Source organism: Odontesthes bonariensis, chromosome 11 (genome assembly GCF_027942865.1).
Source record: "Odontesthes bonariensis isolate fOdoBon6 chromosome 11, fOdoBon6.hap1, whole genome shotgun sequence".
Lineage (NCBI taxonomy): Eukaryota > Metazoa > Chordata > Actinopteri > Atheriniformes > Atherinopsidae > Odontesthes > Odontesthes bonariensis.
Genome location: NC_134516.1, coordinates 26,424,341 through 26,567,957, shown reverse-complemented (window position 1 = coordinate 26,567,957; position 143,617 = coordinate 26,424,341). Strand labels below are relative to the sequence as shown.

Below are 143,617 nucleotides of genomic sequence, written 5' to 3'. Positions count from 1 at the left end.
CCACATTTATTTTCTTCACGGAGTTTCTGCATCATGAAACTGACATCATGCAGTTTATCTTTACACCACAAGAGGGCAAAAAAGTCTCCTTCCGTCCCAGTTCCAGCAGATATGAGTTACATTAGAGCTGAATTGAACATGGATCAGTAACATTTATTCAGTCCTGATCATCAGTGTTTGTCCAGTTATGGTAACGAAGACAAACTGGACACATGTGGCACCATTAAAGATGATTTACAGCCCTTAAATGAACTCTCTGTCTCCTCTGTAACTGATGAGTTCAACATGTTGAAGAGCTGTTTGAACCAACTCTGAACTCATTCATTCATTCATTCATTCATTCATTCATATCGTCTCACACTTTGATGGAAACGTGTCCCACAAAGAAAAGTGATCATTCATTTCTTTCGATCTAAAATAATCAGTGTTGGTAATCTGAGGCTCTTTTGTACAAATCTAACATGTTTTTAATCCTATAAATGATGTGATCATGTGACCGGCACTAAATCAGCTGTCTTCAGATCAGAGGTTATCGTTTTATTTGAATAAAATACTTTATAAAGAATCATTTCAGATGTAGAATATCTAAGTTACACAAAGAGCAGAGAGACCTCGATAAAATGACAAACTGACTTTTCAACAAAATCTCTTCTTCTTTAGTGGTGACTCAGAATGTGTCCAAAGCTTTGCTGGACTTTCTTTAAAAAGTGATCCCTCAGCTATATTCCATCAGCTATATTCCACATCTGCTGAATACAGAAAGTTTGGACGTGTCTGTGGCTGCTGCTGCTGTCCCAGCCATGATGTGTCCACACTGGGTGTTGTGTTCAGAAAGAGGCACGCACATGCACATGCACATGCACATGCACATGCACATGCTAAAACAAGGGCACAGATAGAAATGACCTTTGGCCAAATTAAATACAGGTTCATTGCTTAAAGTTCTCAGGCACCATGGCTGACTTCTGACAGAGCCATCTTAAATTAATAGTATACTTCATATTTTATACATTTTGTCTTGTGGACAACTTTTCAGGCTGAAGTCTTTTCTTCGTTGAGTCCCTGCAGGTTCTAGTGCCTGAAAGGACTCAGTTTCTCCTGACACAGTGAGGGAGCTGTACAGGGACACATGTTTCCTTTGATCCTTATTGTTGTGACCTTTGAGTTAGAACTTCTTTTCATAATTTAGCATTGACACAGTAGCAGTTTAAGTCAGAGCAAGTGTAAGAAGGCTAAATGGACAGAGATGATTTATAACTTTCCACACGTTAGGTCATGGCACCCCACTGTGAATATAAATGTAAAAAACACATTTCTAACACGTTGCATGAACCGTACAATAATGACAAGTTTGAGTTCAAGTTGTGTTGAATTGTTTAATTATTATTACATGTTTCTCAAGCTGTGGAGAGAAAACAGAATTAAATACCGTTCACAACACGAAATTCTCCTTTATCTGAATTTATACACGTCCCTCTCCAGTTTCAAAATCTCTAGCTTGATCTTTTTTATTTTCAGTTTCTTTTGTTCCATATCTAGTTTGGCGCTCTCTTTATTGGACAAACACATTTCTTCAAAGGCTACTTACCACTGAAATATGTTCCTGTACTTTACCTTCACCTGCTGCCAGGTACGCTTTTGGCTGCTAAGATTGCTCCTGCTGAGATGTAACAGTGAAAAAATAATATGTGGGTCACACACACAGGATAACATGGTCACAAAGTATGATGATGCGTGTCGATTATTGGGTTATTAATAAAGTGAGCAGGGCCAGTGTATTTGTGCTGTACATCTCATACAGAGACAATTCAGCATGCTTTATATAAACAAATTATAACACCAAGAGGTGAGCATAAATACATGAGGACAGTAAAATAAATGTCTAACAATTAACAATGGTATGAAACTTTCATAACTTATTTAGTTTGTCTGCAGGTGTTAGCCATGCCGTTTCTTCGCTTTATTGGTCGCAGCTGTATTACCATTTCTGGTGATGAACTTTTAAAATCCTCATACAGCTCCACAAGCATTATTTGTTCAGCTGCCGAAAAAATAAAAGCTCTTGTCTTGCTCTCCTTTTCTGCCATCTCTGTTTTTCCACCATCCACTCGTCAGGGCTTCTTACGTTCCTCGTACACTCGCACTTAGCCAGGCTATGTAAGCCTCGCTTGGATTAGCCTCACTGAGATGCAGCTGAGCTGGCTTCATGGAACGACTTGAGGCTTAATTGGGAGATGGTGTCAGTTCAAGCGACGCTTTCCGGCTACAGCCTGGCTTTCTTTAGCTACTTTCTAGGAATACCCCCCTTGAGTGCCTATGAAAGGTGCTTATAAATAAAATGTATTATTATTATTATTAATTCTGATGTGCGATGAGGCAGTTCTCCTGCAAGATTAAGCTCTTTTCCACCAGTACTTACTCACAACCACCTCAATGTGGGTGGGGTCATTATAGCAAGGAGGTCCAAAAGTCCTGTGATGTCAGTCTTATGTGACACAAACTTGACACAAATATTTAGGACATCGAGGCAAAGGTATACCTGCTGCTTGGTCTATGTCTTTGTGTCTAGCAATCCACCTCGTTGACGATCACAGAATACATCAAATCCAACCGTTGCTGTTGCCGGTTCTTGTTAAGGAGTGGCTTTCATGACTCATCCAGTGACATCACTCCCTGGCCAATCAGTGGCCTGCAGTCTGTAGATGTCACATTTTGGGCTCAACTCAACTCGACCCCGACCGAGTAGGTGCTAAAAATGTACCACCTGGTGCCAGGAGGTATTACCTCATGGAAAACCCTAACAGCTGAGTGGGATCCAGTCGAGTGGAGTAGGTAGAGGTTGAAAAGGGAGGAATGTGTTCTGATGTCATTCTATATCTCTGAAAGTTGACTTAGGCTTGTTTTATCTCGTCTTTTTTTTTCGAAAGGCATGTTTTGTAACATGTGATTAGCCCGGCTAGCTCAGTCGGTAGAGCATGAGACTCTTAATCTTAATCTTAAAAGCCACAGGTTCCTCTCTCAGTGACAGTCAGCCAGACTCCACCTGATCTGTACAAAGAAGAGAAGCAAACAGTCGAAATGAGCTACTTTTTTTGTACTTTACGTTCAACAGACACTGAGGGTGGGGGTATTTCTACATGCATTCACTTCTTTTATATTACATTTAGCAGACGCATTTACAAATTAGGATAATTAGGATATGATGACAGACAGTCATCATTGAAAAAAATAAACGTGCATAATCGGCCTCCTACAATGCAATCTATGCAATTTCCAAGTATAGAATTGAGTGTAGGAGCGAGTGAAATTAAAGAATTCCTGATTTCCATGTCTTTTTTTAAAATTTAAAGAAAAATTTTTTTTAATTTTAAAACATTTTTTTTATTTTCCCGGTTTGGAATGTCTCGCGGACCGGTACTGATTTAAGAGATCAGTATTTAACAACTTTGTTGCACAAAGGCTGGGTGGCCTCTCGCGGCCCAGTTTCCCTTTTTAAATAAACATTCCAGTCATTCGTATTGAATGTTGACAACGTGGTTGAACATCAAACATTTAGATGCAAACCTTGAAGACGTAGAACGTTTCAAACTGGATGTTTCAGCTGTTGTTTCGAAGCAAGTTCATCAACAGTTTCAAGTTCTCTGCTCGACTGATGTACTTAGAAGGTTTTGGATCAACATCAAATGAATCCCTGGAGTCAAAAGAACCACCACTTTTATTATGGGTTGTCCAACAGATAATGGTGAGAATATAGAGGGGGATGGCCACTATATAACGCTGTTTTCACGTAGTTGTTAGCTGCTCACTGGTGTGAACTGTGAGCCTGAACGAGTGTGTACAAGTATAGCAGATTTTCAGCTTCCCACATGAGAAGCCTGGACAGAAATGTTTGCTTTGATTTAAAAACCTCTTTACTCCATGACCCTTTCTCTTAGTGCAGAATTAGAACCCCAGAATGTTCTAATTTATTCGCTGAGCCCCCTGTGACATCACACAGAACCCCCCTTAATGTACAGAATACGGAACCCGTGGCAGTCGGATCCTTACCAGACCGGTGCAGAGTAACACCTGTTTCAGTAGTTTGTGAAAGCCTTTAACTAACTTCCACACTGTTGATATACAGCTTGCAGACAGCCATTGCATCTCTCAGTTTTGAATGAAGATGATGCCCTTCAGTGATGATGACATAACGTGAGTACAACCAACTGCTCGATGCTGTAAATTGTCTCTTTGGGTCTTAAAATTCTTTTGGGTCTATCATAAAGGAACATAAACTCGAGAGTGATATTACAGTTCTTAAATGGTGCGCCTATGACTCAGAGTTTACACCTAATAAGTTGGACTCTAGATTCAAAGATTGGATAGCTAAGGGTATAACAGCCTTATGCAGGGTAATGAAAGATGGAAAAATGCTCAGTTTTGAAACGCTTAAAAGGACACATTTAGAAGAAAAACAAGACTTCTATGGATATCTGCAGCTGCGGCACTACGTTGATACGAAGATGAAAAATGTAACAAAGACTGGCACATGTTTGATTGAACTGTTTACAAAAGCCTATAATTCAGAAACTATTGATAGAACTGTTTCATGTTTATATAAGAGTCTGTCGAATTTGAAATCACATTCAACTTCATATATTAAAACAAAATGGGAGAAGGAAGGAGGAATAATTATATCTGAAGAAGAATGGACAACAATATGGAGGTATCAATGGATGTGTACCAGCTCACAGAAGTGGAGGGAGTTTGGCTGGAAAAGCCTGATTAGGTGCTTTATTACACCCTCCCAGAAATCTCACTATGACAATAACTCCTCAGTCTGCTGGAGGAAGTGTGGAAATCAAAATGCAAACCATTATCACATCTTCTGGGACCGCCCGGTCATGAAGGACTATTGGAAAAAGATACACAACGCCCTACAGGACATCTTCAAATGTGAAATACCCCTCGACATTAAGACTATGTTTTTCAGACACACACCTGAGGGATGGCTGAAAAGAGATAAGCACCTCATAAATATCCTGCTAATGGCTTGCAAAAAGAATATCACCAGGAAATGGCTATCACAAGAGAGCCCAACTGTCAACATCAGGATGGACATCACAATGGACAGATATAAAATGGAGAGAATAACAGCATTTGTTCATTTTAAACTGGAGAAATTCACCTCATACTGGGAAAACTGGGTCAACTATGTCACGCCCCATAGGCCTGATTTTATTTTTACAGATCAATAACTATGCCATATAAAAAGGATCACTCCCCACTTTGTACATATTCTTGTGTTTTTGTTGTTGTTTGGTTCTTTTTTTTTTGTTATCGTTTAGACATAAAATAAAAATACCACTTTGGCATTTAGGACAGACAAGAGATGTAAGATGCATGCACATGTACCGGATGTGAATGTTTGTTTCTGAATGTCAATAAAAAAAGAATCATTCTTTTGGGTGGGCATTGATGACAGATAAGCCACAGAAATGTATCACTGCTGTAATGGACAACTGTCGGCCCGGTTAAAGTACATTACAATAATTTGTCTGAAATCACTAAATTCATGACATTTACCATTTATCATGATCTAAAATGTTCTATTGTCTTTCTGTTTCCAGCTGTTAGTCTGGGTCTTGAGGTCCGTCAGTCTCCCTCTGATCTCATCAGAAATCCTGGTGCCAAAATGCAGATTCTCTGCAGCCACAGTAAAAGTGACTACAGAGTGATGCTCTGCTACCAGCAGTCACCTGGAGACACAGCAATGAAACTCATTGGATATTTGAACTACAAAGCTGTCACAATGGAAGACAAATATAAAGATGGTTTCAGTCTCGCTGGAGATTTGGCTGGAGACGCAGCAAAGAATGGATCTGTGCACATCCCAGATGCAGGAGTGAATTACAGTGCAGTTTACTACTGTGCAGCACCAGAAGCACAATGACACAAATCCCCTCTGAACTCTACAAAAACTGCACACAAGTTTTTTTCTGCAGGCTCCCAAAGCAGCTGCTATGTGGTTGCCTTTCAGTTTGATGCATTCGCAGCACACTTCAGTAACTCTGTTTCTGTACACTTTAACTTGGTGTCTCACTTTAGCACGATTTATACATCCAGGAAGGCGATCTACAGCAGCAAGAATATGTGAAGCCACTCCCTCCTTCCACTTCATCAGTTACAGTGATGGTGTTTCTGCATCCTCTTCATTCCTCTTTAAACCTCACTCATCTCATTTCAGCTTTAACACAAGTATAGATGCTGAGACTTTTCTGACTGTATCAACATCTGCAAAACTCTGTGAAACATAGTTTTATGTGTTTTTTTTTCAAGGCTTTTAAACAAATCATCTGTGCTGTTAAAGGAGAAAATGTTCTGCCTTCCCATTTGTTGCTGCATGCCAGGTAATCATTTGAAAAAGTATTCCTTCTTTATCATGTGGATGTTTTTCTGATGCATTATCCTGATCTAAAGTTCTCTTTTGCTCTTGCTCCAGCTGTTAGTCTGGGTCTTGAGGTCCGTCAGTCTTCTTCTGATGTCATCGCAAATCCTGGTGATACAGTGCAGATTTTCTGCAGCCACAATAAAAGTGACTACTGGATAATGCTCTGGTGCCATCAGTCACCTGGAAACACAGCTATGAACCATTTGTTTTTAAAAGATAAAACAATGGAAGATCCATATAAAGAGCACTTCAACATCTGTGGAGATTTGAGCGGGGATACAGTGAAGAATAGTTCTCTTACAAACAAAGCAGCCCAACAAAAGCACAGTGCAGTTTACTACTGTGCTGCACCAGATGCACAATGACACAAATCCCCTCTGAACTCTACAAAAACTGCACACGACTTATCAACTTCAGTGGGTTTGAATTTTAAAAAATGAAAAAAACTGCTCTGGGACACCTGCTGAGGTGGTTTTATTATAATGGGGTGTGAGGGTATAAATGCTAGATCCTTTAGACAAACAGAATTTCTAATGTAATGAAGTTTGCCAAGAAAAAAGAAAAGGGAATTAAATCTTAGGTTTCATGTCATTTCCTTCATGGAAATAGTGAATAAACAGAAGTCTCCTTGTTGGTACCCTATGGCATCCAGAATCTGCAGATGAGCTGCCCCTCACCTCTGGAACGCTCCCACCAGACACACATCACATGTCTCACACTGTTGATTGTTGAAGTTGATTTACTGTTTGTTGGCCGCTCCGTTTGGAAATGTGATGTCACGTGTTTTTGACACGTTGCCATAAATCAAATGACTTCTTTCTTCTTCCTCTCCTCATCTTCCAGTTTGGAAGATCTCACTACACAAGGCAGCACTTTGGGTTTTAAAAAAGTGTAATGAGCCTTTTTCATGTTTCTGAAAAAGCAAAAGTTTAAGAATGCAGGTAAATGATGGATAACTGCAGCAACAATGGGAGCCATCAGTCTGCTTTACAGCCACAGGAAGCCACTCCTCTCTTGACATCACATCGGTTGGCTCATAAAATCCCTCTCAGTTCAGTTAAAAGGAGAAACCCTGTCATGATTTCACTCCTGTGTTTCATTGCTGACGTCAGAGTGACTGCACTCATGTCAGACTTCTACAGGATCATCATATTTCTTATTTATCATTTCCTCACAGGTAGCGATTGTTTCATTGTGAATTAAGATGTCTTCTACACCAACGGTGAGTCATTCACAAACTTAACTTCACGGTGAAAAAAACTGGTGAATGTGCAGACTGTGAAACAAACAAAATAGACAAAAAGCTCAGAAGTTCTGTGACAAACCCCAAATAGTATATCTATATCTGTAGTATATCAGATAGTATATCTATATCTGTAGTATATCAGATAGTATATGTGCCTCTGTCTTTAAAGCACCATCAGCTCCGTCAACATGTCCAAAGACACTGACGAACTCCTGTACCGACCACACACAAACCCGCCTCCGTTTCACTTGTTTGAATATTTGTTAAGGACAGAAAAATGTTCATTCCAATATTTCAAAGTGTTACAAGTGTGCACGTCAATATCAGAACGGATCACATGGTGGAACTTCTCCATCAGCTGATTCATACTTCACACAGTCTAATCTTCCTGGTTCCACAGCTGTGTTCACTTCAGTTAAGCTCCTCCCACATAACAAACGTGGCCTCCTGTTGGTTCACAGGATCAGAGAAGGTCACACCTTGCAGTGACACACCTCCCTGCATCTCTTCATATCTGGGACTACACAGTGAGATACTGTAACTGAGAGCCTGAGTTTTACAGCATGACCTCTATCAGACATCGGCTCCTCAGCTTATTGGTGCTTGCTCACTGGATCAAAGGTAAAGTAGTATGTTATTAGCAGATTCATTTCAGCAGTTAGATGGTGTCTGCACCGCTGAAACCGTTAACTGGTAAAATGCTCATTTGTGGTAACTTTCTCTGTTGTACTCACAGGTCATGTTGATGGGAGTGATGTCTACCAGACTCCCATACTGTGGGAGCTGCAGGGTGAAAATGCAACAACACACTGTAACCACACAAAGGGTGGAGGCTATCACCAGATGTACTGGTACAGACAGCTGCCTTGAGAAACTATGAAACTTACCGTGTTCACAGCTACAGGTAAAACAGATCACGACTTTGGAGAATTCAGCAAAGACAAATGCTCAGCCACCAAGACTGAAGCTGAGAGAGGAACATTCACAGTAAAGAAACTGCAGCCAGAAGATAAAGGCTGGTATTTCTGTGCTGTGAGTCAACACAGTGATCCAAACACATGTGAACACTGAACAGAAACCTCTGCACCCTGTTCCCATCTGTATTTATCTGCTCTCCTGTAGGGGGAGCTCAAGTACAAGCTGACAATGTCTCACAGTCATGTGACGCTCCCATATGCAAGCCTTCATATCTGTGCTGTGATGTCAGAGCTGCCATCACACACACTGACAGTGACTGTGGTCTCCAAGTTCAGTCTTCTCCCAACACAATAATGATCCCAGCTGCTCTGATCAAACTCTCTGCAGCTCTGCTCTGTATTGCAGGTACTTTATGCACATGATGATGCTGAGGACTGAAAGGAGAAGAAGTTCTCTTCTCGTTTAATTCATAATCAGAATTTCATCTTGTTCTTTTTCATTTGCACACAGAAGAGTTGTTGGAGCTTCTGTAACACAATGTGACTTTGACTCCTGCAGGTCTAACTGACGGGAGTGATATGAGCCAGACTCTTCTCCTGTGGAAGAACGAGGGTCAGTCTGCCACGATGAACTGCAGCCACACTAAGGATGCTACTTACTTCCTGATGTACTGGTACCAACAGCTGCCAGGGGAGGGGATGAGGCAGATAGTTTTCACCACTCCATCTCCTCCACATAGATATGAAAGCGGCTTCAGTGAGGACAAATTTCCTTGTTTGCTCCATGAAACTTGTTTGACAAAGGAAGCCTCCAGTTGGAGTTCCATCAGACGTACATTAAAACAAGACAAAACCAAATGTATAGTCTGGTATCAAGTGTAAGAGACAGAAAAAGTGGGAGGATTGTAAATTGGCTCCCCACACTGTGGAAAGATTTAAGAGTCTGGATTCATCATACAGTGAGGCAAGAATCCCACCCCAACCTCATGCACTTTCCACCATTTTCTCCAAAGAATGTGCATAAAGTTGAAGTGCATGTCCTACTGAGGAATCCACATGGATCTTCAAGAGTTTCCTACTATTTGGTTGACGGTCCTGGAAACGTGTCCAATAATTGAAGCAGTCAGTTAAGAATCACACCCCAACTTCAAAGCACTTTCCACCATTTTCCCCAAAGAATGTGCATAAAGTTGAAGTGCATGTCCTACTGAGGTATCCACACCACTATTTGAGATCATTTCTTATTATTTGGAAGACAGTCCAGGAAATGTCTTCAATCGCTGAAGGAGTCTGTTCAGAATCACACCCAAACTTAAAGGTAGGGTAGGAGATCCTGGATTTTGAGTCCAGCGAAGCTGCATTTTGAAAATACACACGTAAAAAGTCCCAACCCTTTTCTTCACTTTTCCCCCGAAGGCACGCCTCTAGAGTACATGAACGCGCACGAAGGTGCACGAGCGCTTTTCTGACAGCAAGCATCGATCGTTGCCGTATTTAGTATTTAGTATATGATAACTATACATTTAATAATGCTAGGTACAAGCCAAGCTGGCTCTAGTTTAGCTTCCTGCCAAGCTTCTGGACGTGTAATTTGTTCACGGAGCAGGGTACGCGCACAGGGGGGAGGAGGGGAGGGAGGAGCAGATTGCAGTTTGATAGACGGCATCAGTATCCAATCATTGTGAACGGTCCGTTCACAATGATTGGATACTGTTTTTCCTAGATTGTACGTTCTAGAGGCCACTAAAACTTTTCATATTTGTGTCAAAACTTTTAATTAATTGGTTGCAATGGGGATGTGAAGAGTATTTCAAGCAATATGTAAAAAAATGTTCCAGAAAAAGATCCCCTACCCTGCCTTTAACAGGACTTTCCACCATGTTCTCAAAAAAAAGTGGATAACGGTGAGCTTGCCGTTCAGCTCACACGAGGAAGATCTGCAGGTCATGAAACTACCCCAACAAGAAGCACTTACTATAATGAGGAACAGCTCAGTGTTTCTATTAGGGCACTTATCATGACAAAGTCTCGCTTCTGATAGAAAATAAGTGTCATTCTAATCGTGACCACAATATTGATCTTCTATTTCACTTGGACAATCACATGTCATCCCTAGATGTAATACACAGTTTGTATCAAAGGTTCAGATCTTGTACATTTTCACTACCAAGACAACCCCAAAGAGAAGCACTTTTGAGCACAAGAATCGGGAGTGACTCCTTTGAGGTGATCTGAGAGTGATTTGCCCTCAAAAATGAGGCTTCACATTTACGTAGTGGATGTGGTCTGTCCCAGAGTGTCGCACTCTTTCACTTCAAAGCCATCAAATTAGGTAGAAATTAAATAGAAATGCCTAGCAAATACATTTTTATCTATAGTTCATATTTTGTAGTAGGATCTTTGAATGAGAGCCGTCTGCAAGATTACCCCAACAAGTAGCACTTACTTTTTGAAGAAATGTAGTCAGTGCCTGTGTTAAGGTAATGTTGGGGACAAATTCAGGAAAGAACAGTCATGTCTTATTGAAGAAAATCTCACAAGCGAAACAACCCCAAAAGAGAAGCACTTATGAAATCAAGAACCATCAGTGTGTCTGTTTGAGGTGGTCTCCATGTGATACACTCATCTGCGAGCTTCAGTTACAGTCAATAGCATTTGTCGTATACAATCGCCCCAACCAGAAGCACTTCCTGAACTCAAACACAAGTCAGCACAGACAATGAATCAGATTTTTTTCTTACATGAATTTCTCCTGGGTCCAGTTGATGCTTTCTTGTGTCCTCCACGTTGCGTTTCACACTGGGTGAGTGTGTTGAACAGAGTTGCCCAGTTTATATGCTCAGTGTTTGTGGTTCCAACAAACTCCACCTTCCTTTTCCACAAGGTCTCTATGGTCCAGGCAATGGGCCATTAAACAACCATTCAAAGAATAATCGTTTTGGAATGAATGCAGACATGAGGGCAGTTAGGTGTTGATGAGTGATCAATCAGCTTTCTGCAGGTTTGCTCCATGAAACTTGTTTGACAAAGGAAGCTTCCAGTTGGAGTTCAATCACATGTACTTCAAAACAAGACAAAACCAAATGTATAGTCTGGTATCAAGTGTAAGAGACAGAAAAAGTGGGTGGATTGTAAATTGGCTCCCCACACTGTGGAAAGATTTAAGAGTCTGGATTCATCATACAGTGAGGCAAGAATCCCACCCCAACCTCATGCACTTTCCACCATTTTCTCCAAAGAATGTGCATAAAGTTGAAGTGCATGTCCTACTGAGGAATCCACATGGACCTTCAAGAGTTTCCTACTATTTGGTTGACAGTCCTGGAAACTTGTCCAATAATTGAAGCAGTCAGTTAGGAATCACACCCCAACTTCAAAGCACTTTCCACCATTTTCCCCAAAGAATGTGCATAAAGTTGAAGTGCATGTCCTACTGAGGTATCCACACCACTATTTGAGATCATTTCTTATTCTTTGGAAGACAGTCCAGGAAATGTCTTCAATCGCTGAAGGAGTCTGTTCAGAATCACACCAAACTTAACAGGACTTTCCACCATGTTCTCAAAAAAAAAGTGGATAACGGTGAGCTTGCCGTTCAGCTCACACGAGGAAGATCTGCAGGTCATGAAACTACCCCAACAAGAAGCACTTACTATAATGAGGAACAGCTCAGTGTTTCTATTAGGGCACTTATAGAAAGACAAAGTCTCGCTTCTGATAGAAAATAAGTGTCATTCTAATCGTGGCCACAATATTGATCTTCTATTTGACTTGGAAAATCACATGTAATCCCTAGAAGTAATCCTGTTTGTCTCAAAGGTTCAGATCTTGTACATTTTCACTACCAAGACAACCCCAAAGAGAAGCACTTTTGAGCACAAGAATCAGGAGTGACTCCTTTGAGGTGATCTGAGAGTGATTTGCAATAATAATATTGCATACCTTTTCGGGCGTATATAGAAGGGTTCCCCCCGCAGCCGAGAGACAGATCCACCTGCCCTTTAGGAGCCCTGTACACCTCTCCACAGTGGCAAGCGTACTATGCGCAGTGTTAAAGCGCCTCTCCTGTACGGCTCATAAGCCACTCATCATTTTCCCGAAAGAAATCCTGCCGGTCCCGGAACACTCTCTCGCGCCTGATGCGCGCGTTCAGGTCCTCTAACAAAGCCAGATCTGCCATCGTTTCGCCATTACCGCGCCGCTAGAATCACCTCTTAAATAGGCGGTTGAATAATGAGCCATCACTCTTCCAAGTTGTACTTGTTTAATTTTTTTATTTATTTAATTTGCGTTTATGTTTATATTAATGTTGAAGTAATAAAGAAATAAAACATGGGCCTTCTTTGAAGTGATAAGTCTGTAATTTTAACCTAGGGATTTGTTGTGACTCATGAGGCACGCACTAGTGACGCTGCTGTTTATGTATGCTATTGCAGTCACCGCAAGTCAAAATGGAAAAGTGCGGACACGGCCTCAGACCTGTCGTGGCGATTTCATCTTTCCTGCACTCACGATGTATTTGATAAATGCCAACCTTTCAGCAGAAAGAACGTACACACGACCTACGCATGTTTTTCGTCTTACGCAAGTTTGATAAATGAGGGCCAATGTCAGCATTTGGATGTTTGGATCTCGGCATTTTATTAAAACATAAACATTTTTGATTGTTATTTGAGTGCCAACATTCACAGCTCGGCATTCAACATGTTAAGTTCTGCTTTACTGCCCAGCCCTGCACTATACACTGCATTTTCCATTGGGATAATGCACCATAAACAACACAGAAAACAAGCTTACCCTGGCCAACACCAAAACACAATCATTCTGTAGACGTTTTACTCCGAGTTTGCTGATCCATCCGCTGTGGTAATAGTTGTATGCCTCCAAACTTTTGTGGGCCTTCATCTGTTGCTTGGTGTAGTAAGACGTCTGGAGAACCAGGTAGCTCGTTATATCCACAGCCTGTATATTCGGCAAATCGTTCCGGTCTTGTGAAAATTCGGACATTTTCATTAAGTATGGGTCACGCCCAATGTATTTCTCAACTAACGCCAAATACCTTTCCCAATATGCCGGCTCCAAACCACTACAATATTCATTCATCTCCATGTTGGTGCTGCTGTAGCAATTACAGCACCAAGCAAGTCTTCATTGCACAGGCATGTGGAAATAGTAGAAAACAATTCTAATGCATTAGCAAAAAACCTTCTATATCAGGAGTATTGATCAAGATTCTAGAAATAGAGACTCTTTTCTAGTAAGTTTAAAACCTTGCTCACTCAACTGATAATAGCTCCGCAAATAAGCACATTTCTTAATAGATTATATGTAGAAAATAATATTTTGCTATATGTATTGTGTGTATGTGGCCCCGAACCCATCCTCTGTTTGGACTCTTTGTTCATAATGGCCTAAAACTCTATGTGGTTCACAAGGCCTTGCTCCCCCATAAGTACCATCACAACACATAACACTGATTTATCAAAAATTATCACATAATTTCAAACCTAATGACACTCAAACATTGCATAAGGCAATTACATTACCAGCAGGCTCGTCCACCGTTCGCAGCGAATAGGAGCGAGAACCCGATGGCTGAACCGGGAAAAATTCTCCAATGGCCCCAGTTCCACTTGGCGACCGACCAATTCATTACCTTTCAAAGTCTAAGGTCCCGCTCCAAACAGCCGAGTCACCCCACTGGCAATGATCATACTAATGATTGGTTGATTTATACCCACAAAATGATTAGTCAGCTTAATGATTACATGAAATACAACAGATGAACAAATACAATTTTTTATGATGTCGTGTAGTCTCTTCTGGACCAATCCTGTCACTGCTTGGTGCTCGGTACTCCTCTTGGCTGAACGTCTGTTCAGCATTCTGATCCGGAACTAATCTTGGAAGGAGAGGTCACCAGTACGTCAAAGCATATCATATCCCGCAGGATGTCCGTCAGACTGCACCTCGACCTCCGGTTATCATTTGTATTTATAGCCTCATAGGTTGGACTCACACTCGACCGAGTATGATTGGACATGAGTAGGTCCAATATGCTTCGTCATATTCTCTGGATCAGCCCAAAACAATGTGTACGTGTGAATCTGCCCTTGCTTTCCCAATTGTTTTGTCTCCGTACTCCTGGATCACTTTAGGTCATCATGGAAAAGTACTGAGACTATTTTACTCATAATGTCTAAGAACAAAGCCAATTTTTACACTGGACAGGCACTTTGACCAACTAAGCCACAGCGCCACATGGTTCATAAAACTGATGAAAGACTAAAGAGCCTGAACTGGATCCATTTCAGGAAACAAGGTCCTGAGACTCTCCCAAAACTAACTGTGACTTCAAAATAATTGTTTTATCAAGTCTGACCAAAGAACAGACTCAAAATAACCATGATGCTCAATTAAAGGTCCATCATTTGATCAAGACCAACAATGCAAAGCATTCAGTAGAACCCTGCTAACTACCAGTTTCTCATGCTAAGTCATAGCCAGCTCTGAAGGCCCACAGGCACTGCTGGGATTTGAACCCAGGATCTCCTGTTTACTAGACAGGCACTTTGACCAACTAAGCCACAGCGCCGCATGGCTCATAAAACTGATGAAAGAATAAAGAGCAGGAACTGGAGCCACCTCAGGAAGTGGTTTTTGTGATTCTCTACCTCAAGAATAGTTAAAGCCATGAGTAGAAGTGCCTCAAATTGGTTCAAAACTTCATCATATTTTGCAGATATTGTTGGGTTTTCAACTCAGACCCTGGTGTTCATGAGGAAGTCACTTTCACCAGTTACAGCCAGATCTCATGAAGCGGTGTACTTATTACACGCCAAGTCATTTACTGTGTTTTTACAAGGCTTCTTTAATGCTTTTGCTTATTATTTTCCGCTACATATTTCAAGGAAATGACGTCCTGCCCTCAGCTTTTACTCTAACTCTGACTATTTCACGGTTTGTATGTTCATTTTGATGTTATGTAGTGTGACAGGAGGAGAACCTCCACCGTACTGTAGGCCTACCCTAACCATTTGACATGTTAAGTGAACGGAGGAAAATTACACTCTGAAAGTATAAAATAGGCATAAATGAGACTTTAAAAGGTGTGTGCTATTTATACGCACTTTCATTAAAGCTGCCGTCGGCAGGTTTTCAAAATTCCGAGTCTAAAGTCGGAAAATTCGAACTGATACAACTTTCAGGTCCCTCCCCCAACCTCTAACAAGCTCCGAATCGCCCCCCAAACCCCTCCCCCTCTGTGGACAAGGTTCTGCACGTGAGTTCACACCAGTGTGCGCGCACACAAGCTGGGGGTAGACTCATGCTCAGCATGGAAGACGTGGTTGGTGACTGTTCTGCTCACATAATAGATAAATAATAAACCTAACGTTGGTTAAAAACAGCCGGGAGCGCTCAATTTTTGCAAGCATGATTACAGGCTTCAGAGGGAGCTACAGAATTCGGGATTTTTCCTAAACAGCCTATTTAATATTCTAAAAAAAGTTGCCGACGACAGCTTTAAAGCGGCAGTCGGCAACTTTTTTTTAGTCATATTAGCTTGAACTGTCATGGGATTCTGGAAGTAGAATATTAAATAGGCTGTTTAGGAAAAATAACGAAATCTGTAGCTCCCTCTGAAGCCTGTAATCATGCTTGCAAAAACCGAGCGCTCCCGGCTGTTTTTAACCAATCACGTTAGGGTGGAGGAATCCTACCTGTCAATCACAGCTTGTGCACACGCTGCTGAGCGTGAGTCTGCCCCAGCTTGTGTGCGCTCACACTGGTGCAGGGCTCTCAAGTCTCACGCAATGAGCGTGAGACACACGCATTTCAACAAGTTCACACGCTCACACGCCACACATGCCATTTCTCACGCTGAGAAATGATCAACTTCGTCGCACAGAAATTCTAATGGCCGATACTATAAACGAGTCAATGGCAGGTTACTGTGCGCTCGTACAGCTCAGAACTATAGCTCTGGTACAGCTGTCTTGATTTAGCAACCCATCGGCAAATCACAAAATAGAATTTCTCAGCCAATCAGAAAACAGAATTTCTTGTTGCCGGGTCTGAAATAGCTTTCAGCCGCAAGCACGCGTCCCATGAATGCACAGCGGACATGGCCTATTATGCTCTGAATGCGTGCAGAAGTTGTAGACGAGCTGGAGGTGGAAGAGAACCGTCAGGATCTTCAGCAGGTCATATCTTCATTTATTTGAATCTTTTATTAGTTACTATAGTTTTCCTACTCCTTGTAAAAGACCAATACCTGCCGGTTAAAGTGTTCGTTGGCGTGGTAGACCTAAATATTCAGCACACACCCTTTGACATGAGCAACTTAATGAAAAATGAAAAATATGTAGGAGTGTAATTAGGCTTCCGTGGTTAATTCTTTTCAAAGGTGACTGGTATGAGCAGATTCCCAATAAGGCTATCTACAATTGCCAAACTGGTATTAGTTCTGCCGCACTGAAATGCTGATGCAGAGAGGGTTTTTTCCATGGTGGGGCTCAATAAAACCAAGACCAGGAACACGTTGGCTCTGAATGGAACTCTGTCATCCATCATGACTGAAAATGGCTGACATTGAGCCACAGTGCTTTAAATGGGAGCCCCCAATATCAGTCATCAAGCATCAAAATCTGCCACAAACACTTACAACAACACTCATAAACAAACACACACAGAGAGGGACTGCTCAAGGGGCCCATTTGGGGTTATGTTTGTTTTTCTTAATTTAATTTGTCTGTTTTTTTTGTTTGTTAAGACTTTGCATACCTAAAACAATTTATTTTCAAATATAGCAGAATTTAGTGTAAAAGTGAAGATTTGTGATTTTGGTATAAATAAAACAATTTCTTTGTTCTTTAAGTAGCTAGTTTATGGCGATGGGATACTGCAAGGGACCCCCCCCCCCCCCCCCCCCCAAAAAAAAAAACAAAACGAAAGAAACCCCCCCACGCACATGGCCCGGCCCCTGCCCCGCCCGAATCTCACTCCAAGCAAACTTGAGAGCCCTGCACTGGTGTGAACTCATGTGCACAACCTCGTCCACAGAGGGGGAGGGGTTTGGGGGGCAATTCGGAGCTTGTTAGAGGTTGAGGGAGGGACCTGAAAGTTGTGTCAGTTCAAATTTTCCGACCTTAGACTCGGAATTTTGAAAACTTGCCGACTGCAGCTTTAAGTGGACCAGTGAAAAGTCATAGCTTGCTCTGAAGGCCCACAGGCACTGCTGGGATATGAACCCAGGATCTTCTGTTTACTAGACAGGCACTTTGACCAACTAAGCCACAGCGCCTCATGGTTTGTAAAACTGATGAAGGAATAAAGAGATGGAGCTGGATCAATTTCAGGAAATGAGTTCCAGAGACTCTCCCAAAACTAACTGTGACTTCTAAAAAACTTTTTTATGAAGTCTGACCAAAGAACAGACTCATAATAACCATGATGCTCATTGAAAGGTCCATCATTGGATGAAGACCAACAATGCAAAGAATTCAGTAGAACTCTGCTAACAACAGATTCTCACACTAAGTCATAGCTAGCTCTGAAGGCCCACAGGCACTGCTGGGATTTGAACCCAAGATCTCCTGTTTACGAGACAGGCACTTTGACCAACTAAGCCACAGCGCCACATGGTTCAGATAACTGATGAAAGAATAAAGAGCAGGAACTGGATCCCAGTTTGGAAGTCTGGAAGTTTTGGAAGTCCTGAGGGGTGTTCCACAAAGCTGGATTCGCAGAAAGCCTGGCTTTTCTCGATAGTTCTGGCTAATCTAAGAGAGAGTTCCGCTCCACCAACGTGGCTCTTTTCTTTCAGTTGCTCTTTCCAGCTCTCTACCTCTTTCAGAACTGACTGATATTCACTTTCTGCTGCTGCTGCTTTCAGAGTTTCACACAATCCTGCAGTGACTCGGTTGCACTGCTTGAGCTCCTGCTCACACTTTTGACGGAGATGCCGCTCACACGTCAAACAGTTTTGCACCTTCTTTAGTTTTTCCTCAGTCATGGAGCAGCCGCTCTCTGCTGCCACTCTTCTGTCTTTTTCTCCTGTCAGAAAGAAATGTTTCTTCAGCAGCTTTGTCCTCAGAATATCCATCCCATGCTATAAATAGCTGATCTAGTCATTCTTCTGTCGGTCAGAGTTCTGTCATTTCTCTGATCCATAATCTCGGTCGGCAGCAGAGGCGTTAGAGGGAATCCCCTCGGTTTGTGAAACTGGAAACTTCCACTTGACTGGAGGAACTACGGAGGCCTGGAGATGATCCTGCAGGAGCTGGACATCCTCTGAGTGAGGAGTCCCAGCTGCAGCAGAGACCTGGGGTTGTTCTTTTTCCAACAGTTGCTGGGTTCCTCATAACTTTCCTTACTGCCAAAAGTAATGGGACACGTGTAGAAACCCTCGGGCAAATCGTCGTCTGCCATGTCACACCACTGAAGTGGAGGAGATGGTTTCTTGGTTTGACTCATTTTGCTTGTTGTTTATGAGTACTTAAAATCACATTTTTTTAAGATAGTAAGTAAGCGTTGTTTCTAAGTGCTTGTTAAAATGACTATTTAAGATAGTAACTAAGTGTTTTTTAGGCGATGTGAAAACCGTTTGCTGTGACTTTCAAATCTGCTTCAGAAACTGGACGTGTTTCTTCAGATAAACTCCTGACCAGCTGTGAAAAAGCAGTGAAAATGTCTGGCCTGTATAAACTTTGTGATGTCATACAAGATCAGAGATGACATCGATTGTGATGTCACTACAGTGATGACATCACAGCTTTGTGAAGGCTTCTGTTCTGTCTCTTCTGGTCTGTGGTTCCAACCACAGATTCTGGATGGAAGTGAAGTCCGGATTCCAGAATGTTGATTTGTGTTCTCTGTTAATCTCTGGACGACTTCAGCTGATTACTTCCTGTCACTGTCACGTTGGAAGGTCCACTTCTGCCAGTTTTTCAGCAGCCAGTATCATGTTTTCCACCAGCAGTGTTTCCCAAGACAGAATAATGTCAGTTTGTTTCAAATGTTGCCAAAATAAACTATTACAATTACAACAAATGTCATCTCAGGGCACTTCAGTAATAAAGTCCAATTCAGGCCAATTGGAGTTCAATTCATTGTAATTATAATCCAATTCATTCAATTCAGAATGAATCCAATTCATTCATACAGAGCAATTCAAAAACTATTTCCTCGCTAAGGAAACCAACAGATGGCACTGAACTTGCACTATTTCTAATTAGATAGAACTTGTTAATAGTTCTAAGATCATATCTTTCTGGTTTTATTTGCATTTTACAAAGAGTCCCGAGTAATTATGAAAGTGGGGTTTTAATTTGAAGAAAAAGCCTCAAAATAAAGTGATTTTTAGGAGTATGCAGGGATTCATTTCCATCTAATGAACAGCTCAGTTATATTAAACAGTGGGCCGTGTGAGCAGCAATCAGGGGAGTAAGGAGTTCACAGATCATAGACAGAGGCAACCGTCCAACTATTCAAAGCTTTTAAAATGAGTAATAAAATCTGACAGGTAACCAGGGAAGGAAGTCCTTTAATCCTGGAAATATTCTCCAGGTGATAGTCGGCTGACTTCCTAACTGACCTGATCTGGCTGCTGAAGCTCAGCTCTGAGTCCATAATAGCCGCTTTCGGACTGTAGGAACCTTTGGCAGTTCTAATAACCTTTTAATCCGCGGGGCCGTTTTCTCCCGTGTTCGGACATACAGGAACTCGGGGCTTTCTGCCTTAGTTCCTATTACTATTTAGCTCCTTCTCCGAGGTCGGGTCTTTTCATAGTTCTATAGAACTAATCTAACGAAGGTGTGTGGTGGTCGGTAGCTACGCCCCATGTCATGCTATCACAGCTGAGGTTACATGCTGCCATTCCGACATACCGACATTCCGACATTGACGTTCAATTGTCGGAATGGTGACATTTTTTTAAGAAATGAAACGTCCCGTCATTCCGAATTTAATTTTTTCTTTTGTCGGAATGGCGGTATGATTTTTTCTTTTCAACATACCACCATTCCGACACGCGATTTCTGCACCACAGGCGTGGACAGCTCGCCATGCAATAATAGGGCTGCACATGCCCGAGAGAGAGACATTCCAACACGCAAGTCAAGCAAGACTGATCGCACCCACTCGGAAATTTACTGATGATGAGGGCTGACGAGGGGCTCGTTGTGTAGGCAATATTTCATTTGGCAGTGTAAAACGGATGCTATTTGTTTTTGTGACAATTGCCTCAATTTATTTTACCTTAAACCACTGAGAATGCTGTCAAAGTGAAGCGGAGATGCGCATCGCAAAGACAGCACAGCACCAGAAAACCAGCAAATGCAATGTTTAGCCCATGTTACCGTGGGAGTTAAGATGCAAAAAAAGATCAAATCTTGTGCAAGTTTTTCGATATTAGGCCTATAAAAATCAAATGTAGGCCTAATTCAACGAAAAGCTTCATGACGTATTTCAGTCATTAACAAGATTGCGGCCCACACAGAATCGGAGATGACTTCAATTAATTCATGCATGCCTTGTGCTTGTGGAGGGGACAGCAGGTTAGATAAATGCACGTGGCTGCAAAAGGAATACCAAATTTAAATGTTGGTTTCAGTTTTCAATTGGGGTGCGCAGAGTTACAATCTTCATCGCGCATTCAAGGCTGCAACTGTCGGAAGACACGCAACCTGTTGTTGTTAAAAATATTGCCCGTCGACATCTCCACAAAGGAAGGTGAGCCCCGATCTTAAGGGATAAACTCACACAGAACTTCGTAAAAAGAGCGTAAAAAGAGCAACGGTTAAAGAAACCAGTGGGCACCTTAAAGTGCAATCCTCATACAATCACTATGCAAACAAACAACACAACAACAAGATCCACATCAACAACAGCATTTTATTAACTTTTCATTCAAAATTAGGTGAATACAAATTAGCAACAAAAAAACAATAATAATAATTAATTTCGCCTAAATTGTAGGCTTTCTTTTGTCCCTATATAAACATCTATTAACATCTACAAACATCAGGGACACAAAACCCAACGATTTTAAAACCAGGCCTACTATTCCAAATTTACGATGCAGCGGCAGCGCTCCAGTAATGCTCCAGCGTCCTGCCTCCCCGCCTGTACTGTCTGCGCAGCCGCTGAAGGCACTCCTCCAGCTGCCTCCACTTGCGCCGCTGTGGTGGAGGTGGGTCCCCACCGGCCGCCCTGTGGCACTGGGACTCCACCAGCCGCTGTTCGTCTTTAAGGCGGCGGATGAATACCCATAGCCGTTTTTTATTTTTATTTAATTAATTAATTAATTAATTTAATTAGATTGGAGATACTAATTATTACTGGGGAGGGGGGGGAGCGATTTTTTTTTCCCAGTCCGACCCTGATAGCTCCCAACAAGTGTCGGAATGGTGGTATCAAAGTGTCGGAATGGTGGTATCAAAGTGTCGGAATGGTGGTATCAAAGTGTCGGAATGGCGGGATGTCGCAGTGGCGTCATGTCTGAGTGACGGGATGTCGGAATGCCGGTTGCATACCAACGGCTGAAATGTTTCCTCATATGACACAGACACAACCGGCAGGTGTTTAATAAGTTAACTTACACTGGTCTCATTTGTCTGCAGCACTCTGCTCTCCTTTCTTCCTTCATGAAATGAAAAAGTATCTCCTGACTCTCTCTGTGAGCTCTTCCAGCCTCTATATTAGACGCCTGATGTGATTGTCCATGATTAATATCACCATCATGCAGACCATAAACACGGTGGCCTCCCCACTCTCCATATGAGCTTCTTGGTGGTGTTTTTTCTTCTCTCCTTACTTTTACCGTTTTGTTTTGTGTTTGAATGTAGCGCTAAACGGCTAACGGCTAACACGTCACTGAAGCAGACGGCTGCGCGCGGCGCATCAGTCCCTATCAGGTCCCGACTCATGTGCGAATGCAGACTGAAACAGTTCCGCTGGGGAAGGATAGTTATCAGAACGAAATTCGAGGAGGGTAGTTCTGATAACTACTTTCTTAGAACGGTCTGTCCGAAAGCGACTAATAACACCCAGATTCCTGCTTGGTTTGTGCTTTTTAACATCACAGCCTGAAGCTGAGCTCAGATTTTTAACAGCTGACAATGACCTCTGTTTTATCTTTATTTAGCTGCAGGAAGTTCTGGATCATCCGGTTGGTTATTTGTTGGAGGCTCTTTGCTGGGCCAGTTATTCCTCTGTGCCAGCAGCTGAGCACCAGTTCTGCCAAAACTAACAGGAAACATCATCCAGCACCGCTGGATTATCAACAAGTAACACTGACCAAGTCAGGAGATTAAAAAGGATGCAGAGGATAGTCAGCCATCTCCTAAACACGGGACTTGTGTTTGACACCAGTCTTTGAACTGCTGTGAGACTGTTGTTTCCTTCATTCGTTTTTCACCTTTTTTTCCAAAACTACTTGGTCGAAAGGTGTAAAACATTAAAAGTACTGGGTTAAAGTTAGAAAAGCCTCATGTTTAGGAAATAAAATACATTTTTGGGGGAAAAACTTGGCCAATAAGACCAGGAGCTCCTGACCTGTCTCATAAGCCGCTTTCGGACAGACAGTTCTAAGAAAGTAGTTATCAGAACTACCCTCCTCGAATTTCGTTCTGATAACTATCCTTCCCCAGCGGAACTGTTTCAGTCTGCATTCGCACATGAGTCGGGACCTGATAGGGACTGATGCGCCGCACGCAGCCGTCTGCTTCAGTGACGTGTTAGCCGTTAGCCGTTAGCCGTTTAGCGCTACATTCAAACACAAAACAAAACGGTAAAAGTAAGGAGAGTAGAAAAAACACCACCAAGAAGCTAATATGGAGAGCGGGGAGGCCACTGTGTTTATGGTCTGCATGATGGTGATATTAATCATGGACAATCACATCAGGCGTCTAATATCGAGGCTGGAAGAGCTCACAGAGAGAGTCAGGAATACTTTTTTATTTCATGAAGGAAGAAAGGAGAGCAGAGCGCTGCAGACAAATGAGACCAGTGTAAATTAACTTATTAAACACCCGCTGGTTGTGTCTGTGTTATATGAGGAGACATTTCAGTTGTGATAGAATTACATGGGGCGTAGCTACCGACCACCACACACCTCCCTATATTAGTTCTATAGAACCATGAAGAGACCCGACCTCGGAGAAGGAGCTAAATAGTTATAGGAACTAAGGGAGAAAGCCCCGAGTTCCTGTATGTCCGAACACGGGAGAAAACGGCCCCGCGGATTAAAAGGTTATTAGAACTGCCAAAGGTTCCTACAGTCCGAAAGCGGCTATACATTTCAGTAAGACTTCGGGAAATTGTACCAAAAAGGGCAAAACATGTCTCCTTTAAAGCTGCAGTCTGCAACTCTTTTTCAAGCATAATGCCTGGAACTGTCCGGGGATTCTGAAAGTAGTACATTAAATACCCCAATACAAAAAAAAAATGAGTTCTCTAGGTCCCCTATATGTCCCGCTAGGTCCCTCCAAAGCCAGCAGGTTTGTTTACAAAATTGCAGACCGGACCGGTAAAAGGTAACCAATCAGGTTTACGAGCTGGGCTCTGCTGCCTGTCAATCACCGATTGTGCACGCGCGATACAAGGTAGGCTCGTCCCCACGCTTATTTATCTAGACTATTGAACTTCATTATGGGCTAGTCTACTTACTGTGTCTTCCATGATCGCAAAAGACAGGTGAGTTGATGAATGAGGAGTCGTGTAGGCGCATCTGGCGTGCACGTCTACGTGCACGAGTTCTCATGTGTTTTGAAGGGGCGGGACAGGAAGTTGAATAACTTTTTATTTTTCGGTTAAAAAATAAGCATTTCTTGCATTTTGCGACTACGGAGGTCACCGTTTTCAACTTCAAGCGTTCTGATAGATCATGTAAACTCTTAAAATGCCAAAAAGTAGGACTTTACGTATGACAACAACAAATCTCGCAGACTGCAGCTTTAACTAGAACTTCTAGGATTTTTCTGCCTACCTAGAAGTACCAGAGAGGGGTCATTTGACCCAGCGGCTTTTACCGAATACACTAATCACTCATTTTGTTATGGTAATGAGGCTGTTAGGGGCCGTGTGTGGGGTGAGGGGTGAGGGGGTCACACCTTACAGTGGTAACAGCCAAGACAAACAGGGACAGACGGCTTCTTCCCAAGGGCTGTCAGCCTCCAAAATCACCACAGGTAAATAGCAACTTGCATGAAGATATCAGCAGCAAAGACAGATAGCACAGTTTGGCGGACAGTGTGTTACAGTTTTTCTCCATTGGTTTGGCTCATTTCTTGAAACTGAGATGTCATTCTCAAAACATGGACAAATCCCAAAACTAATTTGCAGTTCCTCACAACAGAATGGCATTTATCATTGCTTTCATCAAATTTCAAATGCTTTTGTACATGTCTCAATCATTTAGTACATCCTTGCAAATGGCTATGTACAAGTATCCTACAGTTAACACAATCAGCTTACATTTAGTACAATTTTCAAATGAATGTACCTTGCTGATCTATCCCAATTGGTTATCTATCGCAATTGTTAAATGGATAAATACCAGTGCATGTGGACTACTGCTTCATTTCCCTCAAGAATTTTGTGGTGAAAGAAGCTCCTCTCCAAGGAACGAAGATGCAGAGATATAGCACTCAACCCACATTTCCACAACAAAAGGAGTGTCCGCAGGGGGTCCAAAGGGTCACATGACCCTCTTGTGGGTCTTTTAGGTAAAAAGGTCAATTGACCCCTCCGTGGTAGTTCTAGTGTTAACACTAGACCAACAAGAGCTACATCTCAGACTCTACAGGCCTCAGTTAACTTGTTAAATGTGTCAGTGGGTCGGTGTGAAAACTCAACATCTAGGATGTTATTTCCAGCTTCTACGTTGAACTGAAATAGAAAATCTGAGAATTATGACAATTTGGGTGGAGCTATGTTACGACAGTAAAATATTTGGCAGTGACTAAGTGCCTTTAGCACAGACAGGAGGGTGGAGGCGAGAGGAGACAATGAGGCTGATACCAGAGCAACCAGATGAGCCTCCAGCGTCCACCTGTCCTGGTAGTCCCTCACAAGCAGCTGTCTGTTGTTAGCACGTTAAGCTTTGATTGGTCTGGGCTGGTCTGTGGCATTATTTATAAACCTTCACCCTTGCTGTTTCCTCTCATAGCTTGTTTTCACCATGACAGCTGCTGGGTTCTTGCTGAGGTATAAGCACAAGCTGCCTTTTACAGTTTTTGTTTGTTTGATTGGAAACAGTAGTTAATATTGCATTCTTACTCTTTGTTGTACATAATTTCAGGGTTTCCCTCTTTGCCTTGTTGACTGCTGCTACATGGGGTTTTCCCACTAAAGGTGTGCTATCATCTGTTGTGGTAAAACATTACATGCTTGCTTGAATTAGCTTCTGCTAAACTTGTTCTCATGCACCCAGGTTCAAAATCAGCAGGCCAGAGCAGCAGCGGCACAAGAGCTGCAGGTAATTTTGGCTCTTACCAGGGAGCAGCCGCTAGCCGCCCGGTGACCGTGCCCTACACTGCTTCCAGTGACGTTTATATGGCGACACCTGTGCTATCCTCTGGTCTAAGTCAACCTGTTCTTCAGGCAGACCCAAGATTCAGTGGCTATGGCTCATTTGTGCCAACGCAACTGGTTGTCCAAGCTCCCGGCCTTGTCCAAGCTCCCGGCCTTGTCCAAGCTCCCGGCCTTGTCCAAGCTCCCGGCCTTGTCCAAGGTGCTCTTCAGGCAGACCCAAGATTCAGCAGCTCTGGCTCCGTTGTGCCCGTGCAAATGGCTGTGCAAGCTTCTGGTGTCCCACAGGCTGTTCAGACGGGTCCAGCATTGAGCAGCTTGAGCTCTGGCCTGCCTGCAACAGGATACTCTACTGTCACTTATGTGCCTGTTGACGTAGGATCTGACGCTGGCGCTCTGCAACCTGGAGCTGCCCAATCTGGACCACAAGGTAAATCTTCTGCTTGGAGTGTAGATGGCCCAAAATGTTTGGAAGCCTAAAGGTGTCTTTGCGTTTTCATGTAGTCGCTAGCAAATTTTGCCGAACTCTATTCTGAAGCCGAAACCTGCTGTGTTTGAATTGTAAAAAATTCAGAACATGTGTATTAAAACAAAATGATGCTCAGGTGTGTAATGGTTCCCTTCTGCTTGGAGGAAAGGCCCTTCACTTTAAGCAGCCTTACTGAGGCACCAAAGAGAACCCGAGCATTGCACCTGTACTTTTCATTTGGGCTGCTCAAAATCTCTGGAGAGGGGGTTGAGCTTTTAACTTTACATCCTAGGAAACTGATGTTAACACTCTGTGCTATCAGAACTTCTGCTGTGAAAAGGACTAATTGTGAAATGTCTCCACACAGAAACCCAGTGGGCTATTGCTCCCTCAGTCTTTGAGGATGCGTCAGCCCAAGCCCTCAGGCCCACTGACGTTCTCCCTGCAGCCCCTCTGTCACCACCTGGCCCTGTCCTCCAGTCAGGGGAGACCTCCAGTGTCACCAAGGAAGCTGAACTCGGGAATTACCAGCAGCAGACGGAGGAATTCGGCTACCCGGATGATCGCCAAGGATCTGGACCGGGATCCGCAACCGTACTGGTGCCACGCTTTGGTGTGGGTGGATCTCCTAACTTTGACTACAGGCTTTTGTATGGCTTGTACCCTTCTGGAACCTACAGCACCTTCAGTCAGCAGCATGAGAAGGGCAAAGACTACTTTCAGGACGTCCACTACTTGAAGGAGCATATTACTGACAGCCATGGTTCTGGGCAGCAGAAAAAGTTCTTCCCAAGTGCCCGCTAGAGCTGAACATGATGTGCAGAGGGTATATTGAGTGGTACCTGCAAATGTCTTTATCTTGATGCTCTAACTAATCTGGTTCGGTTTCAGATTGGAAAGCTGAATCCAACGGCACAAGATTCTTTTTAGTCTTTGAATAAAATCTTGTCAAATGATCTTGCTTCAGAATGATTAAGGGAAACAATGGCCTGTGTACACCATCTGGGTTCAAGGCAAATGGCAGGCATCACCTGTCATATTTGACTCAGACATTCTGCTTTTGGTTTCAAACATGGCTTCTCAAAGCTCTGCATCTTGAGAGGAATTGCTATGGAAGTGTTAAATAGTTGCACCCTTTGCTCAATTGACCATAGCGCTCAGCTACAGCATACTTGACAGCCATTTCTCTACACCTGTACATGGCAGCCAGACACAACCCCTTCTATAGGTTGCAGAGTGCACGGTAGCCAACCTGAAGGCTTGCCAACCCAACGTTGTGCTTGAAATACTTGGCTGGATACTCAAATATTCTTCTGCAGTTGAGCCACAGCCAGTGCTGTCTTTGGCAGTCTTGTCAAATGATGACCTTGCGAAGGTTGTTTTTTTTTTTTTTTTTTTTTTTTTTTCTTAAGTTAACAGACTTAACTACTTGTATAGGTGGTTTATTCAAGTTGAAACATTTAACAACTGGTGTTACGCAAAGTCTATTTTCTTGAATATTTTCAAGATGTAACCTCATGTTGCTGGTGATCGAATGATATGCTAACTGTAGCTCGTATACAACTGTCAAGGCTTCTAAATTTTTCCATCAACTGACCAAAATCTGAAGTATTTCCAGGCGGGCCTTTATATATTATTGGGGGTTAAAATCACTTTCTTTGTGTCTGCAGTCAAGTTGGGCCCTGAACTTTCTGCCATCAACGTCACTTCTGTGACCTGACCCTGTCATGCAGTGTGCCGACTCAAGGCAGACGGCGGCTGCGCAGATGTTTTTCAACATTCGAATATTAATTTTCACCTTTGTCTTTTTTTTTGTTTTTTTTTAAAAACCTATTCAAATGTAGAATATTCTTTGACAACCCTACCCTGTGCCACTCTACTATTGTACTTTAATAGGCAACTTGTTGCCTTTCTACTCTGTAATGGCAGGTTGTGCCAGAACATGCCTATTGATGTTGCATGCTCTGAATGCAATAATAAAGAATCAGAGTCAAATGCATGGAGCAGTTTTACTGCATCACTAAAACAGGATGTTCCTGATTTCAACAATATTACAAAGGTGAAAGAAGGCAGTCCTAGAAACCTGTTTCATGTGCAGTGAATGATAAATTCTGGTCAATAACTCCAAGGTTCCTCACCGGAACTATCTTACCATCCATTTACTTTACTCAATGTATCCAGTTTAGGGTAGTGGAAGCCTTTAGCCCAGTGATACTATTTTTTTTTTCCACAAGAGCCATATTGGCAGAGCAAAATCAAGGGAAGAGCCACTTTTATGACAACATATTAAGTCCCCTTTTGCAAATATGCATTTCTACATATAAAACATCCCACAAAAAAAGAAACAACACAGCCAATACATTTTCAATTAAGACCGCATTTACCTGAATACTGGAATCCTTAATACTCAATACTGGGAGCTGGCATGCATGTCCTTGACTTTCTTCATGTTGTATTTGTAGTTTGTTGCAATCATAGTGAGACATTCAAGATGAGCATGGTTTAGTCCTTTTTTAATTAAAAACCGATCCATTGTGCCTGCATCTCGCTAATGGAGCTAGCGTGCACTGCGGTCAAGTGTGACGGTGGTTTAAGCGGGCTGCGTTGCCAGGTTTAATAGTGCCCCCTTTAGGAAACACCATTAAGCCTTAATACTTAATACTGTGCAGTATTCGCTGTATGTTATTTGACAAAATTTGTTATTGTTACCATATTGTTATAAGCTACTATGCGAGTGCGAGCCACCAATTAAAGCTTGAGGAAACACATGAGTCTCTCTGCTTTAGCCTATCCCTAATGCCAATTAAAAGTCAGGGTACACCCTGGACATCTCTCCAGGCTACTCTGCAAAAGGTCTAATAATTTCCACACTTCCATTCACTGAGGCTGCGGCTACACGAAAACGTTTTTCACTGTAAACGATACTTTTTCTCATCGTTTCGCTGTCGCGGCCACACGAAGCCAGCGTTCCCACTACCCCAAAACAATAGTTTTTGAAAACGGGTTCCAGAGTGGGAAAGTTTGAAAACGGCCTCGTTTCGTTTCCATTGTTACAGCTAAAACGTTTTTGCGTCAGTCACACGTTGACGCTGTGAGCCAATTTTAACACTTCTCTATTGTCTCAGCGTGGCGTGACACAGTGGCGTGTGTACTGCATCGTTTCCGTCTGGACCTGAGTCTTCACAGCAGCGCGTTTCTGTGTGGTCGCAAGAATTTTTGTACCCGTTTTCAAAAAAAAAAACCTTGTTTCGTTTTCATGTAGCCGTAGCCTGAGACTCTGCTAGAACTGTTTGGAGGCCTTTTCTAGAGGGCCGTATCGGAGAGCCTACTTTGAAAGTTTGATTGTGCCAACTATTGCTAGTTTAATAGCAAGTGATCTGAATCGAAGGAGTTATATTTTGCAAAGTGATCATGTAGTTTTGCACTCGAGGGAATTTGAAAATGCATCTTCCACAAGTGGTAGAATCAGGAAAACAAAAGCAGGAGATATTTAAGTCGTGTGTAGGATGAAAACCAACATGGGAAGATGTGATGCCATGTTAAGGACCGAGCCTGTATGAAGCACAGTGTCATAGCCCTCCAGCTGGTGTCCCAGGTGAGATGACCAAAGGCCGCACACACAGAGGGCAAGTCGAGACAGTTGGTTAAGAGGGATGTACGGCTCTGATGAGGCACACAGAAGACACCAAGTGGTGCCAAGCAGAGGGGCAAGGCTACGTAGCATAGGCTAACGAGTCACATGCAATTAAAGCTTGGAAAAGGCCAGCGAGTGCAGATTTAACTGAAACACCTTCATGGTGCAAGGTCAAGCAGGGCCACTGTACTGAGCTTCAAGTTATTTTAGTCTGGGTTTGTGTAATGCAAGTCAACCATGAGAAGGAAACATGTAGTGGTGGAATTTAAAGCAGAAGTATTCAGTTTGCCCTTCAAAAGCAGAGTCAGCCTCAGTGGGTGTGGTGAAGACTCAAAGCTATGAAGTGAAAACAAATCTTGAGATCAAGTATTCAATACACAGACCTCATTTTATTGGTCAAGTTTATTTTGCCAGAGTTCAGCCACATGTTGGAATCTCCATGGAAGTATCCATGAGTCACCTGCAGAAAACAGAAGGGGTCAGTATTGATAAAGGAGTCTCAATACTTCAGACATGAGTCCAGCTTTACCTTAGTACAACTTCTGCCCTTTAGACCCAGTCTTGGCTTCAGCGTGGTCAAAAGCATCCTGGGAGTATTTGGCGTACGAACTGGAGTCGCGGGCTCGTTGGTAGCCATTGCTGGACTGGACGATGTGGGATGAAGGGAATACAGTGTGCATCTCAGATGTGTCCTTGGGGACCTGGTTGGAGGTCCAGACAGACTGTGGGAAAGAACTGTCGATCTTAAAGTTCATTAGGGCAGCAAGGAAACGAGCAAAGTCTGCGTCCTGCGCAGTAAAGCCAGCATTAGACCCAGAGAAGCCGCTGCCGTAGCCAGAGGAGCCGCTGCCGTAGCCAGAGCCAGAGGAGCCGCCGCCGTAGCCAGACCCAGAGACAGAGGAGCCGCTGCCGTAGGCAGAGGTGCTACTACCAGAGCCAGAGGAGCCGCTGTTTTGACCTGAGCCCAGAAATTAGTTGAAGCAAAGTATGACAGCATGGTTAGTCATGCTGTCAGTAGCCTCTGTATCACTGCCAATATGTTTAGTAACAAAAAACAAAGCTAAAGGACTATTTGAATTTCAAGTGGGTCATTAAACCTGAAGTCTAATATATTGTAAGATTTGGTGCTGCATGATTAATATAGTTGCAGACCCTCTTCCCTCTCATTCCTACCAACATCATGGGTTGAGCATGTCCAGACTAAACAGCTTCCCATGTTGGCTGCCTTTATATAAACTGCACCTAAATGTTGATATACTTGCTTTTCTGGGGGGGATAACATGTTCCAATGCTGAAGAGCAGGACACAAAGCCAGGAAATCCTGTTTGGATTTCAAAAGAAAAGAAAGAAACTTTAGTATATAGGAGAACAAAAACCTAAACCATTAAACATGAAGACTCACCTGAAGAAAACCTTAAACAACATGTTGAACAAGACAAAACAGAAGCAACACAATTCAGATAAAACTGGTCAAAAACAGCAATCTAGTGACTGCTGTTGAGAGAAGATTTGTGCTGTAACTCATCTGAGGCTGCAGCTGACTTTATATTGGTGCTCTACCTGCTCTAATTACACTCATAAACCTCACCTGGGACCCAGTCAGATCGTGCTGCATTCAATTCAGCTCTGAAAATGAACACTTCTGACATTTAAAAAGGTTTGTTGCAACATGTGAGGAATGAACATGGGATGTTTTACAGAAGGTGAATTCCGCTTGGTCAGATACGGTGTTAAACATCTGGACCAAAGTCCTGCAGATCACTGTGGGCCCCTAATCTCTGGCTGGGGAGTGTGAGGGGAGTGACAGAGATTTGGTCTGAAGGACTCCAGGTTATAACCTCGGTTCTAAGGGCGTTTTCACACCTACCTCGTTTGGTCCGGACCAAACGACCAAACGGACCAGATTTTCGTTGGTTCGGACCTTTTGGGATGGTCTGAATACAAACCACCGAACTCTGGTCCGGACCAAACAAGCGGACCGAGACCGAGCTGAAAGGTCGGACTCGGTCCGGATCAAACGAACCCTGGTGCGGCTCTTTTGGAGGTGTGAAAGCAGACCGGACCTAATCCCAGACTTTTGCTTTTTTGTACCTCGGGAGCATCCGTCGTTTGTCTGCTGCTAGGTAACAGAACAGAGCGTCGTTCTTCTAATTACTGGACCGGCTGTGGTAAAGCTAACGAAAGACCGAATCAGCGTTCTCCTCCGTAGCCGCCTTGCCCTTTGTCGTCGTTGTTGATAAATTACTTGTACAGCAGCATAGTAATTACACAGTTGTGAAAATAGTAAAACGTTAAAAAAAAAACATATAGTTTTGATTATATTAAAAGCAATAACGGCACGGAAAGCGTCCATGGCTACATTCACTTTTGGACTTAGCATTTTGTGTTGCGCGTGTCGATTCTGACCAATAGCCGAACGACTTCAGGGCGCGAGGCTTTGTTGACATATTTTGGTCCGTTTACTGAAATGTACAGTCTGAAAGCGAACCGCACCAAAATGAAAAAAAAAGGTTCGGACCAAAGCAAGTGAACTATCGGACTTTCCTGGTCTGAATACGCCCTAATACGTCACAAAGACGTCACAGTCATGAAATTGGGATCCAACACATCACTTGTCCACTTCACTAGTGGGAGCTGCTAGTTGGGTTTCAAGGGGAAAAAAGTGAGCTCAGCGTGACATAAGACTGGAGTCTTAGTAAGTTAACCTGCTGAGTTCTGGAAATAACTCTAACATAATGTTGACTCCTTGGCAGGAATAAGGAGCTCTGCAGCTCTCTCATCCAGAGGATCTAGAAGCATGGATGTGTTTGGAACATAGCAGAGGGTGTATTCTTCCTAAAGTCACGCTAACTGCCTTCTGCGCACTCTGAGATGTTTAAAGCTCAGATTAATATCTGAGCTGAGATGTAGAAACGTGAGACAACATGATGCAGAGCTGCTCTTTTATTAAATGATATGGAGGAGATCTTAGATTTATTTCAGATGAACTTGATTAAACAGGACATAACGGAGGTTAAATGTTTAAAGCACCTTGTGCCATCATTTTGTTCATATCTGGAAGTGTTTCTCAAATTTGTCTTGATGATTTCTGTGGATTTCCATCATTCCTCCTGAAAACTTGTTGCCTTGTGAGAACAACCAAAGACTCCCACAGACTCCCTGTGACACAGCAAACTTCCAACATGGGAAATGTGACATTTGAGCACTTTATAGTCTGTAGGCGACTGTTTTCTGTTCTTTGTACTGTGGAGGCTTTAGCAGCCATCAGTGAGGTGGAACTGTACTGAAAGTACACTGAAGTTAAAGTTACATTTTTAACTCATTTAAAAGGGAAAATGTGTCTATTTGAATAATGCTCTTTTTTAATATGGGTCTAAGTTTCTGAGAAAGTCTTTTTTTACTGTAAAATGTTGACTGTCACACCTGAACTTCATTTATATATGAAAATGAGAATATTTATATCCCCAGGTTGTTTTAATTCTGAAAAATAACATTTGTTACAGTAGTTCACATCATCTGTCCTCATAATTACTTTCATAAAATCCAACAAAGACCAGACTTTATCATGTTCATATTTACACTGCAACCTGCAGGTTAACAATGTGAGTTACATAAAGTGTGGAAACAAGTCCACAGAAGTTTTTCTTTTAATTATGTCAGTATGTGTCCACTATGTGCAAGTAGTCCCCACAGGCAGTGTCCTTGCTGTAGGGACGACCAGGTAAGACATCTGATTCTCACATATAGATGGAACATTTGATGTTGCATTATGCCCAGTATTAATCACACATGTTTGTTCATGTTCCAGACAGGATAGTGAAAGCTTTTGTGCACAGTCCACTGTGTGGTTGTACAGCTCACAACTTAACTGAATATATTCCAACACCTGGCTCGCCTTCTTGCATCCAAATGTAGAACAAAATAGATGTTTGATCTGTAAAATCTGATGTAATGAACAGAATCCATGAGACTTGTTTGATTTATTTAATTGATCAATCGTGCAATCTGGTGTCATTTGACAACTGACGAGCCTCCTTAACTCATATTCTTTCCAGAATGCAACCATGACAGCAAACACCTGAAGGTTCCACCGAGATTTGAACTCAGATCACTGGATTCAGAGTCCAGAGTGCTGACCTTTACACCATGGAACCCCTTCCACAGTCAATTTACGCTCTCAGTCATGCAAATGCTTGACAATGAAAGGGTTTTAGGGACGTGATTTTTTTTGTCAATTTTTCAGTGATACTCTTACAGCTTGTATTCTCAGAATTGGCACGACAGTCAAGCAACACATTCTGTATCTTCTTCAATGGTCAAAGGTTAGAATCCACCTGCCAAGCGGAGGAACAGGGTTCGATTCCTTGACGGAAGGTTGCCATTTTCGCTCAGCAGCTAGGGATTCGCCAAAGTCCGTTTCACACCATAGCATCGGAAAAGGTAAGTTTTCCCAAATTTTGTTGCTCGCGGAAAGAGTTTGTGGAGTCGTAACAAATTGAGTCAGAAGTGGGATTGTAACACACTCCTGTGGGAGAGCATGGATAAATGGAAGCATCGTAAATGAATATGAGAGAAGAAACCAAAAAAGATTCAACTAGCAACCCAGAGGTGTGACGTCACATACCACAGATCCTCTCAGCTGGAATTGATCAATTGTGCCCTCTGGTGTCATTTCACAACTGACTTGCCTACTCAACTCATCTTCTTTCCAGAACGCAACCATGACAGCACACACCTGAAGGTTCCACCGAGATTTGAACTCGGATCACTGGATTCAGAGTCCAGAGTGCTGACCTTTACACCATGGAACCCCTTCCACAGTCAATTTACGCTCTCAGTCATGCAAATGCTCGACAATGAAAGGGTTTTAGCAACGTGTTTTTTTGTCAATTTTTCAGTGATACTCTTACAGCTTGTATTCTCAGAATTGGCACGACAGTCAAGCAACACATTCTGTATCTTCTTCAATGGTCAAAGGTTAGAATCTGCCTGTCAAGCGGAGGAACAGGGTTCGATTCCTTGATGGAAGGTTGCCATGTGATTGCTGCTGTTTGTGTTTTTTTGTTTGTGTGTTTGTTCTCTGCTTATCTGCTTACAGGTGCTCCTGGTTCCTCTAAGGCTGGATTCCCCACAAAAGCCTTGGATTGTCTTCAGTTTTGTTTTTACAGGTGTAGCAGCTGGTTGTCTGATTTTTCATTGTTTTCTATGTTTGTCTCTTCATATTTCTGTTACTTTTCTTCCCTTCTTCACTCTCCCTCTCTCTCTGTCCCCGGTCCGGTTCGGCACTATCACACTATCACATCATGTTAAGTATTGTAACAAAAATAAATAAATAAATAAGGAGTTGATGGGCATCAAGGGGAGCTTTACATTCATAAAGCTTCCCTTGGTATAGCAAATGTGTTTGGCATAAACGGTATTCAGATTACAATTCTGCTGTCATAATGCTGGACAGGACAAGGAAAAAAAAAAAAAAAAAAAGAAGTGAGTGTTCATCAAACACAGCTCCAAAGCAGTCCCCAGGTCAGAGCCAGCCTTCTTTAGCAGTTTGCTCAGTTTCTTTGAGTCGCTGGCTCTGATGCTGCTGCCACAGCAGATGCTGCTGAAGAAAGATGCCACTCTCCACCACAGACTTATAAGAGATATGCAACAGGTAACCTCCCAGGTGTTCCTCAGACGCTGTTTGGCTTCTCCTAAAATCAGCAGCTGAGGTGATTATTCCCACACCAGGCCACACAGTGGCTGCCCACCTCCCTGCCTCTTGTCCTTCCTTCCCTGGTTACCTGTCAGATTTTAAAAAATAACTGACATTATTCTGTCTTGGGAAACACTGCTGGTGGAAAACATGATACTGGCTGCTGAAAAACTGGCAGAAGTGGACCTTCCAACGTGACAGTGACAGGAAGTAATCAGCTGAAGTCGTCCAGAGATTAACAGAGAACACAAATCAACATTCTGGAATCCGGACTTCACTTCCATCCAGAATCTGTGGTTGGAACCACAGACCAGAAGAGACAGAACAGAAGCCTTCACAAAGCTGTGATGTCATCACTGTAGTGACATCACAAGCAATGTCATCTCTGATCTTGTTTGACATCACAAAGTTTCTACAGGCCAGACATTTTCACTGCTTTTTCACAGCTGGTCAGGAGTTTATCTGAAGAAACACGTCCAGGTTTTGAAGCATATTTGAAAGTCACAGCAAACGGTTTTCACATCGCCTAAAAAACAATAATTAGTATCTAAAATAATCATTTTAACAAGCACTTAGAAACAATGCTTACTGTTTCCCTTCCTTAAGAACGGCTTCCTGACAGCCACCCTTCCATGGAGCCCATCTCTGATGAGGCTCGGGCCAACAGCCGATGGATCAGCTGAAGGTCCAGATGCATCTCTCAGCTCCTGTGTCAGGTCTTTGCTGGATTTTTTCCTCTTTCTTAAGGACATCACTTTCAGATATTGTTCATCTTCTGTAGATAGTTTTTTAGGTCTGACACTTCTTCTTTTGTCCTCCACTTGTCCAGTTTCCTCAGATGTTTTAAGGACACACTGCAGAGCAAGACGCTGGAGCAGATTCTGGCAGGCGCTGACGCTCAGAACTGTGACAGCGACACAAAGGAAGCTCATTTAGAAACACCTCCTGGGACGTCTGAGGAGAGCCCATCTGCACCTGTTCAAAACGTGGCAAAGAAAGCCCTCAAAGTGTGTCCCGTAAAGCATTTGAGAGTGTCAGAACACTGAACAGACACATACAGTGCCACACGGACGATCGGCCCTATCACTGCATCCACTGCAACAAGCATTTTAAACACATGCACGGGCTGAAAAGACACCAGATTTACGCCATTTGCCAGAAGAAGAGCACCCGTTTCTTTTGGAGAAAAGAGTCAAGAGCAGAAGTGAGCGGCACCGACCACCAACAGGGGTCGTCGCTGAAGATACCCGTGTGGTGCTCAAACTACGGCAAACACTTCCAGTACGCGTCCGCCCTGAAGGAGCACCAGGAGATCCTCGTGGAAATGAGGGACCTCATGAAATGTGACGACTGCAGGAAGGAATTCAAGAGCATGACGATGCTCAAAGTGCACCAGAGGATTCACGAGCCGCTGTACTGAGTTACATTCATCAGCCGCTTCAGTCAGATTGCCAAACACCTTATTGTCCTTTATGAAACACTTAGGTTGATCTGGTGATCAAGGCTTATTCACCATTACATTATTTAGGATGTTCCATGTGCGCTTCATATTATTTTGATTTATTTGTAACATTTTATCATAATGTTGCTTCTTTGCTTGCCTCAACATGTTGGTCAGCCTGTTTTTGTACATCTCAGCGTTTTTCAGCAACCTCTGTTCTAGTTTTGATGAAGTCTCCATAAAGTTTATTTTTCTTCTTACATGCATTTTTTAATGCCTTTGTTATCCGAAGTTTCTCAGCATAACTATGCTTATGTGAACATAAAACTGTTGGACAGTGTTTATCATGGAGAGATAAATAACAGTTGAAGAATGAATTGTCTGCAGTGTTTACTTCATCTGTATGAAACTCATTCCACTCTTGTTTTAAAGCTCATTTCTGAAGCATTAATTGCTTTAACAGTCCTTACCCTTTCATATCTACGCTTTTCTGTTTTCTTCCTCTGTAGTTGATCATTAAATGTTGCAAATACAGCTGAATGATCACTTACATCACTTATTACCAAACCACTATTTATACCAGTGTCCAAGGAATGTGTAAAAATGTTGTCAGTTAATGTTGCACTATCTGTGGCTCCTCTGCTCGGCTTTGTGATCAGTGGATACAACCCTCTACCGTATAACGCAGCCAAGAAATCACAAGTTTGTTTAGGAGTATGTACCTTTAAGAGGTCAATGTTGAAATCACCACAGATCACAAGTGTTTTATTATCTGCTATAATTGTCTGTTCCAACGCTTCAGTCTTGTGCCTCTTGTTTAAAACTTAATAACAATTGCAGGCTTGGATTTGTTATCCTTTCATGCAAAAGTGCAGCAAGCTGATATCTGTTGATTTTCAAGATGAATGTTCTTACTTGCTTGAAGGGAACCACTTGTTCATTTACATCCTCCACTCAACCTGATAGCCATTAAATACTGTGTCTTCTGAGCTGGTTTGGTGGTTCAACAACAAAACAAATGTAATGAAGTTTTAAAACTGCAGCGAAAGAGATGGAATAAATGGAGATCTGACACATTACGAACTACAGGACAGTTAGGATTATCTGTTGTTTGCATGGAGATAAAACAGGTTTTAAAGGTGTTGCAGCTAACGTTCAGAAACACTTGGTGTAACTCCAGAGCACCAGAGCCTCTGACCAAAAGAGAAACTAATATAAACTTATTTACCTGAAGAACTTCAGCAGCTCATAAGGCCCTTTATCTGGAGAGTGGGTGGCTGGTTTTATCTGGCTCTTTGCTAGAGGCCTTTTAGGCCAGAAGATGTGAGCTCTTAGGATTACCATGACCTGGATGAGTGAGAATCTTCATCAACATGCTGTGTGTGCTGATGCTAACTGTAAAGATGTGAAGCTCAGACAGGAGAGCTGCTTGTTGTATGGGGACACAGTGTGTGTCTTATATGGAGGTGGAAGCCTGGCTCAAATATAGAAATCATTTCTTTGTATGTTACTGATTTAAATGTGTCCTCTCAGTGGCTGTGAAGTACTGTCAGTAATACTGAGCTGGACTCTGCATTGATGGAGATGTGTCTCCCTCTGGTGGCGAATAGAGGAACTGCATGATGTCAGTTTGATGAAGCGTTCAACTAAAGGAGGAAGTGAAAGTCTTCCAGTGGTTCCTGCAGAATCCTGACTCTCTGGATGGTTTCCTGCCATGAAAAAGCTCCGTCTGCAGAAGACGAGCAGAACGGAGCCAGCGGGCCTGATGCTGCAGATGTGCTGAACACCACAGATGCAATGGTTGGGACAAAGATGGTTGGAGAGAAGACACAGAGGAGTGAAGGCCAGCTGTAGAAAGAAAAGCACCTCCAGGTCTGCTATCTGATGCTGATATCAGTGAAAATGGGCTTCTTCTTCTCCTGTCTGATGATGTGCTCAGTAATTTCAGTGATACATCCCTCAGGTTCAGGCTTGGTTGGTCTGGTGAACACCTTTACTTTCTCTCACAGCCTGCTGTGTTTTTCACTGACTGATTCCATCTGAGTTATGAAGGCAAAACAGGAAACTATGAAAAGATGAGAAAAACATCTGGATTGGACTGATGTGTGTTTGTCCCGTTACTTTAGAAAGCCTGAACTTATAAAGGTTCCTATGGTGACCATGTGTTCTGATAGTGTTGTATGAGTTTTATAAACTCTGAGGTGTCAAACAGAAGCTATGAACATTACAAGTGTCGCTGCTGCCTCCAGAACCACTTCCGCTACACCGGCTTTAGGAGCCAGTAGGAACTTTGTCCGTCTCTGACGTCATAAGTAATAACCAATGGGAGAGCAGCTGAGCGTTTGGAACAAGCCCCGCCCCCTCGCTGGCTGCTTCTGCCGGGGTGAAGCACAGAGATAAATCCTCGTTCCCTCTGTTAAAGACACCTTTATGCCCACTGAATACAGTCTGAGGAGAACTCTGAAATGTTTCAGCTAACAGGAAAGTTGTCCACAAGAACAAACACATGAGGCTCCATGTTTTTAAGTGTATACAGTAGAAAGTTTTCAGCTGTTTGGTTTGATTACTCTTACCTTCTCGGTCGACATAGCTTGCACCTTCTGACTTCTCGCCGGTTCGTCAACAAACGTGAAACGTGAAAGCGAAAGGGTGTTGTATTTACGACAGTGTAACTGTACATTACCTCCAAGCCTGTAGGGGGAGCTCCATAATGGGCTTTTTGAGAAGTTACATTGTATTGCTTTAACGCGGACACTAAAAGATGGAGGCGGCGGTAGAACAACAGCAACAGGGTTCGGTAAAGTTTGACACATATTGAGAGATTCGCACTTGCTGAATAAATACCTCCAAAATAAAGCGTCGTTCCAGATCAAATCACACCTCTCTCCATCAGATAAACATTTGAATCCAAATAAGCTGTCCTTGGAGCAGGAAAATAACATTGGTCTCCATGTGCAGCCGGCTGCAACACCTGCTACAGAAATATTCAATAACTCCGCTCTAATGAGTCTTAATGCCACTAAAATCACTGCAGACATCAACGGCCTCCTGTTGGTTCCACAAACACAGCTTGTGCTTAATTTGGTGCATGTGTGAGTGTGAGTATGTTGTTCTGAACAATTTACCAACATCTGTATTCCAGACTGTGGTGTCACCTCAGGAGACTCTGATACCCTGCTGCTTATACTACAACAGGTGTGTGCAGCAGGAACAGGGAAAGGATGGATGAGATCTTTATGATATGATGGAGGTTGGAGCTTCAACAAGAAGATGAGAAAAGTCTTTATAATTCTACATTTATTTTCTTCATCTTTGACAGATCTGTCCTTTTTGTGGCAGTTCAGTAAAAATATGGATTTTCTGCAGTCCGGGAGGCTAAACTGACATCATGCAGTTTATATTTACACCACAAGAGGGCGATATCACCATAAATGAAAAGTCCCCTTCCGTCACAGTTCCAGCAGATATGAGTTACATTAGAGCTGAACTGAACATGGATCAGTAACATTTATTCAGTCCTGATCATCAGAGTTTGTCCAGTTATGGTAACAAAGACAAACTGGACACATGTGGCACCATTAAAGATGATTTACAGCCCTTAAATGACCTCTCCGTCTCCTCTGTAACTGATGAGTTCAACATGTTGAAGAGCTGTTTGAACCAACTCTGAACTCATTCATTCATTCATTCATTCATTCATTCATATCGTCTCACACTTTGATGGAAACGTGTCGCACAAAGAAAAGTGATCATTCATTTCTTTAGATCTAAAATAATCAGTGTTGATAATCTGAGGCTCTTTTGTACAAATCTAACATGTTTTTAATCCTATAAATGATGTGATCATGTGACCGGCACTAAATCAGCTGTCTTCAGATCAGAGGTTATCGTTTTATTTGAATAAAATACTTTATAAAGAATCATTTCAGATGTAGAATATCTAAGTTACACAAAGAGCAGAGAGACCTCGATAAAATGACAAACTGACTTTTCAACAACATTTCTTCTTCTTTTGTGGAGACTCAGAATGTGTCCAAAGTTTTGGTGGACTTTCTTTAAAAAGTGATCCATCAGCTATATTCCATCAGCTATATTCCACATCTGCTGAATACAGAAAGTTTGGACGTGTTTGTGGCTGCTGCTGTCCCAGCCATGATGTGTCCACACTGGGTGTTGTGTTCAGAAAGAAGCATGCACATGCACATGCACATGCACATTCACATGCACATTCACATGCTAAAACAAGGGCACGGATAGAAATGACCTTTGGCCAAATTAAATACAGGTTCATTGCTTAAACTTCTCAGGCACCATGGCTGACTTCTGACAGAGCCATCTTAAATTAATAGTATACTTCATATTTTATACATTTTGTCTTGTGGACAACTTTTCAGGCTCAAGTCTTTTCTTCGTTGAGTCCCTGCAGGTTCTAGTGCCTGAAAGGACTCAGTTTCTCCTGACACAGTGAGGGATCTGTACAGGGACACATATTTCCTTTGATCCTTATTGTTGTGACCTTTGAGTTAGAACTTCTTTTCATAATTTAGCATTGACACAGTAGCAGTTTAAGTCAGAGCAAGTGTAAGAAGGCTAAATGGACAGAGATGATTTATAACTTTCCACACGTTTAGGTCATGGCACCCCACTGTGAATATAAATGTAAAAAACACATTTCTAACACGTTGCATGAACCGTACAATAATGACAAGTTTGAGTTCAAGTTGTGTTGAATTGTTTAATTATTATTACATGTTTCTCAAGCTGTGGAGAGAAACCAGAATTAAATACAGTTCACAACACGAAATTCTCCTTTTTCTGAATTTATACACGTCCCTCTCCAGTTTCATAATCTCTAGCTTGATCTTTTTTATTTTCAGTTTCTTGTATCTAGTTTGGCGCTCTCTTTATTGGACAAACACATTTCTTGAAAGGCTACTTACCACTCTGAAATATTTTCCTGTACTTTACCTTCACTTGCTGCCAGGTACGCTTTTGGCTGTTAAGATTGCTCCTGGTGAGATGTAACAGTGAAAAATTAATATCTGGGTCACACACACGGGATAATATAGTCACAAAGTATGATGATGCGTGTCGATTATTGGGTTATTAATAAAGTGAGCAGGGCCAGTATATTTGTGCTGTACATCTCATACAGAGACAATTCAGCATGCTTTATGTATACAAATTATAACACAAAGAGGAGAGCATAAATACGTGAGGACAGTAAAATAAATGTCTAACAATTGACAATGGTATGAAACTTTCATAACTTATTTAGTCTGTCTGCAGTTGTTTGCCATGCCGTTTTCTTCGCTTTATTGATCACAGCTGTATTACCATTTCTGATGATGAACTTTTAAAATCCTCATGCAGCTCCTTAAGCAGTATTTGTTCAGCTGCCGAAAAAATAAAAGCTCTTGTCTTGTTCTCCTTTTCTGCCATCTCTGTTTTTCCACAATCCACTCGTCAGGGCTTCTTACGTTCCTCGTACACTCGCACTTAACCAGGCTATGTAAGCCTCGCTTGGATTAGCCTCACTGAGATGCAGCTGAGCTGGCTTCATGGAACGACTTGAGGCTTAATTGGGAGATGGTGTCAGTTCAAGCGACGCTTTCCGGCTACAGCCTGGCTTTCTTTAGCTACTTTCTAGGAATACCCCTCTTGAGTGCCTATGAAAGGTGCCTATATATAAAATGTATTATTATTATTATTAATTCTGATGTGCGATGAGGCAGTTCTCCTGCAACATTAAGCTCTTTTCCACCAGTACTTACTCACAACCACCTCAATGTGGGTGGGGTCGTTATAGCAAGGAGGTCCAAAAGTCCTGTGATGTCAGTCTTATGTGATACAAACATGACACAACAATTTAGGACATTGAGGCAAAGGTATACCTGCTGCTTGGTCTATGTCTTTGCGTCTAGCAATCCACCTCGTTGACGATCACAGAATACATAAAATCCAACTGTTGCTGTTGCCGGTTCTTGTTAAGGAGTGGCTTTCATGACTCATCCAGTGACATCACTCCCTGGCCAATCAGTGGCCTGCAGTCTGTAGATGTCACATTTTCGGCTCAACTAAACTCGACCCCGACCGAGTAGGTGCTAAAAATGTACCACCTGGTGCCAGGTGGTATTACCTCATGGAAAACCCTAACAGCTGAGTGGGATCCAGTCGAGTGGAGTAAGTAGAGGTTGAAAAGGAGGAATGTGTTCTGATGTCATTCTAAATCTCTGAAAGTTGACTTAGGCTTGTTTTATCTCGTCTTTTTTGTCGGAAGGCATATTTTATAACATGCGATTAGCCCGGCTAGCTCAGTCGGTAGAACATGAGACTCTTAATCTCAGGGTCGTGGGTTCGAGCCCCACGTTGGGCGTAGCAGTTTTAATAATCAACAGATGTTTGATCCAGCACTTAAAGTCAAAGTTCAGCTCTGTTACCACCATCACAGCGTCCTCAGTGGTGCCTCTTTGAATGATCACAAACCTCCTGAAATGCACAATATGAATCAAAAACATTCAAACTTGCGCAAGAGCATTATGTTTACCTTTCTTTGTGCTTACGTCATTTCTGTATTTCCTTTTTGCTCAAGTATGATCATTCACTTTAAAACAAAATAAGAAAAATCTGAATAACGACCCATGGCCTCTGGCCCTCTCTTGCCTTCATTACTCATCCAGTGACATCACTCCCTGGCCAATCAGTGGCCTGCAGTCTGTAGACGTCACATTTTCGGCTCGACTCAACTCGAATCCCTGCCGTGTAGGTGCTAAAAATGTACCTGCTACCAGCTGTTACTCCCTCATGAAAAACCCTAAAACCTGAGTCGAATATAGTCAAGTGGAGTAGCGTTTTGAATTTTGGTTCACGTTTGTCGTATTTTACACAGTAAGGGAAGTAATGGTGTCAGGATGGCCGAGCGGTCTAAGGCGCCAGACTCAAGGCTTCATTCCTTCCTTAGCACAGGGACTTCTGGTCTCCCAAAGGAGACATGGGTTCAAATCCCACTCCTGACATTAATTTAATGCTTAAATCTTACTTGCATATTAGAAGACCATTAAGAAAGCCATGTCAGGCCATGGTGAAAAAGGGCATTTATCTCTGAAGACGGGCCTTCAGTTCCTCCCATTAACATACACAATTCTGATGTGCGATGAGGCAGTTCTCCTGCAACATTAAGCTCTTTTCCACCAGTACTTACTCACAACCACCTCAATGTGGGTGGGGTCGTTATAGCAAGGAGGTCCAAAAGTCCTGTGATATCAGTCTTATGTGACACAAACATGACACAACAATTTAGGACATCGAGGCAAAGGTTTACCTGCTGCTTGGTCTATGTCTTTGCGTCTAGCAATCCACCTCGTTGACGATCACAGAATACATAAAATCCAACTGTTGCTGTTGCCGGTTCTTGTTAAGGAGTGGCTTTCATGACTCATCCAGTGACATCACTCCCTGGCCAATCAGTGGCCTGCAGTCTGTAGATGTCACATTTTGGGCTCAACTCAACTCGACCCCGACCGAGTAGGTGCTAAAAATGTACCACCTGGTGCCAGGTGGTATTACCTCATGGAAAACCCTAACAGTTGAGTGGGATCCAGTCGAGTGGAGTAGGTAGAGGTTGGAAAGGGAGGAATGTGTTCTGATGTCATTCTAAATCTCTGAAAGTTGACTTAGGCTTGTTTTATCTCGTCTTTTTTTTCGGAAGGCATGTTTAATAACATGTGATTAGCCCGGCTAGCTCAGTCGGTAGAGCATGAGACTCTTAATCTCAGGGTCGTGGGTTCGAGCCCCACGTTGGGCGTAGCAGTTTTAGTAATCAACAGATGTTTGATCCAGCACTTAAAGTCAAAGTCCAGCTCTGTTACCACCATCACAGCGTCCTAAGTGGTGCCTCTTTGAATGATCACAAACCTCCTGAAATGCACAATATGAATCAAAAACATTCAAACTTGCGCAAGAGCATTATGTTTACCTTTCTTTGGGCTCATGTCATTTCTGTATTCCCTTTTTGCTCAAGTATGATCATTCACTTTAAAACAAAATAAGAAAAATCTGAATAACGACCCATGGCCTCTGGCCCTCTCTTGCCTTCATTACTCATCCAGTGACATCACTCCCTGGCCAATCAGTGGCCTGCAGTCTGTAGACGTCACATTTTCGGCTCGACTCAACTCGAATCCCTGCCGTGTAGGTGCTAAAAATGTACCTGCTACCAGCTGTTACTCCCTCGTGAAAAACCCTAAAACCTGAGTCGAATATAGTCAAGTGGAGTAGCGTTTTGAATTTTGGTTCACGTTTGTCGTATTTTACACAGTAAGGGAAGTAATGGTGTCAGGATGGCCGAGCGGTCTAAGGCGCCAGACTCAAGGCTTCATTCCTTCCTTAGCACAGGGACTTCTGGTCTCCCAAAGGAGACGTGGGTTCAAATCCCACTCCTGACATTAATTTCATGCTTAAATCTTACTTGCATATTAGAAGACCATGAAGAAAGCCATGTCAGGCCATGGTGAAAAAGGGCATTTATCTCTGAAGACGGGCCTTCAGTTCCTCCCATTAACATACACAATTCTGATGTGCGATGAGGCAGTTCTCCTGCTACATTAAGCTCTTTTCCACCAGTACTTACTCACAACCACCTCAATGTGGGTGGAGTCGTTATAGCAAGGAGGTCCAAAAGTCCTGTGATGTCAGTCTTATGTGACACAAACATGACACAACAATTTAGGACATTGAGGCAAAGGTTTACCTGCTGCTTGGTCTATGTCTTTGCGTCTAGCAATCCACCTCGTTGACGATCACAGAATATATCTAATCCAACTGTTGCTGTTGCCTGTTCTTGTTAAGGAGTGGCTTTCATGACTCATCCAGTGACATCACTCCCTGGCCAATCAGTGGCTTGCACTCTGTTGATGTCACATTTTCGGCTCAACTCAACTCGACCCCGACCGAGTAGGTGCTAAAAATGTACCACCTGGTGCCAGGTGGTATTACCTCATGGAAAACCCTAACAGCTGAGTGGGATCCAGTCGAGTGGAGTAGGTAGAGGTTGGAAAAGGAGGAATGTGTTCTGATGTCATTCTAAATCTCTGAACGTTGACTTAGGCTTGTTTTATCTCGTCTTTTTTTTCGGAAGGCATGTTTTATAACATGCGATTAGCCCGGCTAGCGCAGTCGGTAGAGCATGTGACTCTTAATCTCAGGGTCGTGGGTTCGAGCCCCACGTTGGGCGTAGCAGTTTTAGTAATCAACAGATGTTTGATCCAGCACTTAAAGTCAAAGTTCAGCTCTGTTACCACCATCACAGCATCCTCAGTGGTGCCTCTTTGAATGATCACAAACCTCCTGAAATGCACAATATGAATCAAAAACATTCAAACTTGCGCAAGAGCATTATGTTTACCTTTCTTTGGGCTCATGTCATTTCTGTATTCCCTTTTTGCTCAAGTATGATCATTCACTTTAAAACAAAATAAGAAAAATTCGAACAACGACCCATGTACTCTGGCCCTCTCTTGCCTTCATTACTCATCCAGTGACATCACTCCCTGGCCTATCAGTGGCCTGCAGTCTGTAGACGTCATATTTTCGGCTCGACTCAACTCGAATCCCTGCCGTGTAGGTGCTAAAAATGTACCTGCTACCAGCTGTTACTCCCTCATGAAAAACCCTAAAACCTGAGTCGAATATAGTCAAGTGGAGTAGCGTTTTGCATTTTGGTTCACGTTTGTCGTATTTTACACAGTCAGGGAAGTAATGGTGTCAGGATGGCCGAGCGGTCTAAGGCACCAGACTCAAGGCTTCATTCTTTCCTTAGCACAGGGACTTCTGGTCTACCAAAGGCGATGTGGGTTCAAATCCCACTCCTGACATTAATTTCATGCTTAAATTTTACTTGCATATTAGAAGACCATGAAGAAAGCCATGTCAGGCCATGGTGAAAAAGGGCATTTATCTCTGAAGACGGGCCTTCAGTTCCTCCCATTAACATACACAATTCTGATGTGCGATGAGGCATTTCTCCTGCAACATTAAGCTCTTTTCCACCAGTACTTACTCACAACCACCTCAATGTGGGTGGGATCGTTATAGCAAGGAGGTCCAAAAGTCCTGTGATGTCAGTCTTATGTGACACAAACATGACACAACAATTTAGGACATCGAGGCAAAGGTTTACCTGCTGCTTGGTCTATGTCTTTGCGTCTAGCAATCCACCTCGTTGACGATCACAGAATACATCAAATCCAACTGTTGCTGTTGCCGGTTCTTGTTAAGGAGTGGCTTTCATGACTCATCCAGTGACATCACTCCCTGGCCAATCAGTGGCCTGCAGTCTGTAGATGTCACATTTTCGGCTCAACTCAACTCGACCCCGACCGAGTAGGTGCTAAAACTGTACCACCTGGTGCCAGGTGGTATGACCTCATGGAAAACCCTGACAGCTGAGTGGGATCCAGTCGAGTGGAGTAGGTAGAGGTTGAAAAGGAGGAATGTGTTCTGATGTCATTCTAAATCTCTGAAAGTTGATTTAGGCTTGTTTTATCTCATCTTTTTTTTCGGAAGGCATGTTTTGTAACATGTGAATAGCCCGGCTAGCTCAGTCGGTAGAGCATGAGACTCTTAATCTTAATCTTAAAAGCCACAGGTTCCTCTCTCAGTGACAGTCAGCCAGACTCCACCTGATCTGTACAAAGAAGAGAAGCAAACAGTCGAAATGAGCTACTTTTTTTGTACTTTACGTTCAACAGACACTGAGGGTGGGGGTATTTCTACATGCATTCACTTCTTTTATATTACATTTAGCAGACGCATTTACAAATTAGGATAATTAGGATATGATGACAGACAGTCATCATTGAAAAAAATAAACGTGCACAATCGGCCTCCTACAATGCAATCTATGCAATTTCCAAGTATAGAATCGAGTGTAGGAGCGAGTGAAATTAAAGAATTCCTGATTTCCATGTCTTTTTTTAAAATTTAAAGAAAAAAAATTAAATTTTAAAATTTTCTTTTATTTTTTTTATTTTCCCGGTTTGGAATGTCTCGCGGACCGGTACTGATTTAAGAGATCAGTATTTAACAACTTTGTTGCACAAGGCTGGGTGGCCTCTCTTAGCCCAGTTTCCCTTTTTAAATAAACATTCCAGTCATTCGTATTGAATGTTGACAACGTGGTTGAACATCAAACATTTAGATGCAAACCTTGAAGACGTAGAACGTTTCAAACTGGATGTTTGAGCTGTTGTCTCGAAGCAAGTTCATCAACAGTTTCAAGTTCTCTGCCCGACTGATGTACTTAGAAGGTTTTGGATCAACATCAAATGAATCCCTGGAGTCAAAAGAACCACCACTTTTATTATGGGTTGTCCAACAGATAATGGTGAGAATATAGAGGGGGATGGCCACTATATAACGCTGTTTTCACATAGTTGTTAGCTGCTCACTGGTGTGAACTGTGAACCTGAATGAGTGTGTACAAGTAAAGCAGATTTTCAGCTTCCCACATGAGAAGCCTGGACAGAAATGTTTGTTTTGATTTAAAAACCTCTTTACTCCATGACCCTTTCTCTTAGTGCAGAATTAGAACCGCAGAATGTTCTAATTTATTCGCTGAGCCCCCTGTGACATCACACAGAACCCCCCTTAATGTACAGAATACGGAACCCGTGGCAGTCGGATCCTTACCAGACCGGTGCAGAGTAACACCTGTTTCAGTAGTTTGTGAAAGCCTTTAACTAACTTCCACACTGTTGATATACAGCTTGCAGACATCCATTGCATCTCTCAGTGTTGAATGAAGATGATGCCCTTCAGTGATGATGACATAACGTGAGTACAAACAGCTGCTTGATGCTGTAAATTGTTTCTTTGGGTCTTAAAATTCTTTTGTGTCTATCATAAAGGAACATAAACTCGAGAGTGATATTACAGTTCTTAAATGGTGCGCCTATGACTCAGAGTTTACACCTAATAAGTTGGACTCTAGATTCAAAGATTGGATAGCTGAGCGTATAACAGCCTTATGCAGGGTAATGAAAGATGGAAAAAATGCTCAGTTTTGAAACGCTTAAAAGGACACATTTAGTAGAAAAACAAGACTTCTATCGATATCTGCAGCTGCGGCACTACGTTGATACGAAGATGAAAAATGTAACAAAGACTGGCACATGTTTGATTGAACTGTTTACAAAAGCCTATAATTCAGAAACTATTGATAGAACTGTTTCCTGCTCACATAAGAGTCTGTCGAATTTGAAATCACATTCAACTTCATATATTAAAACAAAATGGGAGAAGGAAGGAGGAATAATTATATCTGAAGAAGAATGGACAACAATATGGAGGTATCAATGGATGTGTACCAGCTCGCAGAAGTGGAGGGAGTTTGGCTGGAAAAGCCTGATTAGGTGCTTTATTACACCCTCCCAGAAATCTCACTATGACAATAACTCCTCAGTCTGCTGGAGGAAGTGTGGAAATCAAAATGCAAACCATTATCACATTTTCTGGGACTGCCCGGTCATGAAGGACTATTGGAAAAAGATACACAACGCCCTACAGGACATCTTCAAATGTGAAATACCCCTCGACATTAAGACTATGTTTTTCGGACACATACCTGAGGGATGGCTGAAAGGAGATAAGCACCTCATAAATATCCTGCTAATGGCTTGCAAAAAGAATATCACCAGGAAATGGCTATCACAAGAGAGCCCAACTGTCAACATCTGGATGGACATCACAATGGGCAGATATAAAATGGAGAGAATAACAGCATTTGTTCATTTTAAACTGGAGAAATTCACCTCATACTGGGAAAACTGGGTCAACTATGTCACGCCCCATAGGCCTGATTTTATTTTTACAGATCAATAACTATGCCATATAAAAAGGATCACTCCCCACTTTGTACATATTCTTGTGTGTTTTTGTTGTTGTTTGGTTCTTTTTGTTTTGTTATCGTTTAGACATAAAATAAAAATACCACTTTGGCATTTAGGACAGACAAGAGATGTAAGATGCATGCACATGTACCGGATGTGAATGTTTGTTTCTGAATGTCAATAAAAAAAGAATCATTCTTTTGGGTGGGCATTGATGACAGATAAGCCACAGAAATGTATCACTGCAGTAATGGACAACTGTCGGCCCAGTTAAAGTACATTACAATAATTTGTCTGAAATCACTAAATTCATGACATTTACCATTTCTCATTATCTAAAATGTTCTATTGTCTTTCTGTTTCCAGCTGTTAGTCTGGGTCTTGAGGTCCGTCAGTCTCCCTCTGATCTCATCAGAAATCCTGGTGCCAAAATGCAGATTTTCTGCAGCCACAGTAAAAGTGACTACAGAGTGATGCTCTGGTACCAGCAGTCACCTGGAGACACAGCAATGAAACTCATTGGACATTTGAACTACAAAGCTGTCACAATGGAAGACAAATATAAAGATGGTTTCAGTCTCGCTGGAGATTTGGGTGGAGACGCAGCAAAGAATGGATCTGTGCACATCCCAGATGCAGGAGTGAATTACAGTGCAGTTTACTACTGTGCAGCACCAGAAGCACAATGACACAAATCCCCTCTGAACTCTACAAAAACTGCACACAAGTTTTTTTCTGCAGGCTCCCAAAGCAGCTGCTATGTGGTTGCCTTTCAGTTTGATGCATTCGCAGCACACTTCTGTAACACTGTTTCTGTACACTTTAACTTGGTGTCTCACTTTAGCACGATTTATACATCCAGGAAGGCAATCTACAGCAGCAAGAATATGTGAAGCCACTCCCTCCTTCCACTTCATCAGTTACAGTGATGGTGTTTCTTCATCCTCTTCATTCCTCTTTAAACCTCACTCATCTCATTTCAGCCTTAACACAAGTATAGATGCTGAGACTTTTCTGACTGTATCAACATCTGCAAAACTCTGTGAAATATAGTTTTATGTGTTTTTTTTTCAAGGCTTTTAAACAAATCATCTGTGCTGTTAAAGGAGAAAATGTTCTGCCTTCTCATTTGTTGCTGCATGCCAGGTAATCATTTGAAAAGGTATTCCTTCTTTATCATGTGGATGTTTTTCTGATGCATTATCCTGATCTAAAGTTCTCTTTTGCTCTTGCTCCAGCTGTTAGTCTGGGTCTTGAGGTCCGTCAGTCTTCTTCTGATGTCATCGCAAATCCTGGTGATACAGTGCAGATTTTCTGCAGCCACAGTAAAAGTGACTACTGGATAATGCTCTGGTGCCAGCAGTCACCTGGAAACACAGCTATGAAACATTTGTTTTTAAAAGATAAAACAATGGAAGATCCATATAATGAGGACTTCAACATCTATGAAGATTTGAGCGGGGATACAGTGAAGAATAGTTCTCTTACAAACAAAGCAGCCCAACAAAAGCACAGTGCAGTTTACTACTGTGCTGCACCAGATGCACAATGACACAAATCCCCTCTGAACTCTACGAAAACTGCACACGACTAATCAACTTCAGTGGTTTTGAATTTTAAAAAATGAAAAAAACTGCTCTGGGACACCTGCTGAAGTGGTTTTATTATAATGGGGTGTGAGGGTATAAATGCTAGATCCTTTAGACAAACAGAATTTCTAATGTAATGAAGTTTGCCAAGAAAAAAGAAAAGGGAATTAAATCTTAGGTTTCATGTCATTTCCTTCATGGAAATAGTGATTAAACAGAAGTCTCCTTGTTGGTACCCTAAGGCATCCAGAATCTGCAGATGAGCTGCCCCTCACCTCTGGAACGCTCCCACCAGACACACATCACATGTCTCGCACTGTTGATTGTTGAAGTTGATTTACTGTTTGTTGGCCGCTCCGTTGGGAAATGTGATGTCACGTGTTTTTGACACGTTGCCATAAATCAAATGACTTCTTTCTTCTTCCTCTCCTCATCTTCCAGTTTGGAAGATCTCACTACACAAGGCAGCACTTTGGGTTTTAAAAAAGTGTAATGAGCCTTTTTCATGTTTTCTGAAAAAGCAAAAGTTTAAGAATGCAGGTAAATGATGGATAACTGCAGCAACAATGGGAGCCATCAGTCTGCTTTACAGCCACAGGAAGCCACTCCTCTCTTGACATCACATCGGTTGGCTCATAAAGTCACTCTCAGTTCAGTTAAAAGGAGAAACCCTGTCATGATTTCACTCCTGTGTTTCATTGCTGACGTCAGAGTGACTGCACTCATGTCAGACTTCTACAGGATCATCATATTTCTTATTTATCATTTCCTCACAGGTAGCGATTGTTTCATTGTGAATTAAGATGTCTTCTACACCAACGGTGAGTCATTCACAAACTTAACTTCACGGTGAAGAAAACTGGTGAATGTGCAGACAGTGAAACAAACAAAATAGACAAAAAGCTCAGAAGTCCTGTGACAAACCCCAAATAGTATATCTATATCTGTAGTATATCAGATAGTATATCTGCCTCTGTCTTTAAAGCACCATCAGCTCCGTCAACATGTCCAAAGACACTGACGAACTCCTGTACCGACCACTCACAAACCCGCCTCCGTTTAACGTGTTTGAATATTTGTTAAGGACAGAAAAATGTTCATTCCAATATTTCAAAGTGTTACAAGTGTGCACGTCAGTATCAGAACGGATCACATGGTGGAACTTCTCCATCAGCTGATTCATACTTCACACAGTGTAATCTTCCTGGTTTCACAGCTGTGTTCACTTCAGTTAAGCTCCTCCCACATAACAAACGTGGCCTCCTGTTGGTTCACAGGATCAGAGAAGGTCACACCTTGCAGTGACACACCTCCCTGCATCTCTTCATATCTGGGACTACACAGTGAGATACTGTAACTGAGAGCCTGAGTTTTACAGCATGACCTCTATCAGGCATCGGCTCCTCAGCTTATTGGTGCTTGCTCACTGGATCAAAGGTAAAGTAGTATGTTATTAGCAGATTCATTTCAGCAGTTAGATGGTGTCTGCACCGGTGAAACCGTTAACTGGTAAAATGCTCATTTGTGGTAACTTTCTCTGTTGTACTCACAGGTCATGTTGATGGAAGTGATGTCTACCAGACTCCCATACTGTGAAAATGCAACAATACACTGTAACCACACAAAGGGTGGAGGCTATCACCAGATGCACTGGTACAGACAGCTGCCTGGAGAAACTATGAAACTTATCGTGTTCACAGCTACAGGTAAAACAGATCATGACTTTGGAGAATTCAGCAAAGACAAATTCTCAGCCACCAAGACTGAAGCTGAGAGAGGAACATTCACAGTAAAGAATCTGCAGCCAGAAGATAAAGGCTGGTATTTCTGTGCTGTGAGTCAACACAGTGATCCAAACACATGTGAACACTGAACAGAAACCTCTGCACCCTGTTCCCATCTGTATTTATCTGCTTTCCTGTAGGGGGAGCTCAAGTACAAGCTGACAATGTCTCACAGTCATGTGACGCTCCCATATGCAAGTCTTCATATCTGTGCTGTGATGTCAGAGCTGCCATCACACACACTGACAGTGACTGTGGTCTCCAAGTTCAGTCTTCTCCCAACACAATAATGATCCCAGCTGCTCTGATCAAACTCTCTGCAGCTCTGCTCTGTATTGCAGGTACTTTATGCACATGATGATGCTGAAGACTGAAAGGAGAAGAAGTTCTCTTCTCTTTTAATTCATAATCAGAATTTCATCTTGTTCTTTTTCATTTGCACACAGAAGAGTTGTTGGAGCTTCTGTAACACAATGTGACTTTGACTCCTGCAGGTCTAACTGATGGGAATGATGTGAGCCAGACTCTTCTGCTGTGGAAGAACGAGGGTCAGTCTGCCACGATGAACTGCCGCCACACTAAGGGCGCTGCTTACTTCCTGATGTACTGGTACCAACAGCTGCCAGGGGAGGGGATGAGGCAGATAGTTTTCACCACTCCATCTCCTCCACATAGATATGAAAGCGGCTTCAATGAGGACAAATTTCCTTGTTTGACAAAGGAAGCCTCCAGTTGGAGTTCCATCAGACGTACTTTAAACAAGACAAAACCAAATGTATAGTCTGGTATCAAGTGTAAGAGACAGAAAAAGTGGGAGGATTGTAAATTGGCTCCCCACACTGTGGAAAGATTTAAGAGTCTGGATTCATCATACAGTGAGGCAAGAATCCCACCCCAACCTCATGCACTTTCCAGCATTTTCTCCAAAGAATGTGCATAAAGTTGAAGTGCATGTCCTACTGAGGAATCTACATGGATCTTCAAGAGTTTCCTGCTATTTGGTTGACAGTCCTGGAAACTTGTCCAATAATTGAAGCAGTCAGTTAAGAATCACACCCCAACTTCAAAGCACTTTCCACCATTTTCGCCAAAGAATGTGCATAAATTTGAAGTGCATGTCCTACTGAGGTATCCACACCACTATTTGAGATCATTTCTTATTATTTGGAAGACAGTCCAGGAAATGTCTTCAATCGCTGAAGGAGTCTGTTCAGAATCACACCCAAACTTAAAGGTAGGGTAGGAGATCCTGGATTTTGAGTCCAGCGAAGCTGCATTTTGAAAATACACAGGTAAAAAGTCCCAATCCTTTTCTTCACTTTTCCCCCGAAGGCACGCCTCTAAAGTACATGAACGCGCACGAAGGTGCACGAGCGCTTTTCTGACAGCAAGCATCGATCGTTGCCGTATTTAGTATTTAGTATATGATAACTATACATTTAATAATGCTAGGTACAAGCCAAGCTGGCTCTAGTTTAGCTTCCTGCCAAGCTTCTGGACGTGTAATTTGTTCACGGAGCAGGGTACGCGCACAGGGGGGAGGAGGGGAGGGAGGAGCAGATTGCAGTTTGATAGACGGCATCAGTATCCAATCATTGTTCACAATGATTGGATACTGTTTTTCCTAGATTGTACGTTCTAGAGGCCACTAAAACTTTTCATATTTGTGTCAAAACTTTTAATTAATTGGTTGCAATGGGGATGTGAAGAGTATTTCAAGCAATATGTCAAAAATGTTCCAGAAAAAGATCCCCTACCCTGCCTTTAACAGGACTTTCCACCATGTTCTCAAAAAAAAGTGGATAACGGTGAGCTTGCCGTTCAGCTCACACGAGGAAGATCTGCAGGTCATGAAACTACCCCAACAAGAAGCACTTACTATAATGAGGAACAGCTCAGTGTTTCTATTAGGGCACTTATCATGACAAAGTCTCGCTTCTGATAGAAAATAAGTGTCATTCTAATCGTGGCCACAATATTGATCTTCTACTTGACTTGGAAAATCACATGTCATCCCTAGATGTAATACACAGTTTGTTTCAAAGGTTCAGATCTTGTACATTTTCACTACCAAGACAACCCCAAAGAGAAGCACTTTTGAGCACAAGAATTAGGAGTGACTCCTTTGAGGTGATCTGAGAGTGATTTGCAATAATAATATTGCATACCTTTTCGGGCGTATATAGAAGGGTTCCCCCCGCAGCCGAGAGACAGATCCACCTGCCCTTTAGGAGCCCTATACACCTCTCCACAGTGGCAAGCGTACTATGCGCAGTGTTAAAGCGCCTCTCCTGTACGGCTCATAAGCCACTCATCATTTTCCCGAAAGAAATCCTGCCGGTCCCGGAACACTCTCTCGCGCCTGATGCGCGCGTTCAGGTCCTCTAACAAAGCCAGATCTGCCATCGTTTCGCCATTACCGCGCCGCTAGAATCACCTCTTAAATAGGCGGTTGAATAATGAGCCATCACTCTTCCAAGTTGTACTTGTTTAATTTTTTTATTTATTTAATTTGTGTTTATGTTTATATTAATGTTGAAGTAATAAAGAAATAAAACATCGGCCTTCTTTGAAATGATAAGTCTGTAATTTTAACCTAGGGATTTGTTGTGACTCATGAGGCACGCACTAGTGACGCTGCTGTTTATGTATGCTATTGCAGTCCCCGCAAGTCAAAATGGAAAAGTGCGTACACGGCCTCAGACCTGTCGTGGCGATTTCATCTTTCCCGCGCTCACGATGTATTTGATAAATGCCAACCTTTCCGCAGAAAAGAACGTACACACGACCTACGCACGTTTTTCGTCTTACGCAAGTTTGATAAATGAGGGCCAATGTCAGCATTTGGATGTTTGGATTTCGGCATTGTATCAAAACATAAACATTTTTGATTGTTATTTGACTGCCAACATTCACAGCTCGGAATTCAACATGTTAAGTTCTGCTTTACTGCCCATCCCTGCACTACACACTGCATTTTCCATTGGGATAATGCACCATAAACAACACAGAAAACAAACTTACCCTGGCCAACACCAAAACACAATCATTCTGTAGACGTTTTACTCCGAGTTTGCTGATCCATCCGCTGTGGTAATAGTTGTATGCCTCCAAACTTTTGTGGGCCTTCATCTGTTGCTTGGTGTAGTAAGACGTCTGGTGAACCAGGTAGCTCGTTATGTCCACAGCCTCTATATTCGGCAAATCGTTCCGGTCTTGTGAAAATTCTGACATTTTCATTAAGTATGGGTCACGCCCAATGTATTTCTCAACTAACGCCAAATACCTTTCCCAATATGCCGGCTCCAAACCACTACAATATTCATTCATCTCCATGTTGGTGCTGCTGTAGCAATTACAGCAGCAAGCAAGTCTTCATTGCACAGGCATGTGGAAATAATAGAAAACAATTCTAATGCGTTAGCAAAAAACCTTCTATATCAGGAGTATTGATCAAGATTCTAGAAATAGAGACTCTTTTCTAGTAAGTTTAAAACCTTCCTCACTCAACTGATAATAGCTCCGCAAATGAGCACATTTCATAATAGATTATACGTAGAAAATAATATTTTGCTATATGTACTGTGTGTATGTGGCCCCGAACCCATCCTCTGTGTGGACTCTTTGTTCATAATGGCCTAAAACTCTATGTGGTTCACAAGGCCTTGCTCCCCCATAAGTACCATCACAACACACAACACTGATTTATCAAAAATTATCATACAATTTCTAACCTACTGACACTCAAACATTGCATAAGGCAATTACATTACCAGCAGGCTCGTCCAACGTTTGCAGCGAATAGGAGCGAGAACCCGTTGGCTGAACCGGGAAAAATTCTCCTATGGCCCCAGTTCCACTTGGCGACCGACCAACTCATTACCTTTCAAAGTCTAAGGTCCCGCTCCAAACAGCCGAGTCACCCCACTGGCAATGAACATACTAATGATTGGTTGATTTATACCCACAAAATGATTAATCAGCTTAATGATTACATGAAATACAACAGATGAACAAATACAAATTTTTATGATGTCGTGTAGTCTCTTCTGGACCAATCCTGTCACTGCTTGGTGCTCGGTTCTCCTCTTGGCTGAACGTCTGTTCAGCATTCTGATCCGGAACTAATCTTGGAAGGAGAGGTCACCAGTACGTCAAAGCATATCATATCCCGCAGGAAGTCCGTCAGACTGCACCTCGACCTCCGGTTATCATTTGTATTTATAGCCTCATAGGTTGGACTCACACTCGACCGAGTATGATTGGACATGAGTAGGTCCAACATGCTTCGTCATAGTCTCTGGATCAGCCCAAAACAATGTGTGTGTGTGAATCTGCCCTTGCTTTCCCAGTTGTTTTGTCTCCGTACTCCTGGATCACTTTAGGTCATCATGGAAAAGTACTGAGAGTATTTCACTCATAATGTCTAAGAACAAAGCCAATTTTTACACTAGACAGGCACTTTGACCAACTAAGCCACAGCGCCACATGGTTCATAAAACTGATGAAAGAGTAAAGAGCAGGAACTGGATCCATTTCAGGAAACAAGGTCCTGAGACTCTCCTAAAACTAACTATGACTTCTAAAAAACATTTTTATGAAGACCAAAGAACAGACTCATAATAATCATGATGCTCAATTAGAGGTCCATCATTCGAGAAATACCAACAATGCAAAGCACTCAGTAGAACTCTGCTAACAACAGATTCTCACACTAAGACATAGGCAGCTCTGAATGCCCACAGGCACTGCTGAGATTTGAACCCAGGATCTCCTGTTTACAAGACAGGCTCTTTGACCAACTAAGCCACAGCACCACATGGTTCATAAAACTGATGAAGGAATCAAGAGCAGGAACTGGATCCACTTCAGGAAGTGTTTTTTGTGATTCTGTACCTCAAGAATAGTCAAAGCCATGAGTAGAAGTGTCTCCAATTGGTTCAAAACTTCATCATATTTTGCAGATATTGTTGGGTTTTCAACTCAGACCCTGGTGTTCAGAGGAAGTCACTTTCACCAGTTACAGCCAGATCTCATGAAGCGGTGTACTTATTACACGCCAAGTCATTTACTGTGTTTTTACAAGGCTTTTTTATGCTTTTGCGTATTATTTTCCGCTACACATTTCAAGGAAATGGCATCCTGCCCTCAGCTTTTACTCTAACTCTGACTATTTCACGGTTTGTAAGTTCATTTTGATGTTACGTAGTGTGACAGGAGGAGAACCTCCACCGTCCCGTACCCTAACCATTTGACTTGTTATGTGAACAGAGGAAAATTACATTCGGAAAGCATTAAAGAGGCATAAATGACACTTTAAAATCTGTGTGCTGTTTATACGCACATTCATTAAGTGGTCCAGTGAAAATAATTTAGTAGAAAGCTGATAATCAGCTGCTTTAAATGCTAAGTCATAGCTTGCAAAACTGATGAAAGAATAAAGAGTAGGAACTGGAACCCAGTTCGGAAGTCTGGAAGTTTTGGAAGTCCTGAGGATTTGCAGCTGGATTCGCAGAAAGCCTGGCTTTTCTCGATAGTTCTGGCTAATCTAAGAGAGAGTTCCGCTCCACCAACGTGGCTCTTTTCTTTCAGTTGCTCTTTCCAGCTCTCTGCCTCTTTCAGAACTGACTGATATTCACTTTCTGCTGCTGCTGCTTTCAGAGTTTCACACAATCCTGCAGTGACTCGGTTGCACTGCTTGAGCTCCTGCTCACACTTTTGACGGAGATGACGCTCACACGTCAAACAGTTTTCCACCTTCTTTAGTTTTTCCTCAGTCATGGAGCAGCCGCTCTCTGCTGCCACTCTTCTGTCTTTTTCTCCTGTCAGAAAGAAATGTTTCTTCAGCAGCTTTGTCCTCAGAATATCCATCCCATGCTATAAATAGCTGATCTTTTCATTCTTCTGTCGGTAAGAGTTCTGTCATTTCTCTGATCCATAATCTCGGTCGGCAGCAGAGGCGTTAGAGGGAATCCCCTCGGCTTCGCATTTTTCGTTTTCACATTGGAAACGGAAAATGCGAAGCCGATGATATGTCCTTCTACAAATCCCGTAGTTTTAAAATGGCGGAGCAACATGGAGACATTCATTGGGGTGTAACACTCTTATGTACATTCGTATGCTGAATATAAAGAATATAAGAACATTGCACTTTTGTGATGGAGGTAATTAATAACGATTGAGGTAATACTTGTGAATGATAAGACTCAAATTTGTTAATAGACAACGTGAAATATTACACATTATGGCTTTAAGTACTTTAAAAAAAAAAACTTTTTAAGATAGCAAGTAAGCGTTGTTTCTAAGTGCTTGTTAAAATGATTATTTAAGATAGTAATTAAGTGTTTTTTAGGCGATGTGAAAACCGTTTGCTGTGACTTTCAAATATGCTTCAAAACCTGGACGTGTTTCTTCAGATAAACTCCTGACCAGCTGTGAAAAAGCAGTGAAAATGTCTGGCCTGTAGAAACTTTGTGATGTCAAACAAGATCAGAGATGACATCGATTGTGATGTCACCACAGTGATGACATCACAGCTTTGTGAAGGCTTCTGTTCTGTCTCTTCTGGTCTGTGGTTCCAACCACAGATTCTGGATGGAAGTGAAGTCCGGATTCCAGAATGTTGATTTGTGTTCTCTGTTAATCTCTGGACGACTTCAGCTGATTACTTCCTGTCACTGTCACGTTGGAAGGTCCACTTCTGCCAGTTTTTCAGCAGCCAGTATCATGTTTTCCACCAGCAGTGTTTCCCAAGACAGAATAATGTAAGTTATTTTTTAAAATCTGACATGTAACCAGGGAAGGAAGGACAAGAGGCAGGGAGGTGGGCAGCCACTGTGTGGCCTGGTGTGGGAATAATCACCTCAGCTGCTGATTTTAGGAGGAGCACCAATAAGCCAAACAGCGTCTCCATCCCAGCCGAGGAAGCCGGAGTACCCGGAGAGAACCCACTCATACACGGGGAGAACATGCAAACTCCACACAGAAAGGCCCCGGCTTGGTGTTGAATCTGGAACCTTCTTGCTGTGAGGCGACTGTGCTAACCACCACACCACCTCGCAGCCCCCTCCATCGACTCCTTATTTTTATTTATTTGTTTTTGTTACAATACTTAACATGATGTGATAGTGTGATAGTGCCGAACCGGACCGGGGGACAGAGAGAGAGGGAGAGCGAAGAAGGGAAAAAAAAGAACAGAAATATGAAGAGACAAACATAGAAAACAATGAAAAATCAGAAAACCAGCTGCTACACCTGTAAAAACAAAACTGAAGACAATCCAAGGCTTTTTTGAGGAATCCAGCCTTAGAGGCAGCAGGAGCACCTGTAAGCAGACAAGCAGAGAACAAACACAGAAACAAAAAAGCACAAGCAGCAGCAATCACATGGCAACCTTCCATCAAGGAATCGAACCCTGTTCCTCCGCTTGACAGGCGGATTCTAACCTTTGACCATTGAAGAAGATACTGAATGTGTTGCTTTTCTGTCGTGCGAATTCTGAGAATACAAGCTGTAAGAGTATCACTGAAAAATTGTCAAAAAAAATCACGTTGCTAAAATCCTTCCATTGTCGAGCATTTGCATGACTGAGAGCGTAAATTGACTGTGGAAGGGGTTCCATGGTGTAAAGGTCAGCACTCTGGACTCTGAATGCAGTGATCCGAGTTCAAATCTCGGTGGAACCTTCATGTGTGTGTTGTTATTGTTGTGTTCTGGAAAGAAGATGAGTTGAGTAGGCTAGTCAGTTGTGAAAGGACACCAGAGTGCACGATTCCAGCTGAGAGGATCTGTGGTATGTGACGTCACACCTCTGTGTTGCTAGTTGAATCTTTTTTTGGTTTCCTCTTGCATATTCATTTACGATGCGTCTATTTATCCATGCTCTCCAAGAGGAGCGTGTTACAATCCCACTTCTGACTCAATTTGTTGCGACTCCACAAACTCTTTCCGCGAGCAACAAAATTTGGGAAGACTTACCTCATTCTTTGGCTTCCGGATCACTAGTGAATAGGCATGGTTCCAGTTTCCGTAGTGTAGCGGTTATCACATTCGCCTAACACGCGAAAGGTCCTCAGTTCGAAACAGGGCGGAAACATTACTTGGTCCTCCTTTATTTATTTCATCCTTGTGTGAAGATGTATGACTGCACGTTAATGATAGCAACATCAACATATTCATAATTATGGATAGGAGGGGAGCCTCATCTGCTATTCTTGACATGTAAAGTCAATTTTTTCAGGTTTTAAAAAGATTTTCCAATGCTGTTGTTTGAAACGGACTTTGGCGAATACCTAGCTGCTGAGCGAAAATGGCAGCCTTCCGTTAAGGAATCAAACCCTGTTCCTCCGCTTAACAGGCGGATTCTAACCTTTGACCATTGAAGAAGATACAGAATGTGTTGCTTGACTGTCGTGCAAATTCTGAGAATACAAGCTGTAAGAGTATCACTGAAAAATTGACAGAAAAACACGTTGCTAAAACCCTTTCATTGTCAAGCATTTGCATGACTGAGAGCGTAAATTGACTGAGGAAGGGGTTCTATGGTGTAAAGGTCAGCACTCTGGACTTTGAATCCAGTGATCTGAGTTCAAATCTCGGTGGAACCTCCAGGTGTGTGCTGTCATGGTTGTGTTCTGGAAAGAAGATGAGTTGAGTAGGCTAGTCAGTTGTGCGGGGGCAGGGGGCCACCGCGACGGCGGCACTGTAACACCATTCAAAGGATATCTGTTGGAACAGGGAAACACGAGTTAATGACCACAATAATGTCACATATACATAAAGAGAGTAAAGTGAGGAAAGGTGTGACAGATGAGGCCCCCCAGCAGTCTAGGCCTATAGCAGCTTAACTATAGCCTGGTTTATAGTCGGTAACGCAAGACGCAAAGCAAGACGCAAGAAGAAACGCAAGCCCTTGCGCGGTTGCAAGCCCCCCATTGCGAGCTTGCGTGTGTCACCTCAATTTTCTAAACTTCATGCAAGAAAAGACACAAGCCTACTACTTGAAAACGGCATACTCATCGATCTGACAGTATGCAGAGCGTTTACACACAGTGCACTTCACTCCTGTCCGAGCCGAAATCAGCCGGCCTGAAAAGCTGATTTCCCTTAAGCTATAAACTCTGTAAATATATAACTTTAGCAACATTTGAAACATTTTCAGGCGAGAAAGTAGTCGTTTAGACCCCCAAGGTGTTGAAAATCTGACAAAATACCGACTATTTATAAGAAGAAGAAGCATGAATCACTTGAAGAGGTCCTGGCGGTGAATTTCCTTTCATCATGTCATTGAAAAAACCCGCTACTCCACCTACTCTCCTAGTAGTGAATCGCCATGCAGCACACGCAAGCGCCGGCAAAGCTAAATGAAGTATAAACGTCTCGAGCCATTAACATAAACGCAAGAAGAAAGCGCAAGGGCAGTAAAAAGAAGTATAACTCAGCCTTAACCCTTTATACCCCGTAGCGACCGCGGCCGGCCGTGCTGCAGTACCCCACAACGGCCGCGGCCGGCCGGTGTTATGTCATTGATGAATACAAGTCACCAGATGCTTTCAAAAGCTAAAATATAATAAATACAAAAAAAATCAGACCCTCTTCGTTGTTTTTTCATTATCAAAAGCATATGTTTGTATTAAATTATTTCTAGATATTGTCATGTTTTAAAAATTTTGAGGGATTTCTCTTGGCCGCAGTTGAGACTGATATGAGAGCGGAGGTTCTGCGTTTGGGCGCAGCTTCACTAGCCGGCAAATTGTGCTATCTACTGTAGTTATTTGAAATGTTTCTCAAATTGCCCATTTCTTTCGGAATTCTCAGGAATCTGGAGCATTGTTGTAAAATTCTGTTGGGGTCTTGAGGGTTAAGGGATGTTTCAGGATTACCTGAGCCATCCCTATTCAAGGTAAACACAAGAAACTTGTGCTAACGAAAAAAATAAAAATAAATAAAGGACCAGACTCAGTGAGTAATTCCCTAAACTCCCTATATAGATCCATATATAGAACCATCTTTTACAGCCACAAGCTACCTCAGCCTCTCACCAACTGCACACCAGTCACAGCGGGGTGGGGATGCAAACCCTGGTTCGGGTATGGGGAGAAATAAAAAAGGTAAGATACGCGGGAATGGGATTCAAACCCTGGTTCGGGTAGGGGGTAATGAAAGTATAGAAGGTGCCAGATGTGGAGGCAGGACAAGACACACTAGCAGATTCAGCAGATTCAGTCCGACTCGGATTTCAGTGACACTAACGTAAGTTGTAAATGTGATTTAGATAGATATACAACCTAAATTTGAGACGTAGTGGCCAACCTTGTCACCTACAGCCGTTTTGATTAGCCATGCTAACTCCAGCTGATTTATCGTTATTTGCGAGCTTGCCGGTGTCCTTCAACAGAGCAGACTACACCTACACCAGACTACACCTAAACTAAGAGATAATAAAACAAAGATGATGATGATCATTACCTTATCTGTTGGTTACCATTGAAGATCCCGAAATAGTATTAATAGTAGTAGTAATTTCCAAATCCAAGTCCTTCCTTATTGTAGCGATGTAATCCAGTGACAGCACTAGCAAGAGCAACTCGAAACGCTGAACTCCGGAGAGGAAATATCTATAAAAACTAGATTTTTTTTAAAGTCTAACTCCTTGTTTGCTACTGGTAATCTAACTACCTGCCTGGTATAAGTAGCCTACACATATTTCCCAGTTTATGTAAGGCGCCTATCAACAAACATTTCAAGTGATGTCGTGCCTGATTATAATGCCAGAATTTCAAACCGGACCTGTCACCATCATTCGTCCACCAAGTGATAGCCCCAGCATTTAAGGTTGCCAGAGTTAGACTACGATCAACTCGATCTTATAAATGTAATTGTGCAAATGTATTTGAAATACTTAATACATTTTGTGGAAAATTGTTTGTGTTAGTCTTGTCATGGTACTGTAGTGAAGTTCTGAAGTGGGCCCAAACTTTTTTTCTCTGAGGAAGGTTACCAAATAGCTGCCCCTATTTCTCTGCATTATAGCCTATCGTCTATAATAATAATAACAACAATTACTTAGTTTTATATAGCGCTTTTCAAGATACCCATGGTCGCTTTACATTACATGTAGGCATGTGTGGAAATGTGTGTGTATGGCAGCGGGTGAGGGGGGAAATTACACTGAATTTCAATTAAAACAAATTTCATTACATTCACTTTACTCTCATTTTATTATTACTGAGGTCGTTCAGAATCACCTGAGATGTTGATATGTTATGCAAAATAATACTTAAATATGCCTACAGTACTATAACTATCCATTTCAAGTTAAAAAGATGAGTGAATATTTGTTCAGTCTCAAAATATCCTTTTTGATACAATTCAATGGTCGTCTATGAAATACATGAATGAATAATTCCTAATGGATCACATATCATTTGAAAGAGCCATTTCCAATCTTTAAATAGAAAGAAACTTACAATGAACACTTGTCATTAGTTTTCAAGTTATTCTTGGTTATTTGAAATGTTTCTCAAATTGCCCATTTCTTTCGGAATTCTCAAGAATCTGGAGCATTGTTGTAAAATTCTGTTGGGGTCTAGAGGGTTAAGGGATGTTTCAGGATTACCTGAGCCATCCCTATTCAAGGTAAACACAAGAAACTTGTGCTAACGAAAAAAATAAAAATAAATAAAGGACCAGACTCAGTGAGTAATTCCCTAAACTCCCTATATAGATCCATATATAGAACCATCTTTTACAGCCACAAGCTACCTCAGCCTCTCACCAACTGCACACCAGTCACAGCGGGGTGGGGATGCAAACCCTGGTTCGGGTATGGGGAGAAATAAAAAAGGTAAGATACGCGGGAATGGGATTCAAACCCTGGTTCGGGTAGGGGGTAATGAAAGTATAGAAGGTGCCAGAGGTGGAGGCAGGACAAGACACACTAGCAGATTCAGCAGACAAACTCACCTAAACAGCCCTACAATCACTAAAAATACCAGCAAAAACAAAGCCATACAACTCACTCTCACCAACTGCTCACCAGTCACAGCGGGGTGGGGATGCAAACCCTGGTTCGGGTAGGGGAAGAAATAAAAGAGTTAAGATAGGCGGGAATGGGATTCAAACCCCGGTTCGGGTAGGGGGTAATGAAAGTATAGAGGGTGCCAGAGGTGGAGGCAGGACAAGACACACTAGCAGATTCAGCAGATTCAGTCCGACTCGGATTTCAGTGACACTAACGTAAGTTGTAAATGTGATTTAGATAGATATACAACCTAAATTTGAGACGTAGTGGCCAACCTTGTCACCTACAGCCGTTTTGATTAGCCATGCTAACTCCAGCTGATTTATCGTTATTTGCGAGCTTGCCGGTGTCCTTCAACAGAGCAGACTACACCTACACCAGACTACACCTAAACTAAGAGATAATAAAGCAAAGATGATGATGATCATTACCTTATCTGTTGGTTACCATTGAAGATCCCGAAATAGTATTAATAGTAGTAGTAATTTCCAAATCCAAGTCCTTCCTTATTGTAGCGATGTAATCCAGTGACAGCACTAGCAAGAGCAACTCGAAACGCTGAACTCCGGAGAGGAAATATCTATAAAAACTAGATTTTTTTTAAAGTCTAACTCCTTGTTTGCTACTGGTAATCTAACTACCTGCCTGGTATAAGTAGCCTACACATATTTCCCAGTTTATGTAAGGCGCCTATCAACAAACATTTCAAGTGATGTCGTGCCTGATTACAATGCCAGAATTTCAAACCGGACCTGTCACCATCATTCGTCCACCAAGTGATAGCCCCAGCATTTAAGGTTGCCAGAGTTAGACTACGATCAACTCGATCTTATAAATGTAATTGTGCAAACGTATTTGAAATACTTAATACATTTTGTGGAAAATTGTTTGTGTTAGTCTTGTCATGGTACTGTAGTGAAGTTCTGAAGTGGGCCCAAACTTTTTTTCTCTGAGGAAGGTTACCAAATAGCTGCCCCTATTTCTCTGCATTATAGCCTATCGTCTATAATAATAATAACAACAATTACTTAGTTTTATATAGCGCTTTTCAAGATACCCATGGTCGCTTTACATTACATGTAGGCATGTGTGGAAATGTGTGTGTATGGCAGCGGGTGAGGGGGGAAATTACACTGAATTTCAATTAAAACAAATTTCATTACATTCACTTTACTCTCATTTTATTATTACTGAGGTTGTTCAGAATCACCTGAGATGTTGATATGTTATGCAAAATAATACTTAAATATGCCTACAGTACTATAACTATCCATTTCAAGTTAAAAAGAAGAGTGAATATTTGTTCAGTCTCAAAATATCCTTTTTGATACAGTTCAATGGTCGTCTATGAAATACATGAATGAATAATTCCTAATGGATCACATATCATTTGAAAGAGCCATTTCCAATCTTTAAATAGAAAGAAACTTACAATGAACACTTGTCATTAGTTTTCAAGTTATTCTTGGTTATTTGAAATGTTTCTCAAATTGCCCATTTCTTTCGGAATTCTCAAGAATCTGGAGCATTGTTGTAAAATTCTGTTGGGGTCTAGAGGGTTAAGGGATGTTTCAGGATTACCTGAGCCATCCCTATTCAAGGTAAACACAAGAAACTTGTGCTAACGAAAAAAATAAAAATAAATAAAGGACCAGACTCAGTGAGTAATTCCCTATACTCCCTATATAGATCCATATATAGAACCATCTTTTACAGCCACAAGCTACCTCAGCCTCTCACCAACTGCACACCAGTCACAGCGGGGTGGGGATGCAAACCCTGGTTCGGGTATGGGGAGAAATAAAAAAGGTAAGATACGCGGGAATGGGATTCAAACCCTGGTTCGGGTAGGGGGTAATGAAAGTATAGAAGGTGCCAGAGGTGGAGGCAGGACAAGACACACTAGCAGATTCAGCAGACAAACTCACCTAAACAGCCCTACAATCACTAAAAATACCAGCAAAAACAAAGCCATACAACTCACTCTCACCAACTGCACAGCAGTCACAGCGGGGTGGGGATGCAAACCCTGGTTCGGGTAGGGGGAGAAATAAAAGAGTTAAGATAGGCGGGAATGGGATTCAAACCCCGGTTCGGGTAGGGGGTAATGAAAGTATAGAGGGTGCCAGAGGTGGAGGCAGGACAAGACACACTAGCAGACACACTATCAGATTCAACAGACCTAACTATAAGCTTTATAAAAAAGGAAAGTTTTAAGCCTGGTCTTAAAAGTGGAAAGGGTGTCTGCTTCCCGGACATTTACTGGCAGCTTATTCCACAAGAGAGGGGCCTGATAACTGAAGGCTCTGCCTCCCATTCTACTTTTAGAAACTCTGGGAACCTCAAGTAAACCTGCAGTTTGGGAACGAAGTGCTCTGTTAGGAAAATATCTTACAATGAGATCTTTAAGATATGATGGAGCTCGGTCATTAAGAGCTTTATATGTAAGGAGAAGAATCTTAAATTCTATTCTGAATTTAACAGGGAGCCAATGAAGAGAAGCTAAAACTGGAGAAATATGATCTCTCCTGTTAGTTCTCATCAGAACTCTGGCTGCAGCATTTTGGATCAGCTGGAGGCTTTTCAGAGAATATGTGGGACAGCCCAATAATAAAGAATTACAGTAGTCCAATCTTGAAGTAGCAAATGCATGGACTAGTTTTTCTGCATCACTCTGAAACAAGATGTTCCTGATTTTAACAATCTTACGAAGATGAAAGAAGGCAGTCCTAGAAACCTGTTTTATATGTGAGTCAAATAATAAGTTCTGGTCAAAAATAACTCCAAGGTTCCTCACTGTAGAACTAGAAGCCAAGGAAATACCATCTAGAGTAACTATATAGCTAGACAATTTCTCCCTGAAACGCTCAGGTCCAAAGATAACGACTTCAGTTTTGTCTGAATTTAGAAGCAGACAGTTCTGAGTCATCCAGGTCTTTATGTCTTTAAGACATGCTTGTAGTCTGACCAACCTATTGGGTTCATCTGGTTTTATAGATAAGTACAGCTGAGTATCATCAGCATAGCAATGGAAATTTATGCCATGCTGTCTAATAATGTTACTTAATGGAAGCATGTATAAAGTGAAAAGAATCGGTCCAAGCACAGAACCCTGGGGAACTCCATGACTTAATCTGGTGTGTGAGGAAGATTCTTCATTTACAAGAACAAACTGAAATTTATCAGATAAATATAATGACTTAAACCAGCCTAATGCAGTTCCTTTAATCCCAATAACATGTTCAAGTCTGTGTAATAAGATACTGTGATCGACCGTATCAAAAGCAGCACTGAGATCCAACAGGACAAGCACAGATACAAGTCCGCTATCAGAGGCTAAGAGGAGATCATTGGTAACTTTCAGCAGTGCAGTTTCTGTGCTATGATGCACTCTGAATCCTGACTGAAACTCTTCAAACAGATTATTTCTGTGTAAGTGATCACAAAGCTGAGCTGCAACTATTTTTTCAAGAACTTTAGACATAAAAGGGAGATTGGATATAGGTCTATGATGAGCCAACACTTCTGGATCAAGAGTAGGTTTTTTAAGTAAAGGTTTAATTACAGCAGTGTGTTACAATCCCACTTCTGACTCAATTTGTTGCGACTCCACAAACTCTTTCCGCGAGCAACAAAATTTGGGAAAACTTACCTCATTCTTTGGCTTCCGGAACAATAGTGAATAGGCATGGCGCAGGTTTCCGTAGTGTAGTGGATATCACGTTCGCCTAACACGCGAAAGGTCCTCAGTTTGAAACTGGGCGGAAACATTACTTGCTCCTCCTTTATTTATTTCATCCTTGTGTGAAGATGTATGACTGCACGTTAATGATAGCAACATCAACACTCATAATTATGGATAGGAGGGGAGCCTCATCTGCTATTCTTGACATGTAAAGTCAATTTTTGCAGGTTTTTAAAAGATTTTCTGATGCAATGGTGTGAAACAGACTTTGGCAAACCCCTAGCTGCTGAGCGAAAATGGCAGCCTTCCGTCAAGGAATCGAACCCTGTTCCTCCGCTTGACAGGCGGATTCTAACCTTTGACCAGCGAAGATAAAGAATGTGTTGCTTGACTGTCGTGCCAATTCTGAGAATACAAGCTGTAAGAGTATCACTGAAAAATTGACAGAAAAACACGTTGCTAAAACCCTTTCATTGTCAAGCATTTGCATAACTGAGAGCGTAAATTGACTGTGGAAGGGGTTCCATGGTGTAAAGGTCAGCACTCTGGTCTCTGAATCCAGTGATCCCAGTTCAAATCTCGGTGGAACCTTCAGGTGTGTGCTGTCATGGTTGCGTTCTGGAAAGAAGATGAGTTGAGTAGGCTAGTCAGTTGTAAAATGACACCAGAGTGCACAATTCCAGCTGAGAGGATCTGTGGTATGTGACGTCACACCTCTGTGTTGCTAGTTGAATCTTTTTTGGTTTCCTCTTGCATATTCATTTACGATGCTTCTATCTATCCATGCTCTCCCAGAGGAGTGTGTTACAATCCCACTTCTGACTCAATTTGTTGCGACTCCACAAACTCTTTCCGCGAGCAACAAAATTTGGGAAAACTTACCTCATTCTTTGGCTTCCGGAACACTAGTGAATAGGCATGGTTCCAGTTTGCGTAGTGTAGTGGTTATCACGTTCGCCTCACACGCGAAAGGTCCTCAGTTCGAAACTGGGTGGAAACATTACTTGTTCCTCCATTATTTATTTCATCCTTATGTGAAGATGTATGACTGCATGTTAATGATAGCAACATCAACATATTCATAATTATGGATAGGAGGGGAGCTTCATCTGCTATTCTTGACATGTAAAGTCAATTTTTGCAGGTTTTAAAAAGATTTTCTGATGCTATGGTGTGAAACGGACATTGGCAAACCCCTGGCTGCTGAGCGAAAATGGCAGCCTTCCGTCAAGGAATCGAACCCTGTTCCTCCGCTTGACAGGCGGATTCTAACCTTTGACCATTGAAGAAGATACAGAATGTGTTGCTTGACTGTCGTGCCAATTCTGAGAATACAAGCTGTAAGAGTATCACTGAAAAATTGACAAAAAAAATCACGTTGCTAAAATCCTTTCATTGTGAAGCATTTGCATGACTGAGAGCGTAAATTGACTGTGGAAGGGGTTCCATGGTGTAAAGGTCAGCACTCTGGACTCTGAATCCAGTGATCCGAGTTCAAATCTCGGTGGAACCATCAGGTGTGTGCTGTCATGGTTGTGTTCTGGAAAGAAGATGAGTTGAGTAGGCTAGTCAGTTGTCACATGACACTAGATTGCACGATTGATCAATTCCAGCTGAGGGGATCTGTGGTATATGACATCACACCTCTGGGTTTCTAGTTGAATCTTTTTTGGTTTCTTCTTGCATATTCATTTACGATGCTTTTATCTATCCATGCTCTCCCAAAGGAGTGTGTTACAATCCCACTTCTGACTCAATTTGTTGCGACTCCACAAACTCTTTCCGCGAGCAACAAAATTTGGGAAAACTTACCTCATTCTTTGGCTTCCGCAACACTAGTGAATAGACATGGCTTCAGTTTCAGTAGTGTAGTGGTTATCACGTTCGCCTCACACGCGAAAGGTCCTCAGTTCGAAACTGGGCGGAAACATTACTTGCTCCTTTATTTATTTCATCCTTGTTTGAAGATGTATGACTGCACAATAATGATAGCAACATCAACATATTCATAATTATGGATAGGAGGGGAGCCTCATCTGCTATTCTTGACATGTAAAGTAAATTTTTGCAGGTTTTCAAAAGATTTTCTCATGCTATGGTGTGAAACGGACTTTGGCGAATACCTAGCTGCTGAACGAAAATGGCAGCCTTCGGTAAAGGAATCGAACCCTGTTCCTCCGCTTGACAGGCGGATTCTAACCTTTGACCATTGAAGAAGATACAGAATGTGTTGCTTGACTGTCGTGCGAATTCTGAGAATACAAGCTGTAAGAGTATCACTGAAAAATTGACAAAAAAACACGTTGCTAAAACCATTTCATTGTCAAGCATTTGCATGACTGAGAGCATAAATTGACTGTGGAAGGGGTTCCATGGTGTAAAGGTCAGCACTCTGGTCTCTGAATCCAGTGATCCGAGTTCAAATCTCGGTGGAACCTTCAGGTGTGTGCTGTCCAGGGGCGTATCTAGACATTTTGGGGCCCTAGGCAAAATATAGACATGGGGCCCTCATTTTTTAAATACACACATAAAACAAATTACCATCCCAATACCCTTACTTTAAATTGAGATTAAAGAATCGCAATAAACCAATACTGCACTGCCACTAACAATGGTATCAACTCTCCACAGTAAAATCAGTTTCAGATTTCTCCAGCATTTGCCAAAATTATATGTTTATTATTCAGATCAAACGAGAGAGAGAGAGATTAGAATTTCCATGACACAAGTAAGTTACATGTGAAAATCAAATAATGTTTTCACTGCCAGAGATACAAAATGTTCTTTTGCTTAACAGAACTAAAATACAAAATGGACATGAGTAAAACCACCATTTACATTTACCAATGAAAGGACCAACGAAAAGATTTTGTGTGTGGACAGGAATAACAGTGGTTCAGTGTTTGCTTTGAAAGCAAAATCAAGCCATAGGAATGATTTAGAAATTTGAGGACTTCCCAGCACTTTACAAAATTCCAGCATTATCCTAGAAGTAAAGCCCTCCCTCAAAGGCCTGCCTGCCAAAGTATTTTGTGAGTGCATGTGTACAGAATAACAACAATATATCAACATAGTAAATTGGGGATTTTTTAAAAGGCTTAGACAGGCTGGATATAGATAGTTAGAGCAAGCAACCTCTCCCCACACCCCCCTCTCTCTCTCTCTCTCGTGCCGGCGCAGTCCAAACGCGCATGGTGCACGAGTTATTGTATTGCCTGCACGCTCTCACTCGCATTGAAAAAAAAAAACAAACACTCCCTCGCACTGGGATGGCAGACCCCTTTTCAGGGGTGGCGGCTGCCACCCCGTGCCGCCCTGGTAGTTTCGCGCGTCTGAGAGTTTCTCACAGTCTGTTACTCCGGTAACTGACCGAGAGGTTAAGTTACCTCTCTTTGTGAAACAGGCTAGAGTTAGCCCTCTTTCTCGGGGTTGAGTTACCTCCCTTTGTGAAACGGAAAACTCAGGGTTTCCCTCATTTCAGGGTTAACCAACTCAGAGTTTTCACTAAACCTGCTTCGTGAAACGGACCTCTGATCAATCATGGTGCATTATAAATAAATATAGCTTTAGAAATAAATATCCAAGTCAAGTATGTTTTGTCTCTTTCTCTCTTTCTCCCTATCTTCTTTTTCTCTGTCTGTATCCCTGTTACTCTTCATCTGTGTCCCTGGTTTGCCTTCAAGCTCCTCTGCTTCACACCTGTCTCACTCATCTCTTCTTCATGTGCTTTTCCTGCCCTTTATCAGGTCTCACTCTCTCATTTTTTCAGCAGTGCATCTGCAATTCTTTTGTTCTCTGTCCGTTACTTTCTTTTAGCATTACCACTATCATAACTCCGCTTCATTTTTCACCGAGTCACACACAGTTCCCTCGCTTTGATTTGAAATCATGTTATGTCGCACATTGCTACGTCATCATATTCTGGACTAGTCCAATGCACAATGGATGGGGGCATGTGTGCTTGGACCATTATTATTTAGGCATTAGTTCGGTGTTATGCTGATATGTCTGGGTTTTTTTTCATAGAAAAATGTTTTTTTACTTTACATAAGTAACAAATTAACATTGGTTTTTTTGTGTATTTACTTTGGCTGGGACGGTCAGATTTGGGGGCCCCTATGAAAGACAGATTTGGTTGGGGCCCTAGGCAAATGCCTAGGTTTGCCTAATGGGAGTTACGCCACTGGTAGTGACATTCTTAACACAGCCATGATGTTAAAAGTGGTTATCAATAGAGGTTCTGTGGCTCACCTTGTGATAGGCGCCGATAGATCTCTGAGTTCCGAAACACTCGGGAGTCGTGGACCGAGCCGGGCCACTTTGCCACAACATTACTGATCAAATAGTCAGCATTGCAGACCATCTGAAATGATAAGATGTTAAACCAATTAATGCACATCACAGGCAATGTACAGTGTTCATTAATTAACTTTATCAAAAGTCATGTTCACCTGTACATTGATGCTGTGGAAGTTTTTCCTTTTCACAAAATCCCCCTCATGGCCACCTGAGAGGGATTTTATTTTGATATGTGTGCAGTCCACTGCATCAATGACAATGGGGAAACCTGTAATACGATGCAATGAGTATCTTACTCTGAATGTTAACATTGTAATTGTAACTGTAATTTAAAAAAAAAAAAAATTCTTACCTGCAATCCTATAGAACTTGATGTCACAGAGTCTTCTATGCCCAGGGAAGGAGATGAAGATGCTTGCAAGTCCTTTATTTGCGTTTTTTATTTCACTGCTAAAACAGTACAGGCAATGTGTGGGCAGGCACATTCTTAATAAAAAGTTGCTGCCATGTCCATTTTGGTTGCTTGCTTGTGCTTGACTCAGAGCGCGGATCTCGAAAACACATGAGAAGCTATACAGAATCATACGCGGCGGACAGCACAGCTTTATGCCAATTACGCACACAGGCTCCACACCTCCACACGCATCGCGTCTGCAATCATAACTCATCAGGGGAAATCACATTTTGCCAATATTTTAGAGACCCCCCAACATTTCCCAAATCATGTTTTCAGGGGGGTCTCTTGTCAGTTTCAGGGGGTCTCGGATCCCCCGAGTCCGCCGTAGTTCGAACACTGCCTAATTGTGATAATTTCAGTGGAGTGGTGAGTGTGATTTGTGCACTACTTACGCATTCAGGCGGTCAGCAATGGTTTGCCACGCTTGCTCCCTTTGTTTTTTAACTGTGGCAGTATTTCCTTTTTGTTTTATTTTCTCCGTCACCTCTTCATATACTTCCATTAATAATTATTGCTCATGCTGGGGAGAAATACGCCGCCCTTGTTGCCATGGTGAATCATTGAATCTATGATCGATCGTGGGGTCTATTTAAGAAAGCCGTGTGCAGCACTTATCCAGGATCGCTTTCAGCTGGCTTAATGAATCCCTGTCTGCTCATCCTGGATTGGCCTTTGTGCAACCAACTAAGCCTGGGCGCACATGTTTTGGATTACTTGAACCTGGCTAAGTAATTCATCCTGGATGTCTAAATCCTACTTTTGTGCAACGCGCCCCTGCACAGATTGATCTCTAAAGACACAACTCCTTCCTCTCACATATTTCGAAGACTGACCATTTCTAACAAACAAACAAAAAAGCTTTTTCTTGATCGTCATATCTTAGGTCTCTCTCAGGAGTTGAAGTCCTTCATGAAAATGATGATTTGTAACAGTTGAACGTCAAAGATGAACAAACATGTATGTCGTTGTCGTGGCCGAGAGGTTAAGGCTATGGATTTGAAATCCATTGGGGTCTCCCTGCGTAGGTTCGAGTCCTGCAGACGACGATAACATTGTTGACTCCGGGTTGTGAAAAGGTAACCTGGAAAGAAGCACAAGGTCCTTTGAAAATTTGATGAAACAAAAGAGAGGGCAGACGTGTCTTTGATCACATGAACTTCTGCACAGATTGATCTCTGAAGACACAGCTCCTTCCTCTGACCCATTTTGAAAGATTGACCATTTCTAACAAACAAACAAAAAAGCTTTTTCTTGATCGCCATAACTTAGGTCTGTCTCAGGAGTTGAATTCCTCCATGAAAATGATGATTTGTAACCGTTGAATGTCAAAGGTGAACACAAGTTTATGTTGTTGTCGTGGCCGAGAGGTTAAGGCGATGGATTAGAAATCCATTGGGGTCTCCCCGCGCAGGTTAGAGTCCTGCCGACAACGATAACATTATTGACTCAGGGTTGCTTAAAGTTAACCCCGGAAAGAAGCACAAGTTCCTTGGACCATTTGATTAAACAAAACAAAGGCCAGATAACATGTTGATCACATGAACTCCTGCACAGATTGATCTCTGAAGACACAGCTTCTCCCTCTGACCCATTTTGAAAGATTGACCATTTCTAACAAACAAACAAAAAAGCTTTTTCTTGATCGCCATAACTTAGGTCTGTCTCAGGAGTTGAAGTCCTCCATGAAATTGATAATTTGTAACCATTGAATGTCAAAGGTGAACATGAGTGTATGTTGTTGTCGTGGCCGAGAGGTTAAGGCGATGGATTAGAAATCCATTGGGGTCTCCCCGCGTAGGTTCAAATCCTGCCGACAACGATAACATTATTGACTCAGGGTTGCGAAAAGTTAACCTGGAAAGAAGCACAAGTTCCTTAGACTATTTGATGAAACAAAACAGAGGGCAGACGTGTCTTTGATCACATGAACTTCTGCACAGATTGATCTCTGAAGACACAGCTTCTTCCTCTGACCCATTTTGAAAGATTTACCATTTCTAACAAACAAACAAAAAAGCTTTGTCTTGATCGCCATAACTTAGGTGTGTCTCAGGAGTTGAAGTCCTTCATGAAAATGATGATTTGTAACCGATGAATGTCAAAGGTGAACATAAGTGTATGTCGTTGTCGTGGCCGAGAGGTTAAGGCGATGGATTAGAAATCCATTGGGGTCTCCCTGCGTAGGTTCAAATCCTGCCGATAACGATAACATTATTGACTCAGAGTTGCGAAAAGTTAACCTGGAAAGAAGCACAAGTTCCTTGGACCATTTGATGAAACAAAACAGAGGGCAGACGTGTCTTTGATCACATCAACTTCTGCACAGATTGATCTCTGAAGACACAACTCCTTCCTCTGACCCATTTCGAAAGATTGACCATTTCTAACAAACAAACAAAAAAGCTTTTTCTTGATCGTCATATCTTAGGTCTCTCAGGAGTTGAAGTCCTTCATGAAAATGATGATTTGTAACCGTTGAATATCAAAGATGAACATACATGTATGTCGTTGTCGTGGCCGAGAGGTTAAGGCGATGGATTTGAAATCCGTTGGGGTCTCCCGACGTAAGTTCGAGTCCTGCTGACAATGATAACTTTATTGACTCAGGGTTGCGAAAAGTTAACCTGGAAAGAAGCACAAGTTCCTTAGACTATTTGATGAAACAAAACAGAGGGCAGACGTGTCTTTGATCACATCAACTTCTGCACAGATTGATCTCTGAAGACACAGCTCCTTCCTCTGACCCATTTTGAAAGATTTACCATTTCTAACAAACAAACAAAAAAGCTTTGTCTTGATCACCATAACTTAGGTGTGTCTCAGGAGTTGAAGTCCTTCATGAAAATGATGATTTGTAACCGATGAATGTCAAAGGTGAACATGAGTGTATGTCGTTGTCGTGGCCGAGAGGTTAAGGGGATGGATTAGAAATCCATTGGGGTCTTCCGCGTAGGTTTAAATCCTGCCAACATCGATAACATTATTGACTCAGAGTTGCGAAAAGTTAACCTGGAAAGAAGCACAAGTTCTTTGACCATTTGATGAAACGAAACAGAGGGCAGACGTGTCTTTGATCACATGAACTCCTGCACAGATTGATCTCTGAAGACACTGCTTCTTCCTCTGACCCATTTTGAAATATTGACCATTTCTAACAAACAAACAAAAAAGCTTTTTCTTGATCGCCATAACTTAGGTCTGTCTCAGGAGTTGAAGTCCTTCATGAAAATAATGATTTGTAACCGTTGAATGTCAAAGGTGAACACTAGTGTATGTCGTTGTCGTGGCCGAGAGGTTAAGGCGATGGATTTGAAATCCATTAGCGTCTCCCAGTGTAGGTTCAAATCCTGCCGAGAAAGATAACTTTACTAACTCAGGGTTGCGAAAAGTTAACCTGGAAAGAAGCACAAGTTCCTTGGACCATTTGATTAAACAAAACATAGGGCAGATGTGTCGTTGATCACATGAACTCTTGCACAGATTGATCTCTGAAGACACAGCTCCTTCCTCTGACCCATTTTGAAATATTGACCATTTCTAACAAACAAACAAAAAAGCTTTTTCTTGATCGCCATAACTTAGGTGTGTCTCAGGAGTTGAAGTCCTTCATGAAAATGATGATTTGTAACCGATGAATGTCAAAGGTGAACATAAGTGTATGTCGTTGTCGTGGCCGAGAGGTTAAGGCGATGGATTAGAAATCCATTGGGGTCTCCCTGTGTAGGTTCAAATCCTGCCGATAACGATAACATTATTGACTCAGAGTTGCGAAAAGTTAACCTGGAAAGAAGCACAAGTTCCTTAGACTATTTGATGAAACAAAACAGAGGGCAGACGTGTCTCTGATCACATGAACTTCTGCACAGATTGATCTCTGAAGACACAACTCCTTCCTCTGACCCATTTCGAAGAGTGACCATTTCTAACAAACAAACAAAAAAGCTTTTTCTTGTTAGCCATAACTTAGGTCTGTCTCAGGAGTTGAAGTCCTTCATGAAAATGATAATTTGTAACCGTTGAATGTCAAAGGTGAACAGGAGTGTATGTCGTTGTCGTGGCCGAGAGGTTAAGGCGATGGATTTGAAATCCATTGGTGTCTCCCCGCGTAGGTTCAAATCCTGCCGACAAAGATAACATTATTGACTCAGGGTTGCGAAAAGTTAACCTGGAAAGAAGCACAAGTTCCTTGGACCATTTGATTAAACAAAACAAAGACCAGATAGCATTTTGATCACATGAACTTCTGCACAGATTGATCTCTGAAGACACAGCTCCTTCCTCTGACCCATTTTGAAAGATTGACCATTTCTAACAAACAAACAAAAAAGCTTTTTCTTTATCGTCATAACTTAGGTCTGTCTCAGGAGTTGAAGTCCTTCATGAAAATGATGATTTGTAACCGTTGAATGTCAAAGATGAACATACATGTATGTCGTTGTCGTGGCCGAGAGGTTAAGGGGATGGATTAGAAATCCATTGGGGTCTCCCCGCGCAGGTTAGAGTCCTGCCGACAACGATAACATTATTGACTCAGGGTTGCTTAAAGTTAACCCCGGAAAGAAGCACAAGTTCCTTGGACCATTTGATTAAACAAAACAAAGGCCAGATCACATGTTGATCACATGAACTCCTGCACAGATTGATCTCTGAAGACACAGTTCCTTCTTCTGACCCATTTTGAAAGACTGACCATTTCTAACAAACAAAAAATAAGCTTTTTCTTGATCGCCATATCTTAAGTCTTTCTCAGGAGTTGAATTCCTTCATGAAAATGATGATTTGTAACCGTTGAATGTCAAAGGTGAACACTAGTGTATGTCGTTGTCGTGGCTGAGAGGTTAAGGGGATGGATTAGAAATCCATTGGGGTCTCCCCGCGTAGGTTTAAATGCTGCCGACAACGATAACACTATTGACTCAGGGTTGCGAAAAGGTAACTTCAGACTTTTGCTGCACAACGCCTCTTGGTGTAAAATGCAGTGAAAGTTCCAGAATACCTGGTCTGGGTTAGCCTCTCGTACCTTTTCTCTCAACTTGACGACAACTCCGGCCTTTCTTCCTACCATGGAAGGTGCACCATCCGTAGCCACACTGATAGCGCGACTCCAGTCCACCTCCAGATTGTCAAGGGCCCCGACAAGGCTAACAAACACGTCGTTAGCTGTAATCGTGTCTGTCATGGGTACCACGGAAACAAACTCCTCCGTGACATTCAAGGCAGCATCCACTCCGCGAATAAATATCGCCAACTGAGCCGTATCAGTCACATCAGTGCTCTCGTCAAGAGCAATGGAGAACGCGACGAAGGATTTAATCTTTTCTTTAAGTTGGCTATGCAAGTCGCTGGAGAGCTCTTCCACTCTCTTGGTCACTGTAGGTCGGGATAAGCTGATGTTCGCAAGAGCTTGTCGATTTTCTGGACACACTAGCTCGGCTGCCTTTATCATGCACGAATTCGCCCTCAGAGAAAGGCTTGGAAGCTTTGGCTATCTCCCATGCGATGACATAGCTCGCCTTCACTGCCCATAAACATGAAATAAAATGTTAAGTTAGTATTGAGAATGAGGAGTCCCGGTCGGCCATGTTGGCAGGAGACGCTGTTGGTTGCCAGGGGCAACGCCATCAGAACTTAACGGAGGCGCGCCGAGACAGAAATCCCCATTCGAAAACAGCTGCAGTTAACGTAAAAATAAGAATTTGAGAAGATATACAATTAAAAAGAACCTTCATATGTCTCTCGGCATTTCGAGAAAGCCGCTTGCTGTTTTTGGAGGGATGAGGCTAGCTCGTTGAGCTTTTGTGTGCTACGTTGCCCTGTGTAGTCGTTTTACTTCTCCTGATGGGTCTCGTAATGTCGTCTGATGTTGTACTCCTTTGGCACAGCCACTTGTTGCGAACAAATTAAACACACTGGTTTGCCCCTCACTTCCCAAAAGAAATACTTTTCTTTCCATCTCTCCTGAAAGATTCTACATTCAGAGTCAACCTTCCGCTATTTAGACAACATCCTTCCTGACTGATGTCGCGCGACTCGTCAGTTAGTACCTTGGACAGTGCACGCGCTGCCGGTCTCTGTTGCAGCGCGTGCACTGGTCTCTGTCCAAGGTACTGAGACCGGCACGAGCGAGGGACAAACTGTTGGATTACATGGAAATTAATTAAATGAATATTATACTTAAAACCATTAACACTCTGGGGTCTAATGCCCACCGGTGGGCATTTTTGACACATCTCCAAAAACACATCTGTAACTCTGTGAGTTTTTGTCATTCAAACATATAAGTGACACCATTAAAAACCTTGAAACTTCTAGTTTTCAAATATATATATATTAAAAATAAATTATATAGCTGGCCCTTTTTAAAGAGAGTGAACAGAAATCTTTGGATTTTCTGTAGTCGCAGACTGCAGCAGCTTCCTCGGCCACACCTATCGCTATTCACATGTAAAGTACCAGGTGACTGAGTGGCTATTCACAGGTGAGAACACGCCCCATTCAGCCAGCATGTGGGGGAAGGCAGCAATGTCCTGCCAGTGACAGACAATTATCACATGGAGAGTGACAGGGGGGTGGGGGGAATCAGGGGTGTTACACACCCATCTAATTAGTATTCAACTAACAGAGACACTGACTGGAGTTACAAAAACTTTTTTACAGTTTGTGTGAAAACAACAAAACATTTCTGACTGCACTTTTTACTTTTATGCAGCCAACACTTTTGTTTACAAGGTTCAACCTTCAAAAGTCTTGGCTAGATTTATTTATAGTGCGTTTTCTTGCACTGTTTGAAGACCTCTAAAACTTGTTTTTTTGTACAGTTGTGTTTCCCCTCAATTTAAATAAAACTTGTTTGTATTACATTCACTTCACTCTCATATTGTTTTTTGTTAGGCTTTTCAGAATACAACCATATGTGTCACTTTTGCATAGATGTTTACAGTTAGTTGAAATACTTGAAAATGTCAAGGTGATGACAACTGCCTCAAAGTCTCTGAAAAGGCCTTGGACACAAGGGGGTTAAGGATCAAAAACCAAAACTAGATTTAAATTTGTTGATAATAGTATTATTTATTTAAAAAAAAAAAAAAACTTCTCAACCACTGATGTAACCGGGCCGGTTGTGATGTCCATTCGGGCCGGTTCCAGCCCGCGGGCCGTTACCATGGCATCAGTGTCATAGACCAATTCTAACTTGTTTAAAGAGGTAAAATATGTCTCCTTTAATACTCATAAAAGCTGCCATTTTCGCTCAGCAGCTAGGGATTCGCCAAAGTCCGTTTCACACCATAGCATCAGAAAATCTTTTGAAAACCTGCAAAAATTGACTTTACATGTCAAGAATAGCAGATGAGGCTCCCCTCCTATCCATAATTATGAATATGTTGATGTTGCTATCATTAACGTGCAGTCATACATCTTCACACAAGAATGAAATAAATAAAGGAGGAGCAAGTAATGTTTCCACCCAGTTTCGAACTGAGGACCTTTCGCATGTTAGGCGAACGTAATAACCAATACACTACGCAAACTGGCGTCATGCCTATTCACTAGTGTTCCGGAAGCCAAAGAATGAGGTAAGTTTTCCCAAATTTCGTTGCTCGCAGAAAGAGTTTGTGGAGTCGCAACAAATTGAGTCAGAAGTGGGATTGTAACACACTCCTCTGGGAGAGCATGGATAAATACAAGCATGGTAAATGAATATGCAAGAAGAAACCAAAAAAGATTCAACTAGCAACACAGAGGTGTGACGTCACATACCATAGATCCTCTCAGCTGGAATCGTGCAATCTGGTGTCATTTCACAACTGACTAGCCTACTCAACTCATCTTCTTTCCAGAACACAACCATGACAGCACACACCTGAAGGTTCCACCGAGATTTGAACTCGGATCACTGGATTCAGAGTCCAGAGGGCTGACCTTTACACCATGGAACCCCTTCCACAGTCAATTTACGCTCTCAGTCATGCAAATGCTTGACAATGAAAGGGTTTTAGCAACGTGTTTTTTTGTCAATTTTTCAGTGATACTCTTACAGCTTGTATTCTCAGAATTTGCACGACAGTCAAGCAACACATTCTGTATCTTCTTCAATGGTCAAAGGTTAGAATCCGCCTGTCAAGCGGAGGAACAGGGTTTGATTCCTTGATGGAAGGCTGCCATTTTCGCTCAGCAGCTAGGGATTTGCCAAAGTCCGTTTCAAACAACAGCATCGGAAAATCTTTTTAAAACCTGAAAAAATTGACTTTACATGTCAAGAATAGCAGATGAGGCTCCCCTCCTATCCATAATTATGAATATGTTGATGTTGCTATCATTAACGTGCAGTCATACATCTTCACACAAGGGTGAAATAAATAAAGGAGGAGCAAGTAATGTTTCCGCCCAGTTTCGAACTGAGGACCTTTCGCGTGTGAGGCGAACTTGATAACCACTACACTACTGAAACTGTAACCATGTCCATTCACTAGTGTTACGGAAGCCAAAGAATGAGATAAGTTTTCCCAAATTTTGTTTCAACAAATTGAGTCAGAAGTGGGATTGTAACACACTCCTGTGGGAGAGCATGGATAAATAGAAGCATCGTAAATGAATATGCAAGAGGAAACCAAAAAAGATTCAAATAGCAACACAGAGGTGTGACGTCACATAGCACAGATCCTCTCAGCTGGAATTGATCAAGCGTTCACTCTGGTGTCATTTCACAACTGACTAGCCTACTCAACTCATCTTCTTTCCAGAACACAACCATGACAGCACACACCTGAAGGTTCCACCGAGATTTGAACTCCGATCACTGGATTCAGAGTCCAGAGTGCTGACCTTTACACCATGGAACCCCTTCCACAGTCAATTTACGCTCTCAGTCATCCAAATGCTTGACAATTCGCTGGTCAATGGTTAGAATCCGCCTGTCAAGCGGAGGAACAGGGTTCGATTCCTTGATGGAAGGTTGCCATGTGATTGCTGCTGCTTGTGCTTTTTAGTTTGTGTGTTTGTTCTCTGCTTGTCTGCTTACAGGTGCTCCTGGTTCCTCTAAGGCTGGATTCCCCACAAAAGCCTTGGATTGTCTTCAGTTTTGTTTTTACAGGTGTAGCAGCTGGTTGTCTGATTTTTCATTGTTTTCTATGTTTGTCTCTTCATATTTCTGTTCCTTTTTTTCCCTTCTTCGCTCTCCCTCTCTCTCTGTCCCCCGGTCCGGTTCGGCACTATCACACTATCACATCATGTTAAGTATTGTAACAAAAATAAATAAATAAATAAGGAGCTGATGGGCATCAAGGGGAGCTTTACATTCATAAAGCTTCCCTTGGTATAGCAAATGTGTTTGGCATAAACGGTATTCAGATTACAATTCTGCTGCCATAATGCTGGACAGGACTCGGGGTTTAAAAAAAAAAAAAAAGAAGTGAGTGCTCCTCAAACACAGCTCCAAAGCAGTCCCCAGGTCAGAGCCAGCCTTCTTTAGCAGTTTGCTCAGTTTCTTTGAGTCGCTGGCTCTGATGCTGCTGCCACAGCAGATGCTGCTGAAGAAAGATGGCACTCTGCACCACAGACTCATAAGAGATATGCAACAGGTAAACTCCCAGGTGTTCCTCAGCCACCTCTTCTCCTGGGATGGAGACGCTGTTTGGCTTATTGGTGCTCCTCCTAAAATCAGCAGCTGAGGTGATTATTCCCACACCAGGCCACACAGTGGCTGCCCACCTCCCTGCCTCTTGTCCTTCCTTCCCTGGTTACCTGTCAGATTTTATTACTCATTTTAAAAGCTTTGAATAGTTGGACGGTTGCCTCTGTCTATGATCTGTGAACTCCTTACTCCCCTGATTGCTGCTCACACGGCCCACTGTTTAATATAACTGAGCTGTTCATTAGATGGAAATGAATCCCTGCATACTCCTAAAAATCACTTTATTTTGAGGCTTTTTCTTCTAATTAAAACCCCACTTTCATAATTACTCGGGACTCTTTGTAAAATGCAAATAAAACCAGAAAGATATGATCTTAGAACTATTAAAAAGTTCTATCTAATTAGAAATAGTGCAAGTTCGGTGCCATCTGTTGGTTTCCTTAGCGAGGAAATAGTTTTTGAATTGTTCTGTATGAATGAATTGGATTCATTCTGAATTCATTCTGAACAGTATTATGATTACAATGAATTAAACTCCAATTGGCCTGAATTGGACTTTATTATTGAAGTGCCCTGAGATGACATTTGTTGTAATTGTAATCGTTTATTTTGGCAACATTTTAAACAAACTGACATTATTCTGTCTTGGGAAACACTGCTGGTGGAAAACATGATACTGGCTGCTGAAAAACTGGCAGAAGTGGACCTTCCAACGTGACAGTGACAGGAAGTAATCAGCTGAAGTCGTCCAGAGATTAACAGAGAACACAAATCAACATTCTGGAATCCGGACTTCACTTCCATCCAGAATCTGTGGTTGGAACCACAGACCAGAAGAGACAGAACAGAAGCCTTCACAAAGCTGTGATGTCATCACTGTAGTGACATCACAATCGATGTCATCTCTGATCTTGTTTGACATCACAAAGTTTATACAGGCCAGACATTTTCACTGCTTTTTCACAGCTGGTCAGGAGTTTATCTGAAGAAACACGTCCAGTTTCTGAAGCATATTTGAAAGTCACAGCAAACGGTTTTCACATCGCCTAAAAAACACTTAATTATTATCTTAAATACTCATTTTAACAAGCACTTAGAAACAACGCTTACTGTTTCCCTTCCTTAAAGCTATGGTAGGTAATCCTAAAGAGCTAGCAAGAGAGCTAGCAAGATTCGAAAGTGTCCCCTCCTCTAAGCTCCATCCCCCCCCCCCCCATTCCGTCAGTGCTTCATCCAAAGCCGGTAGAACCGCATGCGCACATGGAGCAGGGAGCCGGCAGAGGGGGGCGTAGGCAGAAAGCAGAGGCATCTGATTGTTTTTTTGTAGGCGACCAATCCGAGACGCTGATCGCGGATTGGTCAGCTTTTTCTCAGTCCTGCAGCTGCCACAGAGGTCTGATTATTTTTGTCCCTTTTTCTAAATACATCTTGTATAGATTTCTCTCAGGATAGACGGACCATTTCACCCAGTATTACAAAATGTGTTTCTGAACAGGATTACCAACCATGTCTTTAAGAACGGCTTCTTGACAGCCACCCTTCCAGGGAGCCCATCTCTGATGAGGCTCGGGCCAACAGCCGATGGATCAGCTGAAGGTCCAGATGCATCTCTCAGCTCCTGTGTCAGGTCTTTGCTGGATTTTTTCCTCTTTCTTCAGGACATCACTTTACGCGTCCAGTACGCGTCCGCCCTGAAGGAGCACCAGGAGAACCTCGTGGAAATGAGGGACCTCATGAAATGTGACGACTGCGGGAAGGAATTCAAGAGCATGACGATGCTCAACGTGCACCAGAGGATTCACGAGCCGCTGTACTGAGTTACATTCATCAGCCGCTTCAGTCAGATTGCCAAACACCTTATTGTCCTTTATGAAACACTTAGGTTGATCTGGTGATCAAGGCTTATTCACCATTACATTATTTAGGATGTTCCATGTGCGCTTCATATTATTTTGATTTATTTGTAACATTTTATCATAATGTTGCTTCTTTGCTTGCCTCAACATGTTGGTCAGCCTGTTTTTGTACATCTCAGCGTTTTTCAGCAACCTCTGTTCTAGTTTTGATGAAGTCTCCATAAAGTTTATTTTTCTTCTTACATGCATTTTTTAATGCCTTTGTTATCCGAGGTTTCTCAGCATAACTATGCTTATGTGAACATAAAACTGTTGGACAGTGTTTATCATAGAGAGATAAATAACAGTTGAAGAATGAATTGTCTGCAGTGTTTACTTCATCTGTATGAAACTCATTCCACTCTTGTTTTAAAGCTCATTTCTGAAGCATTAATTGCTTTAACAGTCCTTACCCTTTCATATCTACGCTTTTCTGTTTTCTTCCTCTGTAGTTGATCATTAAATGTTGCAAATACAGCTAAATGATCACTTACATCACTTATTACCAAACCACTATTTATACCAGTGTCCAAGGAATGTGTAAAAATGTTGTCAGTTAATGTTGCACTATCTGTGGCTGCTCTGCTCGGCTTTGTGATCAGTGGATACAAGCCTCTACCGTATAACGCAGCCAAGAAATCACAAGTTTGTTTAGGACTATGTACCTTTAAGAGGTCCATGTTGAAATCACCACAGATCACACGTGTTTTATTATCTGCTATAATTGTCTGTTCCAACGCTTCAGTCTTGTGCCTCTTGTTTAAAACTTAATAACAATTGCGAGCTTGGATTTGTTATCCTTTCATGCAAAAGTGCAGCAAGCTGATATCTGTTGATTTTCAAGATGAATGTTCTTACTTGCCTTGAAGTGAACCACTTGTTCATTTACATCCTCCACTCAACCTGATAGCCATTAAATACTGTGTCTTCTGAGCTGGTTTGGTGGTTCAACAACAAAACAAATGTAATGAAGTTTTAAAACTGCAGCGAAAGAGATGGAATAAATGGAGATCTGACACATTACGAACTACAGGACAGTTAGGATTATCTGTTGTTTGCATGGAGATAAAACAGATTTTAAAGGTGTTGCAGCTAACATTCAGAAACACTTGGTGTAACTCCAGAGCACCAGAGCCTCTGACCAAAAGAGAAACTAATATAAACTTATTTACCTGAAGAACTTCAGCAGCTCATAAGGCCCTTTATCTGGAGAGTGGGTGGCTCTGGTCTTATCTGGCTCTTTGCTGGAGGCCTTTTAGGCCAGAGGATGTGAGCTCTTAGGATTACCATGACCTGGATGAGTGAGAATCTTCATCAACATGCTGTGTGTGCTGATGCTAACTGTAAAGATGTGAAGCTCAGACAGGAGAGCTGCTTGTTGTATGAGGACACAGTGTGTGTCTTATATGGAGGTGGAAGCCTGGCTCAAATACAGAAATCATTTCTTTGTATGTTACTGATTTAAATGTGTCCTCTCAGTGGCTGTGAAGTACTGTCAGTAATACTGAGCGGGACTCTGCATTGATGGAGATGTGTCTCCCTCTGGTGGCGAATAGAGGAACTGCATGATGTCAGTTTGATGAAGCGTTCAACTAAAGGAGGAAGTGAAAGTCTTCCAGTGGTTCCTGCAGAATCCTGACTCACTGGATGGTTTCCTGCCATGAAAAAGCTCCGTCTGCAGAAGACGAGCAGAACGGAGCCAGCGGGCCTGATGCTGCAGATGTGCTGAACACCACAGATGCAATGGTTGGGACAAAGATGGTTGGAGAGAAGACACAGAGGAGTGAAGGCCAGCTGTAGAAAGAAAAGCACCTCCAGGTCTGCTATCTGATGCTGATATCAGTGAAAATGGGCTTCTTCTTCTCCTGTCTGATGATGTGCTCAGTAATTTCAGTGATACATCCCTCAGGTTCAGCCTTGGTTGGTCTGGTGAACACCTTTACTTTTCACTGACTGATTCCATCTGAGTTATGAAGGCAAAACAGGAAACTATGAAAAGATGAGAAAAACATCTGGATTGGACTGATGTGTGTGTGTCCCGTTACTTCAGAAAGCCTGAACTTATAAAGGTTCCTATGGTGACCATGTGTTCTGATAGTGTTGTATGAGTTTTATGAACTCTGAGGTGTCAGACAGAAGCTGTGAACATTACAAGTGTAGCTGCTGCCTCCAGAACCACTTCCGCTGCACCGGCTTCAGGAGCCAGTAGGAACTTTGTCCGTCTCTGACGTCATAAGTAATAACCAATGGGAGAGCAGCTGAGAGTTTGGAACAAGCCCCGCCCCCTCTCTGGCTGCTTCTGCCGGGGTGAAGCACAGAGATAAATCCTCGTTCCCTCTGTTAAAGACACCTTTATACCCACTGAATACAGTCTGAGGAGAACTCTGAAATGTTTCAGCTAACAGGAAAGTTGTCCACAAGAACAAACACAAGAGGCTTCATGTTTTTAAGTGTATACAGTAGAAAGCGGCCCGGTAGCAGCCCGGGAGCTGAGCGGAAGTACTTCGACTTGCTTTCTGGCACACCTACCGCAAAAACAAATAGACCCCTCTCACGCTCCCAGGTACATTTGATTACTCTTACCTTCTCGGCTGACAGAGCTCGCACCTTCTGACTCCTCGCCGGTTCGTCAACAAACGTGAAAGGTGAAAGTGAAAGGGTGTTGTATTTACGACAGTGTAACCGTACATTACCTCCAAGCCTGTAGGGGGAGCTCCATAGTGGGCTTTTTGAGGAGTTACATTGTATTGCTTTACCGCGGACACTAACAGATGGAGGCAGCGGTAGAACAACAGCAACAGGGTTCGGTAAAGTTTGACACATATTGACAGATTCGCACTTGCTGAATAAATACCTCCAAAATAAAGCGTCGTTCCAGATCAAATCACACCTCTCTCCATCAGATAAACATTTGAATCCAAATAAGCTGTCCTTGGAGCAGGAAAATAACATTAGTCTCCATGTGCAGTCGGCTGCAACACCTGCTCCAGAAATATTCAATAACTCCGCTCTAATGAGTCTTAATGCCACTAAAATCACTGCAGACATCAACGGCCTCCTGTTGGTTCTACAAACACAGCTTGTGCTTAATTTGGTGCGTGTGTGAGTGTGAGTATGTTGTTCTGAACAATTTACCAACATCTGTATTACAGACTGTGGTGTCACCTCAGGAGACTCTGATATCCTGCTGCTTATACTACAACAGGTGTGTGCAGCAGGAACAGGGAAAGGATGGATGAGATCTTTATGATATGATGGAGGTTGGAGCTTCAACAAGAAGATGAGAAAAGTCTTTATATTTCCACATTTATTTTCTTCACGGAGTTTCTGCATCATGAAACTGACATCATGCAGTTCATCTTTACACCACAAGAGGGCAAAAAAGTCTCCTTCCGTCCCAGTTCCAGCAGATATGAGTTACATTAGAGCTGAACTGAACATGGATCAGTAACATTTATTCAGTCCTGATCATCAGTGTTTGTCCAGTTATGGTAACAAAGACAAACTGGACACATGTGGCACCATTAAAGATGATTTACAGCCCTTAAATGACCTCTCCGTCTCCTCTGTAACTGATGAGTTCAACATGTTGAAGAGCTGTTTGAACCAACTCTGAACTCATTCATTCATTCATATCGTCTCACACTTTGATGGAAACGTGTCCCACAAAGAAAAGTGATCATTCATTTCTTTAGATCTAAAATAATCAGTGTTGATAATCTGAGGCTCTTTTGTACAAATCTAACATGTTTTTAATCCTATAAATGATGTGATCATGTGACCGGCACTAAATCAGCTGTCTTCAGATCAGAGGTTATCGTTTTATTTGAATAAAATACTTTATAAAGAATCATTTCAGATGTAGAATATCTAAGTTACACAAAGAGCAGAGGGACCTCGATAAAATGACAAACTGACTTTTCAACAACATCTCTTCTTCTTTTGTGGATTCTCAGAATGTGTCCAAAGTTTTGGTGGACTTTCTTTAAAAAGTGATACATCAGCTATATTCCATCAGCGATATTCCTGAGGAGCCCTCTCCACATCTGCTGAATACAGAAAGTTTGGACGTGTTTGTGGCTGCTGCTGCTGTCCCAGCCATGATGTGTCCAAACTGGGTGTTGTGTTCAGAAAGAAGCATGCACATGCACATGCACATGCACATGCACATGCTAAAACAAGGGCACGGATAGAAATGACCTTTGGCCAAATTAAATACAGGTTCATTACTTAAAGCTCTCAGGCACCATGGCTGACTTCTGACAGAGCCATCTTAAATTAATAGTATACTTCATATTTTATACATTTTGTCTTGTGGACAACTTTTCAGGCTGAAGTCTTTTCTTCGTTGAGTCCCTGCAGGTTCTAGTGCCTGAAAGGACTCAGTTTCTCCTGACACAGTGAGGGACCTGTACAGCGACACATATTTCCTTTGATCCTTATTGTTGTGACCTTTGAGTTAGAACTTCTTTTCATAATTTAGCATTGACACAGTAGCAGTTTAAGTCAGAGCAAGTGTAAGAAGGCTAAATGGACAGAGATGATTTATAACTTTCCACATGTTTAGGTCATGGCACCCCACTGTGAATATAAATGTAAAAAACACATTTCTAACACTTTGCATGAATCGTACAATAATGACAAGTTTGAGTTCAAGTTGTGTTGAATTGTTTAATTATTATTACATGTTTCTCAAGCTGTGGAGAGAAAACAGAATTAAATACAGTTCACAACACGAAATTCTCCTTTATCTGAATTTATACTAACATCCCTCTCCAGTTTCATAATCTCTAGCTTGATCTTTTTTATTTTCAGTTTCTTGTATTCCATATCTAGTTTGCTGCTCTCTTTATTGGACAAACACATTTCTTCAAAGGCTACTTACCACTCTGAAATATGTTCCTGTACTTTACCTTCACCTGCTGCCAGGTACGCTTTTGGCTGTTAAGATTGCTCCTGTTGAGATGTAAAAGTGAAAAAATAATATCTGGGTCACACACACAGGATAATATAGTCACAAAGTATGATGATGTGTGTCGATTATTGGGTTATTAATAAAGTGAGCAGGGCCAGTATATTTGTGCTGTACATCTCATACAGAGACAATTCAGCATGCTTTATGTAAACAAATTATGACACAAAGAGGAGAGTCTAAATACATGAGGACAGTAAAATAAATGTCTAACAATTGACAATGGTATGAAACTTTCATAACTTATTTAGTCTGTCTAAAGTTGTTTGCCATGCCGTTTTCTTCGCTTTATTGATCACAGCTGTATTACCATTTCTGGTGATGACACTTTTAAAATCCTCATACAGCTCCATAAGCATTATTTGTTCAGCTGCCGAAAAAATAAAAGCTCTTGTCTTGCTCTCCTTTTCTGCCATCTCTGTTTTTCCACAATCCACTCGTCAGGGCTTCTTACGTTCCTCGTACACTCGCACTTAGCCAGGCTATGTAAGCCTCGCTTGGATTAGCCTCACTGAGATGCAGCTGAGCTGGCTTCATGGAACGACTTGAGGCTTAATTGGAAGATGGTGTTAGTTCAAGCGACGCTTTCCGGCTACAGCCTGGCTTTCTTTAGCTACTTTCTAGGAATACCCCCCTTGAGTGCCTATGAAAGGTGCCTATAAATAAAATGTATTATTATTATTATTAATTCTGATGTGCGATGAGGCAGTTCTCCTGCAACATTAAGCTCTTTTCCACCAGTACTTACAACCACCTCAATGTGGGTGGGGTCGTTATAGCAAGGAGGTCCAAAAGTCCTGTGATGTCAGTCTTATGTGACACAAACATGACACAACAATTTAGGACATCGAGGCAAAGGTTTACCTGCTGCTTGGTCTATGTCTTTGCGTCTAGCAATCCACCTCGTTGACGATCACAGAATACATCAAATCCAACTGTTGCTGTTGCCGGTTCTTGTTAAGGAGTGGCTTTCATGACTCATACAGTGACATCACTCCCTGGCCAATCAGTGGCCTGCAGTCTGTAGATGTCACATTTTCGGCTCAACTCAACTTGACCCCGACCGAGTAGGTGCTAAAAATGTACCACCTGGTGCCAGGAGGTATTACCTCATGGAAAACCCTAACAGCTGAGTGGGATCCAGTCGAGTGGAGTAGGTAGAGGTTGAAAAGGGAGGAATGTGTTCTGATGTCATTCTAAATCTCTGAAAGTTGACTTAGGCTTGTTTTATCTCGTCTTTTTTATTGGAAGGCATGTTTTATAACATGTGAATAGCCCGGCTAGCTCAGTCGGTAGAGCATGAGACTCTTAATCTCAGGGTCGTGGGTTCGAGCCCCACGTTGGGCGTAGCAGTTTTAATAATCAACAGATGTTTGATCCAGCACTTAAAGTCAAAGTTCAGCTCTGTTACCACCATCACAGCGTCCTCAGTGGTGCCTCTTTGAATGATCACAAACCTCCTGAAATGCACAATATGAATCAAAAACATTCAAACTTGCGCAAGAGCATTATGTTTACCTTTCTTTGGGCTCATGTCATTTCTGTATTCCCTTTTTGCTCAAGTATGATCATTCACTTTAAAACAAAATAAGAAAAATCTGAATAACGACCCATGGCCTCTGGCCCTCTCTTGCCTTCATTACTCATCCAGTGACATTACTCCCTGGCCAATCAGTGGCCTGCAGTCTGTAGACGTCACATTTTCGGCTCAACTCGAATCCCTGCCGTGTAGGTGCTAAAAATGTACCTGCTCCCAGCTGTTACTCCCTCATGGAAAACCCTAAAACCTGAGTCGAATATAGTCAAGTGGAGTAGAGTTTTGAATTTTGGTTCACGTTTGTCGTATTTTACACAGTCAGGGAAGTAACCGTGTCAGGATGGCCGAGCGGTCTAAGGCGCCAGACTCAAGGCTTCATTCCTTCCTTAGCACAGGGACTTCTGGTCTCCCAAAGGAGACATGGGTTCAAATCCCACTCCTGACATTAATTTCATGCTTAAATCTTACTTGCATATTAGAAGACCATGAAGAAAGCCATGTCAGGCCATGGTGAAAAAGGGCATTTATCTCTGAAGACGGGCCTTCAGTTCCTCCCATTAACATACACAATTCTGATGTGCAATGAGGCAGTTCTCCTGCAACATTAAGCTCTTTTCCACTAGTACTTACTCACAACCACCTCAATGTGGGTGGGGTCGTTATAGCAAGGAGGTCCAAAAGTCCTGTGATGTCAGTCTTATGTGACACAAACATGACACAACAATGTAGGACATCGAGGCAAAGGTATACCTGCTGCTTGGTCTATGTCTTTGTGTCTAGCAATCCACCTCGTTGACGATCACAGAATACATAAAATCCAACTGTTGCTGTTGCCGGTTCTTGTTAAGGAGTGGCTTTCATGATTCATCCAGTGACATCACTCCCTGGCCAATCAGTGGCCTGCAGTCTGTAGATGTCACATTTTCGGCTTGACTCAACTCGACCCCGACCGAGTAGGTGCTAAAAATGTACCACCTGGTGCCAGGTGGTATTACCTCATGGAAAACCCTAACAGCTGATTGGGATCCAGTCGATTGACTGAAAAGGGAGGAATGTGTTCTGATGTCATTCTAAATCTCAGAAAGTTGACTTAGGCTTGTTTTATCTCTTCTTTTTTATCGGAAGGCATGTTTTATAACATGTGAATAGCCCAGCTAGCTCAGTCGGTAGAGCATGAGACTCTTAATCTTAATCTTAAAAGCCACAGGTTCCTCTCTCAGTGACAGTCAGCCAGACTCCACCTGATCTGTACAAAGAAGAGAAGCAAACAGTCGAAATGAGCTACTTTTTTAGTACTTTACGTTCAACAGACACTGAGGGTGGGGGTATTTCTACATGCATTCACTTCTTTTACATTACATTTAGCAGACGCTTTTACAAATTAGGATAATTAGGATATGATGACAGACAGTCATCATTGAAAAAAATAAACGTGCACAATCGGCCTCCTATAATGCAATCAATGCAGTTTCCAAGTATAGAATCGAGTGTAGGAGCGAGTGAAATTAAAGAATTCCCGATTTCCATGTCTTTTTTTAAAATTTAAAGAAAAAAAAATGTAATTTTAAAACATTTTTTTATTTTTTTTTATTTTCCCGGTTTGGAATGTCTCGCGGACCGGTACTGATTTAAGAGATCAGTATTTAACAACTTTGTTGCACAAAGGCTGGGTGGCCTCTCGCGGCCCAGTTTCCCTTTTTAAATAAACATTCCAGTCATTCGTATTGAATGTTTACAACGTGGTTGAACATCAAACATTTAGATGCAAACCTTGAAGACGTAGAACGTTTCAAACTGGATGTTTCAGCTGTTGTCTCGAAGCAAGTTCATCAACAGTTTCAAGTTCTCTGCCCGACTGATGTACTTAGAAGGTTTTGGATCAACATCAAATGAATCCCTGGAGTCAAAAGAACCACCACTTTTATTATGGGTTGTCCAACAGATAATGGTGAGAATATAGAGGGGGATGGCCACTATAACGCTGTTTTCACGTAGTTGTTAGCTGCTCACTGGTGTGAACTATGAACCCGAACGAGTGTGTACAAGTATAGCAGATTTTCAGCTTCCCACATGAGAAGCCTGGACAGAAATGTTTGTTTTGATTTAAAAACCTCTTTACTCCATGACCCTTTCTCTTAGTGCAGAATTAGAACCCCAGAATGTTCTAATTTCTTCGCTGAGCCCCCTGTGACATCACACAGAACCCCCCTTAATGTACAGAATACGGAACCCGTGGAAGTCGGATCCTTACCAGACCGGTGCAGAGTAACACCTGTTTCAGTAGTTTGTGAAAGCCTTTAACTAACTTCAACACTGCTGATACACAGCTTGCAGACATCCATTGCATCTCTCAGTTTTGAATGAAGATGATGCCCTTCAGTGATGATGACAATGATGTGAGTACAACCAACTGCTCGATGCTGTAAATTGTCTCTTTGGGTCTTAAAATTCTTTTGGGTCTATCATAAAGGAACATAAACTCGAGAGTGATATTACAGTTCTTAAATGGTGCGCCTATGACTCAGAGTTTGCACCTAATAAGTTGGACTCTAGATTCAAAGATTGGATAGCTAAGGGTATAACAGCCTTATGCAGGCTAATGAAAGATGGAAAAATGCTCAGTTTTGAAACGCTTAAAAGGACACATTTAGTAGAAAAACAAGACTTCTATGGATATCTGCAGCTGCGGCACTATGTTGATACGAAGATGAAAAATGTAACAAAGACTGGCACATGTTTGATTGAACTGTTTACAAAAGCCTATAATTCAGAAACTATTGATAGAACTGTTTCATGCTTACATAAGAGTCTGTCGAATTTGAAATCACATTCAACTTCATATATTAAAACAAAATGGGAGAAGGAAGGAGGAATAATTATATCTGAAGAAGAATGGACCACAATATGGAGGTATCAATGGATGTGTACCAGCTCACAGAAGTGGAGGGAGTTTGGCTGGAAAAGCCTGATTAGGTGCTTTATTACACCCTCCCAGAAATCTCACTATGACAATAACTCCTCAGTCTGCTGGAGGAAGTGTGGAAATCAAAATGAAAACCATTATCACATCTTCTGGGACTGCCCGCTCATGAAGGACTATTGGAAAAAGATACACAACGCCCTACAGGACATCTTCAAATGTGAAATACCCCTCGACATTAAGACTATGTTTTTCGGACACATACCTGAGGGATGGCTGAAAGGAGATAAGCACCTCCTAAATATCCTGCTAATGGCTTGCAAAAAGAATATCACCAGGAAATGGCTATCACAAGAGAGCCCAACTGTCAACATCTGGATGGACATCACAATGGACATATATAAAATGGAGAGAATAACAGCATTTGTTCATTTTAAACTGGAGAAATTCACCTCATACTGGGAAAACTGGGTCAACTATGTCACGCCCCATAGGCCTGATTTTATTTTACAAATCAATAACTATGCCATATAAAAAGGATCACTCCCCACTTTGTACATATTCTTGTGTGTTTTTGTTGTTGTTTGTTTTGTTTTTTTGTTATCGTTTAGACATAAAATAAAAATACCACTTTGGCATTTAGGACAGACAAGAGATGTAAGATGTATGCACATGTACCGGATGTGAATGTTTGTTTCTGAATGTCAATAAAAAAAGAATCATTCTTTTGGGTGGGCATTGATGACAGATAAGCCACAGAAATGTATCACTGCAGTAATGGACAACTGTCGGCCCGGTTAAAGTACATTACAATAATTTGTCTGAAATCACTAAATTCATGACATTTACCATTTCTCATTATCTAAAATGTTCTATTGTCTTTCTGTTTCCAGCTGTTAGTCTGGGTCTTGAGGTCCGTCAGTCTCCCTCTGATCTCATCAGAAATCCTGGTGCCAAAATGCAGATTTTCTGCAGCCACAGTAAAAGTGACTACAGAGTGATGCTCTGCTACCAGCAGCCACCTGGAGACACAGCAATGAAACTCATTGGATAATTGAACTACAAAGCTGTCACAATGGAAGACAAATATAAAGATGGTTTCAATCTCGCTGGAGATTTGGGTGGAGACGCAGCAAAGAATGGATCTGTGCACATCCCAGATGCAGGAGTGAATTACAGTGCAGTTTACTACTGTGCAGCACCAGAAGCACAATGACACAAATCCCCTTTGAACTCTACAAAAACTGCACACAAGTTTTTTTCTGCAGGCTCCCAAAGCAGCTGCTATGTGGTTGCCTTTCAGTTTGATGCATTCGCAGCACACTTCTGTAACACTGTTTCTGTACACTTTAACTTGGTGTCTCACTTTAGCACGATTTATACATCCAGGAAGGCAATCTACAGCAGCAAGAATATGTGAAGCCACTCCCTCCTTCCACTTCATCAGTTACAGTGATGGTGTTTCTTCATCCTCTTCATTCCTCTTTAAACCTCACTCATCTCATTTCAGCCTTAACACAAGTATAGATGCTGAGACTTTTCTGACTGTATCAACATCTGCAAAACTCTGTGAAACATAGTTTTATAAGTTTTTTTTTCAAGGCTTTTAAACAAATCATCTGTGCTGCACCAGATGCACAATGACACAAATCCCCAAAAACTGAACACGACTTATCAACTTCAGTGGTTTTGAATGAAAATGAAAAAAACTGCTCTGGGACACCTGCTGAAGATCTCACTACACAAGGCAGCACTTTGGGTTTAAAAAAAGTGTAACGAGCCTTTTTCATGTTGTCTGAAAAAGCAGAAGTTTAAGAATGCAGGTAAATGATGGATAACTGCAGCAACAATGGGAGCCATCAGTCTGCTTTACAGCCACAGGAAGCCACTCCTCTCTTGACATCACATCGGTTGGCTCATAAAATCCCTCTCAGTTCAGTTAAAAGGAGAAACCCTGTCATGATTTCACTCCTGTGTTTCATTGCTGACGTCAGAGTGACTGCACTCATGTCAGACTTCTACAGGATCATCACATTTCTTATTTATCATTTCCTCACAGGTAGCGATTGTTTCATTGTGAATTAAGATGTCTTTAAGAAAACTGGTGAATGAGCAGACAGTGAAACAAACAAAATAGACAAAAAGCTCAGAAGTTCTGTGACAAACCCCAAATAGTATATCTATATCTGTAGTATATCAGATAGTATATCTGCCTCTGTCTTTAAAGCACCATCAGCTCCGTCAACATGTCCAAAGACACTGACGAACTCCTGTACCGACCACACACAAACCCGCCTCCGTTTAACGTGTTTGAATATTTGTTAAACGGTGAAACCGTTAACTGGTAAAATGCTCATTTGTGGTAACTTTCTCTGTTGTACTCACAGGTCATGTTGATGGAAGTGATGTCTACCAGACTCCCATACTGTGGGAGCCGCAGGGTGAAAATGCAACAATACACTGTAACCACACAAAGGGTGGAGGCTATCACCAGATGTACTGGTACAGACAGCTGCCTGGAGAAACTATGAAACTTATCGTGTTCACAGCTACAGGTAAAACTGATCACGACTTTGGAGAATTCAGCAAAGACAAATTCTCAGCCACCAAGACTGAAGCTGAGAGAGGAACATTCACAGTAAAGAATCTGCAGCCAGAAGATAAAGGCTGGTGTTTCTGTGCTGTGAGTCAACACAGTGATCCAAACACATGTGAACACTGAACAGAAACCTCTGCACACTGTTCCCATCTGTATTTATCTGCTCTCCTGTAGGGGGAGCTCAAGTACAAGCTGACAATGGGCCTCATGCAAGAACCGTTCGTACGCACAGATTTGTTCTTAAATCGTCCGTACGAGGGATTTAAGAGAATTTGCGCATTCACCAATCTTTTCGTATTTTACGTTTTGTTTCGGGTACGAACAGAATTTACGAGTGATCCAGAGCTGTCGTAGGAGTTTCGTAAAATAGTCCGCTGTTATTCAAATCAAGTTTGCTTGACTAATGGATTGTATATTTAATCACTTTGAAGAAAACATAAATAAATATACATTATACCCCATAGTGATGCTGACATTATTCTGTTTAGCTTAAATTGTGCACTAATTAAAGGTTAATTTGAATCTGTATATAATGGGAAGCGTAACCAGCGGCTGACTTGCTACTTTTGGATGCCTTAGTGCGTCAGGCTCTTGGAAGAGACCGTGTGGAGACAGACGAATGGCTGACATCGCGATTAAGATTGCCAAGGACTGTGCTGCTACAAATATGCAGCTTGCTAGAGCCACAATTCCAGAGAAAAACACGCCGATCAAACCCAATTCCACCACACGTCCAGGTCCTCACAACCCTTTGACTTTTGGCCACGGGAACCTTTCAGAGGGAGACTGGAGACAGATCGGGGGTGTCCCAGTCCTCTGTGAGTCGTGCGCTCCCCTTGGTCATCAAAACTCTCATCAGTTTATCACCCATGGTACATCAGATTCCCAAACACCGCTGTCCAACAAGTACAAATTAAGAGGGACTTTCATCCCGTGGCTGGACTGCCAATCATAATTGGAGCACGAGACACATATACGCATCAAAGCACCCGTGCTGTTGAGGAGCGCACTGAGCTGAAGGCCAGGTGGGTGTGTCTCGATACCTCGTTCATGGCGCAAAATTGCCATGAACGAGCGTCTCCACCTGAACCAGCCCAGGCTGACCAGAAGGTGTGGTGCCAGAAGACCCCCCTCATGGACCACCCCATCAAAGTGCCATCATGATGAGGCAACAACTGATTGCACGGCTTTAGTTGCAGTCATCGATCGCCTGCCCAGGGCGAGACGTTTTTTTTAAGCCATTTTCATATCAAACCATTTATTTTTTTATTTCGGTGACATGGTATTAACAGCACTCGTAATTGCTTCCCATTTCTTGGCTTTAGCAGGTCCCGTAATTCCACTGCTGACACTGCTAAAATGACAGATTTTCCTTTTTGGATCTCTGAAAGCAGAAGTTCAGTCTCACAGCCCGTAAAGTTGTTGTTTCTGCGCCTTGATGTAATTCTCATGACTCAACACTCAACACTTCCTGGCACAGGAGAGAGGAAGCACAGCCTTATATATTACATTTAGGGCGTGGAGTATGCAAATCTACTATCCTCGTGCATGTGAACTTAAGATACGCAGGAGTGTGATTCATCATTTACGCAGGTCGTTTACACACTTTTTCTGAAGTTAAGAGCGCTTGTTGAATCTGACGTGGCGTGTTCGTACGAGACCTTCTTACGAAAAAAGTGAGAGAAATTTAGAATAAAAATACGAAAATGTTCTTGCATGAGGCCCAATGTGTTTGTGTGAATCTGCCCTTGCTTTCCCAATTGTTTTGTCTTCCCATTCCTGGATCACTTTAGGTCATCATGGAAAAGTACTGAGACTTATTTCTTTTATAGTGTCTAAGAACAAAAACAATTTTTACTCTAGACAGGCACTGAGCAACTAAGCCACGGCGCCAACATTGTTCATAAAACTGATGAAAGAATAAAGAGCAGGAACTGGATCCACCTCAGAAAGTGCTTTTTGTGATTCTGTAACTCAAGAATAGTTAAAGCCATGAGTAGAAGTGCCTCCAAGTACAGACTGTTTTGGAAGTCCAGCACTCCTGAAGCACTGCTTTAAACAGTTATGGCACCATGTTGATGTACATAATAACACCTTAAGGCACTGCTGGGATTTGAACCCAGGATCTCCTGTTTACTAGACAGGCACTTTGACCAACTAAGCCACAGCGCCACATGGTTCATAAAATTGATGAAAGAATAAAGAGTGGTGGAATGTAACGAAGTATTTTTACTTCGTTACTGTACTTAAGTACATTTTTCCGTATTTGTACTTTACTTAAGTAAAAATAATAATGCATACTTTCGACTTTTACTCCACTACATTTCTACAATATGTGTTGTTACTCATTACATTTTATAAATGCAGTTTTGCCATAACGTTGCCTACACAAAAATATGTTTAAACCAATCAGGTGGCTCTGTCAGCTTCAATGTTGCTTATAGTTTTTACTAACAGTGACTTCTGTACAGGCTTAAGTATTACCAGTAACTATACCTGCATTCTTCATCAAAATGGCCTAGACATTGAAAGACAACCAATAGCGCGAGTACTTTTACTTTTAATACTTAAAGTAAATTTAAAAGTCAGTACTTATGACTTTTACTTAAGTAGGATTTTTGATGCAGTACTTCTACTTTTACTTAAGTATATATTTTGCTGGGTATTTATACTTTTACTTAAGTACTACACTTCAGTACTTCTTCCACCACTGAGAATAAAGAGCAGGAACTGGATCCATTTGAGGAAATGAGCTCCAGAGACTCTCCCAAAACTAACTGTGACTTCCAAAAAACATTTTTATGAACTCTGACTAAAGAACAGACTCATAATAACCATGATGCTCATTGAAAGGTCCATCATCTGATGAAGACCAATTATGCAAAGCATTCAGTAGAACCCTGATAACTACCAGTTTCTCATGCTAAGTCATAGCTTGCTCTGAAGGCCCACAGGCACTGCTGGGATTTGAACCCAGGATCTCCTGTTTACAAGACAGGCACTTTGACCAACTAAGCCACAGCGCCACATGGTTCATAAAACTGATGAAAGAATAAAGAGCAGGAACTGGATCCACCTCAGGAAGTGGTTTTTGTGATCTATTTCAGAAATTCATGTGATCTCTGCATAAATCAGGGCTTGATGTTATTCAAATTATCTTCATATGTGAAAACATTGGATATAGTCCAAGTTCAATCTTATGTACCTCAAGAATAGTTAAAGCCATGAGTAGAAGTGCCTCCAAGTACAGACTGTTTTGGAAGTCCAGCACTCCTGAAGCACTGCTGTAAACAGTTATGGCACCATGTTGACGTATGTAAGGCACCGCTGGGACTTGAACCCAGGATCTCCTGTTTACTAGACAGGCACTTTGACCAACTAAGCCACAGCACCACATGGTCCATAAAACTGATGAAAGAATAAAGAGCAGGAACTGGATCCATTTCAGGAAATGAGCTGCAGAGACTCTCCCAAAACTAAATGTGACTTCTAAAAACATTTTTATGAAGTCTGACCAAAGAACAGACTCATAATAACCATGATGCTCATTGAAAGGTCCATCATTTGATGAAGAGCAACAACGCAAAGCATTCAGTAGAACCTGATAACAACCAGTTTCTCATGCTAAATCATAGTTTGCTCTGAAGGCCCATAGGCACTGCTGGGATTTGAACCCAGGATCTCCTGTTTACAAGACAGGCACTTTGACCAACTAAGCCACAGCGCCACATGGTTCATAAAACTGATGAAAGAATAAAGAGCAGGAACTGGATCCACCTCAGGAAGTGGTTTTTGTGATTTATTTCCGAAATTCATGTGATCTCTGCATAAATCAGGGCTTGATGTCATTCAAATTATCTTCATATGTGAAAACATTGGATTAAGTCCCAGTTCAATCTTCTGTAACTCAAGAATAGTTAAAACCATGAGATGAAGTGCCTCCAAGTACAGACTGTTTTGGAAGTCCAGCACTCCTGAAGCTCTGCTGTAAACAGTTATGGCACCATGTTGACGTACATAATAACAGCTTAAGGCACTGCTGGGATTTGAACCCAGGATCTCCTGTTTACCAGACAGGCACTTTGGCCAACTAAGCCACAACACCACATGGGTCATAAAACTGATGAAAGAATAAAGAGCAGGAACTGGATCCACCTCAGGAAGTGTTATTTGTGATTCTGTACCTCAAGAATAGTTAAAGCCATGAGTAGAAGTGCCTCCAATTGGTTCAAAACTTCATCATATTTTGCAGATATTGTTGAGTTTTCAACTCAGACCCTGCTGTTCATGAGGAAGTCATTTTCACCAGTTACAGCCAGATCTCATGAAGCGGTGTACTTATTACGCGCCAAGTCATTTACTGTGTTTTTACAAGGCTCTTTTATGCTTTTGCGTTTTATTTTCCGCTACATATTTCAAGGAAATGACGTCCTGCCCTCAGCTTTTACTCTAACTCTGACTATTTCACGGTTTGTACGTTCATTTTGATGTTATGTAGTGTGACAGGAGGAGAACCTCCACCGTACTGTACCTTAACCATTTGACTTGTTATGTGAACGGAGGAAAATTACACTCTGAAAGTATAAAATAGGCATAAATGAGACTTTAAAAGGTGTGTGCTATTTATACGCACTTTCATTAAAGCTGCCGTTGGCAGGTTTTCAAAATTCCGAGTCAAAAGTCGGAAAATTCGAACTGATACAACTTTCAGGTCCCTCCCCCTCTGTGGACGAGGTTGTGCACGTGAGTTCACACCGGTGTGCGCGCACACAAGCTGGGGGCAGACCCACGCTCAGCATGGAAGACGTGGTTGGTGACTGTTCTGCTCAGATAATAGATAAATAATAAACCTAAGGTGATTGGTTAAAAACAGCCGGGAGCGCTCAATTTTTGCAGGCACGATTACAGGCTTCAGAGGGAGCTACAGAATTCGGGATTTTTCCTAAACAGCCTATTTAATATTCTACTTCCAGAATCCCATGACAGTTCAAGCTAATATGACTAAAACAAAGTTGCCGACGACAGCTTTAAGTGGACCAGTGAAAAGTATTTAGTAGAAAGCTGATAATAAGAAGTTTTATATGCTAAGTCACAGCCAGCTGTGAAGGCCCACAGGCACTGCTGGGATTTGAACCCAGGATCTCCTGTTTACAAGACAGGAACTTTGACCAACTAAGCCACAGCACCACATGGTTCATAAAACTGATGAAAGAATAAAGAAAACATTTTGCTTGTTGTTTGTAAGTACTTAAAATCAAAATGACTTTTTAAGATAGTAAGTAAGCGTTGTTTCTAAGTGCTTGTTAAAATGATTATTTAAGATAGTAATTAAGTGTTTTTTAGGCGATGTGAAAACCGTTTGCTGTGACTTTCAAATCTGCTTCAAAAACTGGACGTGTTTCTTCAGATAAACTCCTGACCAGCTGTGAAAAAGCAGTGAAAATGTCTGGACTGTAGAAACTTTGTGATGTCATACAAGATCAGAGATGACATTGATTGTGATGTCACTACAGTGATGACATCACAGCTTTGTGAAGGCTTCTGTTCTGTCTCTTCTGGTCTGTGGTTCCAACCACAGATTCTGGATGGAAGTGAAGTCCGGATTCCAGAATGTTGATTTGTGTTCTCTGTTAATCTCTGGAGGACTTCAGCTGATTACTTCCTGTCACTGTCACGTTGGAAGGTCCACTTCTGCCAGTTTTTCAGCAGCCAGTATCATGTTTTCCACCAGCAGTGTTTCCCAAGACAGAATAATGTCAGTTTGTTTAAAATGTTGCCAGAATAAACTATTACAATTACAACAAATGTCATCTCAGGGTACTTTAGTAATAAAGTCCAATTCAGGCCAATTGGAGTTCAATTCATTGTAATTATAATTCAATTCAGAATGAATTGGATTCATTCATACAGAGCAATTCAAAAACTATTTCCTCGCTAAGGAAACCAACAGATGGCACTGATCTTGCACTATTTCTAATTAGATAGAACTTTTTAACAGTTCTAAGATCATATCTTTCTGGCTTTATTTGCATTTTACAAAGAGTCCCGAGTAATTCTGAAAGTGGGGTTTTAATTTGAAGAAAAAGCCTCAAAATAAAGTGATTTTTAGGAGTATGCAGGGATTCATTTCCATCTAATGAACAGCTCAGTTATATTAAACAGTGGGCCGTGTGAGCAGCAATCAGGGGAGTAAGGAGTTCACAGATCATAGACAGAGGCAACCGTCCAACTATTCAAAGCTTTTAAAATGAGTAATAAAATCTGACAGGTAACCAGGGAAGGAAGTCCTTTAATCCTGGAAATATTCTCCAGGTGATAGTCGGCTGACTTCCTAACTGACCTGATCTGGCTGCTGAAGCTCAGCTCTGAGTCCATAATAACACCCAGATTCCTGCTTGGTTTGTGCTTTTTAACATCACAGCCTGAAGCTGAGCTCAGATTTTTAACAGCTGACAATGACCTCTGTTTTATCTTTGTGTAGCTGCAGGAAGTTCTGGATCATCCGGTTGGTTATTTGTTGGAGGCTCTTTGCTGGGCCAGTTATTCCTCTGTGCCAGCAGCTGAGCACCAGTTCTGCCAAAACTAACAGGAAACATCATCCTGCACCGCTGGATTATCAACAAGTAACACTGACCAAGTCAGGAGATTAAAAAGGATGCAGAGGATAGTCAACCATCTCCTAAACACGGGACTTGTGTTTGACACCAGTCTTTGAACTGCTGTGAGACCGTTGTTTCCTTCATTCGTTTTTCACCTTTTTTTCCAAAACTACTTGGTCGAAAGGTGTAAAACATTAAAAGTACTGGGTTAAAGTTAGAAAAGCCTCATGTTTAGGAAATAAAATACACTTTTGGGGGAAAAACTTGGCCAATAAGACCAGGAGCTCCTGACCTGTCTCACACATTTCAGTAAGACCTCGGGAAATTGGACCAAAAAGGGCAAAACATGTCTCCTTTAAAGGACCAATAAGAGCTACATCTCAGACTCTACAGGCCTCAGTTAACTTGTTAAATGTGTCAGTGGGTCGGTGTGAAAACTCAACATCTAGGATGTTATTTCCAGCTTCTACGTTTAACTGAAATAGAAAATCTGAGAATTACAATAATTTGGGTAGAGCTATTTTACGACAGTAAAATATTTGGCAGTGACTAAGTGCCTTTAGCACAGACAGGAGGGTGGAGGCGAGAGGAGACAATGAGGCTGATACCAGAGCAACCAGATGAGCCTCCAGCGTCCACCTGTCCTGATAGTCCCTCACAAGCACCTGTCTGTTGTTAGCACGTTAAAGGGGAACTCCGGGGCATTTGAAGCGCATTTCCATTGCTAGAGGTTGTCAAATACTGATAGTAGGACACAGAGAGGTGCACATCTGTGCTCCCTGTGTGGAGATTGCGCTGTTCGCGCAGCCTGTCATGCGAGGCTAATACGTGGTGGCTAAGGGGCAAGCGCTAACCCTTCCACGTAAAACAACAACTTGCACACTGCAGAAACGTCACACCACTTTATAAACCATCCGACAATAAAGTCACAAGCCTTACCATCAAAACCATATGCATGGTTCTCACATTACTGGCATGGGGACGTTACAAAACAACTTTATAAACAGCATGTAACTCACCGGCTGGTTGTAGGCTCACGCATGTGAAAGCCCAGAAGAGTCGATGGAGAATAATCCCATATACAAAACAATTATCTTCTCTAGAAAAACTGCGTTCAAGTATTTAAAACATTACAACAATATTACTGGGCATGTATTGTTGTAATGTTTTAAATACGTGAACGCAGTTTTTCTAGAGAAGAAAAACCATCGACTCTTTTGGGCTTTCACATGCGCGAGCCTACAACCAGCCGGTGAGTTACATGCTGTTTATAAAGTTGTTTTGTAACGTCCCCATGCCAGTAATGTGAGAACCATGCATATTGTGACGACCCCTCCGCTCCACTAGATGTCCCGGTTCTCTTCAGTGCCTTTTCCCTTCTACAGAGAGTAAGGAGTGCTCGTCAGACTGATTGGGCACACCTGGAGCCTGTGCTTCAAAAGTTCCTCTCTTGCCAGTTTCGATCCCTCGACTGGATTGGGTCCCCAGCAGAGCTGGTCGACGTGACGTGACGTGACGTGACGTGACGTGACGTGACGTGACGTGACGTGACGTGACGTGACGTGACGTGACGTGACGTGACGTGACGTGACGTGACGTGACGTGACGTGACGTGACGTGACGTGACGTGACGTGACGTGACGTGACGTGACGTGACGTGACGTGACGTGACGTGACGTGGATTTGAATTCGTAGTTCGGAGGAGTTGGAGGTTTGGAGTGACGTGGCGGTTGGCATAAACTGATTTGTGACTGGATTGTATGGCGTCTCAGGGTGAAGACGAGGGAGATGATGAAATGGATAATGGAGATTGGAGTCATGTATGTGGTAGTGGTAGGTCAGGAAAAGAGAGAAGGACGAAGGAAGATAATATGAGGGGAACGCAAAGTAGTAAGCGAAGTCTCGAAGGAAATAGCTCAGACGAAAATAATATAGTGTGTAAGAAGGTTGTCAGGTAGGAAACCAAAATAATTATAAAATTCAGGAAAGAAGATGAGGGTATTCAACTAAGTCCAATAAATTTATCGAGGGAACTAAAAAAGAAGTTTGGTGAGTTGATTCTGGCTAAGATTCTAAGAGATGGAAATCTGTTGATTATAGTGGGGAGTGAAGAGCAGAAAAACAAAGTGATGAATAGTCAGAACATTTGCAAAAAAATGGTGAATGAGATAAAGATAATGGGAGAAGCTAAAATAGCTAGAGGAGTAATTTATGGAATACCGGTGGATGAAGATCTAGAAAAGTTAAAATGTAGTATTAGTGGAAATGAGATAAGCAACATTAAAAGATTAATGAGAACAGTGGAAGGAAAGAGAGTGGAAAGCATGTCAGTGATGTTAGAATTTCAAGGAGAAGTTCTTCCAGAAAAGATAAGAGTTGGATGTATGGTCTTTCCTGTTAGGCCATACAATTCTCCTCCGCTAAGATGTTATAAATGTCAGAGATATGGACATATAGCAGCAGCATGCAAGGGGAAACAAAGATGTCCAAAGTGTGGAGGGGAGCATGGATATGAAGAGTGTAAAAATGAAAAGGATATTTGCTGTAACTGTGGAGGGCAACACAGGGTGACTTATGGAGGATGCGAAGTTAGAAGAAAAGCAGTGGAAATAGAACAGGTTAAAGTTACTCAAAATATAAGCTATGCAGAAGCTGCAAAGAGAATGAAGAAGCCAAGAGAGGTGTCAGGGGAAACTATTATAAATACAACATCAGAACAAAGACAGATGAGAACAGATACAGTGATGACAGCTGAGAGGAATACAACATCAGAACAAAGACAGATAAGAACAGATACAGGGTTGACAGCTGAGAAGATTATGTTGTTCATTGCATATGTAATTAACTGTACAGAGCAAGTAAAATATAAAACAGAAAAAATCAAAATAATAGTGAAAGGAGCAGAGAAGTTCTTTGGGATAAAGGACATATCTTGGGAGCACATAAATAAAAAGTTGGGGGGAGAAGGGAAGACAGGAGGACAGGAAGACAGAATATAATGTTCATCCTGCAGTGGAATGCCAGGAGTTTAATTGCTAATGGACAGGAGTTTAAGGGATTTATTAAAGAATTTAAAAAAGAGTTGGATATTATATGTATTCAGGAAACTTGGCTTAAACCAAGTTTAGATTTTGTTATTAAAGGATATGAAAGTGTTAGAAGAGATAGAGAGGGAGGGTCTGGAGGAGGATGTATAATATTTATAAAAAATGGAGTTCAATTTAGAGTAGTAGCTAAAGGAAAATAATTAGAATATATTATTATTGAAATTTGGACAATAAATGGGAACATTAAAATAATAAATTTGTATAACCCATGTAAAAAACTATCTTTAGAGGTAATGAAGGAACTTGGGAAGTATTTAGAGGGTAAAGTGATTTGGTGTGGGGACTTTAATGGGCATAACTCATTATGGGGTAGTTATAATGATTATAATGGGGAAGTAATTGAAGAAATAATGGATGTTAAAAATTTGGTAGTATTAAATGATGGGAGTGGAACAAGAATTAATTTTAGAAATAATACAGAGTCAGCCATTGATTTGACAATAGTGTCAAATTCTTTAGCAGGTAATAGTTTATGGAAAGTACTTAATGAAACAACTATAGGAAGTGATCATTACCCTATTATGATAGAAGTTAAAATGCATATAGAGAAATATTGTATAAATGAGATGAAAAAATGGTGTTTTAGATCTGCAAATTGGAAAATTTTTAGGAATAATAGTGAATTAAAAATACGAAAAGTGGATGTAAATAGTAGTATTGAGGATTTGAATTTTAATATATGTAATGCTATAGTAGAAGCGGCTCATCAAACTATAAGGATAAAAGGAGGGAAAAAGGAAAGGAAGTTGGTACCATGGTGGACAATGGAATGTACTGCAGCTATTAAGAAACGAAATAAAGCGTTTAAAGTATTAAAGAAAAATCATAACCCTCAGAATTTGAATGAATACAAAAATTTCAGGCAATGGTAAGAAGAACTGTTAAAAATGTAAAAAGAGATTATTGGAGGAGTTTTTGTAACTCAATAGGGAGGGAGACAGAAATATCTAAGGTATGAACAATGATTAAAAGAATGAAAGGAATTAAAAGAGTGACTGGATATCCAGTATTAAATAATGGAGAAATAGCAGCAGTGACAGATAAAGATAAGGCAGAGATGTTAGCAAAAGTGTTTGTTAAAATTCATAGTTCTGAAAATATCAGTGTAGACGGGAAAAAAGGGAGAGAAAAAACAATTCTGGAAAATAAGGAGCTATTGGAAAAAATGGTAGAATCGGATGATGTATTGAATATGGCATTTACAATAATGGAATTAAATAGGGCACTTAAAAAATTAACAGCACCAGGGAAAGATCAGATTTGTTATGTAATGGTAAGTAATTTAAGTGAATTTTCTAAAAACATTGTATTGCAATTGTATAATTGAATTTGGGAGGAGGGAGAATTACCAAAAAGTTGGAAAGAAGCTGTGGTTATACCAATTAGAAAGCCAGGGAAAGATGAATCAAAACCAGAAAATTATAGACCAATAGCGTTAACATCCAATATATGTAAAATAATGGAGAGAATGATAAATGAAAGATTGATATATTATATAGAAAGTAAAGGACTTATAACAGAGGTTCAAAGTGGATTTAGAAAAGGGAGGAGTACAATGGATCCAATAATAGGTTTAGAGCATGAAATTAGGAAGGCTCAAGTAAATAAAGAGAGTGTAGTAGCAGTATTTTTTGATATTGAAAGAGCGTATGATATGATGTGGAGGGAAGGGTTATTAGTTAAAATTAGAAGAATGGGTATAAGTGGTAACATGTTTAAATGGATTAAAACATTTTTAGAAGAAAGAAAAATACAAGTGAGAATAGGGAAGGAATATTCTGAAAATTTTAATATAGAAAATGGGACACCACAAGGAAGCATAGTAAGTCCAGTATTATTTTCTGTGATAGTAAATGATATGTTTAAGGAATCAGAAGGAGGAATGGGTTGTTCACTGTTTGCTGATGATGGAGCAATGTGGAAAAGAGGAAGGAATTTAAAATTTATTGTAAAGAAGCTACAGGAAGCAATTTCAATGGTGGAAAAGTGGTCATATAAATGGGGATTTAGGTTTTCTGTGGAAAAAACTAAAATAATGTTTTTTACAAGGAAAAGAGTGGATGGAGAAATTAAGTTGAAAATATATGGGCAGGAATTGGAAAGAGTTAAGCAATTTAAATTTCTTGGGTTATGGTTGGATGAAAGAATGACTTGGGGTGTACACATTAAGAAAATAATAGATAAATGTAGGAAGGTTTTGAATATAATGAGATGTTTAGTTGGTACTGAGTGGGGGGCTGATAGAAGGTCATTGAAAGCTATTTATACAGGTTTAATTAGGTCAGTATTGGATTATGGGAGTATAGTGTATAATTCAGCTGCAGATACAAATCTAAAAAAGTTAAATACTATACAATATCAGGCTTTAAGAATATGTACAGGTGCCTTTAAAACATCTCCTATAGCAGCAATACAGGTGGAAATGGGTGAAATGCCTCTAAAAATGAGAAGGGAACAATTATCCTTAAACTACTGGTCAAAATTACAAGGTCAGAAAAAAGATAATCCAACAGTAAAAGTGTTAGAAACAGGGTGGGAAAAAGGAAAAATTAAAAGTTATGGAACAATAGTAAATGCTAAAAGTAGGGAAAAATATTTAGATAAAATAGATATAAGTCAAACGATTCCATTACATACAGTTCCACCATGGATAATACCTGAAGCAAAAGTAGATTTATCATTATTAGAAAAGAAGAATAGAAATAATTTTAGTTTGAATAAATATGTTGTACAGGAACATATAAATCAATATTATAATTATGTAAATATATATACTGATGCATCCAAAACTTTAGATGATAGGATAGGGATAGGTATGATTGTACCGCAATTTAAAATTAAAGTGGGGAAAAGGGTAAGTGATGGAGTATCAGTATATACTGGAGAAATGATTGCGGTACTTTTAGCAGTTCAATGGATAGAAGAGGTTAAACCATTAAAGTCAATTATATGTTCAGATTCAAGTTCTTCATTAGTTAGTATTCAAAATAGTAAGTCAGAAAGTAGACCAGATGTATTAATAGAAATAGAACAAACACTATATAGAATTAATATGATGGGGCTTATAGTTCATTTTATATGGGTACCAGCGCATTATGGAGTTGAGGGAAATGAAATGGCAGATAGAATGGCAAAACAGAGTGTAAAAAGAGTAATGATTGATATTAATGTAAGAATGAGTGTAAAAGAGGTAAAGGGTATTATAAAACAAAAAATGGAAGAGAGATGGCAAAAGTTATGGGAGGAAGAAAGAAAAGGACGTTGGTTGTTTAAAATACAAAGGAAAATAGGGAAAATGAGAAGAACAGAAAGAAGTAGGAGAGAGGAGATCATTATAACAAGACTTAGAATTGGACATAATGGATTAAATAAAAACTTATATATGATAGGAAAACATCAATCAGGGAAATGTGAGTGTGGGGAAGATGAGACAATAGAACATGTTATGATATATTGTAGGAATTATCAGGTTCAGAGAAATAATTTAATTAGAAAGCTTAGTAGGATGAAAATGAAATTAGATATAGTAGATTTATTGCAAAAAGAATCAGGAAACAGATGTTATCAGGAAATTTTTTATTATTTAAAACGGTGTAGGTTATATAATAGAATATAGTATAGATAAAGTATATAAATGAGGGTATATGAGTAGGGAGTATGTAAAAGTGTAGGCATAAATAGATATATGGGTGTATAGATGAGTGTTGACGTATAGGTATATATATAGGTGTGTGAATATATATATATGTATGTATATATATATATATATATATATATATATATATATTGAACGGGTATATATTAATATAGGGATATAGATAAATGTCATGTGATCCACACTCCATATCAGTAGGTGGCGGTAATGCTACTAAAAGTTGTTTGCCAACCGCCAATATAAAATCCGAAAGAGAGAGAGAGATGAGTTACAGCACAAAGCTTCTCTCAACAGCAGTCACTAGATTGCTGTTTTTGACCAGTTTTATCTGAACTGTGTTGCTTCTGTTTTGTCTTGTTCAACATGTTGTTTAAGGTTTTCTTCAGGTGAGTCTTCATGTTTAATGGTTTAGGTTTTTGTTCTCCAATATACTAAAGTTTCTTTCTTTTCTTTTGAAATCCAAACAGGATTTCCTGGCTTTGTGTCCTGCTCTTCAGCATTGGAACATGTTATCCCCCCCAGAAAAGCAAGTATATCAACATTTAGGTGCAGTTTATATAAAGGCAGCCAACATGGGAAGTTGTTTAGTCTGGACATGCTCAACCCATGATGTTGGTAGGAATGAGAGGGCAGAGGGTATGCAACTATATTAATCATGCAGCACCAAATCTTACAATATATTAGACTTCAGGTTTAATGACCCACTTGAACTGCAAATACTCCTTTAGCTTTGTTTATTGTTACTAAACATATTGGCAGTGATACAGAGGCTACTGACAGCATGACTAACCATGCTGTCATACTTTGCTTCAACTAATTTCTGGGCTCAGGTCAAAGCAGTGGGTCCTCTGGCTCTGGTAGTAGCACGTCTGGGTCTGGCTACGGCGGCGGCTCCTCTGGGTCTGGCTACGGCGGCGGCTCCTCTGGGTCTGGCAGCGTCTCCTCTGGGTCTGGCTACGGCAGCGGCTCCTCTGGGTCTGGCTACGGCAGCGGCTCCTCTGGGTCTGGCTACGGCAGCGGCTCCTCTGGCTCTGGTAGTAGCACGTCTGGCTACGGCAGCGGCTCCTCTGGGTCTGGTTACGGCAGCGGCTCCTCTGGGTCTGGCTACGGCAGCGGCTCCTCTGGGTCTGGCTACGGCAGCGGCTCCTCTGGGTCTAATGCTGGCTTTACTGCGCAGGACGCAGACTTTGCTCGTTTCCTTGCTGCCCTAATGAACTTGAAGATCGACAGTTCTTTCCCACAGTCTGCCTGGACCTCCGACCAGGTCCCTAAGGACACATCTGAGATGCGCACTGTATACCCTTCATCCCACGTCGTCCAGTCCAGCAATGGCTACCAACGAGCCCGCGACTCCAGTTCGTACGCCAAATACTCCCAGGATGCTTTTGACCACGCTGATGCCAAGACTGGGTCTAAAGGGCAGAAGTTGTACTAAGGTAAAGCTGGACTCGTGTCTGAAGTATTGAGACTCCTGTATCAATACTGACCCCTTCTGTTTTCTGCAGGTGACTCTCATGGACACTTCCATGGAGATTCCAACATGTGGCTGAACTCTGGTAAAATAAACTTGACCAATAAAATGAGGTCTGTGTATTGAATACTTTAACTCAAGATTTGTTTTCACTTCATAGCTTTGAGTCTTCACCACACCCACTGAGGCTGACTCTGCTTTTGAAGGGCAAACTGAATACTTCTGCTTTAAATTCCACCACAACATGTTTCCTTCTCCTCATGGTTGAATTGCATTACACAAACCCAGACCAAAATAACAATAGCAGCTGACCAAAGTGCTGACAGGAAGGCCTTGAGGAACATGAACAACACAGACAATAAGACTAGAAGATGCACAAGCATGGATATGCTTTAGTTACAATAAAGTAAAGCTAAACTAATGAAATAACAGAAGGCAGCAAGCTTGTCAGAACATAAGAAGGATAAAAGAGAAGGGGTTAAATAAGACTCAGATGAGATTAAAAGACTAGGATCATAAAGAAATAAAAGCCTGGGCATAAAGATGGGTTTTAAGATCTGTTTTAAAAACAGCCAAGGTGGGAGCCAGGCGGATATGAAGAGGGAGCTCATTCCACAGTTTTGGGCCAACAATTGCAAAGGCTAAATGCAGTTTGTCTGCTGACCTGAGGGCCCTGGAGTGGCTCTGGATTTTTAAAAGATCAGCTAGGTAAGGGGGTGCCAAACCATGTAGGGCTTTAAAAACAAAAGAATCTTAAAATTTATCCTGTATCGTATGGGGCGCCAGTGGAGGGCAGCAAGAACAGGAGTGATATGCTCACGCCTTCGTGTCTTGGTGAGAAGACGGGCTACTGCGTTTTGGACAAGTTGTAGCCGCGTGAGAGAGGTGGAACTTATGCCGGCATATAGGGCGTTGCAGTAGTCTAAGCGGGAGGTGACAAAGGTATGGCTGACATTTTCAAAGTTTTTAAAAGATAAAAAAGGTTTAACCTTGGATAAAAGCCTTAGTTGATAAAAACTGGATTTTACGACCATACTGATTTGTTTCTCCCTTTTAAAAATTGGATCTAAGTTCACATCAAGGTTTTTTGCCGTGTCTTTGACATAGGGTCCAAGAAGGCCTAGGTCAATAGGTGGGGCAGGGGAAGTATTGGGACGAAACACTAAAACTTCATTTTTTTTTTCATTAAAATTTAGAAAATTAAGGGCCATCCAAGCTTTGATATCCTCCAAGCAGTTGAGAAGGCGTTTGAGGGACTGGGGGTCATTTTCTTTAAAAGGCATATAAATATGAGTATCATCGGCATAGCAGTGGAAAGATACATGGTACTTTCTAAGAATAGACCCAAGGGGGAGCATATACAGGGAAAAGAGTAGAGGGGCAAGAATGGATACTTGTGGCACGCCACAAGAGAGAGGTGCAGAGGAGGACAGTGAATCCCTCAGACAGACAGAAAAGCTTCTGTTTGCCAGGAAGGATGTGAACCATTGAAGGGCAGTGCCTCTGATGCAAACACAGTGCTCTAGGTGTGAAATTAAAATGTTGTGGTTAACCGTATCAAAAGCAGCAGTGAGGTCAAGTAAAATTAAAATTGCAGAGTCACCAGAGTCAGTAGCTAATAAAAGATCATTAAAAACCTTGAGGAGTGCTGATTCTGTGCTGTGGAGTGCTTTAAAGCCAGACTGGAGGGGTTCCAGGATGCCATGAGAGTGAGAGTCAAGAAAAGATTGCAATTGCTGTAGTACTAATTTCTCTAGGACCTTGGATAAAAAGGGGAGCTTTGAGATGGGTCGGTAGTTAGAGAGAATTGTGTTGTCCAAATTAGGTTTTTTGATGAGTGGCTGTACTACTGCATTCTTAAAAGACTGTGGTACACAACCTGAGGCAAGGCTACAGTTCATAATGTTTAATATGCTGGAGCCTGTGGACTCAAGTGTTTGCTTGATAATAGATGGGGGCACTACATCCGATTGACCAGAGGGAGATTTTAATTGGCCAATTGTTTTGGTTAAGTTTGCCAGAGATACAGATTCAAACTGATCAAAAGTTACTGTGGATGTGATGGGGATAGAGGGGTCAGAGGAGGGGGGGTTATCATAGCTCTGATGTTGGTGACTTTGGAGACAAAAAAATTTAAAAAATCGGCAGCAGTTACTGAGGAAGTGTCTAGCTCCACATGCTGGCTAAGGTTGAGAGCACTATTTATAGTGCTAAACAGAATATGCGGTTTATCCCTATTTCGCTGGACAATGTATGAGAAATACTTGTTCTTTTTGGATTTGACAGTTCTCTGGTATTTTGTCCAGGTTTCCTTAAAGGGATAGTTCGGGATATTTGACATGGATCTGTATGGCATCACCATAACCAGTGTCGTGCATTCAAACTGACTTACCCCCGACAGTGTCCTGTGAGCCGAGTTCTTGTCCAGTGTTGGTCAAGGCGAAAGTAGTCCGGCTTGTTTGCTGTGGTCAAGAAATTAGCGCGTTTTTCTTCCCAAAACAGTACGTGTGCTAAAGAGTGATTTATTTCATCACAAAAACCGAAGCCGGCAAAAGTCACTCCTCGTTATCACTTGGGCCCTACTGTCTCTCATTGTGTATCAGTGCGCACGTCATTCTGACCGCGAGCTGTGCGCACGAGATTTCTGTTCTTTGGCAGTGCTCAACACTGTCTTACTCTGCAGACAACTGGCCATTGGGTCCAGCTGGTCTGGGACGCCTCTTCCAGTTGATCTTGGGAACATGGAAAAAAGTTCTCAGACGCCTGCATTCAGGAGTGCAGGGAAGTCACCGTTATTTGTGATGCAGGCAGCAGCTGTCCCGCAGCCGCCGACATCCTCATCTATGGAAAGGTTTTGTATCTGGGGCATAACTAAATCCCACTCGTGGCAGCAGTAACATTCCACCTCTGTCTGCATTACTTCGCACCTCAAACAAGTGCACCAGGATTTGTCGGCCACCCTGGGTATCGCAGCTCCAGCAGTGGCTCCAGCTTCTGTTTCCATCACTTCTCTGTCCACCCTCTCTCTTTCTGCCCGATCTAAGTCCATTTGGCGAACTTCCTCCTCAGTATAAACGGGTTCATAAAGATACCCCCTTGGCTCTGAACGGAAGTCAATATGTTCCTCGTCGCTCTCGTTGTCAGACATCTTCCCGAGCAGTAAACAGTGAACTCGTGCGCACAGCTCGCGGTCAGAATGACGTGCGCACTGATACACAATGAGAGACAGTATAGGGCCCAAGTGATAACGAGGAGTGACTTTTGCCGGCTTCGGTTTTTGTGATGAAATAAATCACTCTTTAGCACACATACTGTTTTGGGAAGAAAAACGCGCTAATTTCTTGACCCCAGCAAACAAGCCGGACTACTTTCGCCTTGACCAACACTGGACAAGAACTCGGCTCACAGGACACTGTCGGGGGTAAGTCAGTTTGAATGCACGACACTGGTTATGGTGATGCCATACAGATTCATGTCAAATATCCCGAACTATCCCTTTAAGAATGTCTAGTGACACGTGTAATCTGTCTTTTTTCCATTTGCGCTCCGCCCTCCTGCACTCTCGTCTGACAGCGCGTGTAGTGTCAGTCAGCCAAGGCTGTTTCTTGCCTTTAGGGCGCAGGGTTTTAAAAGGTGCAACGCAGTCCAGGATGTTATTACAAGTCGAATAGAAAGATGCAGTCAGCTGCTCAACGTCACAGCAAGCAGCGGGGTCATGAGGCTCAGCAGCATTATTGAAAGCAACAGAGAAACAGGAAACTGAGGTGGAGTTAATAATGCGTTGCCGACGCACAGAGGCGCGCGCACTTCAAACATTTACAAGGCAGGGGACTTCAAATATTATCGGCATGTGATCGGAGAATACAGTGTCAAGAGTGTTCAGGTTTTCACGATAAGCCCATAAGATAAAACCAGATCCAATGTGTGCCCCAGTATTTGGGTAGGGCCCGACACTGACTGGGCAAGATTAAAAGAGTCAATAAGGTTTAAAAAGTCAGTTGACAGTGGCTTGGACGGACAGCAAACGTGAATGTTGAAGTCACCCATTAAAAGCACACGATCATTTTTGGTCATGACCCCCGACAAAAACTGGGAGAAATCTTATATAAAATCCTTATTGTATTTTGGGGGACGGTACACCACAGCGCATAGCAGGGATTGGGGGAAGATCAGTTCGAACGCATTCATTTCAAAACTTGCGTACTGCGCCATCGAGACTTGCATTTCAAAGAGTTTTTGAAAACAGACGCCAAACCGCCACCACGACCTGTAGTCCTTGGTGCGTTTAAAAGAGAACAGTTTGCAGGTAAAAGCTCCGTCAGGAGGCTCAGCTCACCTGGGCTCAGCCAGGTTTCTGTGACGCACAGCAAATCCAACTGGTGCGATTTGAAGAAGTCATTTAGGATGAAAGTCTTGTTACACAGCGATCGTGCATTCACAAGTGCAACCCTGATGGGAGCTGGTTCGCAGTCCTTTCGGGGTGTCCGACCCACTGGTCGGAGATGACAGCGGTTCACCCCTCCTCTGCGGAGCCGAGGTGAACGGGGGCGTTGGGTGTGGCAGGCCTCGGGGGGAGCGACGACGGTTCTCAGCCAGGTGTACGCAGGTTCCAAGGAGCGCCGTGACACAGTCAGGCTGCGATCGGGAGGAAAATCCAGTGCTCTGGTCCGACGACTTGATCCAGCAGTCAGCGACAGATGGATTTTCAGCTTCACCAGTCGACCACTGCGCTTGCCCCGACGTTTACGGCTTCGGCACAGCTTCAGGTCAGGTCCGCGGAGTATGCACGCAGGTAAATCCAAAGAAAGTAGAGGGGGAGGAGGACTCCGTCCACCATAACTCCAACGCAACACATCTTCAAAGTTTGTGCGGATGCCGAGGAGAGACTGTCGGTCATAGACGAGCAGATCGTCCACTTTGATTGTCACACAAAACAACATCAAGACAAACACAGAGAGACACACGAGAGCTGACAGCAGCGGACGGCAGGCCACACACACTGGCGCCATCACGCCCCCATCAAGTAAGGCTATGAAGCTCAGTACAGTGGCCCTGCTTGACCTTGCACCATGAAGGTGTTTCAGTTTCATCTGCACTCGCTGGCCTTTTCCAAGCTTTAATTGCATGTGACTCATTAGCCTATGCTACGTAGCCTTGCCCCTCTGCTTGGCACCACTTGGTGTCTTCTGTGTGCCTCATCAGAGCCGTACATCCCTCTTAACCAACTGTCTCGACTTGCCCCCTGTGTGTGCGGCCTTTGTTCATCTCACCTGGGACACCAGCTGGAGGGCAATGACACTGTGCTTCATACAGACTCGGTCCTTAACATGGCATCACATCTTCCCATGTTGGTTTTCATCCTACACAAGACTTAAATATCTCCTCTGTTTTTGTTTTCCTGATCTTCTACTACATGTGGAAGATGCCTTTTCATATTCCCTCGAGTGCAAAGCTACATGATCAATTTGCAAAATATTTTTTAACTCCTTCGATTCAGATCACTTGCTATTAAACTAGCAATAGTTGGCACAATCAAACTTTCAAAGTGCTCTCCCACAGTAGGCTCTCTGATACGGCCCTCTAGAAAAGGTCTCCAAACAGTTCTAGCAGAGTCTCAGTGAATGGAAGTGTGGAAATTATTAGACCTTTTGCAGAGTGGACTGGAGAGCTGTCCAGGGTGTACCCTGACTCTTTCAATTGGCATCAGGGATAGGCTAAAGCTGAGATACTCATTATGCGGCTCCTCAAGCTTTAATTGGTGGCTTGCACTCGCATAGTAGCTTATAACAATATGGCAACAATAACAAATTTTGTCAAATAACATACAGCAAATACTGCCCAGTATGAAGTATTTTTATTAAGGCTTAATGGTGTTTCCTAAAGGGGGCTCTGTTAAACCTGGCAACGCAGCCCGCTTAAACCACCGTCACACTTGACCGCAGTGCACGCTAGCTCCATTAGTGAGATGCAGGCACAATGGGTCGGTTTTTAGTTAAAAAAGGACTAAACCATGCTCATCTTGAATGTCTCACTATGATTGCAACAAACTACAAATACAACATGAAGAAAGTCAAGGACATGCATGCCAGCTTCCAGTATTGAGTATTAAGGATTCCAGTATTCAGGTAATTGCGGTCTTAATTGAAAATGTATTGGCTGTGTTGTTTCTTTTGTGGGATGTTTTATATGTAGAAATGCATATTTGCAAAAGGGGACTTAGTATGTTGTCATAAAAGTGGCTCTTCCCTTGATTTTGCTCTGCCAATGTGGCTCTTGTGGAAAAAAAATAGTATCACTGGGCTAAAGGCTTCCACTACCCTAAACTAGATACATTGAGTAAAGTAAATGGATGGTAAGAGTTCCAGTGAGGAACCTTGGAGTTATTTTTGACCAGAATTTATCATTCAATGCACATAAAACAGGTTTCTAGGACTGCCTTCTTTCACCTTTGTAATATTGTTAAAATCAGGAACATCCTGTCTTAGTGATGCAGTAAAACTGCTCCATGCATTTGTTACTGCAGGATTTGACTACTGTAATTCTTTATTGCATTCAGAGGATGCAACATCAATAGGCATGTTCTGGCACAACCTGCCATTACAGAGTAGAAAGGCAACAAGTTGCCTATTAAAGTACAATAGTAGAGTGGTACAGGGTAGGGTGGTCAAAGAATATTCTACATTTGAATAGGTTTTAAAAAAAAAAAAAAAAAAAAAAGTGAAAATTAATATTCGAATGTTGAAAAACATCTGCGCAGCCGCCGTCTGCCTTGAGTCGGCACACTGCATGACGGGGTCAGGTCACAGGAGTCACACCGTCTGGTTAAGCGTCACTGCTGAAAGTTGATTCACTGGATGGCAGAAAGTTCAGGGCCCAACTTGACTGCAGACACAAAGAAAGTGATTTTAACCCCCAAAATATATATAAAGCCCCGCCTGAAAATACTTCAGATTTTGGTCAGTTGATGGAAAAATTTAGAAGCCTTGACAGTTGTATACGAGCTACAGTTAGCATATCAGTCGACCAGCAACATGAGGTTACATCTTTAAAATATTCAAGAAAATAGACTTTGCATAACATGAAACAAAAATTGTTAAATGTTTCAACTTGAATAAACCACCTATACAAGTAGTTAAGTCTGTTAACTTTAGAAACAAGTTGAGCTGTGGCTCAACTGCAGAAGAATATTTAAGGAGTATCCAGCCAAGTATTTCAAGCACAACGTTTGTTTGGCAAGCCTTCAGGTTGGCTACAGTGCACTCAGCAACCCATAGAAGGGGTTGTCTGGCAACCATGTACAGGTGTAGAGAAATGGCTGTAAAGGATGCTGTAGCTGATCGCTATAGTCAATTGAGCAACCATTTAACACTTCCATAGCAATTCCTCTCAAGATGCAGAGCTTTGAGAAGCCATGTTTGAAACCAAAAGCAGAACGTCCGAGTCAAATATGACAGGTGATGCCTGCCATTTGCCTTGAACCCAGATGGTGTAGACAGGACATTGTTTCCCTTAGTCAATCATTCTGAAGCAAGATCATTTGACAAGATTTTATTCAAAGACTAAAAAGAATCTTGTGCCGTTGGGATTCAGCTTTCCAATCTGAAACAGAACCAGATTAGTTAGAGCATTGAGATAAAGACATTTGCAGGTACCACTCAACATACCCTCTGCACATCATGTTCAGCTCTAGCGGGCACTAGGGAAGAACTTTTTCTGCTGCCCAGAACCATGGCTGTCAGTAATATGCTCCTTCAAGTAGTGGACATCCTGAAAGTAGTCTTTGCCCTTCTCATGCTGCTGGCTGAAGGTGCTGTAGGTTCCAGAGGGGTACAAGCCATACAAAAGCCTGTAGTCAAAGTCAGGAGATCCACCCACACCAAAGCGTGGCACCAATACGGTTGCAGATCCCGGTCCAGACCCTTGGCGGTCATCCGGGTAGCCGAATTCCTCCGTCTGCTGCTGGTAATTCCCGAGTTCAGCTTCCTTGGTGACACTGGAGGTCTCCCCTGACTGGAGGACAGGGCCAGGTGGTGACAGAGGGGCTGCAGGGAGAACGTCAGTGAGGCTGAGGGCTTGGGCTGACGCATCCTCAAAGACTGAGGGAGCAATAGCCCACTGGGTTTCTGTGTGGAGACATTTCACAATTAGTCCTTTTCACAGCAGAAGTTCTGATAGCACAGAGTGTTGACATCAGTTTCCTAGGATGTAAAGTTAAAAGCTCAACCCCCTCTCCAGAGATTTTGAGCAGGCCAAATGAAAAGTACAGGTGCAATGCTCGGGTTCTCTTTGGTGCCCCATTAAGGCTGCTTAAAGTGAAGGGCCTTTCCTCCAAGCAGAAGGGAGCCATTACACACCTGAGCATCATTTTGTTTTAATACACATGTTCTGAATTTTTTACAATTCAAACACAGCAGGTTTCAGCTTCAGAATAGAGTTCGGCAAAATTTGCTAGTGACTACATGAAAACACACAGACACCTTTAGGCTTCCAAACATATTTTGGGCCATCTACAGTCCAAGCAGAAGATTTACCTTGTGGTCCAGATTGGGCAGCTCCAGGTTGCAGAGCACCAGCGTCAGATCCTACGTCAACAGGCACATAAGTGACAGTAGAGTATCCTGTTGCAGGCAGGCCAGAGCTCAAGCTGCTCAATGCTGGACCCGTCTGAACAGCCTGTGGGACACCAGGAGCTTGCACAGCCATTTGCACGGGCACAACGGAGCCAGAGCTGCTGAATCTTGGGTCTCCCTGAAGAGCACCTTGGACAAAGCCAGGAGCTTGGACGAAACCGGGAGCTTGGACAACCAGTTGCGTTGGCACAAATGAGCCATAGCCACTGAATCTTGGGTCTGCCTGAAGAACAGGTTGACTTACACCAGAAGATAGCACAGGTGTCGCCATATAAACGTCACTGGAAGCAGTGTAGGGCACGGTCACCGGGCGGCCAGCGGCTGCTCCCTGGTAAGAGCCAAAATTACCTGCAGCTCTTGTGCCGCTGCTGCTCTGGCCTGCTGATTTTGAACCTGGGTGCATGAGAACAAGTTTAGCAGAAGCTAATTCAAGCAAGCATGTAATGTTTTACCACAACAGATGATAGCACACCTTTAGTGGGAAAACCCCATGTAGCAGCAGTCAACAAGGCAAAGAGGGAAACCCTGAAATTATGTACAACAAAGAGTAAGAATGCAATATTAACTAATGTTTCCAATCAAACAAAAACTGTAAAGACAGCTTGTGCTTATACCTCAGGAAGAACCCAGCAGCTGTCATGGTGAAAACAAGCTATGAGAGGAAACAGCAAGGGTGAAGGTTTATAAATAATGCCACAGACCAGCCCAGACCAATCAAAGCTTAACGTGCTAACAACAGACAGCTGCTTGTGAGGGACTATCAGGACAGGTGGACGCTGGAGGCTCATCTGGTTGCTCTGGTATCAGCCTCATTGTCTCCTCTCGCCTCCACCCTCCTGTCTGTGCTAAAGGCACTTAGTCACTGCCAAATATTTTACTGTCGTAAAATAGCTCTACCCAAATTGTCGTAATTCTCAGATTTTCTATTTCAGTTAAACGTAGAAGCTGGAAATAACATCCTAGATGTTGAGTTTTCACACTGACCCACTCACACATTTAACAAGTTAACTGAGGCCTGTAGAGTCGGAGATGTAGCTCTTGTTGGTCTAGTGTTAAAGGGGAACTCCGGGGCATTTGAAGCGTGTTTCCATTGCTAGAGGTTGTCAAATACTGATAGTAGGACACAGAGAGGTGCACATCTGCGCTCCCTGTGTGAAGATCGCTCTGTCCGCACAGCATGTCATGCGAGGCTAATACGTGGTGGCTAAGGGGCAAGTGCTAACCCTTCTACGTAAAACAACAACTTGCACACTGCAGAAACGTCACACCACTTTATAACCCATCCGACAATAAAGTCACAAGCCTTACCATCAAAACCATATGCATGGTTCTCACATTACTGGCATGGGGACGTTACAAAACAACTTTATAAACAGCATGTCACTCACCGGCTGGTTGTAGGCTCGCGCATGTGAAAGCCCAAAAGAGTCGATGGAGAATAATCCCATATACAAAACAATTATATTCTCTAGAAAAACTGCGTTCAAGTATTTAAAACATTACAACAATACATGCCCAGTAATATTCTTGTAATGTTTTAAATACTTGAACGCAGTTATTATTGTTTTTTTGTTGCTAATTTTAGTTGTATTCACCTAATTTTGAATGAAAAGTTAATAAAATGCTGTTGTTGATGTGGATCTTGTTGTTGTGTTGTTTGTTTGCATAGTGATTGTATGAGGATTGCACTTTAAGGTGCCCACTGGTTTCTTTAACCGTTGCTCTTTTTACGCTCTTTTTACGAAGTTCTGTGTGAGTTTATCCCTTAAGATCGGGGCTCACCTTCCTTTGTGGAGATGTCGACGGGCAATATTTTTAACAACAGCAGGTTGCGTGTCTTCCGACAGTTGTCACAGCCTTGAATGCGCGATGAAGATTGTAACTCTGCGCACCCCAATTGAAAACTGAAACCAACATTTAAATTTGGTATTCCTTTTGCAGCCACGTGCATTTATCTAACCTGCTGTCCCCTCCACAAGCACAAGGCATGCATGAATTAATTGAAGTCATCTCCGATTCTGTGTGGGCCGCGATCTTGTTAATGACTGAAATACGTCATGAAGCTTTTCGTTGAATTAGGCCTACATTTGATTTTTATAGGCCTAATATCGAATTTTTGCATCTTAACTCCCACGGTAACATAGGCTAAACATTGCATTTGCTGGTTTTCTGGTGCTGTGCTGTCTTTGCGATGCGCATCTCCGCTTCACTTTGACAGCATTCTCAGTGGTTTAAGGTAAAATAAATGGAGGCAATTGTCACAAAAACAAATAGCATCCGTTTTACACTGCCAAATGAAATATTGGCTACACAACGAGCCCCTCGTCAGCCCTCATCATCAGTAAATTTCTGAGTGGGTGCGATCAGTCTTGCTTGACTTGCGTGTTGGAATGTCTCTCTCTCGGGCATGTGCAGCCCTATTATTGCATGGCGAGCTGTCCACGCGTGTAGTGCTGAAATCGCGTGTCGGAGTGGTGGTATGTTGAAAAGAAAAAATCATACCGCCATTCCGACAAAAGAAAAAATGAAATTCGGAATGACGGGACGTTTCATTTCTTAAAAAAATGTCACCATTCCGACAATTGAACGTCAATGTCGGAATGTCGGTATGTCGGAATGGCAGCATGTAACCTCAGCCGTGATAGCATGACATGGGGCGTAGCTACCGACCACCACACACCTTCGTTAGATTAGTTCTATAGAACTATGAAAAGACCCGACCTCGGAGAAGGAGCTAAATAGTTATAGGAACTAAGGGAGAAAGCCCCGAGTTCCTGTATGTACGAACACGGGAGAAAACGGCCCCGCGGATTAAAAGGTTATTAGAACTGCCAAAGGTTCCTACAGTCCGAAAGCGGCTATTATGGACTCAGAGCTGAGCTTCAGCAGCCAGATCAGCTCAGTTAGGAAGTCAGCCGACTATCACCTGGAGAATATTTCCAGGATTAAAGGACTTCCTTCCCTGGTTACCTGTCAGATTTTATTACTCATTTTAAAAGCTTTGAATAGTTGGACGGTTGCCTCTGTCTATGATCTGTGAACTCCTTACTCCCCTGATTGCTGCTCACACGGCCCACTGTTTAATATAACTGACCCGTTCATTAGATGGAAATGAATCCCTGCATACTCCTAAAAATCACTTTATTTTGAGGCTTTTTCTTCAAATTAAAACCCCACTTTCATAATTACTCGGGACTCTTTGTAAAATGCAAATAAAGCCAGAAAGTTATGATCTTAGAACTATTAAAAAGTTATATCTAATTAGAAATAGTGCAAGTTCAGTGCCATCTGTTGGTTTCCTTAGCGAGGAAATAGTTTTTGAATTGCTCTGTATGAATGAATTGGATTCATTCTGAATTGAATGAATTGGATTATAATTACAATGAATTGAACTCCAATATGCCTGAATTAGACTTTATTACTGAAGTGCCCTGAGATGACATTTGTTGTAATCGTAATAGTTTATTTTGGCAACATTTGAAACAAACTGACATTATTCTGTCTTGGGAAACACTGCTGGTGGAAAACATGATACTGGCTGCTGAAAAACTGGCAGAAGTGGACCTTCCAACGTGACAGTGACAGGAAGTAATCAGCTGAAGTCGTCCAGAGATTAACAGAGAACACAAATCAACATTCTGGAATCCGGACTTCACTTCCATCCAGAATCTGTGGTTGGAACCACAGACCAGAAGAGACAGAACAGAAGCCTTCACAAAGCTGTGATGTCATCACTGTGGTGACATCACAATCGATGTCATCTCTGATCTTGTTTGACATCACAAAGTTTCTACAGGCCAGACATTTTCACTGCTTTTTCACAGCTGGTCAGGAGTTTATCTGAAGAAACACGTCCAGTTTCTGAAGCAGATTTGAAAGTCACAGCAAACGGTTTTCACATCGCCTAAAAAACACTTAATTACTATCTTAAATAATCATTTTAACAAGCACTTAGAAACAATGCTTACTTGCTATCTTAAAAAAATGTGATTTTAAGTACTGATAAACAACAAGCAAAATGAGTCAAACCAAGAAATCATCTCCTCCACTTCAGTGGTGTGACATGGCAGACGACGATTTGCCCGAGGGTTTCTACACGTGTCCCATTACTTTTGGCAGTAAGGAAAGTTATGAGGAACCCAGCAACTGTTGGAAAAAGAACAATCCCAGGTCTCTGCTGCAGCTGGGACTCCTCACTCAGAGGATGTCCAGCTCCTGCAGGATCATCTCCAGGCCTCCGTAGTTCCTCCAGTCAAGTGGAAGTTTCCAGTTTGACAAACCGAGGGGATTCCCTCTAACGCCTCTGCTGCCGACCGAGATTATGGATCAGAGAAATGACAGAACTCTTACCGACAGAAGAATGACAAGATCAGCTATTTATAGCATGGGATGGATATTCTGAGGACAAAGCTGCTGAAGAAACATTTCTTTCTGACAGGAGAAAAAGACAGAAGAGTGGCAGCAGAGAGCGGCTGCTCCATGACTGAGGAAAAACTAAAGAAGGTGGAAAACTGTTTGACGTGTGAGCGGCATCTCCGTCAAAAGTGTGAGCAGGAGCTCAAGCAGTGCAACCGAGTCACTGCAGGATTGTGTGAAACTCTGAAAGCAGCAGAAAGTGAATATCAGTCAGTTCTGAAAGAGGCAGAGAGCTGGAAAGAGCAACTGAAAGAAAAGAGCCACGTTGGTGGAGCGGAACTCTCTCTTAGATTAGCCAGAACTATCGAGAAAAGCCAGGCTTTCTGTGAATCCAGCTTCGTGGAACACCCCTCAGGACTTCCAAAACTTCCAGACTTCTGAACTGGGTTTCAGTTCCTGCTCTTTATTCTTTCATCAGTTTTATGAACCATGTGGCGCTGTGGCTTAGTTGGTCAAAGTGCCTGTCTAGTAAACAGGAGATCCTGGGTTCAAATCCTAGCAGTGCCTGTGGTCCTTCAGAGCTGACTATGACTTAGTGTGAGAATCTGTTGTTAGCAGAGTTCTACTGAATTCTTTGCATTGTTGGTCTTCATCCAATGATGGACCTTTCAATGAGCATCATGGTTATTATGAGTCTGTTCTTTGGTCAGACTTCATAAAAAAGTTTTTTAGAAGTCACAGTTAGTTTTGGGAGAGTCTCTGGAGCTCATTTCCTGAAATTGATCCAGCTCCATCTCTTTATTCCTTCATCAGTTTTACAAACCATGTGGCGCTGTGGCTTAGTTGGTCAAAGTGCCTGTCTAGTAAACAGAAGATCCTGGGTTCAAATCCCAGCAGTGCCTGTGGGCCTTCAGAGCAAGCTATGACTTTTCACTGGTCCACTTAAAGCTGCAGTCGGCAAGTTTTCAAAATTCCGAGTCTAAAGTCGGAAAATTTGAACTGACACAACTTTCAGGTCCCTCCCTCAACCTCTAACAAGCTCCGAATCGCCCCCCAAACCCCTCCCCCTCTGTGGACGCGGTTGTGCACATGAGTTCACACCAGTGCAGGGCTCTCAAGTTTTCAAGTTTGCTTGGAGTGAGATTCGGGCGGGGCAGGGGCCGGGCCATGTGCGTGGGGGGGTTTCTTTCGGGTTTTTTTTTTTTGGGGGGGGGGGGTCCCTTGCAGTATCCCATCGCCATAAACTAGCTACTTAAAGAACAAAGAAATTGTTTTATTCATACCAAAATCACAAATCTTCACTTTTACACTAAATTCTGCTATATTTTAAAATAAATTGTTTTAGGTATGCAAAGTCTTAACAAACAAAAAAAACAGACAAATTAAATTAAGAAAAACAAACATAACCCCAAATGGGCCCCTTGAGCAGTCCCTCTCTGTATGTGTTTGTTTATGAGTGTTGTTGTAAGTGTTTTTGGCAGATTTTGATGCTTGATGACTGATATTGGGGGCTCCCATTTAAAGCACTGTGGCTCAATGTCAGCCATTTTCACAGTCATGATGGATGACAGAGTTCCATTCAGAGCCAACGTGTTCCTGGTCTTGGTTTTATTGAGCCCCACCATGGAAAAAACCCTCTCTGCATCAGCATTTCAGTGCGGCAGAACTAATACCAGTTTGGCAATTGTAGATAGCCTTATTGGGAATCTGCTCATACCAGTCACCTTTGAAAAGAATTAACCACGGAAGCCTAATTACACTCCTACATATTTTTCATTTTTCATTAAGTTGCTCATGTCAAAGGGTGTGTGCTGAATATTTAGGTCTACCACGCCAACGAACACTTTAATCGGCAGGTATTGGTCTTTTACAAGGAGTAGGAAAACTATAGTAACTAATAAAAGATTCAAATAAATGAAGATATGACCTGCTGATGATCCTGACGGTTCTCTTCCACCTCCAGCTCGTCTACAACTTCTGCACGCATTCAGAGCATTATAGGCTATGTCCGCTGTGCATTCATGGGACGCGTGCTTGCAGCTGAAAGCTATTTCACACCCGGCAACAAGAAATTCTGTTTTCTGATTGGCTGAGAAATTCTATTTTGTGATTTGCCGATGGGTTGCTAAATCAAGACAGCTTTACCAGAGCTATAGTTCTGAGCTGTACGAGCGCACAGTAACCTGCCATTGACTCGTTTATAGTATCGGCCATTAGAATTTCTGTGCGACGAAGTTGATCATTTCTCAGCGTGAGAAATGGCATGTGTGGCGTGTGAGCGTGTGAACTTGTTGAAATGCGTGTGTCTCACGCTCATTGCGTGAGACTTGAGAGCCCTGCACCAGTGTGAGCGCACACAAGCTGGGGCAGACTCACGCTTCAGCAGCGTGTGCACAAGCTGTGATTGACAGGTAGGATTCCTCCACCCTAACGTGATTGGTTAAAAACAGCCGGGAGCGCTCGGTTTCTGCAAGTATGATTACAGGCTTCAGAGGGAGCTACAGATTTCGTTATTTTTCCTAAACAGCCTATTTAATATTCTACTTCCAGAATCCCATGACAGTTCAAGCTAATATGACTAAAAAAAAGTTGCCGACTGCCGCTTTAAAGCTGTCGTCGGCAACTTTTTTAGAATATTAAATAGGCTGTTTAGGAAAAATCCCGAATTCTGTAGTTCCTACTGAAGCCTTTAAAGCTGCAGTCTGCAACTCTTTTTCAAGCATAATGCCTGGAACTGTCCGGGGATTCTGAAAGTAGTACATTAAATACCCCAATACAAAAAAAATGAGTTCTCTAGGTCCCCTATATGTCCCGCTAGGTCCCTCCAAAGCCAGCAGGTTTGTTTACAAAATTGCAGACCAGACCGGTAAAAGGTAACCAATCAGGTTTACGAGCTGGGCTCTGCTGCCTGTCAATCACCGATTATGCACGCGCGATACAAGGTAGGCTCGTCCCCACGCTTATTTATCTAGACTATTGAACTTCATTACGGGCTAGTCTACTTACTGTGTCTTCCATGATCGCAAATGACAGGTGAGTTGATGAATGAGGAGTCGTGTAGGCGCATCTGGCGTGCACGTCTACGTACACGAGTTCTCATGTGTTTTGAAGGGGCGGGACAGGAAGTTGAATAACTTTTTATTTTTCGGTTAAAAAATAAGCATTTCTTGCATTTTGCTACTACGGAGGTCACCGTTTTCAACTTCAAGCGTTCTGATAGATCATGTAAACTCTTAAAATGCCAAAAAGTAGGACTTTACGTATGACAACAACAAATCTCGCAGACTGCAGCTTTAATCATGCTTGCAAAAATTGAGTGCTCCCGGCTGTTTTTAACCAACGTTAGGTTTATTATTTATCTATTATGTGAGCAGAACAGTCACCAACCACGTCTTCCATGCTGAGCATGAGTCTACCCCCAGCTTGTGTGCGCGCACACTGGTGTGAACTCACGTGCACAACCTTGTCCACAGAGGGGGAGGGGTTTGGGGGGCGATTCGGAGCTTGTTAGAGGTTGGGGGAGGGACCTGAAAGTTGTATCAGTTCGAATTTTCCGACTTTAGACTTGGAATTTTGAAAACCTGCCGACTGCAGCTTTAATGAAAGTGCGTATAATTAGCACACAGCTTTTAAAGTCTCATTTATGCCTATTTTATACTTTCAGAGTGTAATTTTCCTGAGGGCAGGACGTCATTTCCTTGAAATATGTAGCGAAAAACAATACGCAAAAGCATAAAAAAGCCTTGTAAAAACACAGTAAATGACTTGGCGTGTAATAAGTACACCGCTTCATGAGATCTGGCTGTAACTGGTGAAAGTGACTTCCTCATGAACACCAGGGTCTGAGTTGAAAACCCAACAATATCTGCAAAATATGATGAAGTTTTTAACCAATTGGAGGCACTTCTACTCATGGCTTTAACTATTCTTGAGGTACAGAATCACAAAAACCACTTCCTGAGGTGGCTCCAGTTCCTGCTGTTTATTCTTTCATCAGTTTTAGGAACCATGTGGCGCTGTGGCTTAGTTGGTCAAAGTGCCTGTCTAGTAAACAGGAGATCCTGGGTTCAAATCCCAGCAGTGCCTGTTGTCCATCAGAGCTAGCTATGACTTAGCATGAGAACTGGATGTTATCAGGGTTCTACTGAATGCTTTGCATTGTTGGTCTTGATCAAATGATGGACCTTTAATTGAGCATCATGGTTATTTTGAGTCTGTTCTTTGGTCAGACTTGATAAAACAATTATTTTGAAGTCACAGTTAGTTTTGGGAGAGTCTCAGGACCTTGTTTCCTGAAATGGATCCAGTTCCTGCTCTTTATTCTTTCATCAGTTTTATGAACCATGTGGCGCTGTGGCTTAGTTGGTCAAAGTGCCTGTCCAGTGTAAAAATTGGCTTTGTTCTTAGACATTATGAGTAAAATAGTCTCAGTACTTTTCCATGATGACCTAAAGTGATCCAGGAGTAGGGAGACAAAACAATTGGGAAAGCAAGGGCAGATTCACACGTACACATTGTTTTGGGCTGATCCAGAGAATATGACGAAGCATGTTGGACCTACTCATGTCCAATCATACTCGGTCGAGTGTGAGTCCAACCTATGAGGCTATAAATACAAATGATAACAGGAGGTCGAGGTGCAGTCTGACGGACTTCCTGCGGGATATGATATGCTTTGACGTACTGGTGACCTCTCCTTCCAAGATTAGTTCCGGATCAGAATGCTGAACAGACGTTCAGCCAAGAGGAGAACCGAGCACCAAGCAGTGACAGGATTGGACCAGAAGAGACTACACGACATCATAAAAAATTGTATTTGTTCATCTGTTGTATTTCATGTAATCATTAAGCTGATTAATCATTTTGTGGGTATAAATCAACCAATCATTAGTATGACCATTGCCAGCGGGGTGACTCGGCTGTTTGGAGCGGGACCTTAGACTTTGAAAGGTAATGAGTTGGTCGGTCGCCAAGTGGAACTGGGGCCATAGGAGAATTTTTCCCGGTTCAGCCATCGGGTTCTCGCTCCTATTCGCTGCAAACGGTGGACGAGCCTGCTGGTAATGTAATTGCCTTATGCAATGTTTGAGTGTCATTAGGTTTGAAATTATGTGATAATTTTTGATAAATCAGTGTTGTGTGTTGTGATGGTACTTATGGGGGAGCAAGGCCTTGTGAACCACATAGAGTTTTAGGCCATTATGAACAAAGAGTCCACACAGAGGATGGGTTCGGGGCCACATACACACAATACATATAGCAAAATATTATTTTCTACATATTAGGAGTTATTATCAGTTGAGTGAGGAAGGTAAAAGAGTCTCTATTTCTAGAATCTTGATCAATACTCCTGATATAGAAGGTTTTTTGCTAACGTATTAGAATTGTTTTCTATTATTTCCACATGCCTGTGCAATGAAGACTTGCTTGCTGCTGTAATTGCTACAGCAGCACCAACATGGAGATGAATGAATATTGTAGTGGTTTGGAGCCGGCATATTGGGAAAGGTATTTGGCGTTAGTTGAGAAATACATTGGGCGTGACCCATACTTAATGAAAATGTCCGAATTTTCGCAAGACCGGAACGATTTGCCGAATATACAGGCTGTGGACAGAACGAGCTACCTGGTTCTCCAGACTTCTTACTACACCAGGCAACAGATGAAGGCCCACAAAAGTTTGGAGGCAAACAACTATTACCACAGCGGATGGATCAGCAAACTCGGAGTAAAACGTCTACAGAATGATTGTGTTTTGGTGTTGGCCAGGGTAAGCTTGTTTTCTGTGTTGTTTATGGTGCATTATCCCAATGGAAAATGCAGTGTGTAGTGCAGGGCTGGGCAGTAAAGCAGAACTTAACATGTTGAATGCCGAGCTGTGAATGTTGGTACTCAAATAACAATCAAAAATGTTTATGTTTTGATACAATGCCGAGATCCAAATATCCAAATGCTGACATTGGCCCTCATTTATCAAACTTGCGTAAGACGAAAAACGTGCGTAGGTCGTGTGTACGTTCTTTTCTGCTGAAAGGTTGGCATTTATCAAATACATCGTGAACGCGGGAAAGATGAAATCGCCACGACAGGTCTGAGGCCGTGTACGCACTTTTCCATTTTGACTTGCGGTGACTGCAATAGCATACATAAACAGCAGCGTCACTGGTGCGTGCCTCATGAGTCACAACAAATCCCTAGGTTAAAATTACAGACTTATCACTTCAAAGAAGGCCCATGTTTTATTTCTTTATTACTTCAACATTAATATAAACATAAACGCAAATTAAATAAATAAAAAAATTAAACAAGTACAACTCCGTAATTGTAAGAGTGATGGCTCATTATTCAACCGCCTATTTAAGAGGTGATTCTAGCGGCGCGGTAATGGCGAAACGATGGCAGATCTGACTTTGTTAGAGGACCTGAACGTACGCATCAGGCGCGAGAGAGTGTTCCGGGACCGGCAGGATTTCTTTCGGGAAAATGATGAGTGGCTTATGAGCCGTACAGGAGAGGCGCTTTAACACTGCGCATAGTACGCTTGACACTGTGGAGAGGTGTACAGGGCTCCTAAAGGGCAGGTGGATCTGTCTCTCGGCTGTGGGGGGAACCCTTCTATATACGCCCGAAAAGGTATGCAATATTATTATTGCATGCGGAGTGCCATTTCCAGATGTACATCCAGAGGACCCCATACCCAGAGATCCCACCAGCCTGCACAGCCAAGAGCGCTCAGGAGGAGAGAGGAACTTATTCAGCGATTCTGACTTTTGGTAAGCATTCTGTTATTCAAGGAAAAAAGACGTAGCTCCGATCAGGCCAGCCACCCTCTCCTCCAAGGCACTGGAGAGCTGCGACCTTCTTTGGTGGCAAATTTCGTATCGGACCACTTCTTCCTGATCTTATTGGAGAAAAAGTAAAACATTGTTCAATTCTAGATTTCATTTAATCTGGAGCTTATCACATTTTATTGACCATCACAGTAGGGGAAAATACATAACTCGTCCGGTCTGCGATTTACATCGCCAACGCTGTTGACAGCCGTCCCAGCTGTCAACAGCGTTGGCAGCGTTTCTTTGCCGCCTTTCGTCTATCCATGTCGCAAATTCTAGAGGTACGGCCTATTGTAGAAGGCGTGGTTAGGATCATTACGATGGATTTCAGCCACCGGATTTATCAACAGCCGCTCGGTCTTACGATGGGATTGGTGTGGTACGCATGTTCTGTAAATCTCACTTGAGCCTCTGCGTACGACGAGTTCTCCGCTCATATCAACGATGCTTTCTACGACGGCTTGATAAATGAGGGCCAATGTGTCTTTGTTAGCCTAATGCACAAGGCAGAGAGAGAGAGAGAGAGTGATTCTGTTGTAAAGAACTTGGGAGCTAATGTGCCCTGTTAGCACTTAAGCAGAATTTCTTAGCAGACACGAGCATTTGCAGATTCAGCACCTCCAGTCTGTAAACGTAGGTTAGCTATCCACTTTTTGCGGCGTTGTTTTATTATTTTTTTTTTCAATTTCTCACCTCTATGGGCGATAACCTTAGGTACTCAATAGTCAGTGTTGGGTAAGTTACTTTAAAAATGTAATCCGTTACAGTTACAAGTTACCTTGTTTAAAATGTAATTGTAATGTAACTTTTTGGATTACTTAAAAAAAGTAATGTAACTAATTACTTTTGGATTACTTTTGGATTACTTTTACCTATTTATGGTAGCCTATTATCTGTATGATTCCATCTGTATTTATCACATTTATTTATACCATGCTATTTTTCTTTTCATTGTACTGCCATAACTACATTATACATTCTCTGCACATACATGCATTTCCCTAGGTAATTGATCTATTCTGCACATATCTATTAACCATCTTTCCTTACACTAGCTGTAAATAACTGCATTTTATCTCTAAATACTGCATGCTATACAATATGCACGCGTTACACTTGATAAGATGCCAAACTGCATTTCATTAATACATGTGCAATGACAATGAAGTGCTCTACTTTAGTAATAAATAAGCAAAGTAAGACTTTTACATCACATTTTATTTTTCTTTGCACACCCTTGCTTGTGTGTGTGCGCGCCAGTACTTCCGGTGAAAACTTCAAGGTGATTTGACAGCTAGCGCGTCAGGTTAGGGCCAGTGGCCGTAAACAAAGGTTAACTTATAGCCGAGAAGAAAGATAATAATATAACGTAGCTAAAAAGACTAGCTTTCTTCAGTAGCCTTGATGCTTAATGCTTACCGATTTAGCAAGCCTAGCAGCCTCGTTGCTAATGCTAGCCGCCGTAACGTTACCAACCATACCCGACGTCAAGGAGTTGGTTGAGCAGGGGCAAGATTATGGGGCTGGCAGAGTTAACTTCATAATGGGTGAGTGCAGGTTTCATTCACTTGTTTTCATTCTTTCACAGGATTGATTCACTTCATTGGTTTATCCGATTGCTGGCCGCCGAGCCATTATGTGTCTGGGTTTGTGTAGGTTACTGATCATGGTTGTTAGCAGTCGATAGTCAGGTTGTGTGATGTGTGTGTGAGTGTGTATTTTTTCTATGGGTACATGCCATTGACTGTATGAGCGGTCTGTGCTCGTTTTTTTATTTTTATTTAATTAGATTGGAGATACTAATTAATACTGAGGCTGGGCTGGTCCCGGGGAAAATTGCCAGGGCCGATTTTTTTCCCCAGTCCGACCCTGCCGCTCTGTACTTCTGTCACTGCAACCTCGCACAAATTGTAATCCTGTTAAGTAACCCCCATTCTCACTGAATGTAACTGTAATCTGAGTACATCGTTTTTGCTTGTACTGTAACGGATTACAGTTACTTTTATTTTGTATCCTTTTACCGTAACGCCGTTACATGTAATCCGTTACTCCCCAACCCTGTCAATAGTAACCCTTTCCCTTCTCTCGGTTAGACCGATTGCTACATCCAAAAACGGCACAAAACTGAGGCATTTTGGGCAAAAAGTGGCAGACAAAACACAGTGTTTTCAATGGGATCCAGCTTCAGTTGCCCACCACTTAGGTTCGCGCGCTTAGAAAATACAGAAGTGAAGTCAAGTGAAACCCTCCTATGAACACTTCATTTTCACTTGAATTACTCCGGTCCATTCTTGAGCTTCCAATTAAAGAACCGAATCTAACAATAGATAAAAAATGTATTTGCAAGGAATTTCTATTTAATTTCCACCTAATTTGAGCATTTACATGGCTTTGGAGTGAAAGAGTGCAACACTCTGGGACAGACCACATCCACTACGTAAATGTGAAGCCTCATTTTTGTGGGCAAATCACTCTCAGATCACCTCAAAGGAGTCACTCCTGATTCTTGTGCTCAAAAGTGCTTCTTTTTGGGGTTGTCTTGGTAGTGAAAATGTACAAGATCTGAACCTTTGAGACAAACAGGATTACTTCTAGGGATGACATGTGATTTTCCAAGTCAAATAGAAGATCAATATTGTGACCACGATTAGAATGACACTTATTTTCTATCAGAAGCGAGACTTTGTCATGATAAGTGCCCTGATAGAAAAACTGAGCTGTTCCTCATTATAGTAAGTGCTTCTTGTTGGGGTAGTTTATCCACTTTTTTTTTAGAACATGGTGGAAAGTCGTGTTAAGTTTGGGTGAGATTCTGAACAGACTCCTTCAGCGATTGAAGACATTTCCTGGACTGTCTTCCAAAGAATAAGAAATGATCTCAAATAGTCATGTGGATTCTTCAGTAGGACATGCACTTCAACTTTATGCACATTCTTTGGCGAAAATGGTGGAAAGTGCTTTGAAGTTGGGGTGTGATTCTTAACTGACTGATATCTTAAAGATCTCATTGTAAAAAGGAGAGGGCGCTGCACTGTGGCTGCCCTGCTATCTCTCGCGTCTGGCACCGTTTGTTCTGTTTGTTTAGTTATTTACTCGTCAGTCATTGTTTGGATGGATGTGTTTTACATTGCACGTTGTTCACACTAAAGCTACAATGGACTTCGCTTATTGGTGTGTGATTGGACTGCTAATAGTGTTTCTAAACACTTGCCTCACCCGTGGCCACTTCCATGGCCATGTTACCGGCGCGGCAGGTGTAACACAATATAGCAGGGAATTCCTTCTCCTTCTGCGCAATCATACGTCTTCAGATCACAAACTAATTATAGATTCCTTACCAAACTACCTCAGAAGAAATCCAAAGAAATGGACTATCCGGACGAGACACAAACGGGGATCTAAGGGAGGCATTCGGCAGAAACTCAGAAGACTGAGAAACAAACTCCCTCTTCCTATCACCCTGCTGATCAACGCCCAGTCCCTGAGAGCAAAAACGGAGGAGCTGACAGCGAATACCCGCTACCTGAACGAGTACCGGAGCGCCTGCATCCTGGCCATCACAGAGACGTGGCTGGACAGCAACGTCTCTGACAGCGAGGTGGGACCCCGCGGTTTTTCCGTGCTCCGGACTGACCGGGACCCTTCAACTACTGGGAAGATCCGCGGGGGCGGTGTCTGTCTACTCATTCGGGACGAGTGGTGTAAGACTGTGGTGGTGAGAGAGAGCCTGTGCACTCCCGACATTGAACTGCTCTGTGTCTCTCTGCGACCTCCATATCTTCCACGAGAGTTTCCCCAGATTTTTTACACAGTTGCATACATTCACCCCAAAGCCAACGCTGACAGGGCCTTAGATGCCATTTTTAATCTCACCCAGAAACTTGATGCACTTTCCCCTGACGCCCCGAAGTTTATACTTGGAGATTTTAATAATTGCCCACTGAAAAAGTGCTTACGCACATACTATCAGTACGTGGACTGTCCCTCTAGAAAAAACGCATTTCTAGACTTGTGCTATGGAACTGTCAAAAACGCCTACCGTTCATCCCTGCTCCCGCCACTAGGGGCATCTGACCATAAAGTGGTTTACCTACGCCCTGTATACCAGAGAGTATTTGAGAGAGAGAAGCCTCAGACAAAAATATTGAAGACATGGGTTAATGACAGCATAATGTTCCTGCAAGGGTGTTTTGAGTGTACAAACTGGGAGATTTTTAATTGTGACGATATAAACGAGCAGGTAGAGGTCATATCTGACTACATCAATTTTTGCACAGACTCTATCATACCCACAAAAGTCAGAAAAGTGTTCCCCAATGACAAACCGTGGGTGTCCAACAAACTAAAGCACCTTATAATGGAAAAGAAAAAAGCATACTGGGCTCACGATGACATAGGCCAGAGGGATATACAAAGACAAATTAAAAGACAAATACAGTTGGACAAGTACAGTTACAGGAAAAAGATCGAAGCTACCGTGGTGTCAGGCAACTCCCGGGAAGCATGGCAGGGAATTAAGACAATGACTGATGTACCACACAAGGGCAGGGGGAAACCCTCCCTGGACTGGAAACACTGCTTGGACATGCTTGGAGGTGAGGACATAGACAGTGCCAATCAGCTGAACAACTTTTTCTGCCGCTTTGAAAGCGACAGAAATGACACCGTCGACCCCCCATCACTGTCCCCTCCCCCTTCTGCATCTGAGTGGAATATAAGGCAATCTGATGTCCTTCAGATTTTTAGGCGTAGCAATCCTCGGAAAAGTCCTGGTCCAGATAACATCTGTGGCAGTGTCCTAAAGCACTGTGCAGAACAACTAGCCCCTGTTTTTACTGACATTTTTAATTCTTCTCTTAACCTCTGCAAAGTCCCTATCCTGTGGAAAACATCAACAATTGTACCAGTTCCAAAAACTCAGAGACCCTCAGAACCCAACGATTTCCGTCCAATAGCACTGACCTCACTGGTCATGAAATGCTTGGAGCGCCTGGTGAAGCAGCACATTGTTTTTAAAACCCACAACCTCATGGATCCTCTGCAATTTGCATATCAAGCCTCCAGGGGGGTGGAGGATGCAATTTTAACATTAATGCACCTTTTGCACATGCACCTTGAAAAACCTAAGGCCCATGCTAAGATTTTATTTGTGGACTTTTCCTCTGCTTTTAATACCATGCTACCAAAGACTCTTTTAGACATACTTGCCAATGATTTTAATCTCAACACCGGTCTTATTCACTGGATTAAGGACTTCCTAACTGGCAGAGCTCAGCGAGTCAGAGTTGGGTCTCTCCTCTCTGACTCTATTACCACATCTATGGGCTCCCCACAAGGTTGTGTTTTATCTCCCCTGCTATTTATTTTATATACAAATGCATGCACTAGCACCTTCCCCAATAGGCATTTTATTAAATATGCAGATGATACAGCTCTAGTAAGCCTCCTTGAGGATGGAGAAAGTGATCACGGCCCAATTTTAGATTTCTTTTTAGACTGGTGTAAGAGGTCAAATCTGATTTTAAACACAAAAAAGACGAAAGTAATGTCTATTGATTTTAGAAAGTCACAATCACCCTCTGCCACAGTCGTCATGGGAGAGACCATTCAGGCTGTCCCTACCTACAAATATCTTGGTGTTGTGCTTGACAGTAAGCTGAAATGGGACTCATGGACTGACCTACTGCACACCAAGACACAGCAGAGAATGTATTTTTTAAAGAAACTGCTTGCTTTTAATGTAGACAACCGGATGCTTCATATGTTTTATTCTGCTTTTATTGAAAGTGTTTTAACATTTTGTATTATTTGTTGGTTTGGCAATGCCACTGAGGCACAAAAAAAGGTGGTCAGGAGGACAGTCACTACGGCTAGCAAACTACTTGGTGTCACTCTGCCAAGTATGGAGAGTATTTATAGGGAGAGGCTTGTTAAAAAGGCTGACAACATCATCGCTCAATATAAGCATCCACTGTCCTCCTCTTTTAAACTCCTGCCCTCTGGACGTCGTTTTTGTCTCCCCCTCCTGTCCAAAAACAGGTCAAAGTTCTCTTTTATTCCCCAAGCGATAAAGGCACTAAATGAGGTCAGTAGTTTATCCAGCCACCCAATGTAGTGTGTACTAGTAGCTGTTTTGTGTTCTATGTTCAATGTTTGTGTGTTTTTTGATATGCCTGATCGTGTCTCATGTCTGGTGCCAGCGAGTGTAATGCAAGTACAATTGCCCCACGGGGACAAATAAAGCTCTAACTAACTAACTAACTGACTGCTTCAATTATTGGACAAGATTCCAGGACTGTCAACCAAATAGTAGGAAACTCTTGAAAATTCATGTGGATTCCTCAGTAGGACATGCACTTCAACTTTATGCACATTCTTTGGAGAAAATGGTGGAAAGTGCATGAGGTTGGGGTGGGATTCTTGCCTCACTGTATGATGAATCCAGACTCTTAAATCTTTCCACAGTGTGGGGAGCCAATTTACAATCCACCCACTTTTTCTGTCTCTTACACTTGATACCAGACTATACATTTGGTTTTGTCTTGTTTAAAGTACATTTGATGGAACTCCAACTGGAGGCTTCCTTTGTCAAACAAGTTTCATGGAGCAAACTTGCAGAAAGCTGATTGATCACTCATCAACACCTAACTGCCCTCATGTCTGCATTCATTCCAAAACGATTCTTCTTTGAATGGTTGTTTAATGGCCCAATGCCTGGACCATAGAAACCTTGTGGAAAAGGAAGGTGGAGTTTGTTGGAACCACAAACACTGGGCATATAAAATGGGCAACTCTGTTCAACACACTCACCCAGTGGGAAACGCAACGTGGAGGACACAAGAAAGCATCAACTGGACCCAGGAGAAATTCATGTAAGAAAAAAATCTGATTCATTGTCTGTGCTGACTTGTGTTTGAGTTCAGGAAGTGCTTCTGGTTTGGGCGATTGTACACGACAAATGCTATTGACTGTAACTGAAGCTAGCAGATGAGTGTATCACATGGAGACCACCTCAAACAGACACACTGATGGTTCTTGATTTCATAAGTGCTTCTCTTTTGGGGTTGTTTCGCTTGTGAGATTTTCTTCAATAAGACATGACTGTTCTTTCTTGAATTTGTCCCCAACATTACCTTAACACAGGCACTGACTACATTTCTTCAAAAAGTAAGTGGTACTTGTTGGGGTAATCTTGCAGACGGCTCTCATTCAAATATCCTACTACAAAATATGAACTATTGCTAAAAATGTGTTTGCAAGAAATTTCTATTTAATTTCTACCTAATTTGAGCATTTACATGGCTTTGAAGTGAAAGAATGCAACACTCTGGGACAGACCACATCCACTGCATAAATGTGAAGCCTAATTTTTGGGGGCAAATCACTCTCAGATCACCTCAAAGGAGTCACTCCTGATTCTTGTGCTCAAAAGTGCTTCTCTTTGGGGTTGTCTTGGTAGTGAAAATGTACAAGATCTGAACCTTTGAAAACAAACTGGATTACTTCCAGGGATGACGTGATTTTCCAAGTCAAATAGAAGATCAATATTGTGGTCACGATTAGAATGACACTTATTTTCTATCAGAAGCGAGACTTTGTCATGATAAGTGCCCTAATAGAAACACTGAGCTGTTCCTCATTATAATAAGTGCTTCTTGTTGGGGTAGTTTCATGACCTGCAGATCTTCCTCGTGTGAGCTGAACGGCAAGCTCACCGTTATCCACTTTTTTTTGAGAACATGGTGGAAAGTCCTGTTAAGTTTGGGTGTGATTCTGAACAGACTCCTTCAGCGATTGAAAACATTTCCTGGACTGTCTTCCAAAGAATAAGAAATGATCTCAAATAGTCGTGTGGATACCTCAGTAGGACATGCACTTCAACTTTATGCACATTCTTTGGGGAAAATGGTGGAAAGTGCATGAGGTTGGGGTGGGATTCTTAACTGACTGTATGATGAATCCAGACTCTTAAATCTTTCCACAGTGTGGGGAGCCAATTTACAATCCTCCCACTTTTTCTGTCTCTTACACTTGATACCAGACTATACATTTGGTTTTGTCTTGTTTAAAGTACGTCTGATGGAACTCCAACTGGAGGCTTCCTTTGTCAAACAAGTTTTATGGAGCAAACAAGGAAATTTGTCCTCATTGAAGCCACTTTCATATCTATGTGGAGGAGATGGAGTGGTGAAAACTATCTGCCTCATCCCCTCCCCTGGCAGCTGTTGGTACCAGTACATCAGGAAGTAAGCAGCGCCCTTAGTGTGGCTGCAGTTCATCGTGGCAGACTGGCCCTCGTTCTTCCACAGCAGAAGAGTCTGGCTCACATCACTCCCGTCAGTTAGACCTGCAGGAGTCAAAGTCACATTGTGTTACAGAAGCTCCAACAACTCTTCTGTGTGCAAATGAAAAAGAACAAGATGAAATTCTGATTATGAATTAAAAGAGAAGAGAACTTCTTCTCCTTTCAGTCCTCAGCATCATCATGTGCATAAAGTACCTGCAATACAGAGCAGAGCTGCAGAGAGTTTGATCAGAGCAGCTGGGATCATTATTGTGTTGGGAGAAGACTGAACTTGGAGACCACAGTCACTGTCAGTGTGTGTGATGGCAGCTCTGACATCACAGCACAGATATGAAGGCTTGCATATGGGAGCGTCACATGACTGTGAGACATTGTCAGCTTGTACTTGAGCTCCCCCTACAGGAGAGCAGATAAATACAGATGGGAACAGGGTGCAGAGGTTTCTGTTCAGTGTTCACATGTGTTTGGATCACTGTGTTGACTCACAGCACAGAAATACCAGCCTTTATCTTCTGGCTGCAGTTTCTTTACTGTGAATGTTCCTCTCTCAGCTTCAGTCTTGGTGGCTGAGCATTTGTCTTTGCTGAATTCTCCAAAGTCGTGATCTGTTTTACCTGTAGCTGTGAACACGGTAAGTTTCATAGTTTCTCCAGGCAGCTGTCTGTACCAGTACATCTGGTGATAGCCTCCACCCTTTGTGTGGTTACAGTGTATTGTTGCATTTTCACCCTGCTGCTCCCACAGTATGGGAGTCTGGTAGACATCACTTCCATCAACATGACCTGTGAGCACAACAGAGAGAGTTACCACAAATGAGCATTTTACCAGTTAACGGTTTCACCGGTGCAGACACCATCTAACTGCTGAAATGAATCTGCTGATAACATACTACTTTACCTTTGATCCAGTGAGCAAGCACCAATAAGCTGAGGAGCCGATGTCTGATAGAGGTCATGCTGTAGAACTCAGGCTCTCAGTTACAGTATCTCACTGTGTAGTCCCAGATATGAAGAGATGCAGGGAGGTGTGTCACTGCAAGGTGTGACCTTCTCTGATCCTGTGAACCAACAGGAGGCCACGTTTGTTATGTGGGAGGAGCTTAACTGAAGCGAACACAGCTGTGAAACCAGGAAGATTACACTGTGTGAAGTATGAATCAGCTGATGGAGAAGTTCATGAAATGTGCTACAAATAAATTTGATTTGATCAAAATCTAAAACGGTAGAAAAATAAAACTACACCAGCTTAGGAAATTATTATTAAATGTTTGAATTATTGAAGTGGTTGTTTTTACCTAGTAAGTTATGAACTATAGCAGCTGACCCACAGTGGGTTTTTTAAACTTTAAACTGATCAATTGTGTCATTGGTTTAATCTGTAATGGTTACTGGTTTGACAAAAAATATATAACATCTAGTTTAATTCCTTTAGGGTGATGGTAGAAGTTCAATTGAGTCTGCAGACTCTGCACTGATTGGCTGGTGGTGTGGCTCATTTACATACAACTAACAGAGTTGCGAGCGCAGAGACAGAGCCGCGAGCGAGCAGAGTGAGCCTTTCTAGCGAGCAGTTTGTCAGAGTTGAGCGCGTGTCCGAGCACCTATGAGCAAGCGTGTGTGAGATTCATACGCACACGCTTAAAATTATTGTTCCTTCAGATAGATCTGTGCCCTCAAATCAGTGTCACTGCGCGCTCAACCTGGTGGCACAAAGATCACGCCATACAAGGACAGCTTATTTGGATTCAAATGTTTATCTGATGGAGAGAGGTGTGATTTGATCTGGAACAACGCTTTATTTTGGAGGTATTTATTCAGCAAGTGCAAATCTGTCAATATGTGTCAAACTTTACCGAACCCTGTTGCTGTTGTTCTACCGCTGCCTCCATCTTTTAGTGTCCGCGTTAAAGCAATGCAATGTAACTTCTCAAAAAGCCCATTATGGAGCTCCCCCTACAGGCTTGGAGGTAATGTACGGTTACACTGTCGTAAATACAACACCCTTTCGCTTTCACGTTTCACGTTTGTTGACGAACCGGCGAGGAGTCAGAAGGTGCAAGCTATGTCGACCGAGAAGGTAAGAGTAATCAAATGTACCTGGGAGCAGGAGAGGGGTCTATTTGTTTTTGCGGTAGGTGTGCCAGAAAGCAAGTCAAAGAACTTCCGCTCAGCTCCCGGGCCGCTACCGGGCCGCTCCAGCAAAGTTACATAGCGCAGTTTTTCCAACTCAGACCTCCGAAGGGCATAGGAGACAGGCCAATCGTAATATTAAAACTCATTCTAGCCGCACAATTTTTTTCAAGCTGTTATTTTAAGGTAGAAATGTTACATAGTATTGCTTTAATGTGTGGCTTTGATGTTTTAACTAACATGTTAAACACCAGACTCACACAGAGAAAACAGACCAGCAGCTGTGGTGTCCAGGGAGCCTAAATGAGGAATGTGGGCTTTTCTCTGAGAGCGAAGGTGTCAGTACAGCAGAGGAAACATCCCAAATGTAGCGGACACTTGAGTTTCTAAATGTTGTCTTTTTAGGCGTGTTGAATCAGTTTTTTGGGGTTCACTCCTCAACTGCTGGACTCCTGTCTGCTCCTCCAAACAGCTGAAAACTTTCTACTGTATACACTTAAAAACATGGAGCCTCTTGTGTTTGTTCTTGTGGACAACTTTCCTGTTAGCTGAAACATTTCAGAGTTCTCCTCAGACTGGATTCAGTGGGCATAAAGGTGTCTTTAACAGAGGGAACGAGGATTTATCTCTGTGCTTCACCCCGGCAGAAGCAGCCAGCGAGGGGGCGGGGCTTGTTCCAAACGCTCAGCTGCTCTCCCATTGGTTATTACTTATGACGTCAGAGACGGACAAAGTTCCTACTGGCTCCTGAAGCCGGTGTAGCGGAAGTGGTTCTGGAGGCAGCAGCGACACTTGTAATGTTCACAGCTTCTGTTTGACACCTCAGAGTTTATAAAACTCATACAACACTATCAGAACACATGGTCACCATAGGAACCTTTATAAGTTCAG

At 42.1% G+C, this 143,617-nt stretch overlaps 33 non-coding genes across 33 annotated transcripts; 22 read left to right on the top strand and 11 right to left on the bottom strand.

Annotated features, from left to right (window-relative positions):
- Positions 1-15,114: 15,114 nt before the first annotated feature.
- Positions 15,115-15,188, bottom strand: trnat-agu (transfer RNA threonine (anticodon AGU)). Its single transcript has one exon. It is a non-coding gene; the product is annotated as a tRNA-Thr (tRNA).
- A 2,635-nt stretch (positions 15,189-17,823) lies between these two features.
- On the bottom strand, positions 17,824-17,897 carry trnat-agu (transfer RNA threonine (anticodon AGU)). The gene has a single exon. It is a non-coding gene; the product is annotated as a tRNA-Thr (tRNA).
- A 261-nt stretch (positions 17,898-18,158) lies between these two features.
- On the bottom strand, positions 18,159-18,232 carry trnat-cgu (transfer RNA threonine (anticodon CGU)). The gene has a single exon. It is a non-coding gene; the product is annotated as a tRNA-Thr (tRNA).
- Positions 18,233-34,967: 16,735 nt separating this feature from the next.
- On the bottom strand, positions 34,968-35,039 carry trnaq-cug (transfer RNA glutamine (anticodon CUG)). Its single transcript has one exon. It is a non-coding gene; the product is annotated as a tRNA-Gln (tRNA).
- An 8,628-nt stretch (positions 35,040-43,667) lies between these two features.
- trnak-cuu (transfer RNA lysine (anticodon CUU)) lies at positions 43,668-43,740 on the top strand. The gene has a single exon. It is a non-coding gene; the product is annotated as a tRNA-Lys (tRNA).
- A 529-nt stretch (positions 43,741-44,269) lies between these two features.
- Positions 44,270-44,380, top strand: trnal-caa (transfer RNA leucine (anticodon CAA)). The gene is made up of 2 exons: positions 44,270-44,307; positions 44,335-44,380. It is a non-coding gene; the product is annotated as a tRNA-Leu (tRNA).
- A 715-nt stretch (positions 44,381-45,095) lies between these two features.
- On the top strand, positions 45,096-45,168 carry trnak-cuu (transfer RNA lysine (anticodon CUU)). The gene has a single exon. It is a non-coding gene; the product is annotated as a tRNA-Lys (tRNA).
- Positions 45,169-45,697: 529 nt separating this feature from the next.
- trnal-caa (transfer RNA leucine (anticodon CAA)) lies at positions 45,698-45,808 on the top strand. Its single transcript has 2 exons — positions 45,698-45,735; positions 45,763-45,808. It is a non-coding gene; the product is annotated as a tRNA-Leu (tRNA).
- Positions 45,809-46,523: 715 nt separating this feature from the next.
- Positions 46,524-46,596, top strand: trnak-cuu (transfer RNA lysine (anticodon CUU)). The gene has a single exon. It is a non-coding gene; the product is annotated as a tRNA-Lys (tRNA).
- A 529-nt stretch (positions 46,597-47,125) lies between these two features.
- Positions 47,126-47,236, top strand: trnal-caa (transfer RNA leucine (anticodon CAA)). Its single transcript has 2 exons — positions 47,126-47,163; positions 47,191-47,236. It is a non-coding gene; the product is annotated as a tRNA-Leu (tRNA).
- Positions 47,237-58,367: 11,131 nt separating this feature from the next.
- trnat-ugu (transfer RNA threonine (anticodon UGU)) lies at positions 58,368-58,441 on the bottom strand. Its single transcript has one exon. It is a non-coding gene; the product is annotated as a tRNA-Thr (tRNA).
- Positions 58,442-62,158: 3,717 nt separating this feature from the next.
- trnaq-uug (transfer RNA glutamine (anticodon UUG)) lies at positions 62,159-62,230 on the top strand. The gene has a single exon. It is a non-coding gene; the product is annotated as a tRNA-Gln (tRNA).
- An 8,028-nt stretch (positions 62,231-70,258) lies between these two features.
- On the top strand, positions 70,259-70,331 carry trnav-cac (transfer RNA valine (anticodon CAC)). Its single transcript has one exon. It is a non-coding gene; the product is annotated as a tRNA-Val (tRNA).
- A 441-nt stretch (positions 70,332-70,772) lies between these two features.
- trnaq-cug (transfer RNA glutamine (anticodon CUG)) lies at positions 70,773-70,844 on the top strand. The gene has a single exon. It is a non-coding gene; the product is annotated as a tRNA-Gln (tRNA).
- A 344-nt stretch (positions 70,845-71,188) lies between these two features.
- On the top strand, positions 71,189-71,261 carry trnav-cac (transfer RNA valine (anticodon CAC)). The gene has a single exon. It is a non-coding gene; the product is annotated as a tRNA-Val (tRNA).
- A 3,790-nt stretch (positions 71,262-75,051) lies between these two features.
- trnas-uga (transfer RNA serine (anticodon UGA)) lies at positions 75,052-75,133 on the top strand. The gene has a single exon. It is a non-coding gene; the product is annotated as a tRNA-Ser (tRNA).
- Positions 75,134-75,437: 304 nt separating this feature from the next.
- On the top strand, positions 75,438-75,519 carry trnas-aga (transfer RNA serine (anticodon AGA)). Its single transcript has one exon. It is a non-coding gene; the product is annotated as a tRNA-Ser (tRNA).
- A 305-nt stretch (positions 75,520-75,824) lies between these two features.
- trnas-aga (transfer RNA serine (anticodon AGA)) lies at positions 75,825-75,906 on the top strand. The gene has a single exon. It is a non-coding gene; the product is annotated as a tRNA-Ser (tRNA).
- A 304-nt stretch (positions 75,907-76,210) lies between these two features.
- Positions 76,211-76,292, top strand: trnas-aga (transfer RNA serine (anticodon AGA)). Its single transcript has one exon. It is a non-coding gene; the product is annotated as a tRNA-Ser (tRNA).
- Positions 76,293-76,594: 302 nt separating this feature from the next.
- On the top strand, positions 76,595-76,676 carry trnas-uga (transfer RNA serine (anticodon UGA)). Its single transcript has one exon. It is a non-coding gene; the product is annotated as a tRNA-Ser (tRNA).
- A 1,074-nt stretch (positions 76,677-77,750) lies between these two features.
- On the top strand, positions 77,751-77,832 carry trnas-aga (transfer RNA serine (anticodon AGA)). The gene has a single exon. It is a non-coding gene; the product is annotated as a tRNA-Ser (tRNA).
- Positions 77,833-78,135: 303 nt separating this feature from the next.
- trnas-uga (transfer RNA serine (anticodon UGA)) lies at positions 78,136-78,217 on the top strand. The gene has a single exon. It is a non-coding gene; the product is annotated as a tRNA-Ser (tRNA).
- A 13,642-nt stretch (positions 78,218-91,859) lies between these two features.
- trnak-cuu (transfer RNA lysine (anticodon CUU)) lies at positions 91,860-91,932 on the top strand. Its single transcript has one exon. It is a non-coding gene; the product is annotated as a tRNA-Lys (tRNA).
- Positions 91,933-92,456: 524 nt separating this feature from the next.
- On the top strand, positions 92,457-92,567 carry trnal-caa (transfer RNA leucine (anticodon CAA)). Its single transcript has 2 exons — positions 92,457-92,494; positions 92,522-92,567. It is a non-coding gene; the product is annotated as a tRNA-Leu (tRNA).
- Positions 92,568-99,739: 7,172 nt separating this feature from the next.
- On the bottom strand, positions 99,740-99,813 carry trnat-agu (transfer RNA threonine (anticodon AGU)). The gene has a single exon. It is a non-coding gene; the product is annotated as a tRNA-Thr (tRNA).
- A 780-nt stretch (positions 99,814-100,593) lies between these two features.
- Positions 100,594-100,667, bottom strand: trnat-ugu (transfer RNA threonine (anticodon UGU)). Its single transcript has one exon. It is a non-coding gene; the product is annotated as a tRNA-Thr (tRNA).
- A 293-nt stretch (positions 100,668-100,960) lies between these two features.
- Positions 100,961-101,034, bottom strand: trnat-agu (transfer RNA threonine (anticodon AGU)). The gene has a single exon. It is a non-coding gene; the product is annotated as a tRNA-Thr (tRNA).
- Positions 101,035-101,294: 260 nt separating this feature from the next.
- Positions 101,295-101,368, bottom strand: trnat-ugu (transfer RNA threonine (anticodon UGU)). Its single transcript has one exon. It is a non-coding gene; the product is annotated as a tRNA-Thr (tRNA).
- Positions 101,369-101,672: 304 nt separating this feature from the next.
- On the bottom strand, positions 101,673-101,746 carry trnat-ggu (transfer RNA threonine (anticodon GGU)). The gene has a single exon. It is a non-coding gene; the product is annotated as a tRNA-Thr (tRNA).
- A 1,008-nt stretch (positions 101,747-102,754) lies between these two features.
- trnat-ugu (transfer RNA threonine (anticodon UGU)) lies at positions 102,755-102,828 on the bottom strand. Its single transcript has one exon. It is a non-coding gene; the product is annotated as a tRNA-Thr (tRNA).
- Positions 102,829-125,952: 23,124 nt separating this feature from the next.
- trnat-agu (transfer RNA threonine (anticodon AGU)) lies at positions 125,953-126,026 on the top strand. Its single transcript has one exon. It is a non-coding gene; the product is annotated as a tRNA-Thr (tRNA).
- Positions 126,027-126,287: 261 nt separating this feature from the next.
- trnat-agu (transfer RNA threonine (anticodon AGU)) lies at positions 126,288-126,361 on the top strand. Its single transcript has one exon. It is a non-coding gene; the product is annotated as a tRNA-Thr (tRNA).
- A 3,110-nt stretch (positions 126,362-129,471) lies between these two features.
- Positions 129,472-129,545, top strand: trnat-agu (transfer RNA threonine (anticodon AGU)). The gene has a single exon. It is a non-coding gene; the product is annotated as a tRNA-Thr (tRNA).
- The last annotated feature ends 14,072 nt before the right edge of the window (positions 129,546-143,617 follow it).